The following is a 126,456-nucleotide window of genomic DNA, read 5'->3' on the forward strand; positions in this document are numbered from 1 at the left end:
ATATGTAATATTAATGGGGGCTCCTAGAAGAAAACTCATGTTATGATAGGACCTTGAACATAGAGAAAAATACGTGAGAAAAAGATGATTGAAATTCTAAAATATATAATAGTGAGACTACAGAGGCCACTGAGAATACAAAATAACAAGTACAGCCGAGTTGGTTGGAAAACGTGACCAAAATACGGAATACTGGAGTGTACCGTTATATGGTGGCTACCCTAAAACTTGGGTCAACATTAATAATTTGTACAAACGGAATGACAAAATAATTATACACTCTACCTTATGGTGGAGGGTACAATAACATATTTAATTACATACCTTTACAATATATACAAAATATAAAAGTTTCCACAAAAAACGCACATTAAAATTTGCAATTCCATATTCCTGTAATTTGCTATTTAATTTTTTTCAAAGCATCTGATGACAATTTAATTTAAAAAGAATAAGTCGGGATATAAAGTTTCCGACCGAGTTAAGGAATTTTTAATGCACAAGCACATGTCGTAGTTTTTATTCTAAATCGCACCATAGTTTTTAGCATCCCACACTTTCAATTTTAAAATAAATAAATGATTTTCAACAAACCACAAATATTTATATATAAAATTTTTATTATTTATTTCTTTTTGTTCTCAAATTTCGCATTGATTACAATTGCTTTGTATCGTTTTGTCTGAGTTTCAACATTAATGTCTATACAACGGCAACAAAACTTATTAGTACACCCCGCCGGCTTCAATAATAGTGAATATATTATGTTTAGAAACATTCGAATTATTTTATATATTGAAATGACAGAAAAAAATACTCCTTCGTATTTTTTTATTTAAGGGTCATGTTTGTATCGATAGTATTAAAACTCTATATGTGTCCGCTCTATTTTTTATGAACACCGCATTTGTGTGGTATATATCGTTAGCTTAAAACAAAATGTTTTATTTCTATAAAATAAAAAATAATTGTGTTTTTATTTTCATTATTGTTCTCAGTATTTATTGTAAATACTCATGCTACATATGCTTTAGTTAATTATGAAGGATGTCCCAGTCAACATTTATTAACGTACATACAAAATAAAAAATGTTAATTAGTAAAAAATATAATTTTAAAACATTAGTATTGAAATGGAAAAATATGAGCTGAACTGAAATTATTAGCTAAAATATTTTTTATACCCTCCAACATAGTATGGAGGGTATATTAATTTTGTCATTCCGTTTGTAACTCATCGAAATATTCATATCCGACCCTATAAAGTATATATATTCTTGATCAGGGTAAAATTCTAAGACGATCTGGCCATGTCCGTACTAATACGCCATTCGAATTTCTGTAAGATAGTATTTTCTGTTTGACGGTGTTTCAGGATTTCGACATTCAAAAAGTTGTAAACGTCAAAAATGTAATAAATGTCGTAAACATCTTATTTTCTACAACAAACATAGGCCCATCGTGAATATAGGGTAAGTGCACCAATAGTCGGCACTTTAAGAATTTTCGCTTTTTAAACGTTTCACCATTCCAAGTGCATCGTTTCCGCTATATTTTATTTAGGTTCATCTGTTTCGAAACTTTCTTGACTCCCCGATGGAATACAAATTTGTTTAATTAATTTTTATTAAAGTCGATTAAAATTGTAATTATGTAAAATAGTGCCTTTGTGCCAATAGTCGGCACTTTTTTCCAATTGTCGGCATGTCATGTTTGCACTAATAGATTACTACTATCGGATGTTTCCATCAGTGTTGTATTGAAAAAGTTAAATAAAATAATTCAATTTATTAAAATATTTCAATTGTAAAACATGGTGCCGACTTTGGGAACCTGCGTTCCAATTCTCGGCATGTCTAAAATACACATTTCAGAGGTAGGAGGAATTTAAGATTAAAACCATGTCTTATATTATGTAAAACCACACTAAACTGATTTTTTTTAATTAATCGGTATTTAGAGCACTTATTTTTCCATTTTTTCCAAGTTTGAGCTAAAATTATTGAATGTGTGCTTATTATTCACCCATATGCCGACTCAAGGTGTATTTAATAAGGTGTGTGCATCAGATACAACAACAAACATTTTACAAAAACAACATTGTTGTTATAGAAATTAAATTGTCATGCTGACAAATAGGTTTTGACAAAAGTAAATAAAAACAATTATACATTTCTTCAGGTCGAAATAATTTTGAAAAGTTTCCCTTGGTTCTTTGGGGATTTTGCTTATATTTTAAATTACAATATAAATGCATTATTATTGCACTTTTATTAATAAAAAAAAAATCGAAAACAAAAGACAATATTTTAAATCGAAATGAAACGTTGACAAATATTTTTGACAATTTACTTTACATACAATAAAGAAAAAAGTTTAAAACCATATGATTGTCACTTACACCTTATAAAATACACCTTGATGCCGACTATAGGAAAACATTAAAAAATTTTGTTCCTAAGGGCGGCATCTATAAAAATATCAAAATTAGAAATATTTTTTAATAATTTGAAATTCTAAAGTGTTCTCCTGTAAGTTCTTTACAATTACGAAGAAGATCCTTGTGAAAAAAATATATAATTTTCATATAGTTACGCGTCTTTTAAAATCAATATCCCCACTAATGTTTTCTTAAGAAACATGAATTACCGCTAGTGTTGAAAAACCTCATTGACAAAATGTCAAATTTTGGATGAATAAATGTACTTAGCTCTATGAAATTTTATACAGAGATAGGTTGCAATATTATTGAAGATTATTCAAGGTATTTTTCATATTTAGTTATAGGATTTTTTAGTTATTTGAAGTTATGTAAAACAGATGCCGACTATTGGTACATGCCGGAATTAGGAGCGTTTAGCCTACGCAAGGAATTTTATTCTTAGAAAACAATTTTTTCCAGATTTAAATTCTCCAATCATAAATAACTGCAGGGAAAATATGTAAATATGGCTTCACTAATGAGCATACTGTGTGTCCCTTTGAAATAAAATCAAAAACACAATAATACACAATATATAAATATTTAAAGCAAGCAGAATGTAGGTCAAAAATTTTCAAGTATGATTTAACTCTGCATTTACAAGCGTCGGGACACTCGAATGCAATCGAATTCGTGCATTAATTGTCAAAAAATTAATGAAAAATTCCCCTTGTGACGTAGACGTCCATACAATAAATAATAATAAAATAAGAAAATTAAATTTCGAAATAATAGGTTTTTCCGATAATGAGAGAGTTTGCTTTCTCGTGTGAAAAAATTGAAAACAGTTATCGAACAACATCTAGTAAAATCCAGTAAGAAAACAAATGCAGCGCTACAATTTGAAGATGCTGAGCAAGGAATAAAATGTTTTTAATTAAGGGAACCCCACTCATTCTCGATTTTAAATTTTCATGATTTTTAATGGGCTGGTAAATCAATACCAATGCTTGTTAAGGTTTGTAACTTTGCACATATATATTTGAAGATTTAAAAGAGAAGAAAAATAATTTACAAAAAAAAATTTGTTATTGCTCTGTTGTTGTTTTTTGTAATTAAAGAAAAGTCCTTATTTTTGATGGCGGGCATGATAACTCCTCACTGGAACATCGGAATCCGAAAATTCCAACGGTGTTAGAAAGAGTACATATCTGGCTCTCGTATGAACTAGGATTGTTGACTTCGATCTAAAATTAACAATATGGCGGACCTTTGAAAAAATATTTTTGAAAAATCGCTGATTTTTGACCAAAAACCAAGTTAAGAAATAAGGAAGATATTCACCGATTGGCTTTATCCTAGTTCATACGATAGCTATACACTCACAGAGAAACGTGTAAAAATTTGGAATCAATTGGGTTATTAGTTTTTGAGTTATCGTGCCCGCCATTCGCAAAAGAGAAAAACGCGTTTAAAGTTTGAGAAGCCCTTTAGCCGTCACTTGATGCTGGCACCATAAATCGGCTATATCTTCAAGAGTTCTTGAGCTTTTCACTTGAAATTTTGTAGGGACATTTTTGAATTAGTGTAGATTCGAATTAAATCAAAAAAATTTTTGACCCCGAGAATGGGGGGGGGACCCATAAGTATGTATATACTTATGGGTCGATTATGGAAAGCAACCAAACTCCAGTTATGAGTTCAACTGGCAACGCCACTGAAATAAAACTTAACATTATGAATATCAACATTTCTCAGTTTCCGTCGATAAGACTGTTTTGACACTTCTTCAACTAGAAATATTGTAAACAAACAAAAAGATTAATAAAATATTTCAGAAAAACTAATTATATGTAATGATAAGCTCAGTGGAACTATTTTTTGATGATGAAAATTATGTTCAAGGTGTGTCATTTATTAGAAGGCAATCAAGAGATAAATCTACCATCAGTTCTGTGAGTAGATGCTAACGTTTACAGAAATGTTCAATCAACTGCTCATATTAGCTTTCGACTATTTTCGACTACCAAAAGATGCCGTTGTGTACATAGATGAAGCCTTAAACCCTGATTTCCGAAAAGCCTGGCGGTCAACAGCAATTCCTCCTCTCTTGTGTGCAGCTCTGATGTTTTTTGTGGAGGAAGTTTTCAAAAGTCCCATAGCAATGACCTTGGCATGGCTCAACCGACAATGTCGGTGGTTTTCGCCGAAGTTATCCGGCTAATAGAGGAAAAACTATGTAAAATTTTGATTGCTACGTGCTGTTAACTTTTGTCGGACGGGGCCGACTATATGATACCCTTTACCACTTTGGCTATTTTCAAGAGATACATCCATTGATAGAGATGGGCAGTGGGTAAATACCCAAAGGGTAAATACCCGGTAAATTGGGTAAATACCCGGTAAATTGGGTAAATACCCATTTGTGGGTATTTATTTGGGTATTTACTATATTGAATCGGTAATACAACATCTTGCACCCTATTTCCGGGTTTCTGTCATCAAATCGATTTAGAATGGATAGTTTTACGATACTTTAAAGACGTGGGTAAATACTTGGGTAAATACCCGAGTTTTTACCCAAAAATTGGGTATAAACTCATTAACTGCCGAACCACTTGACATAGGCGGCCAAAATTTTGCACACATGTTTCTAATGACAAAGCAAATATAGAAATCCAACATGGGGTCCCTGGGTCCAAGTTTTGATATAGCCCCCATATAACCATATCTCCCGATTTAAGGTAATTTTTGTTTATTAGACACATTTTACAACCAAATTGGCTGTAATTTGGCACAGAGTGCTCTTCTTGGATACAAAATGTCCATGCAAAATTTTATGTATGTAGGTCCACGTTTACTGGTAGCCCCCATACAAAAGTACCCCTATTTTGAGTATTTACCCAAAAATTGGGTATAAACTCATTAACTGCCGAACCACTTGACATAGGCGGCCACAATTTTGCACACATGTTTCTAATGACAAAGCAAATATAGAAATCCAACATGGGGTCCTTGGGTCCAAGTTTTGATATAGCCCCCATATAACCATATCTCCCGATTTAAGGTATTTTTTGTTTATTATACACATTTTACAACCAAATTGGATGTAATTTAGCACAGAGTGCTCTTTTCGGGTACAAAATGTCCATGCCAAATTTTATGTATGTAGGTCCACGTTTACTGGTAGCCCCCATACAAAGGTACCCCTATTTTGAGTATTTACCCAAAAATTGGGTATAAACTCATTAACTGCCGAACCACTTGACATAGGCGGCCAAAACTTTGCACACATGTTTCTAATGTCAAAGCAAATATAGAAATCCAACATGGGGACCCTGGGTCCAAGTTTTGATATAGCCCCCATATAACCGTATCTCCCGATTTTAGGACATTTTTATCTATTAGCCAATTTGATTGGCTGGAATTTGGCTTAAAGAGTTCTCTATGAGTACCAATTGTTTGCTCTGGTCAACTTTTTCTGTCCTATATAGCGGTCCTGATTTTGGGTATTTATATATATTTATAAACTCTTTTACAGCCGAACTATTTGACGTGTGTTTTGAAGACCCCATTTCCCATACAGGAAATAATATTGATTTTAAACCATGTGTGTCAAAAACCACATTTTGCATGAATATTTTGTGCAAAAAAAAAAATCTCACTATGCCAAATTACAACCAATTTGATCGTAAAAGTACCTTAAATCGGTAGGTACAGTTATATGGGGGCTATATTTAAAAACTTGGACCCAGGGGCCCCATTTTGGATTTAAATATTTGTATTGATATAAAAACCATCTGAGCCAAATTTTGGCCGCCTATGTCAAGTGGTTCGGCAGTTAATGAGTTTATACCCAATTTTTGGGTAAATACTCAAAATAGGGGTACCTTTGTATGGGGGCTACCAGTAAACGTGGACCTACATACATAAAATTTTGCATGGACATTTGGTACCCAGAAGAGCACTCTGTGCTAAATTACAGCCAATTTGGTTGTAAAATGTGTCTAATAAACAAAAAATACCTTAAATCGGGAGATATGGTTATATGGGGGCTATATCAAAACTTGGACCCAGGGACCCCATGTTAGATTTCTATATTTTCTTTGTCATTAGAAACATGTGTGCAAAATTTTGGCCGCCTATGTCAAGTGGTTCGGCAGTTAATGAGTTTGTACCCAATTTTTGGGTAAAAACTCGGGTATTTACCCAAGTATTTACCCACGTCTTTAAAGTATCGTAAAACTATCCATTCTAAATCGATTTGATAACAGAAATCCGGAAATAGGGTGTAAGATGTTGTATTACCGAGTCAATATAGTAAATACCCAAATAAATACCCGCAAATGGGTATTTACCCGGTATTTACCCACCCCTTGGGTATTTACCCGGTAAATATCATCTCTATCCATTGACATGGAATTGGACTAAATTAAAAATAAGTGACTTGTGACAAATTTCATCCAAATTGGATCATAAATGCGACTGCACTTTGTTTACAATTTAACATCTACAGACGGACGGACGGACGGACATGAGACAGGCGGGACTCAAACTCAAACTTCGAGTTTTATCACGAGGGTAAGACAAACATTATTGTCTTAGAATGCCGGAGGAGTGAAGAGGCCAATAAGATGGTGGAAGAAGTGAGTAAGGACATCGTTAATAATATAATCCACTCCCAAGAAGATCGTTTACGGGGCCATCGCAAATACAGCCTCTCGTCCGAGAACTTGCATAATATGCCACAAAAATGTGATTTCTCTTCTCCCCAGAGATGCCTAAATCGGACGCTACTGTACTGAAACAGGGAAATGAAAACATTTACCTAGCATTATTCTAGAAAGGAAATCTGCCTTCGAATAGCCCTGGATGAAAGGGGAAATTCGGAACAAAGGAAAATATGTCCGAAGACTACAACAGAGCACGCCACAAAAAATCACTAGTATACTAGGACGACTTCCGAAACAGTGGTAGATGATGTGGGTAATAGGATAGAGGCAATGCTACAATGCTTAGCATAAACATGCGTTAAAAGCATGTTATTAATTAATAAATTGTAAAGAAGAGAGAACACAAATTACCAATTTACAGACAGTCCGATTGAAAATTGTGCCCAAAATAAGGAATGGGTACATGGGACCAAATCAAAACATGGGCTAATATATGTATATCCCATTTCCAATACCAAAACATCCTAGAGTAGTAGCAATGTGTGTGCAAATTTCCAAAGCTCTATTATTATTTCAACAGAATGGCGGACATGGAATTTTGTTCTGATCAAGAAATAAGTGAAATGAAATCATTTTGTAATTTACAAATATATAATGCGACAAATATTTCGATGTATTGCAAACGGAATGACAAACTAATGAAACACTACACTTTGAAAAATATACACTACTCATAAGCGTAGAGTGCGAACTTATCCCGCCTTGGGAGATATGGTTATATGGGGGCTATATCAAAACTTGGACCCAAGGACCCCATGTTGGATTTCTATATTTGCTTTGTCATTAGAAACATGTGTGCAAAATTTTGGCCGCCTATGTCAAGTGGTTCGGCAGTTAATGAGTTTATACCCAATTTTTGGGTAAATACTCAAAATAGGGGTACCTTTGTATGGGGGCTACCAGTAAACGTGGACCTACATACATAAAATTTTGCATGGACATTTGGTACCCAGAAGAGCACTCTGTGCTAAATTACAGCCAATTTGGTTGTAAAATGTGTCTAATAAACAAAAATTACCTTAAATCGGGAGATATGGTTATATGGGGGCTATATCAAAACTTGGACCCAGGGACCCCATGTTAGATTTCTATATTTTCTTTGTCATTAGAAACATGTGTGCAAAATTTTGGCCGCCTATGTCAAGTGGTTCGGCAGTTAATGAGTTTGTACCCAATTTTTGGGTAAAAACTCGGGTATTTACCCAAGTATTTACCCACGTCTTTAAAGTATCGTAAAACTATCCATTCTAAATCGATTTGATAACAGAAATCCGGAAATAGGGTGTAAGATGTTGTATTACCGAGTCAATATAGTAAATACCCAAATAAATACCCGCAAATGGGTATTTACCCGGTATTTACCCACCCCTTGGGTATTTACCCGGTAAATATCATCTCTATCCATTGACATGGAATTGGACTAAATTAAAAATAAGTGACTTGTGACAAATTTCATCCAAATTGGATCATAAATGCGACTGCACTTTGTTTACAATTTAACATCTACAGACGGACGGACGGACGGACATGAGACAGGCGGGACTCAAACTCAAACTTCGAGTTTTATCACGAGGGTAAGACAAACATTATTGTCTTAGAATGCCGGAGGAGTGAAGAGGCCAATAAGATGGTGGAAGAAGTGAGTAAGGACATCGTTAATAATATAATCCACTCCCAAGAAGATCGTTTACGGGGCCATCGCAAATACAGCCTCTCGTCCGAGAACTTGCATAATATGCCACAAAAATGTGATTTCTCTTCTCCCCAGAGATGCCTAAATCGGACGCTACTGTACTGAAACAGGGAAATGAAAACATTTACCTAGCATTATTCTAGAAAGGAAATCTGCCTTCGAATAGCCCTGGATGAAAGGGGAAATTCGGAACAAAGGAAAATATGTCCGAAGACTACAACAGAGCACGCCACAAAAAATCACTAGTATACTAGGACGACTTCCGAAACAGTGGTAGATGATGTGGGTAATAGGATAGAGGCAATGCTACAATGCTTAGCATAAACATGCGGTAAAAGCATGTTATTAATTAATAAATTGTAAAGAAGAGAGAACACAAATTACCAATTTACAGACAGTCCGATTGAAAATTGTGCCCAAAATAAGGAATGGGTACATGGGACCAAATCAAAACATGGGCTAATATATGTATATCCCATTTCCAATACCAAAACATCCTAGAGTAGTAGCAATGTGTGTGCAAATTTCCAAAGCTCTATTATTATTTCAACAGAATGGCGGACATGGAATTTTGTTCTGATCAAGAAATAAGTGAAATGAAATCATTTTGTAATTTACAAATATATAATGCGACAAATATTTCGATGTATTGCAAACGGAATGACAAACTAATGAAACACTACACTTTGAAAAATATACACTACTCATAAGCGTAGAGTGCGAACTTATCCCGCCTTGGCAAAGAATAACACAAAAAACGACATAATATTTAAGAATGTAATTTTTCATATTTAATCACAAATTATTTATAGTACAAGTACAAACTTTAAAAAAAAATATATAAAAAACTATTACAATGACTAACATATTTGTAATAAAGTTATAAAAAAATAATAAACAAAATGAAAATAAAAAAGTATATATTTATAATCGGCCCAATACGTGAATCATTTTCATACTAAATGTTTAGTTATTAGGTGAAAGTAACAATTTGTTATAAGTAACAGACCACATTAGAAAATAAGGATTACCTAGGCTTTTGGTGTCACATTGTTTTTCCTCAAAATAAATGTATGGTGTATAAAAGGTTTATGTATTAAGCCGACTTTATATGTTTTAAAAAGCTATGTATATGACTTTCGTTGATTTTCTCAATTTGTTTCTATTGTTATTTTCCTTTTTATACTTCACATCATTGACTTTTTGAATGTTTTGTGATTTCTGAATACATTTCTAAGCCAAAGTTAAGTTAAACGATGTGTCAGTGTGTGTTTTAAGTTAAAATTATAACTAGATGTGTTCTATTCGACTGTGGGCGGTGAATGAATGTCTTGACGTGATTAAATTCATTTCTTGTTTATTTATATAAATATCATACTATAAATATGTGTGTATAAGCATAATTGTATGTACGACGCACGTACAATACCCCTTGTTATATATTCGTTTATAGTAACACGTACTATCTTCTATGCACTATAACTATTTTAGTCTATATAATTCAGTATATTTTTGGTGTCATGTATTTACAGGATTTGAGTTTGATTTGTTCCACTTTATCTTTGTTTATCGTAAATATTACAAACAAAACCAAGACTACTTAAAAATACAGAACTAAAGTCTTCATTAAAAAAATAATTTACACAAATATGAAAAACGAAAATAATAAAACGATGTATAAAAAAAGGTGTAAATAAAAATTGTACTAAGCTTAAATTGAAAATCGAATTTCATATTGTTTCGACGTCAACGAGCCATCACTCTTTCTTCGTATCTGCATTCGCATCCGTTGAACTCGATGTACGTTTTTATAAATGGCAGCAAATTTTCTTTGCCTTCACAACAATTCACAATACTTGAAGTTTCCATTTGTGTTTCACAACAACAAAACATAATTTCTTTGTGAAATTTTCCAAATGTTAAGGAACCTATGTTACTTCCCCGTGGCTGGATATTGAAAAAAATATATGGCATATGTGGATGTGGGAAGGATCGGGATCAGACTAGTATACTGTCTAAACAATTGGTGAGGGTGTTAGAGCGGCACGATTTGCTCTCGTTGGTGATTTGGAATTTTGTATATTGCCACTATGCAGACGGAATAGTTCACAGACAGTTATGGCCACTTGGACAGCACCTTTACCTTCGAGCACATCAGCAGCACAACAAATTAAATTCTGAAATGATAGGAATATCGTGGAAAAGTTGGGTGTTATTGAATGATTGATAAAAAAAATATTTTATTTATATATTAAAAATGGATGGTAAAATTTGGAATTTTTATTTTACATTAAACAGGCAATTTAAGGTAAATACCTAAAAACGTGTAGTACCATTTTAAAAGGCTATACTAATATATTGATTTATTGTTACGTAATAAGAACCCCAAGCACGATGACATGCCACAAATGTTATAACTAATATAGTCTGTCTCTTTTCTATGATGAAAAGTATACTTCAATATACTTACTGAACCATTGCACATTCAATAAGAACAACAGACTACAATTAAAATCTGTACTATCGGAAAACCGTTTCTGCACATTTTGTGCTTATACTGGTCAATGATTCTGCAACTTTCAAAGTATAAGTTTATTTCTTTTGAACTCCCAACATATTTTAAATAATTTTTTGAGTATTTTAAGAGTATTATCATGGTATTATGGTAAAAAAAATTAAGGGCCTCCGGTTTTTATCTTTTGAGATTAAAGCCACAAAATAGCCTACACTCACGCGACTTCAACTATACATGACTTTAGACATCATTGATAATAATGAGAAAACTCTGCGAATTGTGTGAACATTAAATATTCTTTGCATAAATAAGAAATATGAGGCATTATTACTGCACTTTCAAAATTTGACCTGTCCTTTTTGCGATGGATTGTTCTGGATCACTCACGCGACCTTTTTGATTTTACAGTTTTTTCCTGCCGTATCTACATTTGTAGTAATTAAATATTGATGATAAGAACAAGAACGAATTATAAATTTTGTCTTTCTTTTTACTTACGTACGAATTTTCGCCAGTTTGTTTGCAGTCGAAGTTCTAATTGTGTGACCGAGACAGACAGTTTGTTACAAATATGTGTAAATAGGCTCTGTTCATGAATTTGCAGAAATCAGTTTTAAGTATATCAATTAGTTAATTTTTATGTCATCATTTTTATAACGAGATTGCAATTCGAATTATCTTTCTTAAAATCTTAACACTTGTAGATTGATTTTTATAAATGAAATAATTTGAATTCTTTAACGAAGTTCAAAGTCAAATGTTCATATTACAAGTGAAAGTTATATCAGAACTTATTAGATGACACACGAAAAGGGGTAATCTGCAACCTATAGCTTTGTCATCTTTAGTTCCGAAATTTTAAATAATTTTACAAGTATTGTTGACGTAAACGCGACTATGGAAACGCTTTTTAATTATTCTAGTACAGAACAGAAGGGAATATTGGAACTATTTTCATTAATTATTGATTATTTGCACAAACCATATAATAAAATTCAATAACATAAGTTTGTTGGTTTTTTATTCATATATTTAGTATCAAAATTAGTTCATATATTATTTGTTGTTATACAGAACATTTCGCTTATAGAATAAATACGATTGTGTTTTTATATTGGTGTATACGTGTGTGTATTAATAATTCATTGATTATTAGCTGTTATATAATAGCGTGTTAAATAAATAAATGCAAATGTACTATATTAGTACAAGAATTTTTTGTTTCGTATGCTTTTTTGGGACAAGTTTGTAATACTATCTAAAAATGTACTAAGCTATGTATTAAATCCATACATACATATATTGTATTGACAATATATATATATATATTGTTTATATAAATAAAACATTATTGTATTATCGTATTACACTATGTAACACGAGACAAATTTTCACAAATGAATTATAAAAAAGTACATTATATATATATATATATATAGTGTAGAAAAAAAATCCAAAGACAATATATAGAATTTTATCTTGATTGAATTTAAATCAAGCTTTAATTTATTTTTTATTTAATTATTTTTTTTTTAATTTATGAAATGAATTCTTACTAAAATTTAACAGAGAACCAATAGAATGTTCTTACTGGACACATTTAGCGATATTTATTTATTTATTTATTTATATATCTTCATTTTAGCTACATTTCACAATTAAATATAAAATTTATCGTATTAAGCGGCCTAAAGAATATTATACCGATTAAAACTTTTTCTATAAAAAATCAATTTTATTTATTATTATTTTTTTTTTAAATTCACAAATATAAAAAAATGTACTTTCATTAAAAAAAATTTAATTGAATTTGAACTACTCCATTTTAGTTTTTTAAAAAATTCGACCATTTAAAACTTTTTCTATATCAATTTTATTTTTTTTCAAAATTATTAATGTACTTTCATTTTCATTTGTAATCGCGCTCGGTAATATTTTCACAATAGAAAATTTGTTACGCAGTGTTATGTGTATATGTATAGTTTTGATAAATAGTTGAATTTTTTCTCATAAATGCAAGATTTTTGTTATTTTGTAAAATATATATATTATTTTATTTATAAATATCTGTGTATGGGAAGTGCCGTAATAAAATTCATTAGAACAATATTGGTTCTTTTTTCAATTTTCCGTTTCATTTATATTTATATTCTATTTCTACTAAAAGCTATATCGAATTCTCTTAAAGATATTTGATTTCAATATTTGTCGTTTTATTTTTTTTTTATTTTCTATGAAATTAGAGGAATGTTAGTTTTTGTGTTAAGTGTTATTATATAAAAATATATATTTATGTATGTGTGTATGTATGTAATTAGCAATGAAATCATATTGATAAGATTCCAAGGGGATTCAGTTTGGCAATTCTAAGTTAACACATTAGTCAAGGTTCCAATTTCTTTTGTTGCATCACTCATTTCTAAAATGTTCACAGATCACGCATTCACTATAAAATTAATGAACGCCAACTATTTTGACCGTGACCATTAACAACTTTCAATATTAAGGCACTGTGTATTCGAATATTTTCAGATTGTTACGTTTTGTTTCTTTGCTTGTTTCTGTTGTTGTATGCATTCATACTTATATCTGTGTATATAAATTGGTGCAAAGGATGTGAAAACTATGTTCAATATGATTCCATTTAAATATTAATTTTGTTTTTTTTCGTTTTTTTTAGTTCTTGGCATCAGCTACTACAATTCTAGTAAACACTTTCCCTGCTTTTTAGTTAAACCTTCTTTTTGATCATTTTATTTACGTTATTTTTTCATTCAGTCTAAAGGAAGTTTAAACAGAGTACGTAATATACTTAAATTAGTGAATAAATTCAGTATACAATTAAATAAATGTATATAGTTAATTTTTCATATAAAATCAGATTCAATCGTTTGTTTTTCAATTCATGGGGTAGACGAGAGATTAACGTCACATTTCAAATTGTAAAAAAAAAATGTGTATTTATAATCTAAAATTGTTTAAAGAAATAAAAACAACAAGAAAACGTGTTAATAGTATTAAAATTTACAAATAAAAATCAAACTTTTTCAATTTTAGTTGTATTAATATAAATAAAATAATGCTCATAGGTATCAATTAGGAGATACAAATTGTATAAAAAGTGTTTGAAAAATTTTCGAGATTCATTTGTATTTTAAAATCTAAGAGCCTTTTGGCGAATCCATGTACCTATTTCGTGTCATTCTCTTTTATTGGTATTTAACTAAATTGAAAATATGCAAACACTTTAAATAAACCATACAAAATTTGTAATTTGTTGTTTTTTTTTAATACTGAACAAGAATCGGTTATAAGTTTTAATATATAGTTTGTTTGGTTCGTTTTTCTGGTTTAGAGTTTCATTGGTGAAACTATATTAAGGAAATTATAAAATGGAATATTTATATATATGTTTAATTTAATTCAGTTCAAGTCTTTGGATTTAGTGTCTGTGTATGTCTGTTAATATTATAGTTTTTTTCATGTATAAATGCATTCGTGTTGTATATATTAGTATATATAGTTATGTTGTGTCTTCTGTTCATTTGGGAATATAATTACTTAAAAATTACAATAAATATTGAAATAGAATAAATTACTATTTAATAAAATTCGTTATTCATCGTTATAATAAAATGATTATAAGTTCATTTCTTAATTTTGTATTGTAAATATTATAAATTATTTAAGTACTTTGCTTAAAATGGAAGCAGCCTCTAATAAATATTAAATTATTGTATACTTGACTCATTGATAGAGAATAAAAGCAGCATTTGTAAAAAAATTATACTTCAGCTATTCGAACGTGTATGCATGTGTGTGTGTTACACATTTATGATTTCAATCATTGTTCAATATTAAATTGGCATTAAGCTAAAATGGCAATGCAGCGGCTAAATAAATCGAATAGAAAACGTATTCTATCAGGGATTCTTTTCATACGACAATCCCTGAACAAATCCCCTTACTTATCCCGGTAGTGGGAAGAAAATCAACAATAAAAATGTCACAATAAAAACACAAGACAAAATTATGGTTAACGTGTGTGAATCATGTCTCAGCATAAATATGGAAGATCCAGCTTCCTTTTCCTTTAGCAAGACTTCTTTGGTTAATAATTTCTTCTCGGATTCAACGGCTGCTTCATTGACACGATAAATACTGTAGATGTTTGATTTTGGTTTGATTATACCGCCATTAGGTATATTGGCATGTTCAAAGAACTCTATACGTTTGGACACTGAAGTGGCTGTTGTTAGAGATGGCTTCTCGGCATTATTCTTCTCCGTAGAAGGCAATTCCAACAGTTGATATTTGTTAGGTGTTTGTGATCCCGACATTTCGTTCAAGGAACTTATGACCTTTAGTGACAATTCGTTATTGTATTTCTCGTCCACTATTTGATAGAGGCCAGATGTATTTGTGGACGATCCAGTATAACCACCGCCAATGCCAGAGATAACATCGTTGTCGGTTTCAACAATGGTTTGTAATGTCGTTGTTGTATTCAATTCCGAAGAACCACCGAAATTATCCGACGTATTGCCATGGTGTGTTATGAGATTCAGTTTTATTTTTTGAAACGTTTTCAATTTACAATGGCGATAAAAGTTACCAAGAGATGTATGAACTTTTGGTTGACGTAGCTGCTGCTGTTGCTGCTTTTCATCATCATGATACACAATGTAATCACGATGTTTATGATCATCACCATCATCAACATTTCTGTTACTATCGTAACGACTGAATTGTTCAAAATTGGATTTTTCAAATTCCCTCATCATCTGTTCTTTGGTGCAAGTTGCAGTAAATTGTTTTTGCTCTTCTGGCTGCGATTGTTTGCCCTTCATTTGTTGCAGCACTTTCATTTCTTTTTCTTCCTCCTGTTCTCGTTCGACTTCCTCCAAGAGAACACAACGCCGTTTGTCTTCTTTGTCTAGCTTCAATTTTAGCTGTTTCTTTTCATATTGTTGCAATTTCATTTGAAAGTCGTGTTGCTGTTGCAAATTTGTAACATTCTGATGATGAGGATTCATATCCAAAGCAATTAGAGCAGCAACTGTTTTTAAAACAGCAGTAATATTTGGTAGTTCTTTGCGTTGTGGCTGTACGACTGTTTGTCGTTGTTGGTCATTGATTGAAAAATTTAAATCGTTTTGATTATTATTTTCTTGAAAGTCATTCTTTCGAACGTTGCTGTCACCACATTGCTGCGTACTATTGTCACCGCCATCAACTGCATCTTCATCATCAACACCATTGTCATAGAGGGGTACAACATCCGCACAGGAGCAAATCAACTCCTGCAACCAACACCAAATAACAGATTCATTTGTAAACTATTTTGTCATACAACTATTTCTTTAAGTGAGGAGTTGTGAGGTGGGGCAGGGTATTTTAATTCCATATAATGATAATATTGGGTGTTTACATGAATAGCTTTAGTCTTTATTTTTGTTGCATTTATTACTAAAGAAAACACTCTATACAATATAAAAATTTGAAAATAGTTTAGTTTCTTGCATGAATAGAATACAAGTGAAGAACTTACTTTTATATTACTTTGAAAGTATCTTATCTACATAAATTGGATTTTATCTGTTGTGATATTGCAGAGACATGAAACATTGCCTACTTTTAGGCACAAAATATATATTTTTTGTGTTTAAATACTAATAATCAAATTTCAACTTATCGATTCCAACGATTTTCATAATATATTTTTCATAAGAAATATGTAATTTATTAACATAAATATTACTTTTTACAACATATGGAAATTTACTGCAGTCTTCAAGACACACTTTAAAAGCTTTGAGCATGTTTCATGTTTGTTACTCTCAGTACTACATAATTATCGAGATAAGGAGTTTGCCAATGCTAATAATGTATACGCCAGACAAAGTAACGAAAGAATCTAGTAAATAAGAAGATAGTCGTATACAATGGCGTGGCCTAAATTTGAATATGAATAGCTTGTCATATAGCACGAATATAGCAACAATTCGTATATCGTATATTCAGGATAAATTTTCAAGAGCATTTAACTACACATACGAGCTATCAAAACAGACGAACAGTTTTTTAAATTTATTTATTTACTGAATCTACACGATAGCTGGTCTGTCATCCAAGATGGAAGAAGGCACTGGCGTATGTATTTACTATGAAGGACTATAAAAAAATCAAATAAAATTAACGAACTTTTTGCGCCTTTCAAGCAGAACTCTTAAAAATCACGAAATCGACAAAGCGGTCCATGACTGTACAGTTGATCTACATGACTTACTACGAGTCGTTATTCTTTCTTGGTGGGTTCCAGAACATAGCGAAATAACTCGGAATGAAAGGTCTGATTAGTTCGCTCGATGCGTGTCACAGTCTTCCTATATGCAGATTGGCAAAGTCCACAAGATTTATTACAAGAAAGCTGGCCGGAGTGCAGAACTTCGAAATCTATATCATTGTAATCACAGGGAAAAACGAGTCAATTTGAAAATAAATGGAGTGGAATACTGCTGTTTATGTGAGGATGAAATAGAACTGGATCGATAGAGCATTTTCTATGTAGATGACAAATGTTATGTAGGAAAGGCTCTTCTTCGGAATAAATACCATTAACATAGCATTGTAACATTCCAAAGATTTCCTTATCATCATAGAATGAAGTTTCCTATTTATATTGCGCTTTTCTAATTGTAAGTTACAAGCACTAAATAATTGAAAATACGTAGACAAGAAATAAAGATGGTGAGTTGTTTTTAAATTATGATGTGATTACATTTGTCTTATATTTCTGCTTGCTATACATTTTTAGCTCTTATTTAAGTTCATTAGTCAATTCATAATTATTATTATTTTAAAAACTTTATACTAAAAAAATCATCTTGCTCTCGTACTATATACATTTCAGTTTCAATTTTCACTTGTACCTAAATGAAATATATTCTCATGCAAATGTCCCAAAGCTGATATTCCAACAAAACTAGTATAATATTTTAAACTACATTATTTCCCATTATTTCAAATTATAGAAGATATTAGCAACAATCGAACTACACATAAATCAATAAAATTCAAACTACAATAAAATGTCTTTGAAAAATTATTATTATTTGTATTATTTTGTTTGCTATGATTTCTTAATTAAAAACTAAAGCCATTCAATGTAAATGCCCAAACATATGTTTGTTTGTATGGGCATAATATGTTAGAATTTGTTAAAAGGACATGTTAATAACAGAATGGAATGCGTTTAAAAGGAAAACAGAAACAATTGTAATATAACTGTACTCACCTCATCAACGCCAATTTTGCGACATGCTTCCAAAAAATTATCCACATTTCGACGACATCGAGCCATAGTTAACTTCGACTGCAAAACAAAATATACAAATGACAATCGTTTAGCAATTTCATAATTTATTGTGTAATTTATGGTATTGGAAAAACTCACTACTCCTGGCGAGGGAACATGAATGCTGGCCACTGAACGAGGTCTTACATAATTTGCCAGATGACACAATATAACACCATCTGTTAATGCCGATGCAATGTCTTCGGGTAGGGTCATTTTCAAACGGGTTTCAATAATCTACAAAAACAAATATTATTGTTATTAAATTTCAGTATGGAATAAATAATAATGAGATGTACATACACTTCGTAATTGTGTCATTAATTCAATCTCTTCTCGTTGCCGATCAAACTCCCGACGCATGGTAAAACTCAACTTTTCTGGTGGTATATCATGATTCCAAGTAACAGTGCTAAATAAGAATGATAATCTAATAATTCAGCTTTACACACTTACTAAAACCGTCTTACCGATGTGGCTTTCCAGTTGCCACCAATTTATTGTTACTGCTGCTGTTGCTAATGCCACTTCCTGCAGTCGTTGTTGTGAACTTATTATTATTCGTTAAAATACCCACTCCAACACCTGATACTGTGGCCGTATTTATACTCCCATTTGAAGTACCATTGACCATTTTCATAGGACTACTTGGCTTTACATAGCCAATACAATCGCCATTTGTGTTATTGGTTGCAGATAATTCGTTCTTCACTGTCGCTGACATCAGTTCGGTATTCCTAGAGGGTATAACCTTTTGTATGGGTTTCTTTGGTATGACTACAATATCATCGCCATTCGTTGTGGCTACTGAAGCGTTGGTTAAACCATTCGTATTGTTGGCACTATTTTTCATTATGGATTTTGGCACTGGTGCAGTTTGCGTGTTGCCATTCAGCCGGATTTCCATGTCATCATTGGCAGGGGCTTGATTATTTGGGGGCACAACAGCTGAATTATTCGATTGTAGATGATGCTGTTCATTGGAGTCGTTTATATGCTTTTGTTCTTTGATTTTATAAACTTCCTGACTGCGTTGCTGTTTGAGAGCTTCTTTATATTCTCTGCAAATATAAAGTTGTAACAGAGTTAGAGCAAACTTATTCATGCATATATTGTGCAATATCTTACCTATAAGTCTGTACATTCCCTAAATTCTTATTAAACTTATCATCTTGTTTGGAATTTGTTTGTGACAATTGTTGCTGTTGCAGTTCATGATGATCGATCATACCATCGTCGAGATCTGGTGTGGATCCATTACTGGAACCTGAGATATTGTGGCTATGGTAGTTGTTATGCAATTGCGGTGATACATTGTTTGTCATACGGTTCTCATCTTTATTGGTTTTGAGTGGAGAACTCGCTAAATTCTCCGTAGACTGACTTTCCATATTCAGAGGTTTAACCACAGCCGCTGATACACTAAGTGATTCATCTACTATAGTGCTTGTGCTCGATGTTAATGATGAATCCATGAGATCTGGAGTAACTAATGTCGCCTTTGCCAGTGGTGGTGTTGTAGGCGTTAAAACTTTGGGAGAATCCGCTTTAGATTTAACTATAACAAAATATGTATATAATTAATTCCAGTTGATGAAATAATTAAACATTTTCATCTTACTTGGCATATCATGAGACCATCTTTTATCGATGCCATCACATGTACTATAACCGGAATCCACATGATGTCTGCCATGGCGATGTGTATCAACAACATTTCCGCCCGCCTGATTACGTGGTGCTCGTCGTAGAGTTGTATACCCATCATAGTTACCACCTGCCCGTGACCCTTTCTCATCTTTGGTAGCCTGCGTCTCCAGATATTTAAAAACATGAACCAGACCACGAACACATAGCTATAATGAAACAATGTTTATAAATAAGTAATTTGATAACTCGAAACCTAACCATCAGTCCATTAAGGTTTTGATAAATGTTGACCAGAATTTATCAGCAGCAAGCTGATTTGCAAGAGGGCCATTCACAAGTGGAAGTTTATCGACATTTTACAAGAAACTTATTTAAAATCAAGCAATTCGGGTTTCAATTGATTTCAGTCATGTTCTTCGTGGGAATTGGCTATAACTTGGCACTCTGGGGTGGTAATTGATCATCATATTTGTAATTTTTAAATTTGTTCGTTCCTTCTTAATACGAATACAAACTAAAATCTAGTACATCAAGGTCAGATTGATAGAAACAAATAGCTATATGATCTGTTCAGTGCACACATCGATTAACTCCCTAAAACGATAAGTCGAGAAAGAAGATGATGGAATGTATGCTGTTTTTAAAATTTCTTAATATTATATATTCAGCTTTACAATATAAAATAATCAATCTACTTTTAAAGTTAAAAGAGATTTTAAAAACAACATGCATTTCATCTTCGCTTTTCTCAACTTTTCATTATCAGTAAACCGTTTGTGCACTGAAATATAAAAACTCCTCATATTTTTAAAATTCGATATTTTCAGCTCTTTATACAATTCGAAAACAATTTCCCCATTTCTCGAACTTATTCATTGCCATAAATTATTCCCAAAAATAATCTTTAAATACTTACACTAGCTGGTGGAGATGTCATAGGGTTATTTTCTAGATTTATTTCGACCAGCGTTGACATCTGGCGAATTTCAAGAGGTAGACTAGAAATGCGATTATTGGATACATCTAATGAAACCAATGTGAGACAAGTTAATTCTGAAACAGACACAACAACAAACAACATTAATCCCACAATCGAAACATAATACACACACAGCCCCTTGACGGACACTCACCTCGAGGTAAATACATTAATTGATTGCTGCGCAGTGAAAATGATCGTAACGATCTCAGCTCTCCAATGCGCGCCGGTAATGTTGTCAACTGATTATACGACGCATCCAAATCGGTCAGACGATCCATGCGACCCAATTCATCGGGTAGTGCGGTCAAACGATTATTCGATACGAGCAATACTTGCAGTGGCAGGAAACACAATTCACGTGGCAATGATGACAATTGATTGCTACGCAAATCCAAATATGTTAGCGATGTTAAATGTTTCACCGATTCGGGTATGCTGCGTATGGTATTGTGATACAACAACAATGTTTCCAAAAATGAAAATGTCGTGATCTCTTCGGGTAATTCGCAAAATCGATTGCGCGATAGATCTAAAAAGAGAAAAGGAAAGGAATGGTTTAAAAACAAATAGACACATGGAAAATGGAAATTGTAAACAAACATTTGTTTATAAACTGAATGCAGTCAATCCTTCTTGTTGTTTATTGTCATTTTCAGAAATTTCCTTGTTGTTAAAATTAAATGTGAATCGAGAAAAACGGTTTGTTTTTATTCAAACAATAAAGGAAGTGAATATTTCTATAATCGTGTTTTATATACATTGATGATATGCACGTTTTGTTGATGATATGCACGTTTTGTTGTCGTCTTTGAAATAGTATTTATAAATGTGCATATTTATAAATAGCAAACATTTCGAATACAAACAAAGGTGTAAATGTGGTTAAAACGAATAAATATCTAGATCAACATGTTATATTTTCAATCGAATGAAAAATATAACATAGGGAACATAAACATTATGACTACTGGATACAAGGAACAAAATGTTATATTAAAATTAACTTATTTTAATAATGTGTTAATTTTCCATTTCATGAACAAAAAACACGTATTACGTTCCAATCGATAGTTGCGGTGTTGATGTCGCATTCACTAATGACAGAAATGTGAACTGTTCTGACATCAAGATTCCCGACATACATCGGCCTATTCTATTGTAACATCTGTTTCGTTGAAAATGAATTTTATTTTTAGAAATGCATTGTACACACACAATAATACGAGGTATGTCATGCGATAAATGGGGACAAATTGTTTCGAAGCTTTGAAGGCAATTTGCCTCTAAACGACATAGGGATTGAATTAAAAAATGACGACGAATTTATGATTTAAAAATTTCAATAATTTGTTATGGACAAATCTAGCATCAATTGTTAATACCTGTTAATGGTATAAAACCCACTTAACGGAACCGCTTCCAATTAAAAATGGATTACAACATCTATTGATGTAACGGACGAATGGATTCTGTCTAACGGTGGAAGGTTAATGACCTTTAAAAGATAGTAAAGCCACCTCTCAAGGTATTTCATATGTAGATCTTGCCTTATCATATCGCTGATTACATATTGAACCATTCAAGAATTTTGACCACAATTACCATACATCCCCTCAATAAACATATATGCTCATCCATCAGCCAATGATATTAATTAGAACTATTGTCATGTAAAACACACTTCAAGTATTCTGTATGATAAATTTAATGCATATTGACAAGGCCAATTATAAAAAAAAATTGTGATAAAGTTTTAAATTGTGAACCTGGTCATAACTTGTTCTTTTCTGGAAAGTTAGTATTAGATGTATCAAGATATTTTGGAGTTATGAAAAATATCCGAAATACTTAGACACACCAAAGTAATGTAATATATATATAAATGGGCTGTTTTCTATACCAATACTGCCGAATTCTATTTTTACTTTGTCTAGCCAAAATTTCATAAAAAGTCTTTAATTTCTATAAAAAAAAAAACACACACATATACTTTTATTTAATTCGCTAAACGCATGTTTTTTGGCACACAACGAATTAAAAATATTTATGCAAGGAATGTCTGTCGGTCTGCCTACACTCCACTTTTGTACACCAACATACATGTAATTGAAATGCGACAATGTATCCATAACACAGCAAGCTTCCTCACATTAAAAAAAACGCAATAATAATTCCTGTATTCAAATGCACAAGTCGGCGTTATGCGATTAAGTGTAGATATTTCACAAGCAACAGCAACTGACCCAAATTGAAAATTTTAATTATACCGGATTGGTGAGTAGTGAGCTGAAAATAAAACACCCTCCGTTATGCAATGCAATTTTCCTAAATACAAATACACACCTTAAGTTTTCCACAACAGCAACGTATTCAAATAAAAAGAAACAACCTGCAGTGAGTAAACATTTAATAAGAACAGTGCTTTTTTGTGGTATGGTTTAATGTCACTTTAAAGAGATGAAGAATAGCTAGATATTTAAAAAAATAATGACAAAGGGGATATTTCACGTTCCAATGTAGGCCTCAAAATTGTTGAAAAAGTCTAGAGGTATATTAAAAATACAATAATACAAAATTGAAGTTTTAACATGATCTGCCAGCCAACATTTTAATATTCGAACATATAAGGACAAGACCTTAATGAAAGTTGAAGAGTTCTTCCAATAAATAATGTAAAAAGAAATATTAATTCGCGTTTTCGAATTTGAAGAGGATTATTCAATGCCTAAACCGCTATATATTTTTATCACGCCTCAAACTGTAGAAAATGGCAGCTACTTATGTGTTTGTTTACGCGTAAGCATTTCATGTCATTGAAAGTAGGTTGAGGTTGAATATCTAAAGCATAAAGAAAATATAAGATTGCTTTCCCAGACTAAGTTGATGTACAGAACATAAATGGTAGATATTGCAGAGTAAAGTATTAACCCACTAATGCCGGCGAAGAGCAATCGAAAATTACCGATGTATAAGCTGTCAAACAGAATATAAGTTACACATTCTCCAAAGTAATAATAAAATTAACAAATGTTATCATGTTAATGAATCACTGGACAAGAAAAAAAACGTCTGCAGTTTCAACACCACCACCCTATGGGGGTTAATCTCAAATACTTGTCCAGTTCCACAATTCCATGCAATTCATAACTTAAATTGTTTGTAATAATAACAAAACTATTTTTTGTAAAGTGGCACGGAAAATAAAATCAAAACAAATACAAGTTTCAAGCCACATACATACTCGGTACATGTCTTCTCTGTCATCTGCTGGCATGTGTGGTTCACTCTAGGCGTTTTGCTTCATTACAACTGTATAATGAAAATCGTCCAAGGCAATCCAGGCACACAGCAGCCTGAGAATAATAACCAGTTTGCAAACAGACCGACTTATAGTCTCCAAAAAAAAAACGACGAACTCATACACAACCAAGATAATCTGACGACGACGACGACAATCTGTCCAACAACCGCTATAGCATTGACAAGGACAGAGTGGGAGATGGGCTAAATCATTTAATGGTGCGTAAACGTCTACTTAGGGGACAGGCATGGCATGAAACTAAAACCAACATCCATTTAAAGAAAATCGCATTGTAGGGGACCACCACAGTGCCATGATTGTAGTTTTCAATGAAATTGCATTGTGTATTGCAAAACTATTTTTTTTAACTTTGTTGTAATAACAGCAATGACTTTATTGTTGTTTCATGTCATCGTACACTTACAACTTCCAACCATACACTAAATGTAAAATGCATTTATGTTTATATTAAAATATTGATTTAATTTTGGAAATAGCATGAAACCCCATAAAGTGTGCAAATACATTTGAAAAAATAATCTGAATCCAATATTTTTATTATAATTTATAAGGAATGAGTAAATTTATAAAACCTGCCAAGATAGTAGTTCGCTACATCAAATGATTATGAACTAAGTCGAGCAATGGTGTAAAAATGGTGTTTCGCCTCTGTCGGGGTATTCTAGGTTGATATGAAATAAATGTAATCGAAATAAATGAAGGATATGTTACAAACATATGTCGCATGTACGCAAGCCTAAAATCTGAATACTCAGCTCAATTTTTGGTCTGAACAGGAGCGCTCAAATTCCCAGTGCTGGACACCGTAATATACATCCAATGGTTTGAGGGGGAGTATGATAGTAAATATGGTATAGTATGGCTGCAGATTTCCAGATTATATAAAAATGCTTTCATAAATAGAGCGACATGACACTTATCTTTGGATAACCTTATTTCCGTTATCAAAATCAGCAGAAATTACTGAATTCTTTTTACCCGGAAGTTCTGATATTATTTTTTAACATATATAATGTTTTTCCACAGTCAAACATAGCCTTAGTTTTCACTTTTTCCTCTTTGCAAGTATATGAATGTATAGTGTAAATAATTTGTTCTTAAAGATATATTCAACATTTTACATCCTCAACAAATAAACGATTAACATGTCATCACTTTTCTCTTATAAGGTTTCAATCCCATTTCGAAATGCATTCGCTGTAGCCTCAAAGTGGCATTGTTAATAACTTGTTCATAAAAATAGTAAATATGGCTAAGACGACGTTCATTCATAGAAGGTAATGCGTTTTACTACAAAAGCACTAAAAACTTCGTCGTATTTTTCTCCTTCTAAATCACACTCCATTTTTACTCCATTCTACTTCACTTTAGTCTAAGAAGCAAACACTTTGCATCTGTTCGTAGAACAGACAGACATACCACCAAGGAGAGCAATTTACAAAAACCGGTTGAATAAACTTTTCTTTTATGGCCATTGACGTCTTATTGCTTGCGGAGGAAATGTAGTGGATACTAAAAAGCAGCAGCGTCTAAAATCAGCAGCATACACAAAGGAATGAAGTAGAATATCGCTCCAGGCTGAAGAAACCCCTACCTACCTTAGAAGAAAAAGTATAATTGAAACCCTATATGGGATTGATAAATTTATGCAGATGGATGTGGCAGTAAACGACTGCTGTGTGAATTCAGGCCGACCTCTGCAAAATGTTACTAATGCTGCTTCAATTTATCCTTTTAATGCAACAATAACTATAAACTGAAACGTTGCCTAAGGGACACCAGTATGCTGATACATTATTTTCAGATTAGGGCATTTTTATATAAACAATGTAATATTGAAATTTTACAACAAAATTGGAGTCTAATATATTGTGGGTGTACAAGCCATTAATGTGCATATTACAAACACGGAAGAACATATTCACTATTTAACGAACTTTCGGGTGAGATTTTATGTCTTATAATAAGTAAAGGTTATTATGTCAAATCTGATGTACCGGTATTATAATTCGGAAAGGTAACGAAACCTTGCATAAGTGCATAATGCCATTAAGCCATGATCCATATACATATGTAGTTTATTTTTTCTTAAATCATTCAAACGTTTCCGTTAATTCTGTGTTGTTGTTTTTCGAAGCAGATCCTAATATATTGCATGTAATATTAAAATTATATGACGACTAAAATGTTGCCGTTTAGTGTACAGTGACATGATGGAACAATAACAAAAACAACAACAACTGTCAATGGCATATGTGTAACGGCGTCATGCATCTTTAAATGTCTGAAGATCTTAAGTTCACTTCTCGTCGTCTTAATCCTCGTTCGTTACGCCAAACATTAGATGAAGTGCTCTACAAGATATGCCCTCCCTCCTCACTTAACAATTGAAGTGCAATGAGGAAATTGCATTTTTTATTATCTTCCGTCAGACCACATCCGCAAGGCAAACATAAAACGGTGCTAAGACAAATGCATGACATTTATTTAGGTCAATAAAAATTAAAATAAAAAACAGCATATTAGCAATTCTAAAGAGGTCCATCCCATCCATTGGATTTCGTCCTTGTCTCTCTTTTATTCTATCAAAAATTCAAATCATGTCGCCATTCCTCTTTCGTGTAGTTATTTTAATTATTTGTAATTTGAAAAATCTGTCATTATTGTTTGTATGTATGTATTTTGGCTTTCTTCCAATACCTCCAAGTCTGCTTAGATATCGGCCAATTGTGTGGCATATTTCCTTTTTGTTTTTGCTTTACTTTTTTTGGTCATTTTAATTTTCCTATGAATGAAAAAAAACGATGGCGAGGGGTAAGAAGAGAGTATCAACATCTATTGAAATTCCCATGGCTAAGTGACTACAACAAAGACGTGATGTTCCAATTGGAAAATTGGCATAAAGCCATTCATGTACCACACGTACATAACTTTGAAACACACTGTTGTTTTGTTTGTGTTGCTTTCTTTCTTTCTTTTGTTTGTTCGTTTGGTTTGGTTTTCTTTGGCACTTTGAATACTTGGCGGACTGACAGGCAACTATGGAAAATATTGATGCTGTGGAGAAGTGCTGTTGTGAAAAAAAGTTGTTATCAAAACAATTTCTTGATTTATGACCCCCACTTGTCATCTCATGGGAATTTGTGAGTATGGGAAATACGCATTTTTAAAACCACTGATATAGAGGTGCAGTTTAAATGGATAGAATCGGGTTTATTGACGCCTTTGCATAGTGAAAACTACTATATATATGTTGATTTTTATCATTAGTATCAACTCAAACCTACAAATTGGATGAGCGTGAAGCGTGGATAGTAATCGGATTTACACCAAATAAGGGTTCAACCAAACGGTTTGCGTCTGCTACAGTAACTTCGGGTAATATGGACCACCATTTTCTTTTTTTGATATTGTGGGCGTAACAACGGTAAAAAATAAAAACAAATTGTTTTCACAACATAGTCGATATGTTGGCTAAACATATTCCATGTCAAAAATTATATATATATTTGTCTATAAAAATGTTATTGCATTATATTTCAAAAAACTCTAAACTGCAAACCCTGTCGTGATTGTTGATCAATTGGATACAATTAGAGAAAATGTTGGTGTTCGCTGGTGCTGCGTGCATTGTAGAAAACTCCGCCGACTTTTACAATTTTGTAAAAGATTTGCGATCGGAGTTAACATCGATAAAAAGCGAATTTTCCTCATTATTGACCCGATTTGAAAACTTTTCTTCAATGTTTGAGAAGTACCAAGATCTAGAAGAGTTTGTGTCATCGCCGTCAGTTTCTGTGCAGAAACGCAAGAGATCTACGAAAAAGGCGCTAGGTAAAACTTTCCTAGTCGTAAAGCCTCGGTTTCTGCTGAGAGTACTGTATCACGAACAGTTTCTGAAAGTGTCATAGATAGAACTGAATCTGTTCGTAGCCAGTCGTATGCTAGTGTTGTGACGGAGGCAGCTACTGAAGCCAGAAAGGATATAGCGGAAGGAATGATAATCCCTAAAACCATGAGTGTTGCTATCCCCAGATTGGAGACAACTACTCATGGAATACAGGAGTTATTACTTCCTTCATCTGATGCGTCTTCAGTGGCTGCTCCCGTGGCTTCAACTGGTATAATCCTCCTTCCAAACCTCCCAAAGACCATTAGTGACGGTTCCAGCCATGAAAATGGTATTTGTATCTAGGTTTGCACCGGATACTATTATTATATTAAATCAAAAATTGAGGGTGTTACTTTTTACGATGTTTTAAGCTTCGATCAGTATATTCAGAGAGTATGTCTTCATTTAAAATATTAGTGCATGAACATATATTTACAAAGTTGATTTCGAGAGATTATTGCCTGCTAGAGCATTCGTAAAAGAATTTCTAGAAAGGACAGCAAATTTGGCTCGATTGCCTCGTAAACCAGAAACGGCTTCAAAAAACTAAATAATTTTCTTACTATTTGCTACCAGAATGTAAGAGGGTTAAATACAAAGTTAACTCGTTTATATACTGATGGCCATGGTTTTGATTATAATATTATAGTATTTTCTGAAACTTGGCTTAAAATATCTGTGCTTAATAGTGAAATTCTAAGTTCAAAATATCAAATTTTTAGAAAAGATCGGATAAATAAAAGGGTTGGTGGAGTTCTCATCGCAGTAGACGCCAAATATTCCACTAATGTAATCCAATTAAATCATTTAACTGATATTGAATTTGTCGGCATATCCATTGAATTGGGTAAATTTAAATTATTCGTCACAATCCATAATTAATAAAATGAATGATTCGGACCGAATATTAGTTCTTGGCGATTTTAATATGCCATCTGTGAAGTGGCTTTCATTGCCAGAGTCAGAAGCTCTTACTCCATTCACATCTGATATAAATTTAAATCAATTTACTTCTGAAATTATTAGTCGATTTTGTGACATTATTCTCCAACAAATAAATAATATAGTAAATAATCATGAGAAAATCCTTGACCTAGTCTTCGTAAATCATACACCATATTTTGAATTAGTTAGGATACCTCCTATTTGTATTCCTGAAGATAATTATCACCCAACTTTATGTATATCCATGATACATGATTATTTAATTTTAGACAATTCGCTAAACTCATTAAAAACTACCTTTAACTATAAAAAAATGAACTTTTGCAAACTCAACTCACTTATCTCATCTGTAAATTGGACCTCTATTTGCCTTTGTAAGAGTCCTATTGAACTCGAGTTTACAATAGATACATTTTATGTTACTCTAAACAAATTTATTTCTGAATATGTTCCTACTGCTAGAACTAGAAGCTCTGATAGACATCCATGGAATACACGCGAATTGTCAAGTATAAAAAACTCAAAAAATAAACTTTTTAAAAAATATAAAAAATTAGGATCCTCTATAGACTATGCTAACTATTCAGTTGCTAGATCAAAATATACAATAGAATCCCGAAGGTTGTATAATCTTTATCTTAACAAGATTGCATTCTTGGGTAACAATGAATGCAAAAATATATGGGTTAATGTTTTGGAATAGCCCCAATTAAAGGTTACCGCCCTATTTGCGGTATTTTGAAGGTCCTTGCTTCATTATCCAACCGATGCACCTGTAATTTCGCATATCGAGTTTTCAGAGGATACAATACCTCCTCGCATATTAAATGCGCCAACGTTTCGAAATCGTCCTCAAAAAAAGGTCCCACATTTTCATAGTGGTCCACATTAACCGACATTGAATATTTTTATTTAAAAATAATTATCGGCTTCAAAAATAAATAAAAATTAAAAATCGCCGATTGTAATTACAGCTAAACGCATATTTTTGGTAAAGAAAACCACATAACTACTTTATATTCGAGAAAAACAAAGTGTTCGACTATTTTGCAAAAACTTTCGACTATTGTGCTAAAAATGTTCAAATCGCACTTTTACAATCAGAGATTGACATATTTCATGCATTTTCTTAGATATAGGGGGTGGACCACATTTGACGCAGGGTCCACATTACCCGAAGTTACAATATTATTTAAAACATGGATGATTGCAAAGGAGTTGATTTATCGTCGATATTAGAAAATATCCATCCGATTACTATTATTCCCTAATTGCCAAAAACATGCAACATAGGACCACAATAGGTCATTCAAATTCTCAGTGGGCAAAAAAGGTCTAAGCTGCGCAAATCCATTACTAGCATTCGAACACAGGGATATAAACGACAACTAAATTTTTATTTATAATTAATTTGTATTAATTTTTTTTTAATCAATTTGAGGAAAATGTAAAGAAATACATTTCATAGATTCAAAACAAACACTAAAAACCAAAACATTTTTTTCGAATTATTTCATTGGAATATCACTTAAGCGGCTGGCTGGCTGTTCATATTTAGCTTTCGTAAATGTGATTTAAGTTACAGTGCCGCAATAGCACACAACTTGAGTTTGAATAAAAAAACTCCAAAACTCAATATCCTGTCAAAGCCATACAGTTAAAAGTATGCGGAAGCCTTTGCCATAGTTGCTTGTTCGGCAAAATATAATTGAGGAAATTCACATTTTGGAATACCCATTGAAGTTTACTTTGGGGCTTGGTTGCGCAAAGTGTCACCAAAAATATTACTGTACATAACACATTCAGGACATGAAAGAAAAAAAAAAAATGGCAGGACACGAAAGAAACAGGTGTAACGAACCATAAAAATTACAGCCGAAAACACACACACACACTCGCGCAATTAAGTTTTTTCATCAAAAGTAAAAGAAGTTGCTCAACTGCAAATACCATTACAGTCAGTCAAAAAGCCCCAACCCAATTTTGTATAAAGCCAAAGAAAAAACTTCTACTCTTCTTCATTGGCAGTCATTCCGACAATGTACGACACTTTCCGGGGAGTGGAGGAGGTTATGAGCTGATCATAACCTCCTCCATATAAACATATAATTGCAAAATATGTAAAACGACATACGTAAGGTAGGTATGCGTGAGATATACACATGATACCCATACATATAAACATCTGTCTGTCCGTGTTAAGTTGCTTTACGTTATGTGTACTTCATTTTGGAACAGGAAGTTCTATCCGATACAACAACAATACTATGGCGGACGTGTGGCGCACGAACCGAATTATTTGGTTGGTGATTTCATTCATGACTATGACCATGCAGAAGGCCATAAATCCATGTTAGTATCAAATAGTACCTACCGCAGAACATTAATTAAATTGAACATTGCTACAACAATAAAAGAAAATAACAAAGCACAATAACAAATTGGGGAGCAGCCTGCCATATTGGAGCTAGTACAAATGTTGTGCTCAGTGCAAAGTTGTCATTTTATGACATTTGCTTTTTTGTTCATTCCCTATTTGATCATGACCCTCATTTTGTCATTTGGCAATTGCCGGTTAACTTTCACTTGCCAAATTGTGGCATCAAAGGATTGCATTAAGTGTCAAAATGAAATATTTACCATACAAATAAATTAAATTATTTAATGGTGGTGTAATTTTTAGGCATTAGTCCTTCTCAGTTCTAGGGATGACTATTGAGATGCCGATCATAAACATGGAGAACACATAAATTACTCGAGGAATAAACTAGAACAGGTATAAGCATCATACGTTTAAAATTTGGAAATAAATTATAATTAATAAGTACGTGTGTGTACGATTTCCTACGACAACTTCCATAAATAATATGCTATAATCGACAGTATCAACGGCATTTAATCGGCCAAGTAATGCCAAGACCGTTCTATGTCCTTTACCTTCACTAACTGTATTCTACATCCTCCAGGCAACATAGAGATCGTTGTTAATTTCAATGGATAAATGATCACAAGCAGCTCACCCGCAACACTTTGAGACGAAGAAAAGAAAACATCGTTGATCTCTTATTAAGTGATAACTCAATTCGTTTTTAGGTAAACTTGTCATATTGCATGGAAAAATGAATATGAAAACTGTCATATAATTGATAACACTCATCCATATCAAGAAGGAACCGACATTTTCCAGTTGGTCCAATGGTATAAGAGGGAGTATCTATAACAAGCAGCCTATATTGCATGTCTGAAAACCAATACCGCTTTCCACCCCTCCAATAGCAATAACTTCACCTAGACAATGTAGATTAGTTTTGGCACAGTTATGTTAAAAATGGAACATATGACATATCAATAGATCGGCCAAAATTACACCAGATTTCTTTTAACATTTCGATTGTATCTTTGCTGCCCTTACATTAAAGTTTTAAATACTTTATACAACTAATTTCATACTCCTCTATATATATGAATACACCCATTTCACAACACAAAGTACAAAAATATTTTCCACATTTAATGTTTTATTTCACAGCAAAGCATGAAAATAAACCAAAAAGAAAAAATAAAAATAATTCCCCGCCACGGTTAATTGTTTACGCACTTTGTGTAAGAGTATAAAAAATTTAATAAAATAAACAAAATCCAAAAAAGAAAAACAAATCAACTCGAGAACCGCAGCTACAAAAAACATTTTGCGATTTTAGACGAGCAATGTATGGTTGAATGAAAATAGAATAAAACTAACCAACAGCTGCAATGAATCATTTGTCAGTATATATTTGTATAAGATTTCCTATTTTTACAAATTTTTTTGTAATTGAATAGCAGAAATTCTTACAAAAAAATATTTCAAATGAATTAAAAAAAAAAAAAAACAAAACACTTGCGAGGCTTACAGATCTTAAATTTCGTAATATAATCGCCATTCAATTAAATACTACAAATGTTCGACAAGTTTAATAATAACTTGTCATAGCTGCTGATTTCTGTATCAACTATTTCTAGTTTAGTTGTTTACAATTCTACATTAAATTATATTTGTGATACATGTGATATTTGTAATTGAATAATTGTTAACGTTTCAGCCTCGATACAAACTCATGGAAGATCACTCTTCTGAAAAATACAAAAATTGTCTAAACATTAGTAAGTCGACGATTGCAAAAGAACAAGAAGAAGAAATACACATTTAAAAAACAACCCCCGTTTTATTGATTAACACAACTACATTGGCAAAAATGTAATAAAGCTTTGCAGAATATGATGCGTAACTCCACTTGTAGCGAAAATAATTTCCCTTTGACAAACTCAATACCGCCAACAAGCACAAGTATACACTTGATCTCCCGTACAAATCATTCCACCATCATAGACACACATCATTCCCAATATGAATAATGGCACGTTTTCCGAAACCATTTACAAATACTTAAATCTTCGCTAAGCTAGTCCATCATACTCCCAAAACAATTTTTCCCTTTTGTGTTTAATGTCCCGTTATGTGCACGACACGTGAATTGGAGGTAGTATTCGAGAGAGAGATGTGTCTTGAAACCACCCTCAAGAGATTTGATTATGAAAACTGGGTACATAACTTTTAATGGACGAATGACTGCAAGTTATGGCTAAATTTATGATTTCTTTCTAATTGGATGGTGATGAAAGCTAGATGATTTATTCGAAGAAATATACAATAGACGTTGAAGTTTCCCTTTAGGGTTCAACGAATATTCTAAAAAGAAAAATATTTCCCCATACACAGAGAGAAAACAAGACGAATACTAATTCAATTCATTTGTTTCCATTTATAAATCCTACTGTGCTGTCCAGTTAGTATTTGTAAATGTCAAAACAATTCCAAAATATATCGTTTTATTTTGTCGTCTTTCCAATAACACCAAGCGCTTGCTATTTTGCTTCAATATCCTATGCCTTAGGTCAGATTTTAAGTAATTACCATTTTTCATTATTTACAAATAAAACTATGTGGTATTTAAGAATTCAGTATGGTATTGGAGTTATCATCATAGTTGCTCACCAAATGTCATCTTTATTGTTGATCTTCGAATTTTCGAGGAGACCCACTCAAAAGGAGTCGGACTTTAATATTCACCAATAGTTTTATCCTTTACAACTTTATATATAGTTTTCATTTTTTAAATCGCATTGGTGCCCAACCTAAGTTCAAAACATCGTTGACAATCATAAATAATTTATATATGAATAATGACAATTTATGTTACACCCCTTAAAATATTGATGGAACCTAGTGTAAACATTTTGTCCTTCACTTTTCTGCACTGACAATGCACTTTAGTTTGTGCTTTATAGAAGTGCATAGTTATCGTAACAATGGATCTATTCCACAGTTGGTACGGGCAATGGACGTCGTTCCAGACCGTTTATTGTTTTTTCTTTGCTCTTTTGTGTAAATCAAGTCTACCCTGTTTGGTATCTTGTAAAATTGGCATGCAGAGCACGGATTATTTACGATGAACGCACGCCCAAACGTAGACAATCGAAAAGCTTTTCCACACTCACAAACACAGAAGGCTGTTGTTTGATTCTTTTTTAGGCTCCACATAATTTGTTTAATTTAAATATGTGTGTGTGTATGTTTGTAGAAGCGCGTCTGTTTTCATGAACATAGTTGACGTTCCTTCTAAGCTCAGACTGAATGACAGGCAGTCAGTAACAACAACAATAAGCGGGTGGAAGTGAAGAACCTTTATAGCAGCTATAATTGAACATTTAACTAATGACGGTATTTTTTTATATATATTTCCATAAAGAGGCAAGTATGGGCAGACAATGTACAAAGGCTGTCTGTCTGCTTAATAATTTAGGAATGCCGTTGGATAACAAATGTAAACATTTAAAAACACATATACAGATATGGGACAATAAGGTATAAAAAATCCCAGGAGAGTTCCGTTTTCCGGAATAAAAATAATATTACAAATCTCGAAAATATTGAGTATATTTATAAAGATCAAGGTTTACCAAATTAATCAATTTTTATTCATGTGATGAGAGAAATGTCGATATTGTATTGTATATCTGAAAACTACCTAAAAGACAACATAGTCAACACATCAAAGCGATAAGTGAGCAAAAGTCATATTTAGATATAAATGGATCTGCCTTTATAATAGGCTACATTCATACGTAGGAAATATATATTACTTGTTTTAATTTCTACTTCTATTTAAGTACAACCTCGATATCCCATGTTGTACCAGCGAAATGAAAGTCCACATAATATATTTCCCTGATATTATTCATTTTTACCCGTTTATTGAAAAAATAAATCACATAATATTTATACTGTCATCTCTATACATTGAAAACTGCCTATTGGTCGTGTTTGCTTGTTTTTCTTATCGTCGCCGACATTTTGTTGCTGCCGTGGCGTTGCTTGGAGCTCAGAAATACTGTGCACGTCAAAAGTTATTCGTCACCAACATTCGTCATGACTACAACTTCCTGAATGGAAATACATGCGATTTCTGCGGTTGGTGTTGCCAGTTTCCCCCATTTTATTTTATTTTTTTTTTTTTGTCCATGACGTCTGTGGCAGTGATGTTTGTTTTCTTTAAATAAATTTGTTTATATTGCAGTTAATAGGACAAAACAAATGTTGTCATTGTTGTTGTTAATAAATTTGTAGGTTTATAAATGTCACACAAATTATAAGGCTATTGACAAAATATCAACTACAAAGAATCATTGGTGCGATTCTGTAACTGTTTTACGACAGAATTACCGACGATAATAATTTCGTTAACCAATATATTCGATAATTTAACGACTAAAATAAAGTAGTTGCTGAGCACTACCGACAAATATATATTTTTTTATCTTCATTTTGTATTTAAACATGAATAATATGTTGGCTAATTTTATCGATATTTGTCAGTAACAGCAACAAATATTACAAAATCGCACTGCGGATTTGCCTAAACTAAATTTTCAATGCACTACATAGGAAGATGGGCACGAGAAGTTTCATATACAAGGATGTTTTCTATGCACAACTTTCAGAAAACTTCCAACATTAAATACACTCCTCGCACTCAACATCTAATAAAACTTTTTATTAAAATTGCAAGTTCTGAAATAAAGCAAACCCACTTTTTGTTATACTACACCACAGACCCAACCGGTCAGGTCAATAAATTTGTTACTTTAATAGTTTTTAAATAGAGGCAATTTTATTCGTTTCACACAAATAAATTATCAATATTTGGTGTTAAAAAGTATTTGAACCAAAAACGGAAATTAATTAATTCCATTTTCAAACGGAATTGAGGAAGTCACATTGTGGGTGTGTATCTATTATTTGGGTGTCTGCTATGAAGTGTGAATGGAAGCCGCTTCACAGTGTCTGTATACATCTGAAATGCTGAGAATTACATGTTGTAATTTAGTTCCTCGTTCACTTATCTACAACTGTGTGTGAGTGAGTGCGTGTATTCTTTGTTTATATCTTCAGTGGGCCTGTTTTTTAGACAAACTCATTGGAAGCAAACAAATGAAGACGACACACTTAAGTAGATGCGTTTTTTGTTTGTTGGATTCAATGATGATAACAACTCGTCGAGAAAAAATAGAAAACAAATGAAAATTGGAAACCCATGGATGAATGAATGAGAATACGAATATAACAACAACAACAACAACACCGCACAAACAAATTACAACAACAGCAGCCAAACAAGAATGTAATGAAATTGGATACAAGCAAACGCTACAGAAGAAGAAGAAGAGTTGATTAATGTTCAACAATGATGATGACACGCTCCACAAAAATGTATGTCTCATTGTCTATCTATTATTTGCCCGCCAGTTTAACTATGACTTTGTCCGTCCTTTGTCAGCATTTAATTAAAAAAAATCGTAATCGTAAATATAAACAAACAAACATAAAATGTGTTACAAACGCCATAAAGAATCTACAAATACAAACTCGAGGTTTCTAAAAATGTGAGCATGTGTGTTCCACAAAAGAAACACAAAATTCAATCTAATTTAAGCCCTGCAGCATGTGTGGTTTTAAACACTAACAAACAGTTGGTTCTGGTTTAGTGGAATTAGCTGAAAAACTTGAATCATGGAAATGATATATAAATGCATTACTAGGATTCCCTGTCATTTCTCCGATAGGGAACCTAAATCTTTCAAAAATAACAATACAATTTCCATCCGCAAAAGAAAAAAATCTTAAGAAACATGAATTATCGCTAGTGTTGAAATGACCTCATTGAAAAAATGCACAATTTTGGCGAATAAATGTGCTTGTCCCAATAAAATTGTACAGAGAGATATGCTGCAATATTATTGAAGATAATTCAAGGCATTTTTCATATTTGGTTATAGTATTTTTTAGTTATTTAAAGCTGTATACAACAGATGCCGCCATTAGGAGCACTTACCCTATTATTTTTCAACTCTACCATTAATTTCAATTATTCGGAGTCTACTGTATGTACCCGCAATGGATGAAATAAAGCTGCATAAAATTGATTTTATATTGAACTTGATTAATCAAGACAACAAAAGGGGAAACAATTGGGTCATTTCCAAGAATGGACAGTGTTGAATACGCTCAATATGTACAATTTTCCATTTAAAAAACTATCTAAATTATATGTTATCTAAAATAACACATTTTTTAGATTGATAAAATGTATTAAATGTGAAATTGGTTATTAAGGTTTTTGTTATAATACGGGCTGAATTTCTTATCGAATAATATATTTAGATAAATGATTTTATTTAACCAATATTCCATTCTAGTCATTATTCATTTTTGGTTTTCAATTATACATATTTTCATAATTCACATACGATTGTATTTTAGATAAAATATCTAGATTGTTTGTTATGAATTGAATATTCAAGGTTATAGGATTTCAAAAATATAAATTTTTTTATAAGATATGACCTGTTTTCTATGAAACGAGTAACACCAACAACTTTATTCTAGAGTATCTCATATCTCATCAGTCCGCCAACAGAAGCTACGATTATGATATGCTATTCTCTTTTCGGTATCTGCTATAACTAAGCCCTTTTTCCTCATATTTTCTTATAAAACAAATTGGATTATGTTCTGCTGTCTGAGTGTAACAAAAGCACAAAAAAATGTATACGAAGAGAACAAAAGATTAAAATGCATTTAAAACTTTAATTTGCTACACACGGTGAAAAGAAGCTTATGCGATTTAAGAATACAATGTGTAGTTATATCTTTTGACGTTTTTAGATACAAAGAGAAATTGCTTTCGAAACTAGATGTACATACGATTATTTTTGTAACTTTGAAGAAAAATTGATTTTTTGGAAATATGAAGGAAATAAAACAAACTTGTTTTTATATTTTGCTTGATACATATGCCTTCATTGGTACATAACTTGAAATAATTATAATTTCCTATAACTAAATATGAAAATTAAAAAATAAAAATTAATAAAAAAATCGAAATAAAAACTCAAAAGTTAAAAATTCACTTAAAGGACACCTCTGATATCGAAAGGCTTCGAGGTAGAAAACGAGTACATTTTCCAGTATGTGAGAAAAGATCAATCTATAATGACATGGGTAATACCGGGTCAATTGTATAAGTCTATAGCACATCGAGGATTAATCAAAGGAAGTTCCCTTCATGTTTGTGCTAATTACGGTACCACCACTGTATATTTTATATATAAACAGAAGAATTATATTTATTTATTAAAAACCATAAACAATAATTATTTACTGGTATTGGAAGCTTGTCCTTTCTTTGTAGGGCATTTATGTAATTCTTGCTTGCTATAAAGAAACCTGTCTTCCTCTTCAAAAAGTTCAACGATTTACATTATTTTTATTACAGCATTCTACTAATGTCTGAATTTCATGGGCCGGGGCTCAAATTCATGACACTCTACAGCAACTGAGTCTTTATTTGGTACATCTGCGAAGTTTAAATCGAGATCAGTATCACCCACTGATTGATTGTGACTTCTGTACAATAAAAACCTTTGTCAGAGACACCTTTGAACATATTCAAAGCTGCTCCCTTGAGTGTGTTCAAATGTGGGCTAATCACGTAAATTTGTAATATTTTTTGTAGCTAATGCATTAGAATAAAATACCTTAATTATGTTTGAAATGATTGTTGCAATACAAAAAAATTTTTAACGACAAAAAAACGATCACTGAAAACTTCCTGCGTCCTTACAAAAAAAAAAAAAAAAAAAACAGCAATTGTATTTTTTAAATACTAACATTTTTCAATATGCCTATAGTCCTATGTAAGTTTTTTCTTCTTTTTTATATGAAAAATGTTCCATGAAATTCGAACACCACCCATGTATTGCAGATTTGTGTTCGCATAATTCTCTATATGCCATCTAATCTCTTTTAGTGCGCCTGCCCATCATTAATACTGCACTGTCATCATTAAACAATCGAATATTTAAGATAAAACCAAATAAAATATCTTCAAGTCACCCATCTATTAAAAATTCACTGCAGCAAAATTCACAAGATGTGACATTTGCTACTTACTGTCAAGTGAAATCTACTGAGTCGCCACAATGACACATGGAAAATGTTGCCAAGGGGTGCAACATGTAAAGAATACGTTCAACATTTACAACATGTGAGGAGTGCGAGTGCATGCAGGCGGCAGTTACATCTGGAGGGTGGTGTTCGTTTCTGTGGACATTTACTTTCATCCACCTATCTATCCCCTCGCTCAACACACGGTTTGTGTGTGTGGTTTTTTTATAATGAAAAACGAATTAAAATACGAATGTTTTCCACATGAAAGACATAATATTGATTGTCCTTGAAAGAGGAGCGAGAGCGAAAGCCACAATACCATATGGACGAAAAATGCACCAACACAACTTGCTCACAATTCCACTTCCACTTCTGCCTCTCTTCATGCTAGCTGGATGGCAGCAGTATACCGACGACCCTTCCTCGAAACACGCACACAAAAGCAGCTGATTTTTACCACACTAAACGACCAAGTATGGAGAATTGAGTGTGTATGCACCCGACATACCCAGAAAAGGTGGTTGAAGTATCGATTCAATCGTCTCTCGACAAACATTAACTTCTTCCGTATACCCTCATCATACCCTTTAAATTGTCCCCACCGTTTTTGTACTAAACACTCAGGAAAAATGTGCTAAATTCTTATTTTTAGCAATGATTTTTAATATTTGACGGCGATTCATTCTAAATTTGGCAAATTTATAAAACTCCACCGTATCGCAGAAAAACATCTGAGCATGTGGCTGGAGAAAAGGACTCAGCTGGTCGAGTGACTGTGTCTGTGTTGTGTGTCATGCCACCACGACCGACCGCACCCAACAGACAGACGGACGGACGGACAATATTGCAAATATCTTATTGCCACAAAGATAAAGGATGCTAATGCAGACAGAATGTGAATTAAGGTAATGAAGTAGCGTAGCAACGACTTACCAGCAATGACGGTGTCACTTAAATTGAACTTAGTTCCAGTTTTTGGAAAATCCTTCAACTTTCGATTGGTCAGTATCAGTTCCCCGCTTAGATGGGCCTCTTCAAGGATTCGCTCCAGGGAACGTGCCAACTGATGATGGTGTCCACCAGTGGCTGTGCCACTGCTGCCTCCAGACACTGAATTACTGCCACCGCCCCCAACCACTCCCACACTCGTATTGTGGAGCCGATTGTAGACGGCAGCTGTCGCTGCCATCCTCATTTGATCTTAACTCCCTCTCCCTGGAGGAGGCTTCTGCTTTCAAGAGACCTTTTTTCACGATACACACAATTCGAAAAATCCTCTATCACTTGCACTCGATGATGTCGTATCGAATTTATTTCATTTTTCACACACAAGATACTGTGATGCAGCCAATTTAACTGATATCAATTCGAATTTCAACCGATTTCATTTATAATTTTCCTTTTCTTTTAATTTATATTTTTGGCTTTTCTTCTGATAAAATTTTATTTTTGTTTTATTCCCACAAACACACATAGGCACACTCTCTCACACTGCACATATTAATTCCTAGAATATATCTTCCCTCTTTCTTTCTTCTTATCGTTTCTGCCGACAACTGACGCGAACAGCACAGTTCAGTTCTTTCACGTTTCAGGGCTGTTTTATTTCTGAGTTGTTTTTGGTATTTTCTCCAAGGAATCATAAATCGATTCGATTGGACTGGGCTGGTCGATAACAACTCGTAATCGAAATGCAATCGAAACTGTCAGTGTCTCCTCCGATCCGTTTTGAAACACAAACGCATGTTGCTCATCGTCTAGATCCGCTTTAAACATCATTCGCATGTTGCTTTGTTTCTATCAACATAACATGTTGACAGAAAAAAGGTTGCTACAAATTCAAAAAAGAAATTCCTATTTTGAACGAGAAAATATGACATTTGGTCTGTTCCCGTACTGCAAGAATCTACTACTCTTTACTACGATAACGAATTTTCCTTTATGTTAACGAAGAAAATAGTAAAATCCAGTAGATTCTTGCTGTACGGGAACAGACCAATTATTTCTAAAACCAAAATTAGTTTTGCTCAATTTATTCTCTTGTTTTTATGTAAAATACAAGTTGTCATATATCTCTGAGTGGAATATTTATATTCAGAATTAGTAATCGATCAACAATAAATAACGTATTTTTATTTTGACACCTGTTGTAATTCCAATGATCTAGTTCAAATGAACGATTCCCTAAAATAAACTGTGGGAAATAATTCGGTTTATCTATTATTTATAGTACGTTTACATTGTACCGGATTTCGTTAATTCGGTGGTTTTAAATAGTCAATTCCATTGTATATATGCCAAATAAATCCTCATTGAAGTAGTTTAACCCACATATGGTTGGTTGGAAAAATTAAGTTATTTAAATAATAAATATATTTGTTACGATTGTTGTCTGTTGGTCTTATGTCAAAGTTAAACAATTTTACATTAGGAATTTTTAAATATTTCTCTCAACGCCCAATATGGAATTTCCATATTGTCTAAATCGGGGTTTCGAAATATAAAAAAGCTTTCTTCCAGAAACGATTGACAGCGTCTAAGTCTTTATTAAGGCTTTGTCACACGAGCCATCAATGTCATATGTGCTGTCAGTTTTTCTGTTTTTTTTTTTGTAGTTAGCTACTCATTTGACGACAGGGTAATGTCATGTAGGGGAGGCTGGGGCACCTTCGGAAACGCGTTTTCGATATGAAGCTCTTATTGTACATAACTAGCTTTGATCTAAAGGTATGGAATATCAAAACAATTAACTGTCCATCAATTAACATCCATCAAATGCCGAAGCTACCAAAGACATAAAAGTATAAAGATACTACAATATTTACTAGATTTGCGTTCCCGAACTTTTCAAATTAGTTTGTACTCTGAGAGCGATTTTGAAATGTTTCCCTTTTACCATAGCATAATTACTCAGTAGTCAGGTAGTCTCATTTGAGAAATGCATAACGACAAACCTTTTTAATATGTAATTCATACATCAATTTCAAATAAAATAAAAAATAAATACTATAAAATTTTGTGTATGTCGATTGACATATTTTCAGCAAATTGAAAACATTAATTTCCACGGCTTCAAATTGTTATAAAGATGAATGTGGGTGCTACCATGCAACAACATATATTTATGAGTTTTAGAGTTTTTATTTATTAAAATATTAATAATTTTGCAAATTTTGCCAATGAACTATGGTATAATAATAGAAGGTAGCAGCAAACGTTGTTGTACAACAAACGATACAACAGCCACATGGACATTTGTTGTTGTAAGTTATACTAGTATCAACGTCATTTGACAGAAAAATGTAAATAAACAAACAAATGAAAATGTAATATTTCGAATCCTCAAAATAAAATTGAAAAACATGAATGAAAATCCATCAAATTTATATTACAATCGCTTCCACATCTTTTCTATAATTGACCCATTGCCACATATATGTGTATCACATATGAAAATGCTGGGAATTGCGGGTTATTCCATGAAGAAAGATTTGCTTCCTCATACTTTCCCAGCAGACAGGTTGATTAAATTGAATACTGGAGGACATTTAATAAAGAACAATTTCGAATTGTATACGTTCCTAATTTTCCTGTTGGGTGATTTTTAAAAACATAATTTGTCATATTCATATTGACTCTAGTAATACTAGTAGGAATCAAATCAGCTGGATTTTGCTGTTACGTTTTATAATTGTACCATGCCACTGAACAAATGATGTGTGTACATTTCAAAAGAAGGTATTTTAATCTAAATGTTGAAAGTCAAAAGTAAATTTATGAAAAAAATTGGAACCATATGTCTGCATGAGATTACTATTAAAAAGTACTGGAACAGACCAAATATTAAACGTTTTTAGTTCTATATCGTTAGCTTATAGCCTAGACAGACGACAGCCTTAATTTGCATTAACAGCCTTAATTCAAATTAACTTGTACATTATCCTCATTTTTATGTGTTGTTAATGCACAAAATCAAACTGAATTTATACTGAATTAGGCAATTTCAATATGGCAATGCTGTCGAAAATTAATTGTTTCTTGTCAAATTTATTTATATTTATGAAAATAAAAATAAGAAATGAAGGCAAATTTCAACCATTTCTTAAATTGGGAGCTGTTTTGCTATGATCATAGTTGCTATTCCGCCATTATTTCTATTTCCTAAAGATGTAATCCCGAAAAATCGATACAAATGTAAAAATATTCATCCTACACACGTACAAACAATTGTTTTGAAGCAAAAAACTGTTTCGTAAATGCAGAAACTCTCGTCTGTCAGGGGTAAATATTAATTCAAATTAAGACATTTTTAATGCAAATTAAGCCTGTCGTCTGTCTATGGTATTATAAAATGAAAGAACACATACTATGTGTCGATGTCGAAGGAGGATATTCTCATTTAAATTTTAAAAGCTGAAACGTAAAATTATGAAAAAATTGGATTCATATGTCTGCATGAGACTGCCTAGTATAAGGTATGTCATAGATTTCCATATGTAAATAAATTAAAAAAAAACATACTGTGTAACAGCACCGTAAGAAGGAGAAACAGTTAAAAAGTGTGAAAGTACTCCTCTACAACTGTCAAAAACTAATATATGAATATTAAAGTCGACTCATCAAAAAAATGAAAAAAAAAGTTTGTCCGATAACTTACTGAGTAAAAATTACTCAGTAACTTGTATTGAGATAGTTTGTTCTCTCATACGAAAATATTGATAAAAGTTATCGAACAACATCCAGTAAAATCCAAATAAATAATCCAAATTTATATAAATTAATTTTATATATTTCATGAGCATATGGCTTATTATCTCTAAAAAATAAAATATTCAGATTATTGCATGGTACAATAATACAAGGTAGGGCAGCTTGAGGTGAATAACAAAAAAACAACTATGCACGTGTGGCCTCTTCTGCCAAAAATAAAATAAATATATGCAACAAGTGTTTGTGTTTATTTGACATTTTTTTCAACACAAAACTAAAAACGCGAAAAATGAATGAAAGATTATGATTTCTTCCCAAAATCCATCAAATGTTTGTTTCATCCATAACAATGTAATTACTTCTAGACGAACATGTTATAGCCTAGACAGACGACAGCCTTAATTTGCATTAACAGCCTTAATTCAAATTAACTTGTACATTATCCTCATTTATATGTGTTGTTAATGCACAAAATCAAACTGAATTTATACTGAATTAGGCACACACATATGGCAATGCTGTCGAAAATTAATTGTTTCTTGTCAAATTTATTTATGTATATTTATGAAAATAAAAATAAGAATTTAAGGCAAATTTCAATCATTTTTTAAATTGGGAGCTGTTTTGCTAAGATCATAGTTGCTATTCCTCCTTTATGTCATGTATCTATTTCCTAAAGCTGTAATCCCGAAAAATATCGAAACAAATGAAAAAAATTTTATCCTACACACACACAAACAATTGTTTTGAAGCAAAAAACTGTTTTGTAAATGCAGAAACTCTCGTCTGTCAGGGGTAAATATTAATTCAAATTAAGAACTTTTTAATGCAAATTAAGGCCGTCGTCTGTCTATGGTATTAAAAACATAATTTTCATTTCAATTAAATTTGAATATATTTCAATTTATTTTGAATTTCTTTGACATAGTATTCAAAACAATACACACACATACACAAAATATGTATTTTGATTTGATGGAACAAGCCACAATGAGAAAAAATTTTAATCAGTTGGTAGCTGTGCCAAGGTAGATATACAAGGTAGCCGCATCGGCGAATTTCTACAACAAACATCGGTTGTTGTATTTTGATATGTCAAAAATATTTTGCCAAAACAAACAGATTGGCAAGATTTTTTTACACAAATTCTTGTAGAAAATGTTAATAAAAGTATTGCCAAAAAAGCTCTTCGAAATTGAGATTTTCATTCATAATTTTGTTTTTTAATTTTTTGGTTCAACATTACAACAACATTTTTGACATTTATTTGTCCAACAGCTGGGCCGATGCGACTACCTTATTAAATATACCTTGAGCTGTGCCCTACCTTGTAATAATTATCCCATGGATTATTGTATTGATAGTTTTGTTTTTTCTTTTGTTGAAAATAGAAACGAAAATAAAAGAAAATATGAAAATTTCAATAAGAATGTGAAATATATGAATACATTGTATAATTTTTTAATTTTGTTTCGCTAAGAGATATCGATTCGACGTATTTGGGTAATACGGCCGTACAAAACATTTTGCCATAGTGGGTATGTTGAATATTTTTGTACGCTCCGTTGAATTTTAGGTAACGTTGTTACTGAGTAAACTTTACCAGTAAGAATTTTTCAATGCTCAGTACACAACTGCCGAAAGTTTTCTCTCAACTTAGTCTCATTTACTGAACTTTTATGTTATCAAAAAACAACTAGTAATAATTTGTACAAATTGTTATAAATTATTGGGATATAAAAAAAAAACTATTATTATCATTTTGTTACAACCAATTAGAAAGACAGAATGTGAGTTGCTACACTTCATATATTTAAACATCTTTTTGAAATTGGAAGCATTGCTCTGAATAACTGAACAACAGTAACAATGAAACTCTACTGAAAAATAAACGATTTTTGTACTATTTTACCGCACAGCTGACTGTTTGTGCCACGTCTGTTACATTAGTACGAGATTTTCCAACACTGCCTCTGACACTACTAGACTCAGTTGCGAAAAAAGTTTCATTTGTCATTTTCGTGCTCTCGCGTTTCAACGTACGTTTCATCCCCCTTCAAATCGTAAACGTAAATGTTTCGTTTAAGATAGAATCAAAAGAGCTGCATTAAATACTATTAATTTATTAGAATTAAAGCAATTTTTTGTACATTCGGCGGATATACGCAACGCGACCTCATTATATAATGGAATAACAAATTCGTGGGCCACTTTCAAATCACGATTTTAAAAACAATAACAATTTCACTAATAAAATAATTGCAGCAATTGTGAGCGAGAAAACTGTGAGTTGAGTTGATTGTGCGTGAGTGTGTGTGTTTGTATTGTGTACTCTGCTCCGAATTAAGAAAGATAAATGTGTCAATGCAGCCAAGGGGAAAGAGAAGCCGTCAACAATTGAAACAAGTCATAAAACGTTAAATCAAATTCAATTGAGAACGTCAATAGAGCAGCATCAAAAAATCGAAATCTAAATCATTTTCTAATTGTCGTCCGTGTCACATTGTGTCGTCGCAGCGTCACTGTCAACGTGCGTTCATTCGGTTCTTATTTTCGGGGATGCATAAATTAACAGCGTGACAAAATACCAAACAAATATTTGCATAATAAAAAAATTAATATTAAAAATATACTAAATAGAGGCCATCGTCGCTGCCAGTTGAGATCAGCCAGTAGAAAGAAAAACAAACGGAATTTGTAACAACAAGAAAAGAAGAAGCCAGCCAAACGGTCTGTGTCAGTGTGTTGTGAAGAGAAGGCCAAAACGAAAATATCAAAAAAAAACGGTCAAATACAAATTATTTGTTGTTTGTTTTGTTCCCGTATGCTTTGTGTTTATATTCGTGCTCAGCTGTTTGTTGTCATTGCTCGAGTTTCAATTTGAGAGGAGAGTGAGCGTGAGAAAAGCAGCGTTGCCAATATCTTAATTGTCATCAACGGTATACGGTAAAGGTATCTTGAAATACCAACATTGAGGTAAGTTCAGCGTAATCGAATAAGAAACCCCAAACCGGATTCACCACAATATCCGATTCGAAATACGAAAATACGAGGGTGCGTTTCGCGAGTGTTTAAAAGTGTGAAGGCTAAATTTCTAGTTGGTTACCGATCAAGTCAGAAAATTGTTGTAGACGTAGGGCTTGACAAAATTGACAACTTATTGTTCGACACACCTATTAAATTCGACTGACAGCAGACCTAGAAACATATCTCTATATTTTTATTCATATTCTGACAATCGGTTCTACTACTAGATTTAAGCCAGTGTCAAAAATAAATAAGAAAATAAAATGAGTGATCAAAATGAGACAACAATCGCAGCTGGTGCCACTGGTGGCCCAGTACCAACGTCGTCGTCATCAACAACAACGGCAGCGCAATCCATCCCTGCAACTCCTAGATCCAGTGCCACAACACCTACCTCGTCCGTTACTGGTGGACCCGTGAGTCGCCTAAAAGCTCCAACAAATTTCAGCGCCTCATCGTCTTCAGTTTCCAAAATAGGACGACCATGCTCACATTCAGCACCGAAGGCAGGCCCTCCACCTAGAGGTTCGTATATATGTTTATTGATGATTTTTTTTAAACATTTAAATATCTCTTTTTAATGATATGCTTATGGTAATATTTCATAACACCAAGTCATGGGAAACTTAGAACATTTGGACAGGAAACTGATACTGACCAACATATGAATCATTTTTGCCACCAGCGTCATTCATCTCAAATTTTAAATAGATAAGCTTGATGTTATTAAAAAAAAATATATATACAGTATTTTTCGGTTAATTGCACATCAAAATTTGCACAAATTTTTGTTCAATTAACCGCGAATTGTCAATTATAAAAACCCGCTTACTATGAAATGAAATATTTTTGACCCATCATGTGGTTCAATTAAGCGTGGAAACCAATTAACCGTAGGTTCAATTAACCGAAAAATACTGTATATATATATCAGAATGTGTGCCTACCTACTGTTAGAACTACGAACTATGATAGACATCCATGGAATACACGCGAATTGTCAAGTATAAAAAAACTATAAAAAATACTTTTAGAAAATATAAAATTTAGGGTTCTCTATAGTCCACCCTAACAATTGTGTTTATAGATCCAAATATACAATAGAATCCCGATGGTTGTATAATATTTACCATAAAAAAGTTAAGGATAATTTTAAATCCAATCCAAAATTTTTTTATGAATTTGTTAATCTAAAAAGAAACGTCTTTTCTAAACATACAAGAATTTGAAAAAAGCTCCACTACTCCATATGAAATAGCAAAGATATATCAAATATTTATGACTTTCATACCAAGTCAAGCGAGAAAACAACTAAAAGTCCAGACCCTGATGGTAGGCCTAGCATAATTCTTAAGAATTGATCATTACCTCTAATGTTACTATTAAACTCTTCCCATAAATTTGGTTATTTCCCTACTTGTTGGAAATAAAATGTTATAAAATGTTTGAAAATCTTCTTACTTTATGAACAAAATCATCGATTCTACATAGACCTATTAAGTCATATGGTGACTGTGACATTGTCTGGTATTAGGTTGTTTATTTGGGAAAATGAAAAAAAATCATGGACCTAAATTATAAACTTTCTGGAATGTCAAATTATAGCAACTTCATAGTAGCAAAAATGGGTCACTTCCCACTTTATATGGGAGTTATGTAAAAAATTGACCTACAATTAAAAGTCCAGACCCTGATGGTAGGCCTAGCATAATTCTTAAGAATTGATCATTACCTCTAATGTTACTATTAAACTCTTCCCATAAATTTGGTTATTTCCCTACTTGTTGGAAATAAAATGTTTGAAAATCTTCTTACTTTATGAACAAAATCATATTGGCTTTAGCATAAATTTAGTAAATTGGACATCATCTTACTTAGGTTAGATTTGAGGATGTGCAGTCACATGTGTGACTGCAACACTCTGAGACCGGTTAGGTCCGTTGTGATCAGTGTTGCCAATTTAGCACTTTTAGTGCTAGATTTAGCACTTTTTAAACTCGTTTAGCATCAAAAAAATTGATCTAGCACCTAGCATCTTTTTTAGCATTTTTTTTTTATTTTTTGGATATTTTCAAAATTGTCCGACTATTTGGTTTTATACCAAAAATTTGCCGTTTTTCGATTCTACATAGACCTATTAAGTCATATGGTGACTGTGACATTGTCTGGTATTAGGTTGTTTATTTGGGAAAATGAAAAAAAAATCATGGACCTAAATTATAAACTTTCTGGAATGTCAAATTATAGCAACTTCATAGTAGCAAAAATGGGTCACGTCCCACTTTATATGGGAGTTATGTAAAAAATGGACCTACTTCGAAAAATTAAAGCCAACGAAGTGGAGAAAAGGGTTTTAAAAGTTTAAAAGTATGCAAATAGGACGGAAATTTTATATGGAGTATATGATCAAATATAGAAATTGACATCATAACAGAGGCCAGAGAATACGGCTAAACCCCTAAAAATACCGAAAATAGGTCGGTACTTTAAACCAGCCTCCGAAGCATACGAGCAATGTGATATTACAATCAATTCTATTAAAAAACGTCCACGACTGATCTCTGGAGGCTACCCCGAAACACGGCCCAATATTGATAATTCTTGGTATGGAGATTAGGCAGGAGCCTAATGAGAATCCAAAATATCAAATTGAAACCACTTTGGTTGAATAACGTGCCTAAAGTCACCAAACCACCGAATGATTGAGGTACCGCTCTATACCAAAACGTGGACCCATATTGATAATGTTTGGAAGGCAGATTTTTTATACCCTCAGCCTTATGGCTATTGAGGGTATATACACTTTGATACGGTGAAAATGTGACTCATCGAAATATTGGTTTTAGACCCCATGTTTCTTTCTTCCAAAGTTAGTTTAAGTTCGAAGATGGTGAATATTGGTCCACTCCTTCTGGTACCTCCCCCACAAAATGGTAAAAATTGTGCTAAAAACTAATTTTATAATAACACGCAAACGGACTATCCTATTTTAACGAAGCTGTGTACAACCTATTATCTTCACCAAGCCTAGGTCAAGTAGGAAGATGGGACCCATTGGTCCACTTCTTCTGGTACCTCCTCTGGTAAATGCAATATCAGGCGAATTATTATTGCATCACGAAGATTGGACCCAGTAGATTATAAAATTTTATCAACATTAAATTCGAAACCTCTTTGGTAAAAACATATTTCTTATATAAAGCTAATAATATAATCTGACCTCCGCAAACCATAGGCTGGGGGTATATATCTGCCGGCAACACGGACTGACACTTTTTTACTTGTTTCCAATGAAAATCCAAAATATCAAATTATAGCTAAATCGGTTGGGGACACATCCTAGGAATATTAGCAATGTGCAGAATTTCAAAGATCTGTCTTCAATATTGCGAGCTATATATACATGGCTATATCGACATAGAATTTTATTCTGATTATGAATAAATAGGATATCAGGTGAATATTTCCAGGTTGCAAGCAAATTTTAAGAAATACAGATTTCATTATTAGCTATAAGCGAAATTCCTTCTATAAACTTTTTAGCACTTTTATTTGGCACTTTTTTAAATTTTTTAGCACTTTCTAGCATTTTTTAAAACAAAATCTAGCATTTTTTAATGACAAAGTTTTGGCAACACTGCTAGAGGCACACCTCAAGGAGGGGTGCTTTCGCCGTTACTATGGCTACTGGTAATTAATATCATTTTGAGGGAATTGGACGGGGAAGGTATCAAAGTTGTAGCTTATGCGGACGACGTGGTGATATTGATCTCCGGAAAATTTCCGTCTACAATCTCTGAGCTTATGCAAATTGCCTTACTGACGCTGTCACGCTGGGCCAGGGCACATGGTCTTGGTGTAAATCCAACGAAGACGGAACTGGTAATGTTTACTAGGAAGCGTAAGCTCGGCGTTTTTGTTCCACCAACATTGGATGGGTTGCAACTTCACCTATCTCCCGAAGCAAAGTACCTCGGCACAATCCTGGACTGTCAACTACGATGGAAAAGGAACGTTGAGGAGCGGGCGAAGAGAGGAATGATTGCACTCTATGCATGCAAGAACTCTATTGGGAAAAGCTGGGGGATTAAACCATCGACTATACACTGGTTGTATAACACTGTGGTGAAGCCCATCTTGTCCTATGGCTCTCTTGTTTGGTGGAACTGCCTGAGCCTCAAGTCGACATCTAGTCGACATTAGACAAGGTACGAAGAACCGCCGCGATTTTAGTTACAGGAGCCAGAAGGAGTACGCCACAAGCAGCTCTGAACGCAATGCTGTACTTCAAGCCTTTGGGCCTCAGCATTAAGTGTCAGGCTGCGCGTAGCGCCCTAAGGCTACACGAACAAAAACTCTGGCGGAACTGTACCTTTGGGCATAGTAGTATTCTAAATGAACCAGGTATAGCATTGGACCAACGCGCTAAACTAAGCGACTATATATCACCAATCCTTAGATTTGACGATGTAGATGTCGTTATCCCTAGTAGAGACGACTGGAAAAGAAGTAACCCTCCTCTGGACGGTCTGGCCTTCTATACAGACGTATCCAAGATGGAAGAAGGTACTGGGGCAGGCGTCTACTGTGAAAGGTTAGGCCTTGAGTTGACCTACAAGCTGGATAGTAATTGTAGTGTTTTCCAAGCTGAAATCTTCGCGATCTGGAAGGCAGCGGAATTGATAAAAAAACCTGGATGCTGAGGTCGTTGAACCGGTGACTATCTTTGTGGATAGTCAAGCGGCTCTTGGGTAATGAAAGAGCGGACGAACTAGCTAGACGAGGATCTCAATCCACCGATCTAGAAACTGATGACTCACTTAAACCACCCATATGTCTTTTCTATAGGAACTTCGAGGCATTGTTTGACGATACAGCCCGCGAACTTTGGCACAACGAACCTAGGTGCAACGTGTCAAGATCAATCTGGCCGACTCTGTCTACCAAAAGAACGCACTCACTATTGAACCTGAACAAAGCTGAAATTAGAGTGATGACGGGAATCATCACTGGTCTCTGCAACATCAGGGCCCTACTAGTAAATGGGATCTTGATGCAACTGATTACTGTAGACTCTGTGTTGACGAGGAGGAGACAATTGAGCATCTCCTGTGTCACTGCCCAGCCCTGGCTTACAGGCGACTCAGACTAATGGGTGCTCATTTTCTACCGGGTCTCAGCTTCTTCTCATCAACCGAACCTGCTCTAATCTACAGCATAATTAGAAACATAAAATGGTTAGGAGCACATAACCTTGGCACGTAATACTTTTTCTGTCTGACTCATAGGACCATCGACCTTCACTCATTCTTCACTCCTTTAATTTAATACTCTTCTCTCCCCTATAGATCTGTCTTCTTGGTCTCTTCTCTTCACTGTATCTTTTCTTGTGGATGATCACAACCAGTGTTGCCAAAACTTTGTCATTAAAAAATGCTAGATTTTGTTTTAAAAAATGCTAGAAAGTGCTAAAAAATTTAAAAAAGTGCCAAATAAAAGTGCTAAAAAGTTTATAGAAGGAATTTCGCTTATAGCTAATAATGAAATCTGTATTTCTTAAAATTTGCTTGCAACCTGGAAATATTCACCTGATATCCTATTTATTCATAATCAGAATAAAATTCTATGTCGATATAGCCATGTATATATAGCTCGCAATATTGAAGACAGATCTTTGAAATTCTGCACATTGCTAATATTCCTAGGATGTGTCCCCAACCGATTTAGCTATAATTTGATATTTTGGATTTTCATTGGAAACAAGTAAAAAAGTGTCAGTCCGTGTTGCCGGCAGATATATACCCCCAGCCTATGGTTTGCGGAGGTCAGATTATATTATTAGCTTTATATAAGAAATATGTTTTTACCAAAGAGGTTTCGAATTTAATGTTGATAAAATTTTATAATCTACTGGGTCCAATCTTCGTGATGCAATAATAATTCGCCTGATATTGCATTTACCAGAGGAGGTACCAGAAGAAGTGGACCAATGGGTCCCATCTTCCTACTTGACCTAGGCTTGGTGAAGATAATAGGTTGTACACAGCTTCGTTAAAATAGGATAGTCCGTTTGCGTGTTATTATAAAATTAGTTTTTAGCACAATTTTTACCATTTTGTGGGGGAGGTACCAGAAGGAGTGGACCAATATTCACCATCTTCGAACTTAAACTAACTTTGGAAGAAAGAAACATGGGGTCTAAAACCAATATTTCGATGAGGCACATTTTCACCGTATCAAAGTGTATATACCCTCAATAGCCATAAGGCTGAGGGTATAAAAAATCTGCCTTCCAAACATTATCAATATGGGTCCACGTTTTGGTATAGAGCGGTACCTCAATCATTCGGTGGTTTGGTGACTTTAGGCACGTTATTCAACCAAAGTGGTTTCAATTTGATATTTTGGATTCTCATTAGGCTCCTGCCTAATCTCCATACCAAGAATTATCAATATTGGGCCGTGTTTCGGGGTAGCCTCCAGAGATCAGTCGTGGACGTTTTTTAATAGAATTGATTGTAATATCACATTGCTCGTATGCTTCGGAGGCTGGTTTAAAGTACCGACCTATTTTCGGTATTTTTAGGGGTTTAGCCGTATTCTCTGGCCTCTGTTATGATGTCAATTTCTATATTTGATCATATACTCCATATAAAATTTCCGTCCTATTTGCATACTTTTAAACTTTTAAAACCCTTTTCTCCACTTCGTTGGCTTTAATTTTTCGAAGTAGGTCCATTTTTTACATAACTCCCATATAAAGTGGGACGTGACCCATTTTTGCTACTATGAAGTTGCTATAATTTGACATTCCAGAAAGTTTATAATTTAGGTCCATGATTTTTTTTTCATTTTCCCAAATAAACAACCTAATACCAGACAATGTCACAGTCACCATATGACTTAATAGGTCTATGTAGAATCGAAAAACGGCAAATTTTTGGTATAAAACCAAATAGTCGGACAATTTTGAAAATATCCAAAAAATAAAAAAAAATGCTAAAAAAGATGCTAGGTGCTAGATCAATTTTTTTGATGCTAAACGAGTTTAAAAAGTGCTAAATCTAGCACTAAAAGTGCTAAATTGGCAACACTGATCACAACGGACCTAACCGGTCTCAGAGTGTTGCAGTCACACATGTGACTGCACATCCTCAAATCTAACCTAAGTAAGATGATGTCCAATTTACTAAATTTATGCTAAAGCCAATATGATTTTGTTCATAAAGTAAGAAGATTTTCAAACATTTTATTTCCAACAAGTAGGGAAATAACCAAATTTATGGGAAGAGTTTAATAGTAACATTAGAGGTAATGATCAATTCTTAAGAATTATGCTAGGCCTACCATCAGGGTCTGGACTTTTAATTGTAGGTCCATTTTTTACATAACTCCCATATAAAGTGGGACGTGACCCATTTTTGCTACTATGAAGTTGCTATAATTTGACATTCCAGAAAGTTTATAATTTAGGTCCATGATTTTTTTTTTCATTTTCCCAAATAAACAACCTAATACCAGACAATGTCACAGTCATCATATGGCTTAATAGGTCTATGTAGAATCGAAAAACGGCAAATTTTTGGTATAAAACCAAATAGTCGGACAATTTTGAAAATATCCAAAAAATAAAAAAAATGCTAAAAAAGATGCTAGGTGCTAGATCAATTTTTTTGATGCTAAACGAGTTTAAAAAGTGCTAAATCTAGCACTAAAAGTGCTAAATTGGCAACACTGGCCTCTAGTAACCGTTTTCCTGATTTTTGTATCCCCCTCACTTGAATTTATAATACTGCTGTTAAGCATTTTATTTATCCAATATGTCAGAGTATCAGGAATGCCAACTTCCCTAAGTGAGTGGTTTATGGATTCAAGTTTAACGTTGTTAAAGGCTCCCTCTATATCTAAGAAGGCGACCAGCGTAAAATTTGAGTTTTCCATGTTAAAAAAACCTAGTTAATCCCAAAAAATTGTTTATCCGGATTGGTGTCTGCAATCAATTGTTCGGATTAGCGATATTTTTGTGCTGGGAAAATGGAAAGTTTGATTCTCAACACAATAGTTACACAAACAGTGTATATTTATATTTTAATAAGGCAGTTAACGAAAAAAAAACGATAATGTTTATGACTCTTATACTGTTACAAGGATGCAATATATAAAAGTTGGCAGATTTTAACGACATTCAAATAATAACACTAACTCTTGGGGCTATGTGTACGTAGTATGTATACAACAAAATTAAAAATACCGTATCCACTTTAATATATTTTACGTAACTCTGCAATATTATCTTACCGTTTTTCATAAACAATGTAGGTAAACAAAAAGTCTCTAGTTTGATAAAATTCTCAGTGGTCTCTTAATTAACATATGTATATTTTCACAATTACAATCTTCAAAAACTAAACAATGTATGTACTCAAGTTGTGTACTACCCTACCATTCGCTTTCGACAAAATACAGATGTCTGCAATCGACAGTTGTATTTTATGAACGAACGATTGCATTTAATTCAGGCAAATAATCCGACCTTAGCCTTGTTTCGCTAACTCGCATACAAAGCCCAAAGTAGTTTTCGAGAGCACTTTTCTGTGCCTCTTCTTTGTCTTTGGATGTAATCATTTAATGATTTCAAACTTTTCGCATTGTTTCCCACACGGAAGATTTCCCAGACATGTAGATGTAGCAGCGTGCAACCGACCACTAAATAGATAAGTCGAGTCGTTCACTATCTGTGCTAAATGCTTTGGGAAAGGGGGCCACTGCTGCTTAGGTGATGGTGGTGGTGGATGTATTCTCTGCATAAAAATAATAATTTCGGTTAATAATTCCACATCATAAACTGAAGCAGTACAACATTTGCTTTTACGTAATTCCAAGCAACATTGTAATTAAATGTCAGCTACATAATACTCCGGTTGTTGGCGGGTTGATGGGTGGCTTATGTATGTCGGTATGTGTGTGCTGGTGGTTAAGACAAGTTACAAAGACGATGGTGTCTTTTTAATTCCTAACTATTTGTTTCCCTTTGTTCACTAGCCAGCTTAGCTATTATCTGTCAAAATAATGTGAAGAAGAAACAAATTACTCAAATGTGACACTTTAAAATTTATGTGACTGGAGAAGAAGTATTGCAAGTTCGTTTGTAATGTTCTAGGTATACATGTTCTGCATGAAGCACCCTAACGTTTTCTTGGTTTTACATGACCTCTAGTGGTGGGCTCAACAAACAACTAAAAGATTTATTGCATACTGCTGTTATTACCAACTGGCATTTCTGAGCCTAAAAGGGGTCATGCTATGTGACGCCTATAGATTTGTTGTTTTGGATGTAAAGTATTTGTTGTGAAGAATTGCGTTCTATTTCTTTATCGTTTCTTGCAATTTTTTGTGGTTTGCTTTTGAAGTGTGGGAACATTTCTTTTTGCAGTAAATCCAAAAAGAGAATGTAGTTTATTATTTTATATAATCGAACTTTGCTTTATTATATACTGTTCTTAAAACTCATAACGTGTAACAAGGTCATGTTTTGCAAAGAAAATTTGAAAAATTAAAAACAAGTGGAATAATTTTAAAGTCTTGCGGTGCTTAGAATAGAATTTAAGCGTCATCGTTTTTTTTTAAGTTGTAAACATATTGATCCCTATGTCATTCGATGGTAGAGGTATAATGGTCATGGATATTTTAGGTACCATATATTACAATTAAAAAAAGAGTGCGTGGTTGAAACATGGCTTGAAATAAATGAGTAGCTTAGTTTGTTCTTGGCCACTATAAGGTTCAAGGTCAAAAGTCAAACTGGTTTCAAGATAATCTCCCTCCCTAATTACAAATAAAATTATAATTACAAATAGAATTCTACAATTACTATAGGATTGTATTGTATTATAAATTGAATTCTAGAATGAATTGTTATGAATTACAAATACATTCAAGGAATGAAATGTTTAATTTACTATCACTCACTAACTTCTTCTGGGAGTACAGAAGACATAACATAACTTAGTTGTAAGAAGAAGTTTGGGGTTTGAGCTTACAAGGAGGAGTGATACAGACATTATTAAAATATTAAGTTGTGCAAAGTGTAGTTCAAATCGAATAGTCCGTTCGCATGATACTATAAAATTAATTTGCAGCAAAATTGACCATTTTGTGTGGAGATGCTAGAAGGTGTAGAACGATGAGTCCAATTTTGTATCAAATCGCACATTCCATACAATTGATATTGAATTAACAAATTTTAAAAATGTTGAAACTTTGTGGGGGAGCTACCAGAAGGAGTGGAAGGAGCTTCATATAGGATTCAGAAATTAAAAATAAATCCCAGTCCCATCTTTATACTTAATACATGGTTGGTTAAAATATTCGGTTGTGCACAGTTTGGTTTAAATCAGATATTATAAAATTGATTTTCAGCACCATTTTTTAGGGGAGATACCAGAAGGAGTTTTCCGATTTTCCCTATATTTAACCTTGATTTAAGTTCGAAATTAATATTACGACGTGCAAAGTTTGGATGAAATCAGTTGCTCCCTTCGGGAAACAGACATTTGTAAATCGACTCCAAACTGTCTGGATCGGATTTGGTCCAAAGAGACTTGGGGACTAAAAACAATATTTCGATGAGACACATTTGTACCATACAAAAGTTTATCACCGGATTTATGCTCTCCTGAAAATTATTGCTTATGTATGAAACACAACTACGTTCGATTTTAAACTTTAATTACCATCGATAATTGGCATGCCTGAATGATACTGTGGGTCAGATGTTAAATAGTGGAAAAATAGAACTTAAAAATTAATTTGATTTTAAAATTGTTGAAACTTTCTTCCACAAAAAAAAAATGAATAACGATAATCAACACATTCGAGAAACCATTTGGCCAGCTTTGAACGAAATATGTCATTAACTTAACCCAAAAATATTGTTTCATGGATAACGATTCGGTACCCATTCTTTGTAGAAAATATTATTGTCATTTGCTGTTTATTGATTCTAAAGTCAAGCGAAATATAGAACCATAACAAATATGATTGGCGTATGAAATTACTAAGTTATGTTTTCCTCGGCTAATGCTGCACACAGATAATCGGCATATCGGCACAATTATGTCAAAGATGCTATCATACAGATACGCCACACGGCACGTCACAATATCTGTCGGACTTCTTTAATGAAATGAAAAAGCACATAGAATGTTGATATTTTTATTTATTATTAGTGGAGAAGTGAAAAGTCACAACAAACGTGAAGGCAAGGCAACGCAAGTGCTGATGACGATGACCTAATGCAGAACTGTTGCAACTAATAAAATAAATAAAATAGCAAGTTCAGATTCCAATTTGAAGTACATTTTTAATATTTACTCTTTTCGATGGCGTGCGATTTCCGCTATAATTGGAATACACATTTAAGTTATATATCATAGGTTATGTGTTCAAAATCTTATACGATAATTTTCTAAAAAAAAAATTTTTAAAATATATCCCAGTTAATCCGCAATAACATTTGTTATTTTGCACAGCATTTAATGTACTTATCGGTATTTATGTCAAATTTATTGGCAATTATCTGACCAATTTTCTTGCCGGCCACCACCACCGGTCTAGTTTCAATTTGTAAATTAGTTGTTATTAAACATTAATACACGATAACAAAAACAACAACAGCAACAACAACAACAAAACGCCAACAGTAGCAGCAACAACAACTACAATACCATAAACAAGTTAGCAAAAAAGAAAAAAAACCCACATTTCATCAAATCAATTAATTATAAGCCGTATTATTTAATTGTTAATGTTTTTTGACAATTGAAATGACAATAAATGTTTAGATCGCCCGAACTATTAATTGTGGTTGGTTATGCGTGGGGGCAATTTGTTGTTGTGTATCTCGATGACTTGATGCTGTGAGAATAAAAAATAACTAAAAGGGAATGAGAGGGCAAAACAGATGCAGAGTTAATGGTGCGGACAACGAGAACTAATGTGGCAATTGTTTTATTTTTATTTAATTAAATTTATTTATTTATTTAATATGAACCTTTAACTTCCCAAGAAAGTCTCTTTAAAATTTGAAGTGAATATCTCAACAACTCTTGAAGATATAGCCGATTTATTGTGTCAGCATAAAAAATCTGAAATTTATGCATACATATTTATCGGGTTCATTATTAGTGAAATTCTCATTTAGGATTCTCTGTTGGAAATAGTTACATTGACGTCCTCCAAGTTGATGAAAGAGGTCATATAGTCAGTAATGTGATTTTCATTAAATGGAAATTAAACGACTTCCGATTTTCCATATCCACAACCCTAGTTATTTTGTTCGTCTGAAACCGATCTAAATAGTCCAGTGCACTATGGGCCAGAGATCCCATTTTTGGCCATAATTGGAACAGTGTGTTTATGAAATAAATAAATTTCACATATAAGAATTTCGGGGACGCAGATTACGATTCTGCAAGAAAAACGTATCAAACCAACGTATTAGATCGGAAACGGCGGTCAATTTTTTAAAAATGTATTTAATCAAAATACTTTTGATCACGCTTCGTAGAGCTCCGGTCACTGATTACAAATGTGAAATCATATTTTGAATCAAATAAAATGATTCCAAAATGAGAAAAAAATGAAATATTTTATTTCTTAGCAGTTTTATGTAACAAAATAGCATGAAAAACGTGCTGAAAATAATTTTTTGACACCGAAAAGGTGTCAATATTAATTGTTTTTGGTACACACACAGTGAGAATTCAAAATACTAAATTACAGCAAATTCGAAATTTGGGATTGCTCTTATTTAGGGGCTTCGCTAAAAATTAATAATATTTGGTAGGATGATTTGGTACCTAATAATCGCCTAAAATACCAAATTACAGCCAATTTGGTTGAATCAATTTTATCACCAGCTACGTTAGTAAAAATCAATTTTAATTTTACATTAATTTTTTTATATAATCGGTCTCAAAATTCTGGACGGAGAACATATCAATTGATGCTCTAACCATTGAAATATCCTCTGACACTGCTTGGTACTAGGTTCGGAAACTCAAAAGTTTTGGAAAAAAAAAAATTTTATGAGTTTTATATGCGAAATTTTTGATTGCTATTATCATCAAATTACTTATAATTTTCGTTAACTAACCATCTTGCAGAACTTAGGAATATATATATACATCCATTTCATTTTTGAGGATATACGTACAATAACTTTTTGAATCGATCCATGGCAAATTACAGGTCGCATTTAGTTGGCCCAAAAACGACACTAATAAATATATATTTTATATTTTTTCGAATCAAATAACACAATTTATAAATCACCTTGAGTAAAATATATATGTTTAAAGTAAATTGCATTGCTGGAAATTTGAATACAAAATTGTTAATCACAATTTTAGATAATTGGAAGAAGATTTTTAATTTTTTATAACATCCGCTGATAGTTGTTGATGTGTGTTCATTCGTATTTTACGAAAAAACAAATTGTAACCTTGAAAATATTTTCATATTTAAAAAACTAACTACGATCTGAATAATTATTTACAGCGAGGGCGTTTGAGTATTTTTGAATTTACAACGGTTACCTAGGCACTGCAACAGCAGTTCGTTCTAATCATTGATCAATTAAAATGCAATTTTTTCGATCAGCTAGGAAAATGCATCTATTCAACCGTTCGAAAAAGATCCCACAAGCCGATTGCTTAGTTATGTTCTCGTTTTTTTTTAGATAGAAAAAAATACTGGCCGTATTTTCAATGTAGAAAATACAAATTTTCTAGAATTTTAAACACGTTGTCGTGGGAGTAGTTTCTTAATTTGTTGTTGTTTTGATCATTTTATTTTGTTTAGTTTTGGTGAACAGTTTCAAAGATCTACTTTACTACGGTAGTTGTTCGGCTATTGTTTTGCACTCTTCGCTCATGTAATGCCTGGGTTTGTTTTTCCATACTCCAAATGGCGTTTTTATATAACAAATTAATTTATTAATTATACTGCGATGACTTACATGACTGCCTGCCTGGCTGCTGCTTACAATCACATGTGTTGTATGATGTATCTTGATTAGATGATACAGTAGGGAAACAATATGTACAACACACACACATTTATTATTACATATTTGCATTATGGATGCATTTATTTTGTGATCTGAATAGAATTACATCATATTGAGATATTATTGGAAACAAAAAAATATTTATAACTTTCATATATCAAGAATTGAATGTTATAAATAATAAAAATAAAACATTGTAGTCGACAATTTGATACTATACATTATTTAAGGATATGGTTTAGGAATTCGTGAGACGCTCCAAAATAATTTCTGTATGCAAGCTTTTGGCTTGTATATTAGGAACACAGAAGGAAAAATTCGCAAAAGGTCCAGTTTTTGAGTTATGACGGGATGCATTTTTACTAGTAACTCTAAAATTCACGAAAAAAGAGATTTATATCTTTGTTTTCAACTATTGCACGTAATTTTTTTGTTCACGTCCTTATTGAAATCGATTGAGAAATATGTTTTGTTGAACATTTTATTCATTTGAGTCGACCCCAGCGTGCCCTATTTGTCCTTATTTCTTAGCCTAATTAACACAGGTCGAGATTTTTTGTTATCCAAATACTCTACAAAAATTTCGATCCTAACACTTTCTTTGCCTTCAAATGCTTGCCTTCGGGAGATACAGTACATTCTTTTGGAAAAATTAAAGTCCAATATCAAGGAAACCAAATGCAAAATCGTCAAAAAAAAAATAATAATAATAATTTTAAATTATTCTGATAGCAGAATTCGTATAATTTGAATACGAAGCGATTTAAATAATTTGGACTGTATACATAAATTAGTACTGTACACAAATTTACCCTTTTCTCTATATAGAAAAACTCATAACTTTACCAAAATTTTGAATTTTTTTTTATTTTTCTTTTGATATTAAATAAAATCTCTAAAACATTTTGTTACCTGTGGGCAACATTGGGCCACAAAGGGTTAACGTTCGAAGTAAAATGATAAATCCACGTTTCAACCATTTTTATATAGCTTCCATATATAATATCGTCCGATTTTATGTTAATTGAACACAAAAGCCCGTGCATTTCTATAAATTTCACGAAATTAGGCATAGCGTACTGGATTGAATTTATATTGATGTGTGCTAAGTTTAGTGAAAACCGGGTCAGATTTAGATATACAGTATTGGACAAAACATTTGCAACTGAAATTGGCTATGTGAAAATATGTAGTAATCACTTTATTTGAAGTTGAAAGATAGGTCAACTTGGTATTTTCCAACGTTTTAGGTTCACCCATTTAGGAGGAAGTACACTGAACAATAGCCGTCGTACTGATTTATTACATGTTCCCAACTAGCAAAAGTCCTTCAAAAACCAAAAGTTGCCACATATATATACGCCATATACAGACTTGATTACGAGAAAACCGTTCTACAAAAAAAAATCGCTTATTTCACCTTGCCACCATCAGAAGCGGCAAACATTTGCAAGGACCACTTCGTTACCACATTTTCAAATGGAATCGGTATTATTCAGAAGCGAATCATAATTTCCCAACTTGGTCCCTTGTAATTTGATGACAAGTTCAGTTGATGACAGTTGATATATATCTAGAGGATATATATCTAGAGAATACACATAGTGGTGAAGGGTATCATATCGTTGATCCAGTCCGATTTTACTACCAAGGGAAACCTTGGTATAGTCTAACAAAAGTTCGGTCCGATCAAAATTAACACCTTGTTTGTTTACTTGTTTGTTTTTGCATCACTTTTGCTTTAACTCGGCGTTGGAATGACTCAATCTATTAATGTCATCCATCCCATTATCAATTCAGTGGGAGAAAAACTGGACTCCTCTTCCACCTGTCCATCTACGTAAATCCATAACTAAATATTTGTTGTCAAACGCTACAGTAAAGGAACCAGTTATGGTGATGCAATAATATCACCCCAAATACACCAACACATTTAGTTAAAAAAATCAGCAGCAGCAACAACAACATCAAAAATAACAAATCAAAATATTCTGGATACAAGTAATAATTTCAGGAATATATAGGGGGTGCAAAAGACGCAAGGGAAATACTGGAACTAGATTAGATGGGCATTTGTCTATTATTGTAGTAGTGGTGTTGTTGTTGCTCTATTATTATTGTAGTGGAGCACACCTACAATTCCGATAAGAAAAAAATCGAAATAAAAAACAAATGCCGGTATATAAAATTACCTCTATCGTAGCGGAAAGAGAGAATTTGCAAATATCGTCGTTGTTTATTTTTCTACTTCTCTACCTCTCTTCAATACTCAGGGCTCTCACTAAGCGAACTAAAAGAGAACGAAGAGTACAATTCATTCATTGGCAAAACAGTTGCTGCGATCAAGTTTAGTTGTTGTGCTCAGTGTGTCGAGCTGTGCGGCGAACAAGCGAACCCGCTTAATTTTCAAAACTTTAGTTACTGTTACGATACGAAGCTAGACGGACGTGTTTGTCGTGTTCAAATCAACTCTAACGCAAAATAAAATTAAAATAAAAAATAAAACAACAAAAGCACAACACTGAAAATTAATAACAAGATTAACATCGAAACTACCGAACAACAAAAAAAAAAAAAAAAATAATTTGCTTTAAATTTGAAAACGATTTTCATTTGAACGAGGAATTGTGGATAGCAGCACAACAGCACGAAATTAAACGAAATTGTTTTAAATAAAAAAGGTGATTTGAATTAATTTAATAAATACTTGCTCATTTGAAAGCAACAAAGCACGAAATAATTGAAATTCGCTTACGCACTTATTGTTGTTGTCAGTTCAACTTGTGTCACGTCCAAGTTCATATTTTGAAGGTCCTTTTTACAATAACTCTCTGGTTTGCGATTTGCTGAAATTTACAAAAAAAAAAAAACATGATTTTTTCCAAAATGAAATAACTTGAAGTTCAAAATCGAGAATAACAAAATTATCCACAAGAAAATACTGAAAAATCAATGTATTAAAAACAACAACAACTAAAAATTTCAATAATTGAAAATGAAAAACAATGCCAGGCAACAAAGTTGTGAAATCGATCTTTAACAGCCTCAGGTCGCAACGATCGTTGCTGTTGTTGTTATTGCAGTAACTATATGACACATGCAATTACCCTAGCCAGTTCCTCTCAACTGACGATACAACAATGGTCCAACGTTAATTGACTAAAACCGACTACGATGCCTCTGGGTATTCCCCACTGCCACCCAGCAACACCTATAGATTGTGCTCGGTCGGTAATGAGCATGATGCTCGATGGTGTTTGTACTGGATTGTCGAACATTTTTGGTTTTCGGTTTGACTATGTGACGCCGGTTCTGTTTTGGATTCTCGTCTTGAATTTCAAGTAGTTAAATTACTAAACAATGCATTTTTTATTCGCACTTGTAACTGTCATTGCTCGTTCTTTCGTTCGTTCCTTCTTTCGTTTGCGGCAACATTCAGCTAAACATTTCAGTTCTTGTTTCGGTTTTTTGCACCCTCGTCGCAGACAGGGCGACAGACAGTGGAGGCACATGGATAATTGGGTGGATAGTGTAATTAGTAGTGTGTTGTTGTATGGCAAATCACGTCCCAAGACCCAATATAGAAAAATAGTTTGTTATTTTTCGCAATAACACGATTGTATCCAAAAAAAAGTGATATGGCATTCCTACAAAAACAATCACATTTTAATGATTTTGAAAAAACACACACACACACAAAACACAGTTGTACTAAATTTTGAAAACGTTTGCAGCTCACGCTTGATTAGCTTGGAAATAAAAATTTGCAAATCAAATTTGCCTCGATGAACTGAAAGTATTGCATTTAAATTGAATTCGTGCAAAGAGTTTGGTATAAATTTTAATAATTTTGCAAGAAAAATTCTAAGATTGAATTCATGGACTTCCGATTATATTACTTGGAATGGAAGGACACAATCAAGTATGGACTTAAATAACACTGTGACAAAATGGAATTCTTGGTCTGGGGTTGGGAAATTCCAGCTAGGGATAAAAGCCGTTGGCGAGTATATTAAAAATCAAATGAGGAATATTATTAAAAATATATACTTCTTGCATTTTTGGTTTCTAGACCTATTTCTTTTCTAAAAGATAATTTTTTAAAAGGATTTTATCACAAGCTGCAAAGAAAATACAAAAAAATGACTGGGTAAAAATACACCAAATTATCTGTGAATAAATCCGTGATTTCTTGAATTATAAGTGGGTTTTACTTATAAAACCCACGGAGGAAGGCTGCAAAAGAACATCAGTTCATACTAATCAACAAATTGTCAGAGAAGTAAAAAACACTCATTTAGGACTTTAACGGAATTGGTGAGATGTTATCGTTAAGAATAGAACGGAGATGAGCTGTGGTAACAAGTCTACATGTTCGGAGACCATCAACAAATCCTTTTACTTCATATTAATTGGAATCCGACTCAGGGGAGAATAATAGTTTAATACAAAAAAAAAAAAAAAAAAAAAAAAAAAAAATACAGAGAAAAGTTAAAAAATGAAAGGCTCAAACATCAGTATTGCAAGGGTATTGAGAAGCATAAGGTTGGGCCAATAAAGGTATTGGGCTTCATTTTATGGAGTTCGATTTATTTACGAGATTTAGGAAGTAATGGATCGGATTGTTTATACTAACATGTTGAAAATGCTATGGTTCCCCTGACAATAACCTCAAACTTACGCCGAAACATTGGTTGCGGCAGTCAAAAATTATGGTTTTATAGAAACATTTTTGGAGTATCATAGATACCAAAATCAAAAGAGTTTCACAAACAGACATAACCTCTTCCCAAATGTTTAGGATGCGAGGAATAGATATCCAAGGATCAAATTAAGTGTCATATATATATATATATATATTCAAGGCCCCGTAAATATTCTTTTATATTTTGAAAGGTGAATAAATTACCTATTTATTTCTAAAAAATCTTTCACTATAAGTTTATTTTTTTAAAAAGAATTACACTTCATTTATTCAGTTAGCAATTTCAGTTGTTTTAGTTTTGGCCACCAATGTATATGGAAATATAAAATGAAAATTAAGACTTTGAAACCTTTAAAAATTTATTAAATTTGTTGTATATTAAGATACAAAATGGACCCTGACAGTATAAATTACTCGATATTGAATTTTCCCTTGTCCATATAATTTTTTACTGTGCCTACAATTAGTCCAGTCCAACTTATTTATATCTTTCTGTACACCGATTGTACGAAGTTTAGCGTTAAATTTTTTTTCGATAGTTGTAAGAAGTTATTATTTTAAACTAAAAAATCGAGTTTCTTTTCTATTTTTCGCCAATCATTAAATCTTAATTCATACAAAATGTATATTGTTTGCTAATGGGCAACATTGGAGATAAAAGGTTTGGCTACCTCAAACACAGTAAAGCTCATTAAAAAATGATTAGAAAATTCCCAAATTCCAAAAAAATCTATCGATAATGTGCATCAACACTGCTGGAAGCTCAAATTATCATGCCCCTAAGAGGCCGGTTACATTATTCTCTTCACTTATTACACGCTGCAGCTATTTTATGTGTGATTTGAATTGATGTAATTATAAATTTTATGTTTATTTTCATTGCTATTGCAATTTGATTTTAATGAACTGCCTGGTTTACACATTTATTTGCCTAGTCACACTGTAGCTGCCGGTTTTTCCTCCATTCTTTGTATGTTTTTTTCATTCAAAAGCAACGAACGACTGAAACTGTGATGTGATTTTTGTCTGAGTATTGTTTTTTTTTTTTTTTTGAATGAAAAAAAAAATATTCCGAATTTGCGCTGTTTTTTTGGTTGATTATTGTGCTGGCAAGGCGTGGATTTAACAATTGCCGTACGTTTGCTTCTACTTCGTTCTGAAAACTTGTTTTGAACCTTGACTTTTGCTTTTTTTATTGTTTCGAATTTCGCATTTCTACTTTTTCTCAACAATTATTTTGCTGTCATTTTGTATTCGTTGCTTACTTTGGCTATTGTTTTTTATTATTTCTACAATTTCACTGAACGACTGAAAAAATATTATTTTTTTTTTGGGTCTACCTTTTTTAATTTCATTTTCTATCAAACGAAATGATATGAAATTTATATAAAACAGATTACGGCTAACGAGATATCGTTGTGTCAGCATCTTTGAAGGTGACTGTCTGTCTCTACGTTGCATTTTTTGTTTTCTTGGCATACAAAAATGTTTCGTTTTTTTTTTGTTAGTTTGTTGGCCATGTGCATTTTAAACACGATGCTTTTCCAGTGAATGTCTACTGCATTTCTCTTTGTTAGTTATTTGGTTGGTGGTTTGCTTCTACCAACCAGACAATAACAATGGCCAAGAGTTGGCAATTCTCCGTCTCCCTGTCTTCATTCGAAAGCTGCCACATGACCCCATTCCTTTCCAAAACTATTGTCAATGACATCGCAAATGCCAATTCACGCTTACAATCGCTGTAATCATCTGAGAATTATTCGACATGCCGACGGAATTGAATATTTTCTTTCTTTCTTTTTTTGTTTGTGGCATGAATTCTCTATTTTATTTTCACTTCTTAAGAAGTAGACAGAAGACATGTTTTGAAAAAAAAAACACATTTTTGCTAAAACTTGAAGTTTACACTCACTTCCCTTTAATATAATGTAAGGAATTCTGATATTCGGTACAATTTATGTTGTATTGAAGCCAAATCGGAATCGGGCCACTATCAAAAAAAAAAGGTTATAATGTGGAAAATCAATAAATTTTGAATAATGTACTTAAATTTATTATTTAAAATTAGCTATTTTAATTTAATTTTTTTATTAATTTATAAATTTTCTATTTTGTTTTCTTTTAGGTAAGTTTGTGACACGTAGAGCAACAGTGGTGAAGGTAACTTAGTATTAAGCCTATTTAACTAGTATAAAAATATTGTAATTTTATTATTCAGTTCAAATTAAAGGGCAACATATTTAATTTTTTAAAATGTTAAATTACGACAACAATTTGGTTATGTATTCTTATTCAATCATGGTGCCTAATTACACTATGCGACAACGTGAAGCTCGTGGCCTGATCTGGGGCTGGAAAATTATTTTTGGGAACAAAAACCATCGAATGTTTTTGCCACATATTTGAAATACCAATAACGATCAGCATCAGTATGGTGGGTCGAATAAAAAGTTCTGATAGGCTTTTTTATTTATTTACTCAGCACTTTTTTCATGTTTTAAACAAAAGTTGCTTAAAATGTTGGAATTCAATTTTTTTATTTTTGTTATTTTTTTATGTTTTTGTATCGATTTTGCTTGATTAAGTTATATCGTTGAAATTTCTTTAATTCGCTGATTTGCTAATTAAATCGAAACAATAAATTACAAATACGTTTCGCTAATTATAAAATATTGTCGAATTTAATGAGCGTAAATTTTTATTTATGCTTCTAAACCCCATTAAGATTCATTATTTTAATAATTATTTTGGTTTGTAGATCAATTTGTGTAATTGAAAAAAAAAAAAACGCAAAGCCAAATCAATAATAATAATAATGTTCTCCTCATTCAATGAACAGCTGCCGCCCTATAATAACTTTTTTTAAACACCTGGCTATCTATTGTTGTTGTTATCCTCATTTTTTAACCATTACAATCGGCAGCATATAAATCAACCGGTTACTGATTACTCGAACGTGTTCAGCTTCTAAAATGTGATTGTTTTATTCATCATTTTGCAATCTTTCCTTTTGGGAAGTAGTTTTGTGCGGGTCCGGCATAAACAAAAAAAACCAAAAAAACATCAACCAACCAGACAACATGACATTGGCATGAATGAATAAATAAATAAATGTTTTTATAAACACAACAATGAGACAATAACTTTTTCAAAATATTTTTATTGTTGTTGTTGTTGTTGAAGTACTTGGAAAAAAATGTTAACTAAACTTTATGTCGTCTAAAATTATCAAGGTCAATAAAAAAAGTAATGCTGGCCCCATTTATTTCTTATCTAAAAAGTTAATATTTTTTTAAACAAAAAAAAAAATAAATAAATAAATGTAAAAAATGCTTTGATTAAGTGGGAATAAAATACATTTATGTGGCATATAAACAAATTCAAATTTTACTTAAAATTAATTTTACACAAGGAGGTTTGAAATTAAAAAAACTTAATGAGGTCTAAAAAGTGTTTTAATTGAAAAAAGAAACTGGGAACCCATTTTCATATTTTGGGTTATCTTATAGCCTAGACAGACGACAGCCTTAATTTGCATTAACAGCCTTAATTCAAATTAACTTGTACATTATCCTCATTTTTATGTGTTGTTAATGCACAAAATCAAACTGAATTTATACTGAATTAAGCAATTTCAATATGGCAATGCTGTAGAAAATAAATTGATTGTTGTCAAATTTGTTTATGTTTACGAAAATAAAAATTAGAAATAAAGGCAAAATTCAACATTTCTTCTTGGAACTGTTTTATCTTCATTATAGCTGTTAGTTTTCCTTCCTGCCATGTATCAATTTCAAAAAGATGTAATCCTAAAAAATATTGTAAACAAATGTCAATATTTTCTTCCTACACACAGACAAACAATTGTTTTGAAACAAAAAACTGGTTCATAAATGAAGAAACTCTCGTCTGTCAGGGGTAAATTTTAATTCAAATTAAGAACTTTTTAATGCAAATTAAGGCTGTCGTCTGTCTATGGTATTAGGTTTGGCCTGCATTACAACTTCAATCATTCCTTTATAATATTACAATTTTCAATTCTCTAATATTTACAATACAATTAAGATTTCAAAAATTATATGTCAATACTTCGCTGACATTTGATTGATTAGATTCAAAAAGGTTTTTGCCCTTTTAATAATCCGCCTAAACTTCTTTTCAGTTTGAAAACATTGTCTCAGATATTCGATTCGATAGAATTTCCATTTTCTTCTATGAAATTATTTTTTTCAAAATTGTGGTTAACCACTAATTAATCGAATCAAAAACTGATTGTCTATGTTTTGTACGTCGAAAAAACGATTGATATTGCATTTGACACAAATAAATACAATGGAGATATGATTACATTAGGGTGGGTAAGTGATTTTTTTCAAATAAACGTTAATGTATTTTGAGTCTGAGATGAAGTGAGTCTTTATAGACGAGCTGAAATGAGTATTTATAGACGAGATGAAGGCAGTCTTTATAGACGTAATGAAGGGCGTCTTTATAGAGGAGCTGAAGTGAGTCTGAACTAAAGTCTTTGTAGACGAGCTAAGGGCGTATTTGTAGACGAGCAGAAGGGAGCTGAAGGACGCCTTCTTTGACGGCCTGCAAATATTTTTAGACGAGCTGAAGAGCGTCGTTTTAGACGAGCTGAAATAATATACAAATATCGATCTCTTGTGTTGATTCTTTATCGTGGTAATGAATAAGATAGCGACGAAAAAGGACTCAACTCGAACTGTTTTACAGAAAAAATCCTAAGTAATGTAAAGTTTTTTTTTCGTCAAATTTCCCCTTCCAGACAGACCACTTCATCGCATCGTATAATCAATTGTATAAATATATATTGCATAAAAATATAAATTAATTTCAGGCCAATATTGCACAGATATTTTCCAAGACAATAAACAAATATTAAACACATATTTCTGTCGGCCGACCCTAATCTATGAAATATTGCAATTGACATGTGTTTTCATACATTTATTATTTCATCATGCATACGCACACACGTACGTACGAGTGTGTGCAATGGATTCAACATCTTTTTATATGTAATTTATACATTGTTGACATTAACATCAAATGAAATGAATTCTCAAACATGAGATTTTTGTTATTACCTTCCCAGACTGCGTGATGCGTTGAAAAGGACATTGGTTGTCATGTGAGATCAATGTAACCGAAGGGGGCCGCCGAGTGAGTGCGTTCAAGTGTAAGGTTTTTGCATTCATTCCCATCGAGTCGATTAGGGTGTAACAAACTCAAATGGTATTGAAATTGAAAAGGCAAAAAAAGGTCGACATTGCTCCTCTATACCAAAGATACTGATAAATATATAGATAAGTGTAAATGTGAAACAAGCGGTAATCATGAAACGATGTTGGGGAAATTTTTACAAAATTCATTTAGGTATTCATCAATGGAAAAAAAGGTGTTGTCATAGGATGATTTCAGTCCGATAACTGTTATGGGAGTTGACTGCACAAGATTTCAACATAATGATTCTTCACCCACATTTTATACGAATCCTCAAATTCGGATCATTGCCGTTTCGAGGAAGTTTTCATTAAAATATAATTAGGTGATATTGCTTCCGAAACCTTAAGGGCAAATTGTTCAACAAGTTTAGAATGCATCAATGTATAGTTTCCGATAAGTAATTCTTACCCGACTTGGCCTGAATTTTGATATATGTATGTCATTTGTATGAAATTGATAGTGGAATATAAAAATCCCCAATTTTTCGCGCCATTATATTTGATTTATGACAAAACATAAAAAAATTTAAGCAATCATTTCATTTTAATTTCGGTTTCTTCCTCATTTTTTTCTGTTCTTATCGACAGCTGATATTAAGCTAACTGTGTTCTATATTTGTCTGCCTCTTAATGTATTTTACTCATTCATTTATTTCAATTCACATTTGTTGGCTTCTTCCTTGCGGCTATAGGGAATTGAATGAGCTCGTGTTCATTACAACAACAACTGAAAATGATGTTCGCCCGCTTGCTTTCAATTTAACTTACATTCTCGTCATTAATAATTCACGCTTAACGCCGCTGGCAGCTACTTACTTGGCATGTATATCAAGTCCCACTTGTGACTGGGACACACACAGAAACCAATAACAACAATACAATACGATAGAAATAGGCAAATTAACAACATGAAATGGCTCAAACTATTTTCACGTTTGCACAGGTGGCATTTCTCCAAATCGTGTCTAGCAATCAATTGAAGAGTGAAACATTTACGAGCTGCTGATTATCAGCTTCGTTCTCTTTTATTTTGGCAGATATTGGCTTAAAGTAGTTCATAAAATGTAAATGATTTTCTACGAGGTGGGTTCATTAAGTTGAGAACAGCTATTTGGATGATTTGATACCTAATAAGTTTGCTTTGAGTGGTTAAAGGGTTAGGAATGGATAGACAAGGTAGTATTTACAGATGAACAGAAAAGAATCCTTATAAACGATCTATAGCAAATCTTTATATAAGTGGTGAGTCTAGTTGAGAAGGTCTATATGGACGATTTCAAGGGAGTTTTTATAGACGAGCTGAAGGAAGTCTTTATAGACGAGCTGAAGGAAGTCTTTATAGACGAGCTGAAGGGAGTCTTTATAGACGAGCTGAAGGGAGTCTTTAAAGACGAGCTGAAGGAAGTCTTTATAGACGAGCTGAAGGAAGTCTTTATAGACGAGCTGAAGGGAGTCTTTATAGACGAGCTGAAGGGAGTCTTTATAGACGAGCTGAAGGGAGTCTTTATAGACAAGCTGAAGGGAGTCTTTATAGACGAGCTGAAGGGAGTCTCTATAGACGAGCTGAAGGGAGTCTTTATAGACGAGCTGAAGGGAGTCTTTATAGACGAGCTGAAGGGAGTCTTTATAGACGAGCTGAAGGGAGTCTTTATAGACGAGCTGAAGGGCGTCTTTATAGACGAGCTGAAGGGCGTCTTTATAGACGAGCTGAAGGCAGTCTTTATAGACGAGCTGAATGCAGTCTTTATAGACGAGCTGAATGCAGTCTTTATAGACGAGCTGAATGCAGTCTTTATAGACGAGCTGAAGGGAGTCTTTATAGACGAGCTGAAGGGAGTCTTTATAGACGAGCTGAAGGGAGTCTTTATAGACGAGCTGAAGGGAGTCTTTATAGACGAGCTGAAGGGAGTCTTTATAGACGAGCTGAAGGGAGTCTTTATAGACGAGCTGAAGGGAGTCTTTATAGACGAGCTGAAGGGAGTCTGAAGGGAGTCTTTATAGACGAGCTGAAGGGAGTCTTTATAGACGACCTGAAGGGATTCTTTATAGACGAGCTGAGGGGAGTCTTTATAGACGAGCTTTATAGACGAGCTGAGGGAAGCCTTTATAGACGAGCTGAGGGAAGTCTTTATAGACGAGCTGAGGGAAGTCTTTATGGACGAACTAAAGAGTCTTTGTAGAAGAGAGAGAGTTTTATAGACGAACTGAAGGGAATCTTTATAGACGAGCTGAAGGGAGTCTTTATAGACTAGCTGAAGTTGAAAGGAGTCTTTATAGACGAGCTGAAGGGAGTCTTTATAGACGAGCTGGAGGGAGTCTTTATAGACGAGCTTTGTAGATCAGCTGAAAGTAGTCTTTATAGACGAGCTGAAGCGAGTATGGGTCAGCTGATGTGCGAATTTATGGACTAGCTGAGAGTAGTAAAAAGGAAAGACTTTTCCATACAACCCTGGTATAACACCGTTATTGTACAACCTTCGGAAGTAAAATATTAGGTTGGGGAAAAAGAAATCATTTTTTTGGGTGTAAATGGTTTAAAACAGTTATGGTCGATTTTTAGCTCCTGGGCGATGTTACGACTGCTAACATGCCGGTCCACTTTGATCATTTCTCCGATTTTATCGACATTTTCGATGACTGGCCTATCTGTGCGAGGTGCATCTTTAACAACAAGCTGAAGGCCAGAATAACTCGTTCAATAACCTGTAATATTAATACCACTGACATAAATCTGTAATAAAGAAGATTACAGTCAGCAAATGTTGAACTTAAAATGTTTGCTTTTTGGTTCTGTCGTTTTTTTCTTCTTCTTTTCGCGACCCCATTTCCATATTCTCGTGGGGACTTTGAATGGAATTTCAATCAATCATTAAATCATTTTTGTTTTCATTTCCTTAGTATTTTTTACAAATCACCTTTTAAAATGCCTACAAGAATGTTGATAAATATGAGAGCAAAGTAACAACGTGTTGTGTGGCGTTCATTTGGCTGGATGGCTGGCTGGCTGGTTAGCAATGTGCGTTTTTTTCTGGGTATTGCTGGAAAGTTTTGTTATCAGCATTTGTATTTCTATTATTTATACAAATGTTAATACATTTTTGTTTGTTTATTTTTTGTTGTTGCTGTTGTTGTTTTGGTGTGATAACATTCTTTTACTTTTTAGCTTGTACTCGCCTTCTTGCCTGCCCACCTTGCTTTCTTCTTCTTTTCCACAACACAACACATTGACTTTAATTTACAGAGGTTTGTGAATTTTTATCATTTGTGGCAACCGATTTGTGATTGTATGCCATTACAGTGGCTCTAAGCGAAAACATATATGAAATATTGTAATACTTTAATACCGTAAAATTGAAAGAAGACCAACAATAAATATTTTTTTTTTATGGTGCTGCAGTTAATTTCAACATGTCTTGCTTGGAATCACTGTCCTTTCGCATACATTGTATTTTGCGGTTTATGGAATGTGTATAATTTCTGCACTGCTGCTTAGGTCTAAGAAAGCTTTCAAATATACAACATGAAAAAAATCCTAACATCAACTTGCCCTGATAAGAAGAAATAGAGAGTGTGTTTTTTCAAAACGAAAAAAAGAAAACAAAATAAAACACGCAAAATATTTCTCGACTCTTTGCAAAAAAAAAAAAAAAAAAAAAAACTAGAAATTGCAAAAACACAGGAAAATTTTACCACAAAAAGAAAGAAAACCAAATAAAACCATAATTACCCATCTCTAAAGATTATTGAGCACTTTCAGCAATCTTTATTACAAAAAAGGATGGTTGGGGTGGTTCCCAATGAAAAAAAAAAAAACAGAAAATAAAGAAGAAGAAGACTTTCTGCTGGCAGACAGCTGAGACATGGTTCGGCGATCCAACAAATATATTGTTGATTTACTAGGCTTGCCACAACACCAAACCACAATAACTGAAGTATGGAAAAAACATCGCAAACGCAACAACGAAGAGAAAACTGAAACGTGCCCAATGCTGATTCAAAAAAAAAAAAAAAAAAAAAAAAACTCCAACACCCACATATGGCTGGCAACGGCATAAAGTCCATATTTTCGTACGACCTTTTTGCTCCGGCCTTTTAAATGGATCGAGTTTTTCTGTTGACGTTTTTCCGCAAACCATAGTAAAGTCGTTTATGTCGGCGGGAAGTCTGTTGATTTCTCATGTCAACGCTAAAGTGAAATTTGCCGGCTGTTTATTTCTTTCTTTATTTGTCGGGTAAAGAGGAAGAAGAAGAAGAAACCGCACACAAAACAAAACAAAAAAAAAAGACAAATGGCAAAATGACTGAAAATGGGAATGGTGACAAAACTACACAAAAGTTCACATAAAATCAATGTAAATAAACTTTCGTTTTTAGTCAGCATTTGTTTATAGTATTTTTTGTTTTGTTTTATTTTGCATAGGTTTTTTATTTGCATAAATTTGAGCTATTTACATAAATAAATGTATTGACATTCTTCGTTTCAATCACAGCGGCATAAAATTTGAGATCGATAAAAAATTTCCCATTTTGTATTAGATCAGAATCGCGATGTTATGGGGATAGGGAGCAACAAATTCAAATGTTTTATTTAGAATGAACCCTTTCCACAGATAAAAAAAAATGTGCATGCTGACTTGAGAATATTACGAAATCTATCGTAAAATCAAAAATATTACACAATTTATTTCTATTGACATAAAATTACATTTCAAATTTAGTTTCGATTCGATCCTCTTAGAGAATTAATGTCATACTAATACCAGCTCTCCAAATTGCACAACAAATTTGCCAAAGTTCAACCTCTAGCAGGATGTTAGGCTTTGCAAACGAAACGCGCACGTATTTGTTTTTTTTTTTTTTTCAATTAAAATTAAATCGGATTTAAAGCTTAACCCATCTTATGATTGTTATTAAATCATTCATTGAATTCACAGCAGCAACCATACATCCATCAATCGATTTGAATGTGATATTCACAAGAAAAAAAATGCCATTATGATTTTTGATGAGCTCAGAAATATTTTTTCTTTATATTTTTTAACTTAAGCTTTTTGCAAATAAAAACAACGAAAAACAAACATTTGGCCAACAAAAATACAAATGTCCATCATCGATATATGGAAATGTTTGTTATTTTATTAGCCTTTGTCAGGTATCAATTTAAAGCGACAATTAGGTCATGAAATAAAAAAAAAATGTTTCATTTATATGACAACAATGATGTGCAAAAAATTAAGACTTTTGCTGAAAGATTTCCAAAAGACGTCAGACATCCTCTCGACAATTAGGTGGGATTTTAAAAATAACATCAACGCTTGAAGTTAAAAACTAATTAATTCTAATTTGATATTTTGGGTTCTCATTGTGTGTCCAATCTTCCTACAAAAAATGTTCGATATCTGGGCGCGATTTGCTACCGCTAATTTTTAACAATTTCAGAATATCGGTATGTACAAAGCGTTAACCCAAATTTCCAATAGCCTGTAGTTTCACATTTCATTTTATCTTTGCTGTATTTGACTGTGCGGCTTATGGTAGAGAGAATAGAAAGTGCGCTCCTGTCGAACTTAGCGACGATTTTATTTGTTTTTATTCATATTTTTGAATAAATTGTGATTCCAAAACAAAAGTACACATTTATTGCAGTAAGAAATATAATGAGAGACAAGTTGTAAGAAAAGAGCCTAAGTCCAAAAGTTTGATAGTTTTTTTTCCTCCTAGAAAATTGAGAAATATGGACTTGTTGTCTTTACATGTTAAGCCAGCGATATGTCATTCCTCAGACTAGACAAGTCTTACAGGCACTCATCTTGACAGATATCATATTTTCCTGAGTTAATGCATAGTCACTGATGACTGCATGCTATAGGTTTTTGATGGGATTTCTTGCATGTCGTAAACAATCTATCATGTTCAGTGGGGGGATATATAATAATATTTACTCTAATCCGCAATAACTCTGAAGAAAATCCTTGTTTTTCACACACTATCATACTCTAAATTAATTTGATCTAGCTTGGAAAACTTAATAGGTTGTGCAAGTTTTGTTTCACATTGAACATTCCATTCGCCTTAAATTGGATTTATAAATATTGAAAATGTTGACCTTTTGTGGGGGGTGTACCAGAAAGTGTGGACCAATGGGTCCCATCTTCCTACTTGATCTAGGCTTGATAAAAGTAATAAATTGTACAAAGTTGATTCAAATCGGATAGTTCGTTCGCATGATATTATAAAATTAACCTTTTGCACAATTTTGACCATTTTGTGGGGGAGGTACCAGAAGGATGGACCAATGGGTCTCATCTTCGGACTTGATGTAGGCTTGGTAGATATAATAGGTTTTTTTCAAATCGAATAGTTCGTTTGCATGATATTATAAAATTGATTTTTATCGCAATTTTGACCATATTCCCCGTCTCCGAACTTGAACTGAGTTTGTAAGAAATATTGTGATGTACAAAGTTTGGATGAAAACGTTTACTCTCTTCGGGAGTTATTGTGCGCACCGGCCGGCCAGACAAGCAGACCGACATTAGCCATAAGGCTAAGGGTATAAATATGTAGCACATAAAATTTCATATAGGGTCCTCAAAGAACAAAATCTTTATGTTTTCATCGCCCTTTTACACTTCTGCCCAATATTCGTTATTGAATACGCCACTTGAATTATTTCGATTATGTCTGAATTTCTATTTGTATCAGACGATATATTTACTTTAGTCTGTCACCTTCTAAGTTTTTTCCTATTGATTTTCTATAAATGTTGTTATTCTGTTCCTGGAAATCTGTCTTATGCTGATATCTCAATAAGGTTTCCAAGCTACAAAACAAAAACTATAAATATGGCATGCCTATAATTTAATATACAAATTTTTTAACAACAAATGGAAGTTTCAATAAAATACCCACCCAATTCGTTTAAAGTGTTGATACAACGCAATAAAAATTACGTTAATAATGTTTACAAATTGGCTCGTTGCCAAATGTCGGCGCATTTGCCAAATACCAACAAAAAATGAGTCTACTGTCATGCATATTTTGAATTATTGGTATTTCTCTTTACTTTCTGTGCCTCCTTCTGCACCCTCCAGCTTCAGGCTTTTTAGTCGCCAATATCAACGCCGATAAATGATGTCAAGTCCTTTCTATTTATCCACCACATTAGCAAATATATGCAAAATATGGCAACACAATGGGATATTTTTGGGATGTTGCTAAGTGGCTAACGAGCCAGCCGGTCATTTCAGTGGACCTGAAATACTTTATTTATTTTTCATTAATTAAAGTCTATTGTAAATTGTGGGTAAAACAAAATTTTTGAAATTCTATTTGGTTGTGGATTCTAGTCTTCATTTGTTTTTGCTTTTGTATTTATTTTTTGGGGTTAATATGACATTTTAATTATGGCGTCTGCATGCAACAGCAAGTTATCGTCTTTAATGAGATCTCGTTTCGGTATCAGGCTGCTGATCTTTATCTGGTTAAAGCCATATTCTCGAATATTTTCATCAGTCGTGTTCGGCGTTTGGCGTAACTAATTGCCAATGTTGTTGGTTTCTTGTTTATTTTGTTCGCAGCTGTACGCACCTCCCTCCCTCGCCTGGTTTCTACGTCGCCGCATATTTGCCACTTAATTATTTGTTTAATGTTCGTAATTTTTTGTTAAGCAGCAAATAAGAAAAAAAAAACAACAACTCATTGTTGTTTATCTTATTATTTACTATTCATGTCAACCAACCGAACAAACAAATAAACAATCCTAAGAAGAAACGAGTCAAAAAATAATTGTTAAAAAAACAGCAACATGTTTCATTTTAAACCATCAAAACATTGAATGGCAGACTTTTTAACTGAGCCGTAAAAAAATATTTGCTTGACACTTTAAAAATAAAAATAATAATTCGACACTCACTGATGATCATCAGGCCGGTTTTGCATTTTTGTAAATGTTTTTTTTTTTTTTTTGTGTATTATTTTTATTTTAATTTGTTTAAGTTGAAACGGGGCTTAACTTCTGCGTAATAAATTATATTTGTTGTTGTTGTATCTAAAGTTCTTGAATTTTGAGACAGGTTTATCCATTAGCACACAGGTTTTAATTTTCTTTAAGTTGTTTAAGGCTTACGAAATGTCAGCAAGCGTGTTAACGAGACCGCTTCTTCTTTTTCAGGTATTCTACTTGGTTATAAACGAATATTTCTACTTGGATTTTTTACTAATATTTGTATTTATAATTTTTTAATACATATTTTTTAATTTATATTTAACAGTTTCTAAATACATTTGAAATTCAGTTGAATTACGTTAAGAACGATAGAATTATAAATTTAACACAAATTACAAATTTATAAAAATAATTCGAAATTAAAAATAAAAATTCGTAACTCTAAAATTTTTTATTTTAAAGAGTTGAAACATTACGTTTATGGCCTCATATCCTTTCGACAAAAACAAACCTCTTACACAAATCATTTGAAAATTTGTATTTTCACTGTAAGAACTGTAAGAATAGATATGTATATTGTAGACAAGCTCTACAAACACACATCGCATATTGCCTGCAAGATCGGCATAAATAATAAATCGATTTTGCAGAAAATGCGTTTTATGTTTATAATTGACCCACATCTTACAAGGAAAAGAGGAACTTCTAAATCGGAGTGTGTAAGAGATACTCATCTGTCAATGTTGTGTAAAAACCCAACATTGCATCTCTAATACAAAATCCGCGATTTCTGATTTATGGCCGTCTTGCTGCAAATGAGCGATATTTGTAACACACAAGGAAGAATTTCACTGGGAGGTTGTCCTTTCTTCGGCAATACCTGTTGGATTATGGTTCCTTTTGCTCGTTGATGTTCCATTGGAATACTCCCAAGGACTATTTGTGCTGTGGTTGGGTAACTCCGACCTACATTCGAAACAATCAGGTATGGCTGATCTGGTTAGTGTGAATGCAGCCGTTTTTGTTTGCTCTAATTCGCTTGGATGGGTTTATGGTATTGCCACCAGCTGGCTTGTTGCTGGAATAACCATGGTGACCTTTGCTCTCAATTGTAGACATTTTCATCTTCTTTGCACATCTTTTCGCTTTATTGAATAAAAGATTTGCATTTTTATAGCGGTCGTGTCTTCCAAAAGTTTGTCCGATATTATCTTGGTTCTATATACCCGTAAGGCGACCAGGTTTTGAAAATGAAATAACACGATGAAAAGACAAATGTATATTTTTAATAAAAATAATAGCAGGTGTATAAAACCTGCATTTTGATTTACTTAAAAATATATAAAATGGGTACAAAATTCGTAATTACGATCGTGCCAAACTTTGGTACCTCCCCCACAACATGCTCAAAATTGTGCAAAAAAATAATTTTATAATATCATGCGAACGGACTATACGAATTGAACCAAAGGGTCAATATTTGATAAACTTGTTATTGATCAACATTAAACCCGATACCTCTTTGATAACAACAGAATAATAAAACCGGTGTGTAATTTCGAAGACCTCCGCAAACCACAGGTTAAGGGTAAATATGTGTCGGAACACCGTATGACCCTTTTTTATAACTTTTTGACTGACTTCAATATAATAGGTTGGGGAAAATCCATTATTTTTATATGAACTATAGGACTTTATTTAACATGCTTCGGAATGTCCGATTTGGGACATATATATACCGTTTTGTTGTATGATCTGTTGCCATTTTAAAGTAGTCGATTTTCACAATCCTCCCTAGATACCAATTTTTTATCATTAAAGAAATTTTGCAATGCAAGAAAAATATGATAAACGCTAATGCATTCGACATATCGTCCGCCAAGTCCGGACGGTATGGTGGATGCTTCCGAAGTTTCTGGCGAGTCACAGTAGATGTGTGTGGCCTAGCGTTGTCCGGGTGGAACACGACACCTCTCCTGTTGGCCAATTCTGGTCTTCTAGAGATCAGAATTTAGCGTTTGGCCACATGGAAGCAACTCATATTAAATAATCCCCTTCCAGTCCCACCAAATGCATAGCAGAACCTTCCTGGCCGTTAGTTCTGGTTTGGCCACCGTTTGAGGTGTTTCACCGCTCTTTGACCACGATCGTTTTCGCACAGGGTTATCGTATGTGATCCATTTCTCATCTTCAGTCAACATCCGTTTAAGAAATGGGTCTATCTCATTCCGTTTGGCTAAGGCTTCGCAGATGGAAATTCGATCCATTCATTTTTTCTGTAATTGGAGCTTCTTTTTGAATCCAGCTTTGTGTAAATGGTTTATGGGCGATGTTACGACTGCTAACATGCCAACTTCGATTATTTCTCCGATTTTATCGACATTTTAACAATGGATTTATTTTTCCTCAACCTGATATATTATAGGGAAAATTTGATTTTTTTGAATTTCTCTAAATGATTTGTATCATCTTCTCCTCCTACTAATAAATCTACCCTCTGAGTCATCTCCCATCCTTTCATGGCAATCAAATCGTAATTGCATCTTCGGAGAAAGATATTGCGCTTTACATGCCATAACAGAAACACCTACACCTTAACTTTCGATAATTTCACAATTCTATTCAATTCTAGAAATGCCCACGCATTTCACTTGGCTTAGAAATTAGAGACACCTGTTTGCAGCATGGCTTCCGAATTTGGAGAAGCGCAAATATTCCTATTTGTCAATACGGCTGTGGATTGTGTCATTATTCTTGGCAGTAAATAAATTCAAAATGAGATTTTTGTGATGTTAACTGTCAAGTGTGAGAAATTATGATCTTTTTCAGTTTAGATCCATAATAGAACAAATGTTCGACTGCCTAATTTATTGTTGCTATTTACCGAATGGTGGAAGAGAAGGGGCAGTGCGGACTTAAATGAATTTGCATATCACAAAAAAAAGGAAACAACGTAATTAAGTTGTTATTTGCCATTGGACTGATAAATAACCGATCGTGTCCAAAAATAAAAAAAATAACAACAATGTATTTATTGTTGTTATTCTGGGTTCAATTAATATCAAAATGTGTGTGTGTGTTCAATAATTTATTATTGTTTTGGCGGTTGTTTCTGTGACCACAAAACGGCTATTGTGTGTGGCCAGCCAGATTTGTGCTGCCGATGGTGGTAAGTAAATTTCGTGACTGTTGTGGCTTTAAAATAAATTGCAACAGTTAAATAAGACTTCTAACACCAAGATATTGGCCATAATCTGCTTAAAATGTTAATTGTTATGTTTGAATGTCAGACGAAACCCAATCTTTAAATTTGTTCTGCTAACATTGTTGCAATAACAAGCTACAAAAATGATTGGCTTTAAATAATAGTGGTTTGTGCTGTGCTCTGAATAACCTTTCGTATATTGAAAATGTTCTATGCTATGCTGCAGCAATGAATGGAGTACGTTGGAACGACTCTTAAAAGGTTAATTCAGATTGGCTCATTTGAAAGATAATGGATTGATCCAATTTGTTTTTACCAGAGATGGTCCGTGCGACGAATTTTTCGGTTTTCGACTGTCAAAAAGTTGTAAACGTCGAAAACGTCATATACCTGTATAAAATGTAATAAATGTTGTAAACGTCATTTATTTCAATATTATCACCATATACAGATATTTTCAAGAATATATATTATTTGTACGTACATCTGACTATTCCTTACTAGAGCTGATACAAATTTCTAAACTTTTTGAGAAGAAAATTTTGAAATTTTAAATGGATTTGAGTAAAACATGTGTAATTTCCGAATTGATTAATGGGAATAGCTATATTGTAAAAAACCTAATGGTTTAGGTGGGAAATGTATGTCATTTACGTCACTGTTTCTGACGGACCATCTCTGGTTTTTACAAGCCCTGTGTTTTTATATACATGTGTTGTTTTTTCTTTTATTTTTGTGTATTATTTTTATTATATTTTTTATATTATTTTTATTACACTTTTGTATATATATATATATATATATATTATTTTGCATGATTTTTTTTTGTTATGCCTTTTTGCTTATTCTTTGCATTTTTTGCGTTCTTTTTCTTTTGCTTTCCTTTACAGATACAAGCAGCATGAGTCGTGAAAGCGATGACAATTTGAGTTCGATCAATTCACAATATACAGGTAATTATTTGTTTTTATTTTTATGTTGTTATTGTTATTTCCAATTTAATTTTCAATTGTTAGTTTTCTTTATTTTTTGGGTTTTTGGTTTTATAATTTAATGCGATTTTAATTTTAAGCGGTGAATGAATGCGAGTCGTCGTCGCATTTCTTAACTCTTTTCTTTATCATTTATTGCCATCACTTTGGACGTAACCACCACACCATTTCAGCAAATGACCTACATCATCATAAATCATTGCCTGCGTTTTCATTTAATTTCATTTGATGACATTATTTTTTACCAAAGACCAAAAATTGTGTTGTTATGTTTTGAGATCTTAATTTTTGGTTGCAGATAAATGAAGCTAATTACAAAGAGCAGATATTCAGTTTCGGCGCTTTTTTTTAATTTTATAATAGCTACGCACTTTTATTTGTCGTAAGTGAATTGTAAAAAAAAAAAATATAATTGACATGTGACTTTGTGTGTGGGTGTTCCACTTTTACTTCAATCTCAAAGTGAATGAAGTGATTTATCACAAGAGGTGACACTTAAACTCAATGACTTGTTCAAAAAAATTTTTTGATAAACTGAAGCAACTATAATTTTGTTTATTTTTTAAGTTTTACATATTTAATTTCCATAGGTTGCTTTAATTTTCTTCAAGTCGACCTTTCTCTCATTGATATTTTCAGAAATATGATTCCAATTTGTTCAATACGTCACTATTGTGATGTCTGTAATAATCATACCATTGCAAATCAACATATTTCCAGTTCGAAGTGAATGTTTTATAAAATGATGGGCAAATATCGTCTCCTTAAAGTTAAAAAATAAATAATCAATATTTTGTGCAGCATTATATCATTTACCTGTAAAAATGTAATAAAAAATAGAAATCGTCATGGATTTCAATAATTTCACCATATAGAAGATCTATTTTAAAGAATACGATTGTTTATCATAAAAAATTATTAAGGTCTGATTAAAAAAATGAATCATGAGTTTATTATTTTGGAACATCGCAAAGAAAGCTAGAATGGTATGCGATTTCCAGTGTTCAATGCAGATGTTTGGGATCTGCTTGAACTCTTCCAAAGAGTTTCCACTTCTCTCAGTGAAGTGGCGAACGCGCGAGTGAGCTGGAACATACAATTCATGTCAGCTCTTCAGCCGCCTCTTTCCCTTATCATAATTTTAACATTTTTGAAGGCTACTGTCAAGTGATCATAATTGCTCATGAAATCCTCTGCAAATAAGTACTCGATTTTTGGCGTTATAGTAGTCTGTGTTCCATTATCCATGACAACACAAAGAACGCGATCCAGAACATAATGCTGGCAACTGACCAACTTGGGTGCCGGGTATCCTTTCCCTGTGAAGATTTGCTGCAGTCGGTATTTTTGCCGGTATTCTCCATAGATTCGATTTATGTAACATATTCTGGAAACATATGCGACGTTTGAGGTCCCTCGTCTTTCATTTTCTTTAGATTTATTCTTGAGGACCAAATTCTGATATTCAAAGTTTTATATTTTGCCACGCTTTCTCTTATTAATGTGGCTTACAACTGGACTAGGTTGTTTGTCCAGGTTTCCTTGTTATTCTATACGTTAGAAAAAATCACACCCAATGGACTTAGTGGCTATATGTCGTACACGTACACGCTTTATCGAATTTTCAAAAAGCATACCTAACAGGTACCTTACGGAAATGACACATCGGTAACAATTGAAATTTGAATGGAAAGGGGTAGCTACCATAACAGAATCCAAAAGGAGAAATCTACATAAATGTATCTGAATTTGTTGACGTTTATGGCAATTGGGAGTAAATGTAGCACGGATCTTGAATACAGCTTTCTTAAGGCCAACAAACCCCAATGTAATAACAGAATTAGAACAATTTTAAAATGTTTGCATGAAATCATAGATTGAATGACCCAATTATTAAAAATATTACTAATCATCAGACACAAATAAACGGGATTTGATTATGGACATTCTATTTTTATATACTACTATGTTGTGGGGTTATTAAAGCTTTGTGTGGTCCCATAAGTTTTGTAACGCCGCGAAATTTTGATCCTAGATCCACATTTTAATATACCGATAGTGATATCTCGATTAGCTGAGTCTATCTAGCCATGTATATCCATCCGTCTGTCCATTATAATTTGTAAACACGCCACAGGCCACAGTTATGGACCAATCGTCATTAAATTTTGCAAAGAAGACCCCTGTTATTTCTTAATATTTTTTGTATATTTTTCTGGTCGCTTTAGAGACTAAAATTATGAACCGAACACAACTGACTAGAGAACAAATATGTCTGTTTTCATGATACTCGGTCAATATTAAGTTGTTCAAATAGGCCCAGATTTATGTATGAAAAATGAAAATAGAAGAAAAAATAGACCGGAGAAGTTGATAAAATATCCCAGAGGAGTGGTTGACATTCAAATTGATGCTAATTATAGTGATGTATCTACTCGGAGTTATACTTAAATATTTACAGGTGTCTGATATTATATAGTCACACTATAGGGCGGAAATATAGCGCTTATCGCTATTGAATTTTCCCGAAAAATTATGACATTACCACGCATTACAATAGTCATAACTTATTGCTTCTTCATAAACCGACTTTCCCTTTCTATGCCAAAAAAAATGTCCAAATTAAACTTCTCCCTTTCCGAAGTACATACGAGTATGATTGTTATTAATTCATGTCTTGAACTCGAACCAATTAGTCTCTCTCTATTTCGGATGTGCGTGCACGCAAATGTCTGTGAAGTGTCGTCGCGCCTATCATTTATTTCCCATGATCTGTTAAGCGTAAAAAAGATTGCGTGAGTGACACTTGTCACCACAAATCGTAATCGTTTATTTTTATATTTTTTGTTTTTATTGCTTTTCGCAAAATACAGAAGCAAATTTCGTTTATAGACATATTACACATGTTTCTGTCCCAATCTCATTGAGATATTCGTTAAGGTAATGCCAGGTAATTTATTGTCATTAAATATTTCCTCTATGGTTGCCATATTTATCATATTATTTTATATAATTGTTTTCCGTTCTTTCATTCATTGAATATATAATTTCATTCATAACAAAAACAAAAAGCGAATGGAATGGGTAAACCGTTTGACTTTCAGAAGCTAGAATCCAAAAATAGAAATTGTAAATTGATTTGCAAGTCACCGAATATCATTAGCTATTCAAATCAGATATTACCCGATGACATAGAAAGGAGGTTAAGAACAGAAACCTTTACATTGTATAGTGGTATACATATATTGTATAAAATCAAATAATTAAGGCCCGGACGAAATGGCCGAAGCACGAAAGTGTCATATGTGAATCAGAATTGGCGTATGTGGGTATGTAGGTGGGTTTGGTGAAATACGTACTACAAGGGTACTAAATGTACTAAAATCTGATCATTTGTACTGAAGATTTCTGATGGAGCATAGCTAGGAGTTACTAAGATGTCTTTGGAAACTCACACTAAAATTGTACGAAATGCAATACACCAAATATTATTGGTATTGGGTGAACAAATAAATCCTATAATCTAGTGTAAATGGTACTAAAATTAGTACAAATAGTGAAGTAATTGGTGAACGGACGGAACTGGAATTATAAACTTTGTTGGGGAATCGATATTTTGTAAAGGGGATCCCAATTAATATAAGGCTTTGGTTGGTTAATATATAAGTTTTACATAAATGGTACTAAATATAGTACAGTTACTATTTGGTGAATATTTGTGTTTATAGCTGATATAAGAATGTGGGGTTTGTAATTCAAACGATATAGATATAAATAGAAAATAACTTTTTAGTACATTTACATTAGTACCTTTTTATTTAATGCAGTTGGATATGGTTAAACGAATAGAGACATGATTAGACAAATTTGATACTACGAGAGTACGAAATGGAAATAACTTCGGTACAATTCGTACTTGATAAACGAGTAAAGTTTGAGACTTGACATTTCGTATTGAGATTTTTTTTGAAATTCGTATTACAAATGAAAAAATTACATTTTATTTATTTGCAAAAGAAACCTTCATTACGTTGTTGCCGCTTTCTTTTAATTGAACATTAGTGAACGTTTTCAGTTATTGATTAATTATTATTTCAATATTTTTAGTTCAAGTTTACTTTATTAGTCACGTACACACAATTTTATATGGTACCATTAATGTAGATAACACTAACGTAAACAAACAGATACTCATTAGCAAACGATTTTGTTCTACGGATATTCTTTTAAATCCACAATCAAATATTTCCCACGAATTGTTGATTGATTTTGAAATACAGAAATCATTAGAGAATTTGTTGGAACCAAATCAAATGGGATTATAATTTTTTGTTTTTTTTCATTCATTCAATACAATTCAATTTTTTTACTTGTCCTATTGCAGTTTTGCAAACAACTTAGAAAAAGTTTATTGACTAATGATTTAATTAAATTTGTATATGACAAAAATCGAAAATGTTATAACGTCTATAAAATTCAATTTCGAAGAATTGAATCCATAGAATTGAATTTTCCGAAAAATTCCCTAAAGTAGTCCAAAATAACCTGACCAAACGTTGCGAAAAATAATTACCTAATATTACTTTTATTAATAAAATGATTAAACTTGTTATCAACTCAAAACTAAATTATTTTACAAAAATCTGAAGTCCTCGTTTTTTATAGTTTCGAAATCGAAAAAATGTGTCCGAAAAATTCGACATCGATTTTTTTTTTATCGATTTCGATATTTTAATTTATTGGCATGTGGAATTGAGTAAACACAAAATGCCAACCCTTTATTCCTAATTACAGCAAGCATATTTTAAAAACTACAATTATAACTAAATAACTTTCGCCACAATTATAATTGCCTTTAATACAAATTTAGTTATTATATAAAATAAGTGAATCATGTTCCCTGTAATTTGAAACCCTACATCGCACAATAGCGGTTGACAGTTTTACAATTTCCAATAGAAAATTGCATCCCAATACATTTGCACCCGACATTCAATCAAAAAGTTCAGTGAAATTTCTATTGTGGTCGCCGCCTTCACAATTTTCTACGCTTTGCTCATCAGATCGATGCCACAATTCAATTTTGTGGTTGGGTGGGATAACATCACTCAAAGCTGTTGTTGTTACACGTCTGTCAGGCGACACAAGCTTATCTGGCTGCTGGGATCAATGACCAACTTGAGCAGGAACAACCCACTGCATTTGCCATTGTTTACTGTCATCAGAAAACTATTCGCTTACCTCCCATTTGTACGGAAGAATATAATTACAATGGGCGATTATTAAGTTGATTATATTCAAGCTCTCCTTCTCCTTTTCTCTTCGCCGATATTCGATTTTTCGTTTTCAAAAACATTCTATACTTGTTTTTAAAAATAATTTATCTGGAAATTCAATTAAACACCATTTAATTATAATAGACATGCTTAGAGATTGTCAATTGTGTTTACAACGATTATGGGGAAACCTTGTTTCGGCGTTGATGCTGCTGCTGAAGTGTGCTCTACTGTAGGCGACAAACCAGAGCGCGTAGTTCGAGCCAAAAAGTTTATGTAAAACTAAAATAAAAATCAAATTGTTGCCATTGCAATCAACACCGAGTTTGTTGCTGTTATTGTTGTTATTCTCTACGGTGTTGATGACTTTGGAAATTTGACTTAAGGAAACCCACATTCGAGCTGTAACAAGTTTTTTTTTAGTTTATTCCACATTTTATGCAAATGCATCGGAGAGGGTGTGTGCAATTGTATATGTGTGCGTCGATGTACCAATCAATATATGGCAAATTGGCGGAAATTAAGGCAGTTATTTGGAATGTTTTGATTCACCTTAAGGGGAATTGCTTTAAATAAATTGAGATTATTATCTGATGGGCTGTGGGCTGATAAATAGAAAACCGCCTAGAAATGTTACGCATGAGTATCGAAGCAGGGTTGGATGCATGACTATATAATGTCACATCTTTATCATTGCATCGATTTGAATAATTATTGTCATGCTGTTTGAATTTAATTCCGATAGATTAATGGAGTGATAAGTTTGAATAACGACTGTTACTATATCTTGATTAGATAAAAAATTGAATGGTAATAAAAGCTTATGAAGACTAATGTCTTGTTTTACTCCGAATTGTAGGGTGTGGATATATTTATAAAAAATTGAAGTAAAGGTACGTGATTGGTTCCTGATTATTTAAAGCAAATAGCAATGAATTAAGCCACAACTCTGTTGGTTTGAGTATCTGTTCGATTGGCCTATATGAAATTTGGTTCTGTGACCATCGAAATATTGACCATAATACCAATTGGTCGTGATGAAAATGGCCATTTCAATAGCTATTTTTGGGAGGGCCAGCCAAAATGATTATACCATCAGCGTAATGGCCAAAGAGGGTTGTGACTTTGATATGATCAAATATGTGTCTTATAGAAATAACGGGTATGAAGATTTATCAAAATAAAAAAAATTGCTGTATATCAGTGATAATAGTGAAATGTATCTAGTAGTGAAATTCGATGTAGAATAATTTTGACTTTGACAATATACTCCTAAGATGCAGACTTATTGAATATTTTGACAACTTCCTACAAGGAGACTTTCAACCCTAAAACGAGTTTTCGTATTTTGGCTGATTTTCGAGTTTTGATCTATCCTGATACTTATAGTAAAACTTTTTGGTCAACATTTTTGTAATATATTCGGAGCTGCTATAACCCCGTTTTAAATGAGTTTTCAATATGTTCTTGAAAAGGGGACCGAAAAGACCCCTTCAGAGAGTCGACTGAGGGTTAAAGTATTGAACAAAAATATTCCTCATATTTTTATCAGTAATATTGGCAAAGACACCATATACCTAAAATTCAAGGATTTCGAGAAATCTTAATCCGAATATTGTCAAAGGTTTTGGAAATGGGCAATATTTCCAGGTCTTTTTAAATTTTCAAAATGCCGATACAACGTGTCTTCTATTTTTAGCCCCTCTATCAATTTTTTTTGGAATTTCCCGATAATTATTTTTTGTGTTGCACAATGTAATGTAGCATTTTTGATCGTGTTACAATGAAGAGTATCCGGAAATATAAAACAAAGAAAAAGAAAACATTTTCCTTCATTCATAAATATTTGAACCGTTCACATAACCTATACGAAATGTTTTGTAAAGAACAAAAAAGTACTCTCCAAATTTTCAAAATTTACTCTACACATAAATCAATTAGCCCTATGACATCCAAAAAACGTGACTCTTTATCAAAACCCCTACAGCTCTCTAAATGGCATATTAACAAATTAAGATTTGAAATAAATTGATTATTTTTAAATAAAAGCAACAAAAATTATGGAGAAATAACAATAGCAACAACATCATCACATTCACTTTTTTCACTTCTATTTATGAGAATGGCGTTTCGACGCTAAACACCAGCTGGGCGCGCTGATAAATACTATGTAACACAAAAACAACAGCAACAACAACAATAAAACATAACAAAAACAAAAATAACCACATTGATGGTGTGTGACACGCACAATCAAAATTATGAATAATGATTGTCTGGCGGGCTACTGTTTGTGCCAAACTGTGTGCGAAAATAAAATACCCAGCACCAGATCATTGAATTTGAAGCTCAGCTATTTCAACGTTTGAATTCAAGCCAAATGAAGATAAGAAGGCGGCGTCAGCTTGGTGAGGAGTCACAACTTCGTTCGCGGCGTTTGTTTGCAGTTAACAATAGTTCGCTTTTGTTTCAATCGATGGTTGTTAGTGTTGTGTTATGTTATGTAAATGAAATATGATCGAACAAATTCACTTTTCAATTATATTAAAAGTAATAAGAAGAAGAAGTAGAAAAAATAATTGTATACAATGTGTAATCAAGCTTAGATTTCATGTTTATTGTATTATTTTCTTGTTGTTAGCTCAGGGCTGGGTGAGTTTTTTTGCACTTCAATACATCGAAGTTGGATCACATTTCATGAATTGGAAAATCAGAGTGGTGTGTCGAGTAAGTAGTTTTCAAAATTGGAATGTGGTGATAACTGTATTAGAGTAATTTGATTGAATAAAATGCAGAAATACTAAACTTTTAGTTTGGCATTATTATTTTGATACTGTCAGTTCAAATTTCTGTAGTTTTAGGTTGTTCACAATCGGCGTAAGAGCGGAAAATTAAACTGTGATCTCAGTCAAAATTGCAATTTAACAAAAAATTTTGGAATATATAAGACTGGAATTTATTTTAATTCAAATTTAATTAATTCAACGAATTTTCCCACTTTGAAGAATTGAATGAAGAGAATATGCATATATTGACAACATCACTAATCTAAAAGTGACTACAATAGTTTAAGTTTTCCACGACAGGGGAGTCTACGATCCCAAAACGGCCCGAGACTTACTCGGCCAACGTCTGTCACCTCAGCCCATAGTGATGCTACAAAAAATAGAATAGTATATTTTTCCTTCGCACAATACTAGAACTGGAGTATTTAAAATATATTTCACAAATCACACCATATTTCAAAATTCTAGTTCAGAGTTCTAATATAACATTGATTTGTTTCAACATTTTTTCAAAGCTCTTAAAAAGCTTTTTTTTCGTTCTGTTCAGGTCCAAATCCTAAAGTTTTGGGAACCCGAACGTAACCAATTGAATTTGTTGGCCAAAAACTCACACTCAAACAACAAGCAGGTTAGTTATTATAGAACAAAAAGTTCAATTTTTGTTCCTTTACAAATCGGATTGTTTCTGGGAAGTTACTTGGCTCTAATTGCGCATAATTTGTATTGATCGATATTATGTAAATTACAGATAAAACGGCTCGCTGTACAACAATGAAAATACGACAATTGAGAGGTCTCTGGGAGTACTTTGAGGATATATATCGGTTATAGTCAAAAAGACCTTTTCAGACATAGGAACACGGGCTGTAGGTATAAAAACGCTTAATGATTTAACTCCGTGCTGTCGAAATACCTACCGAAATCTTTTAATAAAATCGAAACGAATATAGTGTTCGATTTTACCAAATTTTTCGACATTTTTCGAATTTGTGACCCACCGGTCCACCTCTTCTGGAATCTCCAATATATGTAATTTATATACAGCGAGCTTTGGTAACTTCTCAAAAACCGTAATATGTTTGAAAAAAGATAAGTTTAATAAAGGAGTGATTTTGAAGACCTTCGCAAACCAAAATAGCATGCCAAATGTCAGCAACATCGACTGCCACTTTTTTATTAAACTAAAATATTAAAATGCAATTTAGCATACATTTATAATCATATTATAAACCATGGTCTAAATGACCATTATTACGTATGTAAACGATTGTTGTTTACATATCCGCTCTTTGTTAAACAAATGCCCTTTTACAGAAGTTACGTCTACCAATACACAATTATATTCTTCTGCAAAAAAAAGGTAAGAAATAAAGCTGAAGATTCCCAACAGTTCGCAGCCAGGTCAAGGAATTTATTCGTATCTACTGGTGTTGATGGTAACGGTTAAGCGTTGGGAAAATGTCTATCGCGGTACAATGACTTGGCATAAAATATATTTTTATTTTTTTTTGTTGGAAACAAAAGGTAAATTTAGGTGGGTCGAAATATTTTTGTTATAATTATAAAACCATAAAGCAACATGTGTGGGAAAAGTACCCTTAAACATTTGTTGGACTAATTTTTGGCTTTATTTTTTTTTAATTTTCGGACTGGCAAGAAAAATTATACATGTTTTTAGTTTTTATATATTTTGTGTACCTATACATTTGAAGGCTATTTTCTCCAGATGACCTTTACAGCGTAAATTACAGTCACTCGTGCCAATACATTTGTGCTAAATTCTTATTTCATAACCATTGACCCACTTTATTGTTCATTCGTTTACATTTTCCAGCAATATTCCGTTCAACCATCACACTCTTGCATTTATTTCATTTTTCTTTTACTTCTTTCTTGCTGCATGACTAGCACCAGCGAATGTTCAATATATGTATGTAAGAGTATATATATATATTTTTTTTTTGCATCATTGCAAAAATGTTTACAAAATAAAAGTTGAGTTCATTATACACCAATGAATGGATTGGATTGGTAATAAAATCCACTTGAAATGCCAGACCAAAAGTAAAGTACCACAGAAACAATTGTTGGCCATTCAAGCGATTAGTGCTGGTCATTTTTCTTCGTTCAGTTGTCAGAAATACCAAAGGCCGAGACTGAACTATCATGCAATAATTACTATTTTTAATTTTTTGTTTTTCTTTTCCTTCAATATAAGACCAAAACTATATCATTCCACCACATTCTACCAAAAGGTAAGATCCAAAGCAAAAAATTTGAAATATGATACAAATAATTATAGCCGTTTTTTTGCATTGAAACATTCATTGTAACAACACCACCCTATTGTCCCTTTTTCAAAATCGTTTGTCATTCCATTTTGGGAAGCAAAATCCAATAACAATATTTGAAGATTTCCCTCAATATGGTGTTGACCTTTTATTTAGAAAACTTTCGCCAAATCTATCAAAGCTATCTCAATGCTGGAAACAACAAATACGGAAACTATGGCCCAAATTCGTAAAATAACACATACACACACAAACATACAAAACAAGAAAGAATGGCATTTCTTGGTCTGTTTGGTTTTTTATCATTTCAAACACAGAATTGGCAGCGAGTCTGTCTTTTGGTTTGCTACAAACAAAAAGTATCAAATTCAAACCTCATTATAAATAAAACAATTCAAGCAAAACCAGAAAGACCAACAAATAACATATTTTGGGTAGTTAATTTAGTACTTCCCTCATTACATACTCGTATGTTTGTTCTAAAAAGACTTAAACCCATTTTATAGGCTTTTTATTCTTCATGGCGATTTGGCATATTTAGTTTAGATGTGATTCTAATCTGTGCCATATAAAAATTTTAAATTTCCTCTTCGTAATTATATATCAACTATATGTCTGAAAAATTTATAATATCATGTGAACGGACTATTCAATTTGAAAAAAGTGGCAAAACTAATATTTTAACCAAGGCTATATAATTTTGAAAGATAGAACTTATCGGTCCACTACTCCTAGTACCTCCCTCACAAAGGATCAACATTTTGAAAATATGCAACATATCCACTATTTTCGGAGACCATCCCACAAAGGGACAAAATGTTGAACATATTTAAATCAAATATCAAGTTTATTGAGTGTCCGATATCACGCTCATTGAGCGTCTAATTCGATGTAAACTTGACAAATTGTAATAGTTTACCAAGCATTGGTCAAGTTCGAGGTCGAGACCAACACGTCCACATCTTTAAGTACAATCCCTACAATGTGACAAAATTAAAAAAAAAACGTAAATCCAATATCAATCAATTAAAGAAGGATATCAGGGATATTTGGGATACCATTTGTATTTTATTTTTGCAAAATAGGCTGAATCCCAGTTTGTTGACAATGTATGGCATTATCCGCGAAGGGAAGACAGGGAAGACTTTAGTTTCGGATCTCGCACTGATCCTCATCAGTTCTCTTAGTTTTTTGTTGGGATATTCTCCCCAGAAGCTATTTATAAGCCTTTCATACCCAAATTTCTCATGTAACAAATCGAAGTACTTACGTTACCAGCGATACCACCACAAAGTTCGTTGGTGCCTGACTTCGTGGTTAACAAGGCATTTGCAGACAAATACAATACATTTCCCACTGCTATGTGTCGTCGCTTTGTGATGAATGCACATAACGTTGTTTTTGGTATTGCTAGTTAAAGCAATAAACCAAACAGTTTGACCGCTCCTGCGTCTACAACTTCAGTAATGTTGGCGGGTTATTTGGGATATCATTTGTATTTGGTTTTTGCAAAATAGGCTGAATCCCAATTTGCTTTTATAAAAAAAACAACTATTTATTAGTGGGGAATGTATGACATTGTCCGCCGAGGGGTAAGGCAGGGAAGACTATAGTTTCGGATCTCGCCACTGATCCTCATTAGTTCCCTTAGTTTTTTGCTGGCATAAAAAATATAATATTTTTATCTATCAAATATCATAACAAGTCCGAGTTTCGAAGTGGTCACTGGAAATATTCTTTCCAAGAACTCCTTCAGGAATTGTTATATACCTTGGAAGCTGGCGGAACTTAATATCTTTAGAGCCAATGAATATTATTTTACATTAGCTTTATATAAGTAACCCATCAAATCAAATCTTAATATTCTACAAAAAATTTTGCCCATAAGATTTTATTTAGGTCCTCAAACGATGAAAACCTACGATCGCTATTCGAAGGTTTTCATCGTCCTTATCCAGGGTCACCAGCAAAAAATTAATCACCATAACTCAAACGGAATTTTCCACCAAAGATCACTGTTATTTTATTTATTTATTTTTTTTTTGTTAAATTACATTTCAAATTTCTACAGCTAACATTTCATTTGTTGAGATTAATTTCATTATAACAATTAAGTTGTAGTTGTAATCCGTAAAACAACAACAGCAAACAAAAAACAACGCGGATTAAAACCTCAGTGACGCATACTTTATTGTGTACATAGGTACGCATTTAATCCTAAAGTCAAATAAGTGGCTCCAACTGTGCCTTGTGTTGTGACAATTAAAACAACCGGCTTTTTACAAATGCCACAAAAACATGATCCGTCGTTAGACCATATCTATCGTGGATTTTCAGACAAAACCAAAACAACAAGTCGAAATAGGGTCAAATCATGTTGCGTTTAAGGATATGCTGACTGGCTGCCAAAGTCGTTGTTCTCGAAATTTGGCGCCACTACTCTCGTACAGAGAAAAGTCGGTTTTTGCCGGATGATTCATGCAGTTTGACTAGCTAACTGGCTGTACATATTAGCCCCAGTCCTCCCTCCATCACTATCTTATTTGACGTTTCATTTTGTTTAGATGGCCGCACTTTACGGCATGGAAAAAATCTCGCCTAAGTTTTGTTTCTACTTTGTTTTCATTGCCGCGATTACTAAGCACCAGCATCGGCAAAATGCTAAAAATAGAAACGTCGTGATTTTCTGTTCGCGTTCAAACAGTTGTTGTCGTTGCCGCTTTCTTTTGAAAGATAGCGACAACTAATTGAATAGCTTTTAAAATAGCATTACAACGCTAACATCATCACCTACCTGTTGTTGTAATGGTGGTGGTGAGGATGATGATGTGTGGGGTTCAAGGCAGAACAGCGTCAACAGTTCTAGCAAAAGTGCAAAATGTTTTCAATGGAATACTTTTTTATTTAGAGATTGTCATGATGAGATATTTGAGATGAATATATGCATTGGTGTGTGCGCTCACTCTGAACTATTGACTATTGAGAAGTCAGACGACAACGACACACGTTGATAAGAAATGGGAATTGTTTCAACGGATTTTCGTTGTTGTTGTGAAACTAATTACTATTAATGTATTTTCAATTGTTTTCATTGTTGTAGTTGTTGTTCGAGTGAATTTCCAATAATTAATTGTATCTGACGTCACATGCGAATTATAGAAACAAAAGAAACCTAAAGCTTGAAACTGCAATTCTAGGAAATATTTGAGGAATTTAAAAATGAAATGGAAATTAAATTGCATTTTTTACACAAAACCAATGGCAAAAAATGAGAAATATTGAATAAAGTAAATAAAAAAATAATTATTCGATATAAGTTTTCAAAAAAAGAAAATATTCTAATCGATATTGTCAGCTGTTGATACAGAGGAAGTCGCAGTGTCATTGTTAATTTTTAATTTTTTGTTTGTAAGGGCGCAGGAAGAATTTAGTGATCATTTTCTTTCGTTAAACAATTGCAACAATCATTTCAAACATATCTAATGTATTTTCTTTCATATATATTACATATAAATAAATTTTTATAAATTTCCGTAAAACATGCCCAGAAAACATCAGTAAAAAACGGATATGTTTGGATTAGATTTCTGTAAATTTCAAATGGGTTAACAAGACTACGAAATTAACTGTAATTTTTGCCAAATTCATTTTAGTTTTTTTTTGTCTCTTTATGCTTTAATATATTTTAAAAACAATGCCGTTCAAAAATTCCAGGTCTGGTTCAAAGCAGTACCAATCCCATTTCAAGTTTTACGATGAATTGTACAAAATGATGTGCGATTTCACTACTTTTCGGTTGTCTTACTGTACGGTCGTGTTTGTGTTTCGCTCCTATAAATTTACAATTTTTTCGCCTCGTCGCAGCAAAAGCATCATATAATCTGCGCCATTGATCTCTCACAGTTTCGCCAACATTGTGTGCTATCGAGTATTCGCATTTCTTTGTGATGTTAAGCAGTTTAGAAATACAAAACAAAAACCAATATTGATAAATTTTACCATTCCCTTTTATGCTATCATTCGTAAATAACATAAATAGAAGTGCTCTCATTATCTTTAGTTGCTGTTGAACCTACCTGTTCAAACACAAGTACGTACGTCATCTCGCATTCTGTTTTTCGTTTATCGTACCTGTTCACTGGCTTGAACTTGTGAACCTGTTATCTTCCCTGCTATCGTTGCGGTGTGTGTCCTGGATTGACTAACCTGTTTACATCACCCTGTTTCACTACATCAACTACATCACCCAGTTTCACTACAACACCCTGTTTTTGCTGTATCAACCTGATTAAAACCCTGTTACACCGTTTACATCGCAAATAAATTTTACGTTGTTTCAAATTTTACAACTTTTTTCTGTACGTCATATTGTAAAAATATATTACTGTAATGGCGTGTTTAAATAGAAATTGCAAAATAAAATCAAACGAAAGAATGATAACATGCTGGTTATGTCACGAAAATTGCCATCTTAAATGTAGTGACATTTCTGGACTTGTTGCGGATGCAATTTCGAACAACAAGGGACTTCACTGGTGCTGTGTGGATTGCAGAAAAATTGGAGTGAGCTTTTACCGATTTTTCCAATCTCAAAAACAAACTTTTCTGCAGATTCTAGAAGATTCAGCTAAACTCTCTAATCGAATAAGTGATTACGGTAAATTATTTGAAAATTATAAGCTGTTAGAGAATATGAATTCACCACAATCATCTCCGAAGCGTCGAAAATCAACTAGGAATGCAAACAAAGAAAAACGCTCTGAAAATAACTATAGTACATCATTATCAAACACCCCTTCCGTGCCAATGCTTGATTCTACTTCCTACAATTCATCACCTATACCTAATCTTCCTTCATCCAATCCCCCTACGTCAAATAATCCAATTAGTTCATACAGTACTTCCGTTAATGATGTACCTCCTACCAGGCTTGAACGCCTAACAAACCATGATCCTGAATCACTCGTCAATCCTTCTTCTCCTTATAACGTAACCCCTGTTGAGGTTATCCTTACTGCCGTCCCGCCAAAAAGAAGCATTTTCATTTCAAGACTTCCAGCGGATACCACTACAGAGACAATTGACCGTTACATCACATCTAAAATTGGAAAATTTAATGATATTAACATACATAAATTCAATTTTTCGCAACAACGCTCAATTGCATCATTCAAAATTACAACCTCTGATGAAATGTATACTCGTCTTATTGATCCTGAGTTCTGGCCGAAACATACTATAGTTCGTGAATACGTATATAGAGAAAGACAAATGCCTGATAATAATGGTTACATTCATCAAAACTCTGTTAACTTTTCAAAAAACTAAGCACTTTTTGTAATGATACATTATCTATAGCCTATCAAAACGTCCGCGGAATTCGATCTAAAATATCGAAATTGTATGTTGACAGTTTTACCTTTGATCATCATATCTTAGTAATGACTGAGACCTGGTTAAATGAACGTATTTTAAACTCGGAAATTCTGTCAAATAAATACAATATCTTTAGACGTGACCGTGTAAGCAACGGCGGTGGAGTGCTCATAGCTGTCTCCAATATATTTTCATGCCAATTACTGGATTTTGATTCTTCCCTTGATATTGAGTTCATTGCTGTCGAAGTAAAAAACAATTTGAAAAAAATGTTTATAACATGCTCATATATTCCTCCATCATCACCGCAAATAATTTATGAAAAGCATAGCCATGCATTAAAAGCAGTTTTACAAAAAACTAAGCCAGAGGATCTAATTTGTATACTTGGCGATTTTAATATACCAAACATGTTGTGGAATTTTTTACCTGGGGATAAATACCTGCTGCCCGAAAATATACACAAATTTTATGAATTATTCTTCGATACACTTTTTGATCTTGGTATTTTTCAAATAAATTGTATCCGTAACACCTATAATAAGTTATTGGACCTGATATTTGTAAATCAAGTGGATGATTGTTACATTCAACGAATTGATCCGTTAACATTTCCCGAAGACCAGCACCATCCAACTATCAAAATTAATGTTTCGTTTCCTACTGGAAACCAAATCATACCCGGGACTCAAAGTGAGAAATCCCTTTGTTTTTCGAAAACAAACTTTGAGCAGTTACGTGAACTTATGCATAACACAGACTGGGATATCCTTTTGTCTAGCACTTACGATTTAAATGGTGCTATCGATATTTTTTACAAAAAGCTATACGATTTTATTGATATCAGTGTACCGAAATATGTAATTAAGAAGCTTTCTGGGCCACCATGGAACTCTATAGCTTTGGCAAAGGCTAAAAATGTGAAAAATAAACAATATAAGAAATATAAAAAGACAGGATCTTCCATTGACTACGGAAGATATTCTGTAGCACGGTCTGAATATACTACTATGAATAATATTTGCTATTCAAATTATCTGACAAAACTCAAAAACAACTTTAAACAGAATCCGAAGTCCTTCTTCAAATTTGTCAATTCGAAGCGCAAATCCACCGATTTTCCACCAAATTTAAAGTACGATGATGCTGAATCCTGTGATATAAATGTTATATCTAACATGTTTGCAGACTTCTTCAGTACAACATATTCTACTAAAACATTTAGCGGCAACAACTACCCCTTCGAAATTAATACTAATCAATCAATATCTATTTCACTATTAAACAGCTCTATGGTTTTAAATGGATTGAAAACTTTAAAGTATAGCTATGATTTTGGACCAGATAATATCCCGAGTTGCATCCTAAGGAAGTGCGCCGATGCTTTTGTTTATCCTCTTACCATATTGTTCAATGCTTCCATAACTCAAGCTGTTTTTCCTGAGGTTTGGAAAACATCGTATATCATTCCACTCTTTAAAAACGGAAATAAATCTGATGTGGCCAATTACCGAGGAATAGCAAAATTAAGCGTGATTCCAAAGCTTTTTGAAAAACTGATTACTGAAAACCTTATCCATTGCATTAGTTCTATTGTTTCACCCTATCAGCACGGATTTCAGAGGAAGTGTTCTACAACAACAAACCTCATTCAGTTCACTACAGTTATAAATCGAGGATTTCTTCAAGGAAAGCAAACTGATGTAATTTACACAGATTTCAGCAAGGCATTCGATAAAGTTAATCATAAATTATTACGATTAAAACTTAAAAACATTGGATTTACAAATAGAAGTTCCGAATGGATTTTTTCATATCTACAAAATAGAACACAAAAAGTATGTTTTAAAAACGCCATTTCGAAGAGTATTATGGTTTCTTCTGGAGTCCCACAAGGAAGTCATCTTGGACCAATCCTATTTTCTTTATTTATAAATGATCTACCTTCATCTATAAAATTTTCAAATATTTTGATGTATGCCGACGATGTGAAAATATTTCTTAGCATTTCGGAGATATGTAATAATCAGCTGCTTCAAAATGATTTGAATTCGTTTGTTAACTGGTGCAACATTAATCTTATGGAAATTAATTATTCGAAATGCAAACTTATGAGATTCACAAGAAAAAAATTATTGGATACTTGTTACACCCTCGGTGATTATTCTCTGGAAAAAGTTGATACATTCGTTGATCTTGGAGTTGTATTGGATTGTAAACTTAACTTTAAATCTCATATTTCTGTTTCTATAAACAAAGCAAAATCAGTTCTTGGTTTTGTGAAACGTTGGAGTAAAGAGTTTAAGGATCCTTATGTTTCAAAAAATTTATACATGTCAATTGTTCGCCCAATTTTGGAATACTCTTCGGTCATATGGGATCCAATTTATAAAACACACAGCGACCGCATCGAGTCTGTTCAAAAACAATTCCTACTTTTCTGTCTACGAAGTTTGAACTTTTCATATGATAATCTTCCACCATACACTGATAGACTCTCACTGATCAAGCTGCCAACTCTGGAAAGCCGTAGAAAAATGCTAAATGTCTCATTTCTTTATAATGTGATTATGGGTGATATTTCTGCTGGCTTTCTTGTTAACAACATAAATTTCAATGTTCCTCAACGTACTACCCGACTATGCACCACTAGCAATTCAATTCTCCAGGATGAACTATGCAAACGCTGATCCTTTAACAAGAATTTCAAAAGATTTTAACGCGTTTTATAATTTTATCGATTTTACAATGGATATTAATACTATAAAAAGTAAAATAATAATGTTTTTAAATTCTTAATTTTAATTATACAATTATTAGTTATGTACATATATAGTCTGTAAGGAATTATCCATAGACTAATAGATTAAATAAATAAAATAAATAAATAAATAATTATGAATATATGCGTGTGTGTGTGATTAACACTTTATTTTTGTAAAATAAAATGTCTATATGAATTTGTTGATAATCAAATTTTCAATTTTTTAATACAAATATTTCCCAAACCATGCATTCCACCATCCACCCATCCATGCTTTGCCAATATTCAAATAAATGCAGACCTCTATCAGGAGACAGTTAAGCGTTTTACACGCTCGTCATTGTCGCCCGAAATGGATCGTTTTTCTTCGCCATCACGCTATTCTTTTAAGTCAAATTCTCCATGTAAGTTGAAAATATTTTTTGATAAATAAAAGAACAATTGATTTTTTATTGTCCTTACTTCATAACTTAAGAAAAATTCAATTGGTAATAATGTTTATGTTTTGTTTTTTCCAAAAAAATAAAAAAAATTGAAGACGATTTATACGTAGAGGCCACAGGCCGTCGACGCAGTTCAGGTAAGAGTGAACGTTGTCAAATTAAACCCAACAAACGAACAAACAATAAATAACTCTTACTCACAAAAACAACAAAAATGCAAAAATATTTACTAAAAAGCTCCTCTTTATCGTTTACCGACTAAAACTTTTCTAGAATAACCCAATATCTAAAACAACTACAACAACATAACATACAGACTTCGTCTAACATCTGTCAATGTAGTATTCTTTTCTGTTGTCTTAACCAAAAAAACTCAAGATTTATTTTTCTCCCAAATGCGAGATTTTTCTTTTTTTCTTCTTCTTCTTCGCCGTATGTACCTCCCTAACTAACTAGCCGGAGTGCGGTCGTTGTCGTTTGTGTACAAAACGCAACACAAATGTACATACATTCTCGATCTAGCAGATCTAGCAGAGGCGGCACATGCGCAGGTGGCTGGTTTTCTACTCATTCGGGCTGTTGTGTTAGGCTCACCGATCGATGGATCGATCGACCGACCAAACGATAGATCAGCGCAGCCACGGCATCTTAGACTACCAGCAGCCATTTTACTGTTGCATTTGCCATACAATCTGTGCCACTTGATGTTGCCTTAAATGGTGGCACATTGGCATGAATAGTAGATGTCGCGGCTAAAACTGACAACGAAGCGATATTTATGGCACATTTGCCGCCGTTGCCTCCACATCATCGACCAGAGATGTAAACAAAAAAGCAAAAAATACAAAAACATTGCAAAATTTCTTTATTAATCATCTTTTGAGCATTTTGAGACGTTTGTCTTCGTGTTGTTGTTTTTTGTTTTTGCGTTCTGGTTCTTTATGGAATGACAGACTGGACGTGACATTTATTAACATATGAATCGAACAATTTATGTGATGACGGCAACAACCGTCAATTGTCATGCCATCATCAAATGCATCATGTTTTTCTAATGGCGCAGGTGGCGCAAGACAATTCAATAGAGGCACGACGATGATGGTCATGTTCAAAATTAACTCTAACTGGACACTGAAGAAACCAAACAATCGTATTGAATGGATGGAAGTTGATGACATGATTTATGATTAAATTAAAATTAATAGAAATAAGACAATCCATTTTTCATTGCGTTTTCAATATGTTTCGGAAAATATACAAATAATTGTCTCTGGCTTGACTTATTTTAAGGTTGTATGGCCGCCTTTATTTCATTCTTTCAGCGCATATCTATGCCCAAATAATGGAGAGTTTCTAATCTTTCAATAGATTTCAATTTGCATGTTAAAACGACCTCAATAGGTCCACGCTTTCCCAAAGAATCCATATAACTATACCTTCCGATCTAATGATCCGATGTAATTGTCCGTAATTTTCTGTTCAAAGTGAGAAAAATCTATGCCGGAAATAGTCAATATTAGTCTCAATTTCAGTAGGGTCCCTATATATAGCGATACTGGTATAACATGTGAGCCGATTTTAGATGATGTCTCAATCGGAATTACTGTAATTTTGCAACGACATTTACCTGTGGCATTTGGAGAGTCTACTATGAGCAGATCAAAAGTTCAATATAACCGGTGTAAGGTAGGCCGAGAAGATATCAATGACGATGCTCGTGGTCAAAGTACAGTTTTCGAAATTTGTAATGTAGGTTCGGTTATGTCAAATGTGTACACCTATTAGGGAGAAATAGACCAACAACTGAGTCGTCCATTTTGAAAGTAGTGTAAGTCTATTTTAGGTTCTGATACAAATCTTGGTACAAAATTAATACCACTCAACAATATTTTTGAAACAAATCAAACCCAAAACTTTAAATATCTCAATCGAAGAAAAAGTAAACTTAAGCCTTTCAAAACAAACGACTCAATTTTATTTTTGGGTCACAATTTTAACTAGAGCATCCGACATTTGGTCAAAAAAATAAGCATGGCAGATTTGATCGGTCAATGTTTGGCTTAAGTCTGGCTTGGGGCCCCTTCGCGGATTGCTTTGAAAATTTTACCACATGCAGACCGGTATACTTTTTCCATATTATTTTTCAGAATTGTAAAAGGTTCTCGTGGAATTTTGAAACCCATATCTAGAAATATTATAAATAATATTACATTTACTACACAAGATAATGCAAATATCGCGAAATTTAGACACTATGGAAGTTAAACTCCGTAGAACGTTAAAGTTTAGTTGTCCGATTATATTGCTGTGCTTATGGTGTTCTTTTTTATCCAATTCGAGTATTCAGGACTAAGATGTATGAAAAATGTAGACTTACTGTTGTCAAACATCATTTAACAAAGATATCATAAATGTTATTTAAATGTACAAAAAATATATTTCCTACAAACAAATTAAGTTTTAGCTTGAAGACAATCCAAACAAGTGCAGATCATGCCATGCAATTTTCAAAATGTTTTAGGCTGAAAAGTGCGAAAGCGATGATTGTTCCACAATTGCTAAATTTTTACCAAAATCAACGTAGCCAACGTCGATATCCAGATTACCCCAAAAAGGTCCTTACTGGCGACGCATCTTGAGTGTATGGCTTCCCCGTAATTAACATTGTAACCAAGTTCTCCTTCGACTATTGAACTATGTTCTTTATTAAAATCGTGTTCTGTTTGACGCCTAAATGCTTTTACACCAACAAGGAGTGTTTAAACATTTCGTGATACATCATTCACGCTGTAAACGAACATATTTATTGATCGCTTTGAGCCGTCATCGCGGCCAAAAATCGAAACAGAAATTGTCGTTATCATATCTGTGGTATTTTGCATGCCATCGATAAGTCAGTCAGCCATTAGTCAATCTTTGACATTCACATGACACGACAAAACTGTTGATGCCGGCCCACACAGCTGCGACTACTTGGCGGCAACACCAGTAGGATGTCAAATGTTTTGACTCCATTAATTTCTCAACAAAAGCAAAAAAACAAAAATTGTCAACACAGTAATGAATAAATGTGACTGGGTGTAATCAAGAAGTCATTGTGGGATTATTCGTAATTCTTTCTCATGAATGGGCTGTGTTTTGGAATTGGTACAGGAGGTCCATATGTACGAGACTACAATCGTTATATCATTAATCGAATAGTTGTAAATAAACTGCATGTTTTACAAAGATACACTACAAGCTATTAACATCTGACAAGAACATTTTGTTTTTGTTATTATTATGGTTGTTGTATTTTTATACATTTCCTTTTAGTACAACAAATCAAATTGATGTTTTTTGTTTTTGTTTTAATTGCATTCGATGTCGATGTTTGGCAATTTCGTTGTTTATTTTCCATTGAAATTATTAAATTTTATCTGGCGTTGTTGTTACGTTGCTGTATTAAATCCAATTGACGGTGTTGGGGGAGTTCAGAAAGAGGCCAGGCATTGTCGGTATAATTTGCATGCATTTGCTAATGTATTGCAAAACAAAAGCAAGCCAGTTTTGCCTTAATAACAGTCTAATAATAATCGGTTTTATGTTCTTTTTGCAATTCAGAAAAAAAACTCCCCCACACTTGAAATCACGAAAACTTGCACAAAGCCAATTTAGAGTTACAAAAAGTGCAACTTTTTATTGCAACTTTTCAATAATTGCCAGTATGACTATTAGTGCAGTTGATGTTGCTGCATTTGTGTTTTTCAATCAGTGGCCATGATATAATTGCATTTATTTTAATATTTTGTAAACCGAACGAATCGAACAAATGAATGAATTCATAAATTGCATTAATTTCCACTGTAAAGCGTTCAACAATATCCGTTTGAATTAAATTACACCATCAACGAGAATTCTATTGTTTCTTACAAGTTCGACATTGGCTTTTTTCAGTTTTATTAAAAAAAAAAGAAAAAAAAATAAATAAATGACCTAAATTACTGAAAACTTATCAAATATTGAAAATCAAAGTAGAGAAAAAAGAGTTATTTCTTTTATTAATATTATAAAATATATTAGATAATATTAATCATCCAGTGAGAAAATAAGAGTGTTTCCAATATACTCATTGGCTGATTATGCCGCCTCAGTGATCCAAGTCCTAATGGACGTATTTCCTGATTCAAAATACTGACATTTTCATACTCCTAGGATATTTGTTAGGTATATGATGGTCCAAATCGTGTATTCAAACCGAAATATAATAGCCCAATATAAAGACCGAAAACCTTCAAACTTTTAATGAACATGTGCGTGCAAATATAATGTAAATGTGTAAATGTAGGTATATGTTTCGACAATAGCCCCTATATTGGGAACCCGATTTTAGGTATTTTGAATGGGCATTTTGTTAACATTGAGATTAACATCGGAATTTTTTGGATTACATTTCTTTGACGATTAAAAAATCACACTTTATTTAGAAAAATACATTTTGTAAAAAAACACCCACTTCTCCATAAGGCGAAATCCGATCCCTCTGCATTTCTACAAAACGCAACTACGTCATTCTATGGTCAATTTTGTACCTTGTGCAAAATTTGGTGTCAATCTAACAAACATGCACCATTTTCGAAGGAATATAGGAATATATGGAAGTTACATCGAAATCTGAACCGATTTCAACGAAACTTGTCACAGGTTAAGTTATACTAATTTCAGTACGTTTTGTCATATTTTGGGTCCTTGGATGCATCATTTACTTAAAATCGGATGAAAATATATATGTGGAAGCTATGTCCAAATCTGAACAGGTTTCAACAAAATTTGCCACACGTTAGGATATTGTAACTTCAGTACGTTGTCCAAATTTTGTGGTTATCGGTCTAACTTCGGGTCTTTGGAGCACCATTTATATAAAATCGGACGAAACTTTGTATGGGAGCTAAATGTAAATCTGAACCGATATTTCCCAATATCAATAGGGTTCGTCCTTGGTCCAAATAAATGCGACTTGTACTTTGTTTACAATTTAACAAGGACAAACAGATGGACTGACATGCATAAATCGGCTCAGAAAGTGATGCATATTCTCTAAATTTAAAGGTTTGTCGTACCAATAATGAAGGTTTGTGGAATACCAATTATGGTCTTTGCATCAAGATAACGCATCAGCTCACACATCGATGCTTGTGCGTGAGTTTTTGTCCAAAATTAAAACCGCATTATATGACTAACGAATTTTGGCTAACCAACAAGTAAAAAAGTGTCAGCCGGTATTTCCTACAGATATATACCCTGAGCTTATGGTTTGAAGATATGCGTGAGGTTTTGGCCAAAATTGAAACCGTATTATATGGCCCTGCTATGATTTGAAGTGCACCAATATTCCTCATCGTCGAACCGGACAGACGGACGCACATTTGTAAATCGACTCCAAATTGCCTGAAACGGATTTGGTCCAAAGGCACATGGAGTCTAGGAGCCACATTTTGCCATATCAAAATGTATATACTCTCAGTAGCCCTAATGCTGACAAAGATATAAAGTTTTTTCTTCACAGTTGTCAGAAAATATACATCACACCATAACTCAAAAACTTGTCCTATGGCGAATTTGAATATTGAATAATGAATTTGTCACACCCCCCAAAATCATTTCCATCCTCGAATAATATTACGACGCACATTTGTAAATCGACTCCAAATTCCCTGAAACGGATTTGGTCCAAAGACACATGGAGTCTATGAGCCACATTTTGCCGTATCAAAGTGTATATACTCTCAGTAGCCCTAATGCTGAGGATATAAAAAGCGAATTTAAATATGTTTCGATTTGATCCAAACTTTGTATATCGTAATGTTAAAAAAAATATATAAAGTGCGGAGGTGCAGAGGTGGACAGCAAAAGTTTTCGGACCCTACACATAGAATTCGATTCCGATCGATTGGATGTACTGTAAAATGCAGAACTAACTCTTGCTATACTCAAAGTTGTGTATAATATTTTGTATTAGAAACCGATTACGATTTTATTGCACAAACAACTTCTTTTTATTGGTGTACCATGTGACGATACATCATCTTGAATATAAAATACTATAGATTTTATCCTAACACATATCAGTCGAAATAGAATGAAGACGGCATAAATATTGTAATGATTCTCTAATCTCTATTTAAATCAAACCACATTTTACGAATATTATTTGTTATTATAATTTTTATTGATTTGTATATATTTCCGCAAAATGTTTTTAAATTGTATGTGACTATCACAAAATATGAATACAAATTAGACTGTGTAAATTATGAAAGTGTCTATGGAAACACACGCGGTGATCGTCGTAGATACATGTAAATTAAGGCTAATCTCTAAACCTGGAATGACATCATGAACTCGTTTTGTATATTTTTTATTTCTTCTAACAAAAGTAAAATGTAAACAAAAACCTCGAGTATATTACCGTCATAACTGATATAACTGCAACAACATCTATATAAATTTTTATAAGCTATAACATCTCATGTGTATATGTATTGCTATTGATAATGGTGGTGTTCACATCGATATTAATTAAATGATTAAAAATTGAATTGTCATAGAATTTATTTATGGTTTTTTTGGGAATATTTCATAATGATCATTTTTTTACCATTTTGACTTACCTCTACCATATAAATGGTGTATTTAGTGGGCTTTTAACTAACGTTTACACTTTTTTCTTTATTGATTTATTTTTACAGATCATGGCGCCATATTGACACATGACACGGAACAGTTCATCATCGGACAGAGGGTATGGGTTGGTGGCATACGTCCCGGACAAATAGCCTATATTGGTGAAACACATTTTGCTCCCGGAGACTGGGCTGGCATTGTTTTAGATGAACCCAGTGGTAAGTTTGAATTCAACACAAAACAAAATTGTGTAATTTTTTTTATTTTGTGAAATATTTGTTTCAATAATAATTCTGCTTTTATCAACAACCAAATTAAAGGTAAAAATGATGGTTGTGTTGCCGGTAAACGTTACTTCCAGTGTGAACCTAAACGTGGTATATTCTCACGTTTAACACGCCTCACATTGGCTCCATTGCCTGGAGCTCAAACACCAACATCGCCACTCTCAAAAATGTCACCAGATCGTTCACGTACAGTGTCACCAACAGCCAGTATACGCAGTTCATTTTTACGTAGTCCAGGAAGTAAGTTATATCGCCATTAAAATGCTGACGACCAGTTGTACAATATTTTTGTCAAGAAATATAATTCACAGTGCAAAAAGATTTTTGGGGTTGGAAATTTCTTTAGGGGGACGAAAGCCCTCGGCGAGTATATTAAGATAGCAGAATGACAAATTCGTCTTAGCTCACTTTTTTTTTGCTTTTTGTTTGCGGCTATTGCATATTATTTTTGAGATGACATGTCTTCTGTTAAATCGAATGATGAATGTATTCTCAAGAACAAAAAAGCACACGCTTTCATAGACTTTTCCAATTTTTGTCGACTTTTGCTGTGTGTGTATTAATAAAATTCGTAAAAATGTATGAAGAACTGTCGGATTCGATTGAAATATTCACCATAAAAAATCAAGAAAATAACGATGAAAAATACGCACAAGGATTTGAGATAGAAGGAGAACGATATTTTTTAAAAAATATTCCTCATTCGATTTGACTGAAATAACGGGCTATAACCGTAGACAAAGATATAAAGTTTTTTCTTCACAGTTATCAAAAAAAAATATGCATCACGGCGGATTTGTCCTTCTGGGTTTTAAATGTATATATCAAGGGCTGTCATCCCTATAATGAATTCGTCACACCCCCAAAAATCATTTCAATCTTCGAATATTATTACATTGCTTATATAGTTCCTAATTCAATATGATACACATATTTTAACATAACTCTCGTTTATATAAAAGAAAATGGTTTGACTGTTGGCGATCGCGTAATAGTATCTTCCGGTTTTGGCAGTCGTCCTGGTATTCTACGCTACTTAGGCGAAACACAATTCGCCTCTGGCAATTGGTGTGGCATTGAGCTCGACGAAGCAACTGGCAAAAATGATGGTTCCGTTGATGGTGTCAGGTATGTATTGATATTTTAAAGATATTGGGCATATGACAGAAAAAAACAACTCGACAAATACTATTAATTTTACAAAATTTGATTTTGAAAATATCTTATCAATGTTGTGATAAAAAGTAAGATTGTTGCAAACACAAAATAATGTGAATATATTTTTTTTAATTAATTTTTTTTAAGAAAATGATAATTCATCAGTTGGGCCACGGGCAGCAACATTCAACAATTCAATCAATGAAAAAACCTCTTGAGTTTTATGGCTTTTTTATTTGAATTTTGTTTGTAAGGGCGATGATGATGAAGATGAAAAAAAAACTATAGAAAACACAAAAATAATATCTTTAAAATGAATTATATCAATAACATATACATCGAGTATTTCATACTGAAGCTCGACTGTAATTATATTTTCAAAATAAAACAACTAGTTAATACGAAAAACTATAAATATTATTTTTTGTTACAAAATATGCGCAGGAAATATTTGTCGAGTATTTCTCTATGTCGAATTACTACGCAATATTTTATTTAATTTACCCACTAAATATTATTTTTCCATCTTTCAATAGATATTTCGAATGTAAACCCAAATATGGTGTCTTTGTACCAATTGCAAAGGTCTCATTGTCACCATCATCGAAAAAGTCTCGTCTCTCCCGTACCGGATCCCGTGAATCTCTCACATCGATTGGCACAATGAACAGCATTGCCACGACGAATACATCGCGTTTGCGCTTGAATGCTCAGGTATAGAAAGGAACACAAGCTCCATCAATTGTTCTTCCTTCGACTTGTTTGTTGTACTTCTCTGTGCACAGCCAAACTCTCTGGTGCATGCAATTAAAGTTTTCAGTTTAAAATATTTATTTTTTGTTTGTTTTGAAAGTTTTTGAGTTTTTCTTTGTTAATTTCAATATTTTGTTCATTTTCCCACTAAGTTCAATCAAGATGTGCAACTAATTTTCCAAACCAATGCAAGAAACAATTCTCTTAGTATTATGATTTTTAACCAATGCAAAGAAGCACTAACAACAACAACAACAGCAAAAATTCCCAAATTAATGTCAATTAACCCACATTTTCAAATCCCAATTTTTTCCAAGCAGCGCAAATCGTCGTCAGCTAAACCTGTTGCTGTAACAACGCCAAAAACACAATTTTCGATGCAGGTACGCTAATATTTACCACCACCCCACTCCCACCCCAACATACATATATATCCCAACACCCAAAAAACGTTAATATATGAATACAAATTTAATTGAAATTTAATAATTAAGTATATAATTAATTCTTATTGATAACCCCAATAAATAAAATCAAAACAAACTTGCTATACATGTACATGTGTGTATAATTTTATTAATTTAATATACTAACACTATCATATTTGTATATCCATTGTATAACAACATACAATTAAAGTTGAAAAAATGAAATGAAATAAAAATTAATATATGTACATATATTTCCATTTGAATCGATATTGAATTCTGTAAAAAAAATGTCCTGCAAAGTGCAGTATTGTCTTTTTTTATTCCTTATTTATTCAGAATTTCATTTTTCAACTATAATTGTATTTTATCTTAATAATTGGAGGAATTGGTGCATGTAACTATATTATTTTTTCGTACAATATCGTATATATAAAAATATTTTATTTAGTATTATTTAAACACAAAATTGTAAATTAAAAATACAGCTATATTTGTTTATGGTCTGTTCTCGTACTGCAGGAATCTACTACTTTTCACTACGATAACAAATGTTCCTTTATGATATCGAAAAATTTTAAAAACTAGTAAATTCTTGCAGTACGGGAGCAGAGCGAGCCTTAAATGTATAATTTAAAATATATTTCAGAATTCTCTAATAGCCATTGCCAAATGAAACCAATTGTTACACGCAGTAATTTAAAGAATATCACAAATCGAAATTTAATTTTAATATTGCTTTGTCAAAATAGCTTCTATTTCATACCCTTAACATGGTGCTACAAAAAATCCCCTGTTAACATCTAAAGGATTTCAGAGAGATGCTTATTTGTTAAAACAGTATTAAATGTGTATATTTTGAAATAAGTATCTTCATTAACTGCATAGCTTTGAGTAAATCTGTGAATGAGAATTTATCCAGGAAAAATTGGGGAGGAATCTGCAAGTACTCCTAAGTTTGATATTTGTGACAGTAGTCGGCTAAATCAGATAAATTACAAAAATCCTTTTAAATGTGCAAAATAGTTTGAATAAACTTATGTTGTCAGATATCTCTGTGAAAAATCGAATCAAGCTATGTTATAAGTATCAGATAAGTATATTGTAATTATTTTTTAGCTCAAAAATTAGGGGAGAATCTTAGATTAATAATGTTTGGAGAAAACGCGTAAAAAGTTTGAGAAGCCCTCTTGCCGTCACTTGATGCTAACACAATAAATCGGCTATATCTTGAAAAATTGTTAAGATTTTCACTTGAATTTTTTAGGGACATTCTTGAATTAGAGTAGGTTCGAGTTAAATCAAAATACAAAATTAAAATTGTTGAGACCGAGAATGGCCATCAGCTGAAAATTTGTCATTCTGTTAGACACCTCGAAATATTCATCAGAGATCCCATAAAGTATTCATAATCTTGATCATAAAATGTTATGTCGCTATGTTAGTCATATCCATCTGTCGGACTGTCCGTCTGTTGAAATCACAATAGATCTCCTCCTAATTTCTGTATTTTGGACATGTTTTTGAAACGAAATGGCTTTAATTTAGTATTGTAGATTCTCATCGTTGCACGAAAAATTAAAAATATGTTTTCACTTATTAGGGTAGTCCCCATAAAATTTACCTCCTAATTTTTTATATTTTAAAAATTTTGAGTACCTTTTAGCTTTTATTTAATATTTTGAAGTGTCATTGGGTGGCAGCAAGAATTGTTACTAAAAATTATGAATATGGGTTCACTTTTTAGATTAGCCCCCGTTAATCTCAGTACTTTGGTGAGGTTGGTTTTCAACCAAATTGGCTGTAATTTAGTATTTTTAATGAAGATGATCATTTATACAATATAAAGAAAAAAGTACACTCGTGCCGACTACTGGAATACCTTATCGGATAAATATGTGTTTTATAGTAAAGACGAACAACTAAATATAGTTAGAGTTTCACTCTATTATAGAAACTTGTCCAACTAATTTCATTCGTCTCTAAAAGGTTTATTTTTAGATTTTTCAATTAATTTTTATAGCGCCTCAATATTTGTTTAGTCCTAACTCCATCACTTCATCAAATATGTATTTACAATATTTATTATATTTATTTTTAACTTAACAATTTTCAACTACTTTCTTTAAATTAACACAGACACACATATTAAACTTAAACCAATACCTTATCAATCCTACACATTGTTTTTCCTGTATAAACAAAAATATATTCCTTTGTGTTTTTTTCCTCTACAACCTCTGCCAATAATTTTTATGTTGTATATTTTTTGTTATATGTTATTATTATTATTATTTTCTTGTAAATTATTTCTTTTATTCAAATTTATTTTACTTTTGGATATTTTATAATAATAATAAAGCAATCTTAAATATATTTTCTAAAATAAAAACAACAACAACAAACATTTTTTATTTTTATATTATTTTGCACGCTTTTGTTTTATTTGTTTTGTTTTATAACATGTTTTCTTTATTATTTTCTGTTTGGGCTGCATTTTTCCCTTATTTGGTTTATTATTTTCTAAACCACACATGTTAATGGTTTTTTTTTTCTTCGGGAAGCATTTGTTTTTATTACTTTGAGTCTTCTAATAACCGATTTCTTATGCATGGAAATAAGGCTAATGTAAGTGTTCTTTTCTTTTTATCCCTTATTGTATAAGTTGTATATACATATGTACAAATATATATATATATATATATATTTGAGTTTATGCATAATAGATTTTGAATGGTCGACATTATTTTAAAATAAACCGATGAAACGATAAAAAGACAAACACAGAAAAGTAAGTCACAGCGATATATTCGATGACACAGTAGCGTACATTAAAATTAAAACACCTTACAATTTGGGCACACATTACATATGTTCAATAAAGTTTTTATCGGTTATTAAAAAGCGGAGTTTTAACTACAAATCCGATTTAAATAATACAAGTTTTTTATGTGTGTAAAATAGTAAATATCCACAGCCGTTATTCATAATTTACATAGATATAAGGTTTTCCGGACAAGGATCGAGTAAAAGTGGAAAAGAAAATCTGAAATCTTACGAGCATTATGTCACTCGTATAATGTTTGAATGTCAACAAATGTCGCCCTCTGATATTAAGTTTACGGTCCATGAAAACAAGTTTCATCATTCGATTTGACCTCAAACTTCTCATCTCCAAAACAGCCGAAAATAGCCGCAAACAGAGTTAGAGTTCATTTCGTTTATCCATCAGAAATCAACTTTTATGAATTCTCTTTTTTTTTTGTAGAATGTTTTCCGATCCATTTTAAATAAACATTTTATGATAAAGTGCGCGGATTTGGGGTTTTCATAAATTATTTTAAAACAAAAATATGTTTTTTTCTGAAAAAACAAATAAAAAATCTGACTATTAATGCACTTTTTACACATTTTCTTAATCCATTGCTATTGTTTTGCAAACGAAAATGGGAATGAATGGGACATTTTTCTGATTATTTTCATTCTTTTAATAGGAAAGCCATAAAGGATGTCACAAAATAGTGATTTTAAAAAGTGTAGAAAGGAATCAGTTAGTGTTACTAGTGTTGTTAGTAAGAATTAGTGTTGAAATTCTATTAATTTGCATGCTACTATATATTTTATTTTTTCCTTTTATTCCTCATGAGAGCATAGGTTTTCTTCGTGAAGCATCGCCATCTTACTCGGTTACGGCAACTAACCGTGTTTTTTGCATCATCCCATGTAAGGTTATTTCGGGTTAGTTCATGGGTTCGTCACCAGGTGTTTCTTGCTTGACCCCTATTTCGTGCTTCCGTTCTGGTTATGCTAAAAATGTTTACGTTACAATATAGAAAATGAATCCAGATATACTCAAATTTTATATTTAAAATCTTGTTGGACCATTCAATATCTATATTGCATATATGTAAATACCTTCTTAACGATTTATTTTTTGTTTTGGTTTTACTGTTATTGGGGTTACAACTCAAAGAATGTTTTGAAATACTGTCTACATACATATATATTTCACTTCTAATGATATTATTATACAATAAAATTTTCTACTTCCTTTTTTCTTTCATTTAATCTGCAAAAAAAAAAAACAAAATAAAATTATCTACATATCTAGGACATTTTGCGTGAGAAACAACAACACATTGAGCAATTGATGATCGAGCGTGATCTGGATCGTGAGGATTCACAGAATCAAGCCTTGCAGTACCAGAAGAATATCAATGAGGTAAATATATTCAGTGATATAACATATCCACCACCAACAGCATCGACTCTGATGGCAATACGGCGTCCGTTCGGTGTGCTCTCATCGAAACAACCGCTGGCACCGATTTCAAAGCGGACAACGTTGGTCGAACGTTCGCCGTCACGTTCCCTGACCTCATCGCCGGTGGCAACGAAAAAGAAAGTTTGGTTTTGCGACAAAGAGAGACTCTATTTTCCACGTGGCTTCTCAACGAAAACTTTAATTTAATTTAAGTTTTGCCATTGTTTTTAATATTTGTTTTTTTCTCCTGTTTGTTATTTTCTTTCGTTTTAATACGTTCTAATTTTTAAATGTGCGATTGCAATCTTCTGTTGAGTGACACAAATGTGACAGCAGACCGACCACAAAAGTCATTCGATTGAGATTGATCTTTCGCGAAAACAAACACCACACCCATGTTATTTTACCTATTTAGGTTTTCTCTATCACATATACACACTGATCAATTTGAGTAAATTTCATCATACATACATACACATTTTATGCAGAATACAATTTTAATGTCACAAAGGACAAAATGAGATCATTGTCCTAGTCAGATGGTTCTTAAAAAAATAAACATTTTTTTCAATTTAGTTGGGTTCTGAAGGGTGAGATGAATTAACACACTCTTTCACAACAGATATTTAAAGGATTCATTCGACATGCATACATACATATTTGTATGTCTTCTGTACACAATCAATGTCGACATTTTCCCAATAACTATTAATTTGTGTTGTGTTTAATTTTATTGTTTTCATTTACTAATTCAATTCAATATGATGCTAACAAACACACCACATACACACCCAAACAAAAACACCAAATTAACATAATTGTTAATTGCATGTTATGTTTAAATGATTTTTGTTTGTAATGCCGAACATTGAGTAGGCAAATGAATTCGAATAAAGAGAATTGATTCCATTCGTAATTGTCACAAAAAAAAAAACGATATTGAATTTTATTTGTAGCCAACAATTAAATGGTATGAAGCGTAAAGGATGGTCATTTTCGATTTTAAGAAAAGTAATAAATTGTATACAATGTCGACAAATTTTCATATAAATCGATAATTTATGTCATCTTTATCTTAACTAAGCACGCATTTTGATAAGACGACGATTGGTTAAATTAAGACGATTGTAGGACGAAGATTTGTTCGTCGATATTGTATTTGCTTTTCTTGATATTGAGCTTTTATTTTTCAGAAAGAATTTACTGTATGTCCCGAAGGAAAAAATATAGCGACGTCAAATTTTGTTCACATCCTATTTAGGATAGTATTGCACAGTAAACACAATAAATCTGTGCACGGGAAATAGTTCTATGGTCACGGAAAAAAATCGAGGCCCAAAGGGTTAAAGACCAAACTGAAGATGGTTGACAGTGAAGCAAAACACGAAACGTGTGTTAGCTGCTTAAACCAGGTGCAAAGTACTGACAACAGCATATTTAAGGAAATTGTTCTCGCTTCCTTTGTATTCCTTCCCAAATTTGATTTATTAAAATGTCATCATTTCATAAGGATTATACTTTCATTAAATAATTTTTTTGAGGTATAAGATAGAAAAGCGTCAGTGGGCAAAAATACAAATTAAAAAAACTAATGATAGGTTTTGATGCCGCAACCAATGCAATACTACAAAAAAGGCGTAAAAAAATACTCTCAGCCTGGTCGTTTATAAAATTAATAGAACTGCATATAAGCGGGATGAATATATCCAAATAATGGCAATGGTATTTCGAACCGTAAATAATATACAGGTGCTTAGTTCCCGGTGCATATATTGAAGAAACGTTGTATTTCCATTTCACACATCGATGTGTTAATATTAGATTATGTTGTTTTGTATATTAGTACATCAAACTTGAACTGTAATGAACAGCAGCCAGTACTACTGAATATTCGGCAATAAAAAAGCAGGATATTTACGAAGATTTTAATTATATTAAAATGGTGTAAAATCTCTACCCACCGCATTAAGATTTGATTTTTATAGCCGTAAATTGTAAAAAAAAAGATTTTATATATTATCTAGAGAAGTTGTGGTAACATTAGGATCTTTACAAATAGAATAAACAAAAAGGTAATATAAAATATAACAACAATAACTACTGTTATGTTTTTATTTTGTTAACAAATATATTTATTAGGTAAATTCGATTTGGTCCATTTCGAAAATTAAGCAAAAAATGTGTATGTATATATGTCTGTAATTGATATTGTCCAAACTTTCCTTTTTTTCTTTCTCTAATGACAAAACCAAATTTTCTTCTTTTTCGTTGCCTCGCAACAATTGGTTTCACATAATTTTCTTTGTCACATCTCTTTAGAAATTACTTAGCGATGCCGATCGTTGGGTGAGACTTATTGCACGTCGTAGCTTCCGTTTGGCCGATCTACGTCGAGAATTCCGCGGCTGGACTGGCAACCATGAGAAGCACTGTATCCTTCATAGTGTACTGTCCCCTTTACGTATTAAGTAAAATAGTTCCCCCGCAGAAGACCTATGAAGATATAACTAAGAAAAAGGAAGACAATCAATGCTTGTCCTCTTCCTACTACAATACATGGTGGACACGATTATGTCCGAGAACGGATATCAACGAGAATAGTAATTGTCCTACAAATCACACTCACACATATATCAAATATACAAACAGAGACAAACACACGCACAAACAACTTAGAATGAAATGTGCTGAAGTAGACCAATCTATACCTCTTGATTTTTCCACGCCTAGTGCTCAAACAAGAACGTTGATAACAACAACCACAACAACAATAAAATGATGATCTTCACCTGCAGATATATATTCTTCCAAAACATTATAATAATGAAAGCAGTGAAAATCTAAAGTTTATTGTCACCATGCCAAAAATTCAAAATTCCACGACCAACTCTCAACGAAATGATGGAAAACAGAAACTAGTTTTCTTCACTTCTCTCTCATTCTTTTTTTTAAGAAATTTTAATTTTTTCTTTTTTCAGAAAGAATTTAAATTAAGACCATTTGTTTATTTTTTTCATTACTATATTATTTTTGTTACTATCCGCCCGGCTATGCCAGTATCATCGGGCGGATGGAAACCCATCTCCCTATATCGAAAAAGAGAAAACATTTTTTTTTGCACACCACGATCTAAGCGAATTTTATTGCTTTTGTTATAACTAGTAATTAACTATTTTTTGTATTTGTAAATGTTATTAAATACTATCAACCAACATTGTATGTATGTATTTGTATCTATAATATATATATAAAAAAAAACAACAACAATAATAAATATAATCGATATGAGAAAATATTTAAAACATGCTGTTTTGTTGTAGTTTTATTTATCTGTTATTAATCTCATCTCCTTCGTCTTATTTTTCTTCTTCCGCATGCGCACATTCTTTGGCCACTTGGGGGCTTCAGTTGAAAACGCGAATAGCTCTATTGGAACGTCAGTTAAGCGAAGAACGCAAAAAAGCGGAAGATCTACAGTTCTCGATCGATGAAGCCACGTTCTGTGGCGACGAATTAAATGTAAGGTTATTCATCTATTCTACATATGTTTTCGTTTGGTACACTGATATTTGAAGCATTTCATAATTTTTTTCTTTTCGCTGTTTCACTTGAAATCAATTTTTGTATACGTGTAGATTTGTAATAATATTAAATCGTTAAGTTTGTGGACATTTTAAACGGGTAATGTTTTACTAAAATATGTAGAAAATTCGGTGGGAATAATAAAAGTGTTCCTTATAAAAATATCTTATTGTAAGCTGTGTATGGTTACTTTTCCTGTAACATTTACTCTGTAATTTACATTTACTCTATTTCAGAGAATAAGCCGTTTTATTCTCTTTTGCAAAAATACTGAGAAAATTAAACAGACGCCATCCAGTAAGATTTTTGCAAAATATTCAGTAATTTCACTTTAAATGATTGAAATTATTTTTTTAAAATTGTTAAAGAATAAAAGTCTTAAAATATAAAAATGAAAAATCTTTTTTGACTTTGTCAATGTTAAAACTTGATTGAAATACGTCGAATTGTGCTGGATAAATCTTATTGGAAGAAATTTACACAGTAACATTTAGTAAGTTCTCAGCGTAGAACTGTCAAAGAAGTTCTCTCTTTTCGCTCTCTTATGTGCTTTTCAATATGTAGTTGAGTGCAAAAGTGTGTACAGTACCAACTTGTGTATACAGCCCAAATTATTTAAATAGCTTCATATCGAAATGTACGAGTTGTACCCTCCAAATTATGTTTAATTCTTGTAAAAAAGAACCTAATGTGTAATTAAAAGAATTTTTTCGTCGACTTTTATTTTACGGAAATAATGCACGGTATCTCCCGGACATAGTGACGTCAAATATTGTTCATTAGGATAGCTACATTAAACCCACAGAAAATAGTTCTATAGCCGCGGAAAAAAATTCGGGCCATAAAGAGTTAATGTATATGTTGTACATATATACCAGTAGATAAAACGGTTTGAGCATTTGATCACATAAATATACAAAATTTTATAATATTTATATAATATTTTTTATATTAGAATATGTAGACCACTGTAAATATTTTAGTACCTCTCACAAATCCGAGTACTATGATTGGTTTGTTGATTTCCAAACGGTCTAGGTTCTTTTGGTGTAAATATTGTGGTCTCTAGAGCAACCTGGAAAACAGCCAAGAAAGTTGTTCGTTGATATGATCCCCTAAATATTAACCGACCATTGCCAAAATACATTTTTTAAAAATTAGAATATGTCGACAGACATGTCCGATTCAGTCGACTTATGACATTCGAGGCTTTACAAACTCTTGGGCCCACACATAATACCTTTACTTGTACCCTTAAAACATCATAAAATAATGCAAGTAGGTAGGGTATATTTCTATGTAGCGATGATTTTTTTCGGCTATACCAAAACGTGGTATGTATATGCAAAATGTGAAAGTTCTCCCTTGAATGCATTCTTCTTCACTTATTTTTATGGTTAAGTTTTGATATTAGTTTTTGTCTTAACCCACTCACTTTGTAAGCATTTTAAGATTATTTGTATTTTATTTACTGAAGGTAAGTTTAAATATGCCGAAATTGGTTCAGCTTTTACAAGGTATTTTATTCCGATAAATCTAAAATGACCGTTAATATTATTTATATAACCTTGAGAGCACCTTCGCCTGGAAGTAGCTTTCAGCAATGTCAGCATAGAAAAAAAACATACTCAATTCTTAGATGCCAGGTTGAACAGGCCATCTTGTCGGGGTAGTTCATATTTTCGAATTTGTTCACATTTTTGATTCGATCAGCTTATTTAGCGCCAATTCCCTGATTTTTTTTTTCAATATTTTAATGCCAGTTTGAGTGTTCACATCATCACTGTAATTCAGAAATCCATTATCACCAGTAATACTCCGGGATGGACTACCTACATCCACGCTTTTTGATTTCCAGTATCCAAATCTCAATTTTTAATGTAGATGCAAGTATGAGGCGGACACTCGTTGAATAGATCCTTAAAAAAATATCAGTAAAGATTGGTTTAAATCCGTAATTACAGCTCTCCATTCTTATACGTTATTCAATGAAATATAAAATATTAAATTTATGGCCCATGTTGCATACTTTTATTTGACTTGAACGAACTCACTGGAAAGTAACCTTTAGTACAACGATATAATTAACTTAACTACTCGTATTGTATAATAGTTGAAATAATATTTTTTGTTTTTCAAATACGAGTATGTTGATACCAGATTTAGAATCCGACTTTTATCCATATTTTTAAGCCGACTCCGCTAATGAATTCGTATGTAATCAATAGAATAGAGCGTCAAGTAAATCGATTCATTAGTAGGGGAGACTGGGGCACCTTCGGCACTTTTTGTTTAGAGTTCTATATCTCAGTACTTATTCAACATATATAAAAACTTTATGGCTGATTATTGTCCTCTGATACTTAATTATAAAAACTAGTACCAAAAACATATAATAAATGAGTGTTAGTTTAACATTTTTACAGTATTGTAAAAAAAGTCAAATTCGCCGAGTGTGCCCCTACCCGGGGTAGCTTCCGCATTTGATGGGGCACATTCAGCAACATAGCCATAGCATGTTAATTATCACCGCTAACTGTGTTGTTTAAATTCAGGTCCTGTAAATGATCCATTTTGTTTTAATATTCGACTAAAACTTTTTATGTTATATTTTCTAGCGGCGGGCGTTGACATCTCAAGGTCACACACACCATCAGAACAATTTAGACCCGCAAAATCAAGTAATTAATCTTCAAAATGGTCTGCACTCTCTTCAGAATTGGTGCAACATTAACGGCATGTCACTTAATCTTAAGAAATGTAAAAAATTTAGCCTATTTAAATCTCGGTTAATTCCTGTCGATTATTTTATTGGTTCTTACAAATTAGAAAATGTCGCTTCCTTTGTTGATCTTGGTGTCGTCTTAGATGCGAAATTGCGATTTAACTTACATATCGAATCTTGGGTTAATAAAGCGAAATCTTTACTAGGATTCATAAAACTATTGTCTGAGAAGTTTGACGACCCTTATGTGACAAAACGTTTATTTGTTAGTTTGGTTCGTCCTACATTAGAATATGAATGTATTTTATGGATGTATTTTACAACTGTTATTCCAAAAAACTTGAATCTGTCCAAATTCAATTTCTATTATTTGCTCTTAGAGGTTTGCCTTGGAGTACAGTTGAAGTACTTCCCCTCTATAAGAATCGCTTAAAACTTATTGATCTTCCAAAATTAGAACGAAGACGTTTAATGCTTAGAGCTGTATTTTTAATAAGACTTTTACGTGGGCACATTGATTCAAAATTTCTAAATGGTGAAATAAAATTTGAGGATCTTCACGTTTTACTCGTAATTATATACCGCTAAATCTTCCTTTAGTGAGATCTAATTTTGAGCTAAGTAATCCGCTTAGATCACTATGTGTTATATATAATAACTTGTACAATCGTATTTCCATGTCTGATCCTATACATATTATTAAAAATGCTATTTTACATAATAGATGACAAGTAGTTGCCAGATGTTTTCATTCGTGTAGTTTGTTTGTCTCTGTCCCATCTGTAGTTAGTTAAAGTAATTTAATTTATTTACCGCCTGATGTTTTAGTGTAGCCGGTGTTTCCCTACATTACTAACCCTTCATAATCCGGATTATGGGGTGAACGCTCTCCCTACGTTATGGGGAGGTGGCCCCCTCGGTCGGCAGGGGCCGGTACGAAAGAAAAAACAACAACAATAAATATATATGGCTAGTAAAATAACGCTTTACACAATTAATTTATTACAACGGCCAGTTGGGGAAAAGTGTGGTCGAATTGTCGGAAACGTTTTCAGTTATAGGAAAGGCAATATGCAATGCATTTAATTGAGCAGAAAACTAAGGAAAATTGGAGCTAAGGCGAGCAGGTGGTCCGAAGCTCAAAATTATAAGAATTATGCAAAACCCTAAAATTTCTACAAGCACTCTTGCGAGGGAACTCGAAGAAGTTTGTAACAGTTTGTCACGAAACAATTGTCACGAAACAATTGTCACGAAACAATATATTAAAAAATAAATACTTTTGAAGAACCCCCAATAATTATTGACACTTAGCTTTTACTTAACTATGAACTTTGGGGTCATCAGGCACAATAAGCCACATTTTAAAATTTGTCAGGAGAAGTAGGGCGGCCATACAAAATATTAAAACTATGAAAATGTGTGTTCAATAATATTAATATTATAAACTTTATATATACGTCATATCTTATTATTGATATTTATTTTGCATTTTATTTCTGTACATATGTACACAATTACACGGTGACACATTTTTCAATTTGCAAATCTTGAACCAATCAAGACCGGCAAAATCTGAAGAAACCCCCCTACCCCAGTTTTGAATTTCTGTGCATTTTCAAGTATTGCGTTCTCTTATCTCATGAACTACTCGAAATATTGATTTTTCACATTTCAGCAATGTTTTACCCCTTAATAAGATGTACAAATTTTGCTTTGGTATAAAAAATATATAATTTTTTACTTAAAGTGACTGAAAATGTGTGCGTTTTTTTTAATTTTCATAAATAAAGAAAATTACAATATACAATTTATTCGAAATGTATTAGTTTTCCTAGATATGGAACAGAGCGATGGAAACATACAAATATGGATTTCCTGTTTTTGAGGACTCTATCTAAATCCTCTATATTGTGGATTTAGTTTACAGTTTAAGAACATAAGGACGAAAAAGATGCACAAGGTCAAAAATATGTCTCATTGTTATTTGACTGAGGACATATCATCTCAAACAAAGATACAGTAGACCACGGATATAAAAACATGTTATATAAGAAAACCCCGGACTTAATATTATTCTTCTAAAACACCACCACAGTAAAATGTTTTCATATAAGAAACTCTCTTATAAGCAAAACACTCATTAAAACTCAGCGAGTAAATATATATTTTTTGCATTACACATGTTAAGATCTGATTATGAAGGACACATATCAATAGAAAAATCGGCTTAACTATAGTTTAGTAAAAACGATCACATTTTTCTGAAATTTTTTCCAGAGGTAGGTATTTTTACCCTAATTTGCTTGGTGAAAACTAAAGCAACGTTTTGATTTTTTCTTATAAAGAGGTAAATTTTCTAGTAATCGACAGCAGAACCATTTTTTTCATTACGGCAGCACTCCTACGAGACATTGAATCAATAAAATGGTGAATTTGATCCTTGATTATCCTATTGAACCTTCAGGAAGGGGGCTATATCTACTTGTTTGCGAAACTCTTTTGATTTTGCTATCTATGATACTCCAAAGATTTTTCAATTATTGCCAATTGCCAATTATAAAACTCTGATATTTGAATCTCACAGCCAATCTTTGACATATTTTGGTGTATTTTTGGAGGTTATTGTCAAGCTGAAACACCCAAACAAGTGGTATATTTTCTTCCGCCATGGAAATCATTGCGTTTTCCAAAACACTTGTATAAACAATTCGATCCATTACTCCATAAAGGTCGTAAATATATCGAACCCCACTTCCCTTGCAATACTGTGACATGGGCCTTTAATTTTTGGACTTTATCACGATAATTTTTTTCATGACCGAGTCTTTAATATTTAACTTTAATTCATCCGAGAACATAATATTCCTCCACTGAGTCGGATTCCAACTAAATTGAACTTTTGCGAAAGGCAATCTGGCTTTCCGGTTCTTTTCAGACATAAAAGCACTTTCTTGATAGTTTCCTGCTACCATAGCTCGTCTACGCTCTGTTCTTGAGGTTATATCCAACCGATAGCCGTCTCAGAAATTCCTTTGAACTCCCAAATGTGTATTTTTCACTGCTATGACAATTTGTTGATCAGTACGATGTTCTTTTGAAGCCTTCTTCCCTGCTGAACTGTCATACTGATATAGTTGCATAAAATCAACTTATAATCCGCGAAATTCCGTATTTATTCATGGATTATTTCTCCGAAATCATTTCCTGTAGTTAGCTGCTTTATGGTAGTTAGCTGCTTTATGGGAGTACTGTATTTTTTTCTAGCCTTTTTTTAAATTTTTTGGCAGTAAGTCAAAAAAGAAAACCAAACACATGTTATTGAAATAAAATTCATTTAAAAATGCTGTATAAGGATTGAAAGAGGTGTAAAAACCCAAACATAGTCAAAATAACTACAATTTTACCAATCATCTGTTTGTATTTTAGAGTTGCTTTAGTTTTGTTCCAACAAAAATAGAGACAATTTCCTTATCAATAAATTGATATTTATTTCATAATGAATTTTGCATTAATGCTTTTTTTAATAAATAAAGTTGTCGATTTAAAACAACACGATATCTTAATTTTTGAAAAAGTTAGGCGGCATTTATTAACCTTGCAATTTTAGTTGCTTTAGTTTTGGCCACCAGTGTATTATATTCGTTTTAATTTTTATTACATTCTTTTTAAAATTCACATTGGATTTAACAT

At 32.7% G+C, this 126,456-nt stretch overlaps 2 protein-coding genes across 5 annotated transcripts; one reads left to right on the forward strand and one right to left on the reverse strand.

Moving 5' to 3' along the window:
- Window positions 1-10,863: 10,863 nt before the first annotated feature.
- On the reverse strand, window positions 10,864-41,259 carry LOC133331804 (leucine-rich repeat and calponin homology domain-containing protein). The gene is made up of 12 exons (XM_061540179.1): window positions 40,994-41,259; window positions 21,504-21,881; window positions 21,287-21,423; window positions 20,342-20,576; window positions 19,849-20,278; window positions 19,191-19,781; window positions 19,024-19,132; window positions 18,820-18,957; window positions 18,661-18,738; window positions 15,360-16,666; window positions 12,634-12,637; window positions 10,864-11,025 (listed from the first exon to the last, which is right to left on the reverse strand). The coding sequence occupies exons 1-12, from the start codon at window positions 41,253-41,255 to the stop codon at window positions 10,864-10,866; spliced, it is 3,831 nt and encodes a 1,276-aa protein (XP_061396163.1). The 5' UTR covers window positions 41,256-41,259.
- A 6,900-nt stretch (window positions 41,260-48,159) lies between these two features.
- Window positions 48,160-118,928, forward strand: LOC133331801 (restin homolog). Of its 4 annotated transcripts, none has more exons than XM_061540177.1 (11): window positions 48,160-48,322; window positions 83,866-83,928; window positions 102,760-102,864; window positions 102,999-103,040; window positions 109,632-109,784; window positions 109,887-110,093; window positions 110,816-110,981; window positions 111,548-111,725; window positions 112,085-112,147; window positions 116,304-116,414; window positions 118,776-118,928. In XM_061540177.1, the coding sequence occupies exons 2-11, from the start codon at window positions 83,877-83,879 to the stop codon at window positions 118,926-118,928; spliced, it is 1,230 nt and encodes a 409-aa protein (XP_061396161.1). In that variant the 5' UTR covers window positions 48,160-48,322; window positions 83,866-83,876. The 4 variants fall into 4 exon arrangements, with proteins under 4 accessions (XP_061396161.1, XP_061396159.1, XP_061396160.1 ...); XM_061540175.1 differs by lacking the exon at window positions 48,160-48,322 and adding an exon at window positions 64,459-64,549; XM_061540176.1 differs by lacking the exons at window positions 48,160-48,322; window positions 112,085-112,147 and adding an exon at window positions 64,459-64,549.
- The last annotated feature ends 7,528 nt before the right edge of the window (window positions 118,929-126,456 follow it).

Source organism: Musca vetustissima, unplaced genomic scaffold (assembly GCF_032173495.1).
Source record: "Musca vetustissima isolate MV318-11 ecotype Yass unplaced genomic scaffold, APGP_CSIRO_Mvet_v1 utg1603, whole genome shotgun sequence".
NCBI lineage: Eukaryota > Metazoa > Arthropoda > Insecta > Diptera > Muscidae > Musca > Musca vetustissima.

What these genes read in the sequence shown, in the direction of transcription:
- LOC133331804 (XM_061540179.1), bottom strand. Translation starts at nt 41,255, where the DNA reads ATGAGGATGGCAGCGACAGCTGCCGTCTACAATCGGCTCCACAATACG. An exon ending in AAGTGACACCGTCATTGCTG is followed by an intron (nt 21,882 to 40,993) that starts GTAAGTCGTTGC and finishes TTCTCTTTTTAG; the next exon opens with ATCTATCGCGCAATCGATTT. An exon ending in GCAAAATTGGCGTTGATGAG is followed by an intron (nt 16,667 to 18,660) that starts GTGAGTACAGTT and finishes TGTTGGTTGCAG; the next exon opens with GAGTTGATTTGCTCCTGTGC.
- LOC133331801 (XM_061540174.1), top strand. Translation starts at nt 83,877, where the DNA reads ATGAGTCGTGAAAGCGATGACAATTTGAGTTCGATCAATTCACAATAT. An exon ending in GATCAATTCACAATATACAG is followed by an intron (nt 83,929 to 102,759) that starts GTAATTATTTGT and finishes AAATAAATGCAG; the next exon opens with ACCTCTATCAGGAGACAGTT. An exon ending in GTTTGCGCTTGAATGCTCAG is followed by an intron (nt 111,726 to 112,084) that starts GTATAGAAAGGA and finishes TTTTCCAAGCAG; the next exon opens with CGCAAATCGTCGTCAGCTAA.